Source organism: Heterodontus francisci, chromosome 17 (assembly GCF_036365525.1).
Source record: "Heterodontus francisci isolate sHetFra1 chromosome 17, sHetFra1.hap1, whole genome shotgun sequence".
In the NCBI taxonomy this organism is placed as follows: domain Eukaryota; kingdom Metazoa; phylum Chordata; class Chondrichthyes; order Heterodontiformes; family Heterodontidae; genus Heterodontus; species Heterodontus francisci.
The window spans coordinates 52,532,256-52,676,434 of NC_090387.1; positions in this window are offsets into that span (position 1 = coordinate 52,532,256).

The following is a 144,179-nucleotide window of genomic DNA, read 5'->3' on the forward strand; positions in this document are numbered from 1 at the left end:
GTCTGAGCACCAGTGCCTCAGAAGGCTCAAGCTCTCACAGTAGGTTGCTGCTGACATCTCAGTGGAGCAGATGGGCACACATTGCCAGTGGTTGATAAGGTTACTATCGCTGGAGGGCCACACCCACACCCAACCCCCACAGCCCCCTCCTCCCCACATCTCTGTCTCTCACCAAAGTTGTGTGCTTTCTTTTTCTGAAAGGAGAGAAAGCAGAGACATGTGAGTGGATGGGAGGGAGGGACAACATTTGTGGAAGGTGACTGTAAGGCATGGGTGTAAAAGGGCAATAGGCAGAGGGTGATTGTGAGTGCTGCCTGTTCAAATGGATGGGGAGAGAGGAATGAGTGCAGCTGCAAGGTGTGTTGTCTTGAGGAGTGCTATGCAGGAGAATGCTGGGAAAGTCAGATTGTGGGGCTTGACATGTGAAAGTGTTATGCCACTCACCTGTCATGATCTCCTGAGGTCCTATATCTTCTTGTTGCACTGTCTCTAGGTTGGAGGGAACACACTTCTGCTGCTCACTTCCTTGGCCACTTACATGCATGTCTGCTTGGATGGAGAGGTTGTCCTCTTCCTCCCTTCCTTGTGTGAGCTCACCTCACTACAGCCCCTCAGATCCCTCAGCAGGACCTCCAGGAAAGAAAGTGAGAGACCAAGACTTCCCAGGTCTCCTCTCCATTTCTGTGGTTGCTGCAGCCTCAAAAACACAAGTGCTGGTGAGCCATTGTAACTCATGTTGTGGTCCACTTAATTAGAAATCATTCCTTTGACAGAATAGAGGGACTTCATCCCACTGACCCACCCTCCCTGATTGGTTGGGAAACCTGGAGATGGGATGGTCATGCTGTGGCTCAGGGAAAGAGCCATGGCAAAGCCCTCCCAATAGAAAATTGGGTTCCCGACCAGCAAACGGTCCCGTCATTCCAGCAGGGACTAAGTGCAGATGATTCCATCCATCCTTCAATTAACCCATCTATTCGATTAACCCTGTATAAAGACACTGAAAAATGCCTTCAAACCTTTATAGCTCTTTATGGGTTCAGGCTATGACCTAAGCTTGGAGGCCCATGGTGGGCCCTACAATCGCCTTAGACAATGTCTCCTTCTTTTCAGTTTACTACAAAAATGCACCAGTCTTCTGAGCAATTGAGAATATAGGAACTCCCACCTCCATCCAGTCCTGCTTCCTTCACATCAGTGTACTGGGTGGATGGAGGCCTGACAATAGCCACAGGAATCCCAGACGTAAGTAAGCACTTTTGACATGTTAAAATAAGGTGGTCAAGTCTTCAGTAGCGAATTGATCTTTGGCATAGCATAAAATGGCTGATAGTTCATCGCCAGTCCATTTTATATCTCGCCTGATTTTCTTTTCCAAAAGAGTAGGTGTGAAAGGGCTGCTAATTCACTATCACCCATTTTGCACAGCTACTGAAGACCAATTTCACCCTCTTATGGTCTTGAATACACAGAAATGGAAAGAAAAATGGAAAGTGGCTCGTGTTTTTTTTTCACTTCACAGGTTCTCTTCAGAAAATGTATAAATTGTTCCAATTTTCCTAATCACTCCCTTGAAGACTTACTGGTGCTTTTGGAACCATGGAAATTGAGTACTGTTGGACATAAAACCCAGGAATCAGTAAATATATATAAAGATGCATGACTAACCCACTTGCCTTGAAATCTGCAAAACAGGGATTTGAAAAAGGATGACATTGAATGTATGACGTTTTTCAAAGAGAACTTATATATATCTAACTCATTAGATCATCAGGAAGGTTGTTCCAGGCAGGCATAGGTCTAGAAATTCCTTTAGGCCAGTTTTTAAAGTGCCAAATGGGCTGGGGATAAATTCTTAAAAAGCGGTTTGAAATAATGTAACTTGCCTCGACTGTTGAAATTTCTTACCTCATAAAGAATGGATTAGAAGAGTGCAAACATCATTTTGAAAAGGAATTTTGCAAATACAACACAATTATAATGAGGTATATATGAAACTAGTTAGCATTCATAAATTATCAAAAGCTTCCCAAAGCTGGGGGAAATTTCACTGAGGCTGATTTTGGTCTCTTCACTGCTCCAGTAATATCTGGAAATGGTGTGGTAGTGGTCAGGAGATGGGGTGGGATATGATTCCACCTGCTTTGTGCCAGCTTCTGTGATTACCGAATTTTTGGAAGAGGGAGATTTTGTGGGAATACTGAACTCCATTGCAAAGTAGATGGGAGCTTCCTTTGTATATTTAGAAGACAGGGAACAACACTGTGTCTGATTTCACTTATGTACCTGCATTATTGATTGTGAAATTAGTTGAAACTGCCTGAACTCATTTTACACAGTGTAATGTAACTTGTTCCTTTGGTATGTGAACTATTGTAAGATTCACAGGAGTACAAGTAATATCCAAAGAAAATGTGAGTTTTTATTATAAATTAACTAGAACTATTGCAGGAACCACACCAACACACAGCTTACTCTGTCAGGCTACATCCACATCTGCCTGGTCATGTGTGACACAACAACACTTCCTCTGGTGATCTTTACTTACAGCTTCTTAAGGTGGTCCTCTTAAGATCCAAAGCTCATGAGGCTGATCTTCAGGACATCCTCAATCTCAGCATCCACATCATGGACATGCAAATCTAGCGAGACGTTTGCATCTTTATTCAGGTTAGGTAACCTGCTCAGGGTGTCCGATGTGAGCATTTTGCTGCCTGGTTTATATCAGACATCATTGTTGTAGCCCTGGACCTTCAGCAAAAGTCTCTGCTACCGCGCAGGAGCACTCTTAAGCGGTTTGCGCCATATTGTTTCAAGTGGCTGTGGTCAGTCTCCACAGTAAAATGTTTTCTGAACAAGTCGGTGTGAAACCGAGCAATACCAAATATTGGAGCTAAGTTTTCTCACTCGATGTTAGAGTAATTTTATTGGGTTTGCGACAAACTCTTGGACGCGAAGGTGACTGGCTTCCCTTCCAGCATGATGCAGGTGCCTAATCTCTTCTGGGACGCGTCGACCTCGAGCATGTCCCATTGGTCAGGTAGTAATACTACAGCATGCTGTCTTGACTTGACAGAGCTAACTTTAAGGACTCAAACACCTGCTGGTGGTCTTTCTGCCACAAGTAAGGAGTATCTTTATGCAGCAGTTCCCTAAGTGGTGCTGCTCACTCAGCGAAACTGGGGATGTACGGAGCCAAAAAGTTGAACAGCCCTAGACACTGTTGTAGGTCTTAATGGTCCTGAGGAGCTGGCATGGCTCTGACATCTTCAATCTTATCTGGGTCTGCGTGTATTCCTGTGGTGGAATATATCGACCCAAAGATGTTGATGTGCCCAATACTGACCTGGTGCTTCTTTCTATTAAACACAAGACGCTCACATTGAGCAGCCAGCATTAGCAAACGCAAGCTTTGGTCATGCTCTGCCTTAGTCCACGCCATCAACACAATATCGTCAGCTATACAGATACAGCCAGGGACATTTTCCGTTATCCTGTTCATGAGTTGTTGTAAAATGTCCTGGCTGATGCACAGACCAAACGGTAACTGTTTTAGTTTAGAGATTAAGCACTGAAACAGGCCCTTCGGCCCACCGAGTCTTTGCCAACCATCAACCACCCATTTATACTAATCCTACACTAATTCCATATTCCTACCACATCCCCACCCGTCCCTATATTTCCCTACCACCTACCTATACTAGGGGCAATTTTTATAATGGCCAATTAACCTATCAACCTGCAAGTCTTTGGCATGTGGGAGGAAACCGGAGCACCCGGAGGGAACCCACGCAGACACAGGGCGAACTTGCAAACTCCACACAGGCAGTACCCAGAATTGAACCCGGGTCGCTGGAGCTGTGAGGCTGCGGTGCTAACCACTGCGCCACTGTGCCGCCCCTGTCTAAAACAGTATCTCCCGAATGGCATTCTAAAAGTTGTGAGTATCTGGGACTTCTTGGCTAAATGGACAGTCCAGCAGCCATGCTTCATGTCAAGCTTTCAAAACTATTTAGCACCAGTAAACTTAGGATTCAAAAACAAGAAATGCTGGAATCACTCAGCAGGTCTGGCAGCATCTGTGGAAAGAGAAGCAGAGTTAACGTTTCGGATCAGCGACCCTTCCGAAGAAGGGTCGCTGACCCGAAATGTTAACTCTGCTTCTCTTTCCACAGATGCTGCCAGACCTGCTGAGTGATTCCAGCATTTCTTGTTTTTGTTTCAGATTTCCAGCATCCGCAGTATTTTGCTTTTAAACTTAGGATTCAGCTCCTTCAGGGTTGGGATTTTATGTGGGCATTTCTTGTGGGCTAAACTCAATTGTCGCTGGTCTAAGGAAATCATGAGATTGCCAACTTTTTTCAGCACGCAGATAATGGAGTTGCACCAATCGAATGCTGGTACACTCGGTGGATGGCTCCGTTGTGCTCCATCTCATCCAGCTCCACTTTAAGCTTCTCTTGAATGTGCATGTTGTACTTCCTTGGTGGTGTTGATAGTAGGAACTGGATCCTCCCTCATGTGAAATATGGCATCACCCTTGAAATCGCCGATTGCATCAAACCCATCTGGGTAAAGTAGTTTCGGGTCTCTAACTGACTTTATGCACTCCATGTTGCAACCTTCTGTACCTTTCCGCGCGGTGCTGACCTCAAGTATTGTGACGGTTCGTAAATCTTGGCATACTGGAAGTCGTCCAACAGCTGCTCCAGTTGTGTCTATAATATAAAACATTTGTGGTAGCCATTCGGAGCTTACCATTCCAATGCACTTGATTGCAGAACCATTGTAGGCAGTCCGCCTTGCTGTGATGTCCTTCAGTATACAGATGGGTAGTATATTTGCACTTGCTCCAGTGTCGATTTTTACTCTGAGCTAATGCTTACCACTCTTCTGTGGACATATAATCCCAATCATAGCAAATGCCTCAGATTGTGTAATAGCATTGACATGTTGATTTAAGTTTACTATGTGAAATGCTTGCTTGCTGTTTGCACGAGTGCATTGTTCGTCCATGTCCTTCTGACAATCTGCCTCTCTGCTGACCTGATGTACCTGCTTGGGCTTTTGTTGTGTGTCGGCATACCTCTTGTTGCATTTGCCATCCTGTCTTGCAGATGCTCTCTCTGCAGATGATCTGCCATCATTCCTACGTGCAGTATCTGAGCTCGGCCTTCTGCACTACCTTGTCCAATGTCCTTGCATGCCACAAGCTTTGCACAGGTCTTGGCATGCCAGACAACTGCGCATTGGGTGAGTCAGGTCACATTTGCCACAAGGCTTAGCAGACTTTTGAGCCTTGGTTACCATTCCAATTGTCATAGCCAGCCCCCAATGCTTGTGACTGTTAGTGCTCAGCCATGATGGCTTCAAATTTCCTTCCATCATTGAGCAGTGCATCTATGGTGTTCCCTTTCTTCTTTTCCAGCAGGCCTTTTTGAAAGGCCTCTAGTGGACAAGATTATTAGCTCTGTAACCCATTCTGTCAATTTAATATCTGTGAAATTACGTTCTTGAGCTTTATCTTGGTACCTTGCAACAAACTGGTCAATGGATTCATCTTGCCTTTGCCCATAGTCCATAAGCTCAAGTCTATGTACTTGGACATTTACCATCACCTTGAGTTGCTCCACCATGAAAGTCCATAGCGTGCTGGGGTCCTTCTGATCCTTAGCTAACAATCCTGATGTATTGATCTATTGTAGGCCCTCGTTGCCCAGTGCGATTTTGATTTTGACAGCCTGTTTCTCTGGTTCATTCACTTCTTGATCCAGGAAGCACAGTTCCATTTGCTGATGAGACAGTTTAAACTCGGACACTATGTCTGATGCCTTCCAATCCATACCTGAATACCTGAAAGACATGTTCTAGATGATTCTGCTTTTTTTTAGATATAGGACTTTTCACAGATTTTTTTGTCTCACAGGTACAGGTTTCTGCTTCCTTTTTTAGACAGGTTCATTTTTGCAGGCCAGCCTCTTTGACGTGTGAGCGAACAGCAGCTTATGAGCTTTAAGTTGGGTGGGAGGTCCCATCCACAGGCCAAAGAGTCAGGAGCGACCTGCCTCCACTGGGCCTGGGAGCCACGCTGTAATTTTACGTGGCCCAGGCCCTTAATTGGCCTTGGGCAGGACCTCCACCCTTCTGAGGCAAGAAGTCCCGCTGCCAAGAGCTGCTGGCTGATCACGGGCCCACAGCTCTCAGTCCCAGCAGCACCACTAGGAGTGGTGGCCACTGCTGGGACTGCAGCCAGGGAAAGGAGCAAGACAGACAATAGCCCGGAAAAAAGATGTTTGTGGGCTTCGCTGGGGACAATCTACCCGGGGAGGCAAGGGGAGTTGGTTGGGAGTGGGGGGGGGGGGGGTTGCGGGGACTGTAGTTCAGTGGGGGTAATCAAGCCATGGGGGGGTGGGGGATGGAGGGTGCCCTCTGTGCAGTGGAAGGAGGCTCTTAAGTGGCAGTTAATTGACCTAGGGCGGGCAGGCCGTTTCTCGCCGCTGCTGCCCCTCGTAGAAAGGAAATGCCTCCCACTCAATTTTCTGACCACCCTGCGCCTCCAGCCCACTCATGCTGGGTGTGCCGGGGGGGGGGGGGGGGGGCGGCGGGGGGGAAGGAGGCGGCGTAAAATTCCGGAATTTGTTTACACAACCTGTTTTTTTTAAACCGAGAGCAGTTCTTTGTTTATACAGCTTGTTTCATTTTTTTAAACTTAAGGAGCAGTAGCCTTTTTTGTCAGTCTGGATCACTGACTTCTTCACTAAAGATTGTAGTATACTCTTTTCTTTGGGTTCGTTCATCTTCATATGGGTCTTCCAAATGAACGATTGACCTTTGAATAGGGATAATGTTTCTCCTATTTCGACATATGTTTCCTTCAGTGGTGTGCACCATATCTGATCTCTGGTAGTTTTCATCTCTATGGATTGCAGTACATTCCCTTTCTAGGTCACTTATCCATGCTCTCTGGCCTTCATTCAGTTTTGGTAAGTCTCTGGCACAAAATTTTTTGTTGTAATTTCGAGTTTGTTGCCTTCTATAAGATCTTCCCATCTCTTACTTTCTCATAGTCCCAGACATTCAATCCTGCAAGCAATTTCTTAGGCAGCACAGGAAGTTGCGTTCTTATCCTCCTGCCCATCAGTAACTCTGCAGGTGATAGTCAACACATCAAGGTGTAGATCGATAAATTAGAAGTGAAGTTGGAAGATCCTCATTCTTCTTCAGAAATGACTTTATGGTTCTTACACCTCTTTCCGCTTCACCATTCGATTGTGGATAATGTGGTGGACATGTGAGATGTTGAAATCCCATTCTTGTCACAAACTGTGTGAAACATTCATTCGCAAACTGTGGTCCATTGTCTGACAACATTTTGTCAGGGATACTATGTGTCACAAAGATGTCTGGTAGGACTCGTTTAACTGCTTCAGTTGTAGTTGAACATAACCTTCTCACTTCTAACCACCTTGAGAAGTAATCGATGATGATTATATAGGACTTTCCGTTGAACATGAATAAATCCATACCATGTTGACAAGGTCTGATTGGAAATTGAGTAGTTAACTGTTCTGGTCTTTGTATTGCACAGATGTGGCAGTTCTGGATCAAATTTTCGATATCTTTGGATATTCCTGGCCACCATGCTGATGACTGTGCTCTTGCTCTGCACTTCGTTATTCCCATATGGATTTGCTGTAGACATTCTAAGATATTGATCTCAGTGAACTAGGAATAACTAGTATGTCATTGTAAACTAGCAAGTCATTGATAATTGTGAAGTATTTCCGATACTCATAGAAGGTTTTCATGGTTTTCCCACAAGGACGTTCTTGTGGCCACCCTTGAGTGTAATACTGCCTTAAGCGAATATATCCTTCATCCCTTTTTTGAGCTCAACAAATTTCTTGCAATTTCTGTATGCTTGTTGGCCAATTTTGTGCAGTACACTGTGAATATGACTCCATTTCTTGCACAAAGTTCATATCTTGTTGTGTCAGATGGTCTATCATCACTCTTGATAGTGCGTCAGCAGGTGTTTGCATCTTTCCCTGGACATATACAGTCTCATACCTCTCAGCAGTCTTAAACAAAATCTTTGGATTCGTGATCTCCTTTTCATCCAACAAAGATACCAAAGGTTTATGGTCTGTCTCGATGACGACTCTCAATCCAACAATATAATCAGAAAATTTCTCACATGCCCATGTGACAGCAAGCGCTTCTTTTTCAATTACCACATACCTTGTATCTCTGTCGGACAAAACTCTAGATGCGTATTATATTGGCCTACAAGAACCATCAGGTTGGTCCTGGAAAGGACTGCCCCTAACCCAATTGAGGAGGCGTCTGCCGCTATTGTTGTAGGTAATGTAGGGTTATAGTGTGCCAAGATGTCCGGTGATATGAGCATATCTTTAATCTTCTGGAATGCTTGTTCTTGGTGTGAACTCTAACACACGCTTTCTCTTTTTTGAGACGTTGTCTTAGCGATTCTGTTACTTGCACTTGATGAGGTACAAACTTTACTAATTGATTCACCATTCCCAGGAATCTTTGGAGTTGCCAGATGAAGTAGGAGTAGGGAAATCTGTAATGGCCTGTGTCTTCTGTGCATCTGCCATTATACCTTTACTGCATACTATGTGCTGCAAGAAACAAAACGAAGTCTTGGAAAATTTGCACTTCTCATTCAGAGTTAGCCTTGCATCTTGAAGTCATTACAGAACTACTCGAACTCTTTGGTCATGTTCCTTTACTGACGATCCATGTATCAGGATGCCATCCATGTGACAAGTAACTTCTTCGAACCCCTCTAAGATGTTCATCATCGATCTTTGGAAAATCTCTGGTGCGGAAGTTCTACCAAACGGTAACCAATTGAAACAAAACCTCCTGAAAGGTGTTATAAATGTGGTTAGTAAACTTGAAGTCTCATCTAAGGGTACACCAAAACCCACTATTGGTGATGTGTTTGATAAAGGATGGTGCTCTGATACAATTTTGCTGAGCTGTCATCCACCTTGGACACTGGGTGAATTTCATGCGCTGCTGCTTTGTTCAGCTGTGCTAAATCCAAACAAATATGTAGAGTTTCATTTTGTTCCAGGACAGGAACCATGGCCGAACACCACTCCATTGGCTGTGTAACTGGAGAAATGACTCACCGTCTGGTCACCTCTTCCAACTGGTCTTGAACTTGGTTCATCAATAGGTGAGGTATCTTTCTGGATGTGAAGATACACACTGGCCTGGCATTGTCCTTAAGTGTGATTCTATACACTGTCTTGAGTTGTCGGAGACCTATGAAGAGTTTTGGGTAGTCTGCTTCGAAGCGATTGTTTACCTGTGGCTGTTTGACTTCATCAATCTTCTTGATCAATCTTCGTAGGTCTAAGCACACTTTTCTGCTTAGCAAGGAAAATTCTTGGTTTTGCAAGACATATAAGGTCTCCATAATTTGTCTCCTTCTATATTGGAGGGTTGCTTGAAGCTTACCCTTCACTTTCAGTTGAGTCCCGTTTGGGCAATGCAACTGTGCGTCTGCCGATTTTAGGCAGTGACTCATCACCCAGGGCTCTTGGTCTGACGGAACAGTGACACTAGCACGTGTGTCCAGTTTAAAATTCATTGGGTTTCCGTTTACATAGATGTCTGCCATCCAAAATCCTTGATTTCTCCTAGGAACACTCCTAGTTCCTTTTCTTCTGGAAGTTGATGCACATCATTCATCGCTCTCTGTGTGAAGGTGTTCTGCTTAACAACTTTGTGCGAAGAGGTCTTGCTGTGGCACATTTTTCCATAATGCCCAATCTTTTTACAGTTGAAACATTCCGCTTTACTAGCTGGACACTGCTCCCATCTGTGAGTCATCCTAGCTCCACAGCGCTGGCACAGTTTCCCAGTTTCCCAGTTTCTCACCTGTGTGTGTCTTTTTCTCGACAGATTGCCTCTCCGTCTTTGACTTCACGAACTGTACGGACATTGGATTCCTTCTAATCCAAGGCTGTTCTTCAGCCCGCAGACTGCTCTGTTTTGTCTTCGCACTTCCGCTTGTCGTAGGATCTGAATTGCCTTTCGCGTGTAAGGTCATCTTTGAACTGCAAGAGATCTGACAGAGATTCAATAGCTAAGCCAACAACAATTTGGCTCTTATCAGGTCCAGCTTTAATTCTGCACATTTGCATCCCTCTGCCAATCTGTATCGATCATTTATAAAGAAATCTATGGATTTGCCTAGTCTCTGAACTCTCTTGTAATATTTTGCTCTCTCCAGAATTTTATTACTGCGTGTCTTAAAATACTTGTCAAAGGCTTGAATTTACATCCTCAAATTTATCAGAAGCCTCATTTATCCCTTGCTTCACAATCACGTCATCTGCAATTGATCCCATAGAATATAAAAGGGTATTCACGTGTTCTGTTTCTGATTTGGTATGGAGTTGAGAAGCATTCCTAAATTGTAAAAATCTTTTCCTCCATAAACCCTAATTGGGTCCTTCCAGATCGTGGAAGCTTTCAGGCATTCTGAATTTTGAATCCATTCTGTTTCTTACGCTTTGTTAGGCTTTGTAGAGCATCCCCTTTCTTTTTAAATTGTCCTGGCTTCAGTGGAGGTGTTAGCGCTGTTTCTGGGGTTTTCCACACTTTCCGACCGTTCCCGTGCTTTCTCTCCGTGGTCTGGCTGAGTAATGCCTGCTGACTCCGCTCGACTCCCGAATCGTCTTTTCACCCAATTGACCTCTCTCCCTGCTTTTTTCAACGCAGTGCACCAATGCACTAGTTAGTCAAGAATGGCCCCTTTGAAATTCTCTTACCCAATCCTGGATTGTCGCCTGGCGCTAAGACTCAGACCCGATTGCTGGACCTGGATGCTTCGTTGCAGACCACCATGCTTCTGTTGTGAAGTCTGAAAGCCTGCAAAGCTGACTCACTGACTGCCCACATCTTCTTTGGCTACCAAGCAGCTCTGGAGCTCGTAGTAGTCCCCTGATAAGATCTGCTGCTCTCCTGGCACCACTGCACAAAGTAAGGTGATCTCCAAAACTTGCTGGTCATTTTAACTGCTGCCAACATATTACATGTTGTTGTTGTAGCATAGATAGGGCATTGTAGATAAAGCCTAGGAATTTATTAGTAGATCAACTAATAACTCTTTATTATATATACACATTACCATTTACGCTCTCCTTAAGCCTCCTTAGCAAGCATCCTTCATGCTGCTACCTCTTCTTCCCCAAGCCTATTATGTGACTATTACATCATCACCCTTTCAGTGGGAGGGGTTAGCCTCACTCTTTCCAACATTAACCCTACATGTCCTTATACTACAGGTTGGGGGATGGGGGCAGAAGTTTCAGCTGCATTGAAACAAATAGCTTTTTTTAAAAGTATAAAGCAGGTTTTTAAAAACATGCACAGAAAATGTGCTGCTATCTGCAGCCATGCTGCGCCTAGATCTTTAGGCATAAATCTACACAATTGCATTACTCACTTAAATCCAGGAAGCTTGTGTGAGCTGGTCTTTTGCACTGGGCCAGAACTATATAAATAAACAACAAACGGTTTCAGCATATGTATCTCAAAAGCAGCAGAAACAATTCAGAAAATTTAAACATAGTAATGGCCGGAACTTTACGGGCACACTGTGGGTCCAATTAAGTGGCTGCTGCCAGGACTGCCATCCAATTATGGACAACAGCCTGCCTCTCTGAGCTGCCGACCCAATCTGAGGGCTGCTAGTCAGCAGCATCAGCGGCGCCACTGATAGAGGTGGCCGCTGTTGAGGCTGCAGGGAGAAAGAGAGGGTGATTCCATGTTGAGGCACCCTCAAAGGGCCGGTGAGAAATTTTTTTAATGTTTCGAGACCAGGCAGGCACTGGCAATCAGAGGGGTGAACCCTCCAGCGGCAGCGTCAGAGCAGCGGGGCAGCCATTGCTACCGGGGGGTGGGAGCCAACAGTGGAACATGAAGCCTCCAGGAAGGAAACCTCCCACCCTGGGAAGTCTCTGGGAGGCTGCCGCGATGAAGTTGACAGTCTCTCCATGCAGCAGGGTTAGGGGGCGTGGGGGCGTTCCAAAGCTGGTAAAGTCATAGACTCATAGAGCTATACAGCACAGAAACAGGCCCTTCAGCCCATCGTGTCTGTGCAGGCCATCAAGCACCTATCTATTCTAATCCCATTTTCCAGCACTTGGCCCGTAGCCTTGTATGCTATGGCATTTCAAGTGCTCATCTAAATACTTCTTAAATGTTGTGAGGGTTCCTGCCTCTACCACCTCTTCAGGCAGTGCGTTCCAGATTCCAACCACCCTCTGGGTGAAAAAAGTTTTCCTCAAATCCCCTCTAAACTCCTGCCCCTTACCTTAAATCTATGTCCCCTGGTTATTGACCCTTCCGCTAAGGGAAAAAGTTTCTTCCTATCTAACCTATCAATGCCCCTCATAATTTTGTATATCTCAATAATATCTCCCCTCAATCTTCTGTGCTCTAACGAAAACAACCTTAGCCTTTTCAGTCACTCTTCATAGCTGAAATGCTCCAGCCCAGGCAACATCCTGGTGAATCTCCTCTGCACCCTCTCCAGTGCAATCACATCCTTCCTATATTGTGGTGCCCAGAACTGTACTCAGTACTCCAGCTGTGGCCTAACTAGTGTTTTATACAGCTCCATCATAACCTCCCTGCTCTTATATTTTATGCTTTGGCTAATAAAGGCAAGTATCCTATGTGCCTTCCTAACCACCTTATCTACCTGTGCTGCTGCCTTCAGTGATCTATATACATGTACACCAAGGACCCTCTGATCCTTTGTACTTCCTAGGGTCCTACCATCCATTGTATATTCCCTTGCCTTGTTAGTCCTCCCAAAATGCATCACCTCACACTTCTCAGGATTAAATTCCATTTGCCACAGCTCCACCCATTTTACCAGCCCATCTATATCGTCCTGTAATCTAAGGCTTTCCTTATCACTATTTACGACGCCACCATCTGCAAACCTACTGATCATACCTCCTGTATTCACATCTAAATCATTAATGTACACTACAAACAGCAAGGGTCCCAGCACCGATCCCTGTGGTACACCACTGGCCACAGACTTCCACTCGCAAAAGCAACCCTCGACATTACCCTCTGCCTCCTGCCACTAAGCCAATTTTGGATCCAAAATTGCCACATTGCTCTGGATCCCATGGGCTCTTACCTTCTTAACCAATCTCCCATGCGGGACCTTATCAAAAGCCTTACTGAAGTCCATGTAGACTACATCAACTGCTTTACCCTCATCTACACATCTAGTCACCGCCTCGAAAAATTCAATCAAGTTAGTTAGACACAATCTCCCCCTGACAAAGCCACACTGACTGTCCTTGATTAATCCCTGCCTCTCCAAGTGAAGATTATTCCTGTCCCTCAGAATTTTTTCCAATAGTTTCCCAACCACTGATGTCATACTCACCACTTTTAAGCCCATTAAAACAGCTAATACTTCCTCCCTTTCAATGCTAATATGTTCAAGTATATCACAATCCCCCTCCCTGATCTCTACACCTACATCATCCTTTCCATAGTGAACACAGATGAAAAGTAATCATTTAAAACCTCACCAATGTCCTCCGCCTCCACACACAGATTGCCACTTTGGTCGCTAATGGACCCTACTCTTTCCCTGGTTATCCTCTTGCCCTTAATATACTTATAAAACACCAGTGTTTTTTCATGTCCCCTCTTTGCTCTCCTAATTACTTTTTTAAGTACCTCCCCCTACACTTTCTATACTCCTCCAGTGCCTCTGCTGTTTTCAGTGCTCTGAATCTGCCACAAGTCTCCTTTTTTTTCCTGATCCAATACTCTATATCCCTTGACATCCAGGGTTCCCTGGACTTATTGGTTCTACCCTTCACCTTAACAGGTACATGTTGGCTCTGAACTCTCACGATTTCTTTTTTAAATGACTCACACTGGTTTGATGTAGACTTTCCTACAAGTAGCTGCTCCCAGTCCACTTTGCCAGATCCTGTTTTATCAAATTGAAATCAGCCTTCCCCCAATTCAGTACCTTTATTTCCGGTCCATCTTTGTCCTTTTCCATAACTACCTTAAATCTTACAGAGTTATGGTCATTATCCCCGAAATGCTCCCCCACTGACATTTCTACCACCTGTCCAGCTTCATTTCCTAGGATTAGGTCCAGTACTGCTCCTTCTCTTGTAGGACTTTCTACGTACTGGCTCAAAAAGCTCTCCTGTATGCATTTTAAGAATTCCGACCCCTTTAACTCTTTTGCTCTAAGACTATCCCTGTTGATATTGGGGAAGTTGAAATCCTCTACTATTATTACCCTATTATTTTTACACCTCTCTGAGATTTGCCTACATATCTGCTCCTCTAAAGTGCCAGTGTCGGTATAAAATGCCCATTAATAGGCCAAGCCACTGCTGTTCTGCTTTTGGAAATATTCTGTGGTGACGGGAAGACATCAGGCTTCTCTCCCAACATCTTTTGCCTCCATTTTTCCAACCTTCCTGTCTCCCAGCCTGTCGCCAAAGACCTGGTAAAATCCTGGCCAATGTTTCAGCATAAAACTGGTGTAAATCAGATACACACAAATTTCCTCAGAAGAAAACATGCAACTCCACTTTTGCACTGTTGTTATACCAAAACTTTCTAAGAAATGCCGGACCATTTATCCTTTTGCTTGACTACTGCTATGACATATCACAACCAAATAATTACAAGCTACACCGTGTTAAATTCAAATTTGTATTTGTTTTCACATTTATGATGAGAATGAAATGATGGAGACATTAAGGGAGGATTTTTAGTACTGCAGCAAACAGTAAGACTAACTGAAATGTTCTCTTGATTAATGACTGCAATTACATCAGCTCACTTTAGTAAATTATAAGTATATACCCATGTATAAAATGAGATCATACTTGTCACTAGAAAATAGCAATCTGATTCTACAGTAAATATTTTGCTAAAGTATTAATCAATTCTTTCTAGAGAAACAGTGAATAGTCAGGTTTGGATAATAACTCAGAATTAATGAAGTAAAGAAAAACATTCTCAGACAAATATTTTTATCTCAAAGTAGCATCTCTTCAGTGACCTCTCTAATTTTTAGGGACACTATAGGCAATTGACTAAGACGTAAAATTAATTTCTTATATTTAATATCTGGTTTTAATCTGGCAAAACATGTCAGTCATGTTGCAATTCGTCTTTTACAAAATTAAACTGTTTCTTCTTGCTTTATAAACAGAAATTATTTCTGTAGTTATTTTTGATATAAATTGTTTTCATTGGTGTCAAATGTGTCAAAACAAATGATTTTTTTTTGATATGTCAGATAATAGAATAAAATTACTTTTTAAGGTACACAGAGATAAATTAATGATCTTTCAGCAACATCAGGAGCTGGAATGCAATGATTTTAAGCTATGTGGCATGATTAATTAAAATGGTCTTGCTTTTCAATCTGATGAATGTATTAAATGATCTCTGACATTGTACAATAAAATTTTTTTCAATAACTTTTAGTAAGTCAAATAGGTAATTTATTTTCTTAAAGTTTAGTCAGCACCTTCTCAACACATTTTTAAGGATGTTTATTACAATTTTGAATATATAGTGAATTGAATAAAATTTTCATACCTTAATACTTACTAAAAGATCAACTGAATGCTACAATGAATTTCTGTACATGATTCCAAGGAAAAGATCATGCAAATTGTCAACCATTTTGCAATCATGTATAATGCCAGAATATGATTCTATCATTTCTGATGGTTGACTTCTGCACTATCAGACTAGTTGCAGCTTTTGTAGGAACGAGAAAAAAATCCTGTGTGTAATAGCGTCATAAATACACTTATAATTTCCCCACGTTGTGCAGAGGTATTCATTCCCTAAATGACCAGAAGCAAAGTGGGTGGTAGTGGATTGTGATTGGCAGTTGATTGCGTATCCCTCTTGATAGACAATAAGCAAGTTAGGACAATTTTTGAATAAGTAGCACTCATTCAGATACTTATTATTGAATCCAAAATGCACTCTCTCTTACAGAGAGCAGTTGTGAATGTCTATATATAAATATGAATGATATACATAATGGGCTGAATTTTCACCACAGAGGTGGGAAACAGGAGCTTGTTTATAGGTCAGAACTCTACCTCCAGTGGGAAATTGATTAAAGTTCAGATTTTCACGAGGGTGATCCCTTGATTCATATAGAGACAAGTTTCCTGTCCAATTAGAGCTGGTGGGAATGGGAATGGAAGTGGGTCACATGAAGTGGGGGACTAATTTAGACTCCTCATGGCAGCCATCACTGAGACTACTGGTTGTCCTAAGGGAGAAATCTTCTGATTGTGCAAAAGCCTTCCACAGCACCAGCAGGAAGCGAGATGTCACAGGAGAGACGCAGGCCTGGCACCCAGGACAGGGCTGCCCCTCACTTCATCGACGCCAACCTAGATCTAATGTTGGAGGCCACATGGGAAGAGGAGGGAGGTCCTTTTCCCAGAGGATGGCTGGAGGAGGCCACCACGTCGCGTGGAACACTGAGTGGGTCACTGCGGTGTTTTCTTACTGTTTTCTGCTGTTTTCCTCTCTGTGCACTGTATAAATGATGACACTCTAAGCCAAATTTCTGGGACTCCTTTTATGGCTGCATGACAGGAAAAGTGGCATGAGGTGGTGAAAGAGATAATGGGATCCTTCACGGTGAGAACAAAGCCTCTGAGCAGATGCGCTTCCTTCATTGGTGGTAAGTGATTTGATGTTCCAGGCTGTGTCATTCCTTGCATTTGTTAGCACAGGTATCTCAGACTCCCTTCCATGTCATGTCCCTCAACCTGGGTCAAAGGGGTTCATTTGAAATGTTCTTGAATCAGGAGATCCCTGACATTCATGGCATCCTCACGAGCCCGTCATGCTCCGAGCTGTGTATGGCTGTGCAGCCGGGCCACCTCTCTGTTCAGCGTCATCTCCCTCCACCTCCACTTCCTCCTCTTTTCTCACCTCCGGCTCCTGCTTTTCCCCCAAAGAGCTGTATCCTTACAGGGTCTCACCATCCTCAAGGCCCACATGGCTCTGGAGGGCCATGTTATGGGAAATGCAACAGACCACCACAATGACCAAGAGCCTTGCAGGACGGTATTGGAGGGCGCAACCCAACCTGTCCAGGTACCAGAAATGTATCATCAGAAGCTCAATGGCCTGCTCAATGGTTGTTGAAGTGTGCAAGTGACATTGGTTGTACTGCCTCTGTTCCTCTGTCTGGGGCTCCCATGCATGAGTAGCCATGTCTTCAAGGAATATCCCTTATCCCCAGGATCCATCCATGCACTTTGGAGTTGGAGTAAAGATGTGAGGCAGCAAGGACTGCCAGAGGATGAAGGAGCCATGGCAGTTGCAAGGAAAGCGAGCACACACATGGAGGCAGTTCTTGTTGTGGTCGCAGACCTGTTGGATATTGAGGGAGCGGAAGCCTTTTCTGTTGATAGATCTCACTGGCCTTGATGGCCACATGGGATGATGCCCTGCACCTGGGGAAATCCAGCCCAATGCGCTCTATCCCTGTGAGTCCGGGTCTGTTGTGAAATAAATGTACACTCCAGCTCTGGCAAAGAGGGCATCAGTGACCTATGAGATGCAGTGGTGTGTTGCCACTGAGGTCTGCAGCTGATCCTTGGAAGGAGCTAGAAGCCTAGAAGTTCAAGACCACAGTGACTTTGATGGCTACTGGCAGGGCATGATGAATAGTGCTGCAAGGTGCAAGATCTTCAGCGACGAGGTCACAGATGCCTGTTAGTATCTCCCTGGAGAGTTGCAGTCTCTTGCTGCACTGGGTCTCGGTTATCTCCAGGTAGCTCCATCTTCGGTGGTAGATCTGGTGTAAGGGTATGGCCTTCCTGCCCCCTTTCTTCTCCTGGCACACTTGCTGCTTGGGGTTCTGCCTTTGCTTCAGAAGGTGATGCCCCTCATCGTCACTGGCCCAAAGCTCCGAGGATCGTGCCCCCATTGTCAACTGCAGCATTCCTTTTTGACGGGTGACCACTCTATAGTAATTGGCAGTCTGGCCCCCTGCTCTTCTGCCCCCACGATGCTGGTGGGGGGCGGGGTGGAACCCCATTCAATGCCCGAGTACTGAGTGCCCACTCTCCCCACCACCTGCACAGCACCAAGGGCATCTCCTTCCCAAATGTTGTGCCCCACTTTGCCCCGCTGACCCTCTTACATGGCCCGGGTAATGCCCTGGTGCAGTCATGACTGGCTTCCCACTCTGTACCCTCCTCCCGTCCGCTGATCAGCAACAGACAGCTCCTGAAACCTGGGCACCCCCTTCCAAATTTCAGCCTTTACCTCTAACAAGTTCTTAACAAGCTTTTCAAGTACTTTTATTGGCCTCAATTGGGGGGCAAGTGGCATCACTGTCCTGTCCACCCCCTACCCTGGTGAATGTTGCCAATGCTGGGAGCAGCATCTTGAAACCGATATGCCAGGCATTGTCGATATTTTTGGCAACTCCCTTCCCCACTTTTTTTTTCCAAAATATACTTTATTCATAAAAATCTAAAAAAAATACATTACAAAACTGTTCCAAACAGCACCAAGTCAAAAAATACAAACAGTGCAAAGGAGATCAGTTTCCTTCAATACAGGAGTGAGTTGCCTCACCACCCTTCCATTTCATTTTTCATGCCATATACATTTTACAGCAAACAAAGATTTTCCAAGGGGTTTTCCATGGATCCAGCCCCTCAGTTCAGCTTGGTGGGGGGAACCGTACACAATGGTCTTTACCCATTGAGCATTTGCTGTGGCTGTCCCAAGCTTTAATGCGTCCCTCAGTACGTAGTCCTGGACCTTGGAATGTGCCAGTCCGCAACATTCGGTCGTGGACAACTCTTTGCGCTGGAAGACCAGCAAGTTTCAGGCAGATCCCAAAAGGCATCTTCCCCACCTCTGTTCCTGACCTTGGGGTGGGGGAGCGCAGTCTACTGACAATTCAGCCTAATGAGTCTATATATATGAGCACATACACATCTATGTGCATGTAGTTACCATAGGATAATGAATGTAATAGTGTTATACATCAATTCAATTTGATGACATGTTGGATTATATTAATACAATTTGGTGATGTGCCAAATCAAGAGACATAAACTGAATTTCCACTTTGGGGAATCTAACTTTGGGAAAGATAAAAACAGTCCAAACAGAAATCCCATAAGTTATACCACAACCAAACAAATTGTACTGTGTCCATCATGTAATCACACAAACTGTATTGCCTAGAAATTACTATTGTTGATTTTAGCAGCCAAACTTTTAATGCAATTTTATGACATTCCTAAATCTGCCACTTTAACACCTACATTTAAATAGCTGAGAAAACAATGTCCTAGCAATGTGTTAAGCTTTCATATATTCAACAACAATTGCTAGGTTTACATGAGGACAGCATATATGCAATCTGCAAGTTCTAACAAGTTATAAAATAATGACGTTGCGCCTTGAAAATGGCTTACTGAACAAAAGTATTGTGAGGCTGTATATATCTGAAAATCCCAGAGTTGATCCCTGATTGATGCTGAATTAGCTGGTCTCAGCCAGTCTCAACAACTGGCCACAGTGACTTGGGATGGGGAAAATCTGTCACAGCTCCTGTTTCTCATTACTGTCAGTGATTCCTGCGTGTGTGGGCATTAAGTGAGGCCACTATGGAGCTTGGGTGTAATGCCCTCCATTGTAGATAACCCTGCTGAAACCCTGTTCAAATATGAAAAAAATGCCTTTTGGCTAAGTACTGAAACATTCCTGGCACCTGTAGAATCCTATCTCAGCAAAGGTCAGTGCCTCCATGAGAGGAAGAGAGAAAATTGGAGGAAAATTTATACACAAAGTGGCAGTAAAATGTAGAACAGCCTTGTTCCCAGTCTGATAAAATGATAAACAAAGCTTATGTATTTAGTTAACACTTAAGAGTATTACATTCAGTTTTATTTTTGAAAGGGCAGAGAGGACAGCAATTCACCAAATTCCCAGAACACATTTACCTTTCCTATGCTTTAGAATCACATCCAAATTTTTCCCATCCCTGTTACATCAGGATTGTTCTCATTTTTGAGTTCTTCATTGAATAAACATTCAACATAGTGGGGAAAGTCTTTGCTCGAGTCGCTCTGAACAGGCTCCAGAAGCTGGCCGAGCGCGTCTACCCTGAGGCACAGTGTGGCTTTCGTGCAGAGAGATCGACTATTGACATGCTGTTCTCCCTTCGTCAGATACAGGAGAAATGCCGTGAACAACAGATGCCCCTCTACATTGCTTTCATTGATCTCACCAAAGCCTTTGACCTCGTCAGCAGACGTGGTCTCTTCAGACTACTAGAAAAGATCGGATGTCCACCAAAGCTACTAAGTATCATCACCTCATTCCATGACAATATGAAAGGCATAATTCAACATGGTGGCTCCTCATCAGAGCCCTTTCCTATCCTGAGTGGTGTGAAACAGGGCTGTGTTCTCGCACCCACACTTTTTGGGATTTTCTTCTCCCTGCTGCTTTCACATGCGTTCAAATCCTCTGAAGAAGGAATTTTCCTCCACACAAGATCAGGGGGCAGGTTGTTCAACCTTGCCCGTCTAAGAGCGAAGTCCAAAGTACGGAAAGTCCTCATCAGAGAACTCCTCTTTGCTGACGATGCTGCTTTAACATCTCACACTGAAGAATGCCTGCAGAGTCTCATCGACAAGTTTGCGTCTGCCTGCAATGAATTTGGCCTAACCATCAGCCTCAAGAAAACGAACATCATGGGGCAGGATGTCAGAAATGCTCCATCCATCAATATTGGCGACCACGCTCTGGAAGTGGTTCAAGAGTTCACCTACCTAGGCTCAACTATCACCAGTAACCTGTCTCTAGATGCAGAAATCAACAAGCGCATGGGTAAGGCTTCCACTGCTATGTTCAGACTGGCCAAGAGAGTGTGGGAAAATGGCGCACTGACACGGAACACAAAAGTCCGAGTGTATCAGGCCTGTGTCCTCAGTACCTTGCTCTACGGCAGCGAGGCCTGGACAACGTATGCCAGCCAAGAGCGACGTCTCAATTCATTCCATCTTCGCTGCCTTCGGAGAATACTTGGCATCAGGTGGCAGGACTATATCTCCAACACAGAAGTCCTTGAAGCGGCCAACACCCCCAGCTTATACACACTACTGAGTCAGCGGCGCTTGAGCTGGCTTGGCCATGTGAGCCGCATGGAAGATGGCAGGATCCCCAAAGACACATTGTACAGCGAGCTCGCCACTGGTATCAGACCCACCGGCCGTCCATGTCTCCGTTATAAAGACGTCTGCAAACGCGACATGAAATCGTGTGACATTGATCACAAGTCGTGGGAGTCAGTTGCCAGCATTCGCCAGAGCTGGCGGGCAGCCATAAAGACAGGGCTAAATTGTGGCGAGTCGAAGAGACTTAGTAGTTGGCAGGGAAAAAGACAGAGGCGCAAGGGGAGAGCCAACTGTGCAACAGCCCCAACAAACAAATTTCTCTGCAGCACCTGTGGAAGAGCCTGTCACTCCAGAATTGGCCTTTATAGCCACTCCAGGCGCTGCTTCACAAACCACTGACCACCTCCAGGCGCGTATCCATTGTCTCTCGAGATAAGGAGGCCCAAAAGAAAAGAAAGAAGAGTATTACATTCAGTTTTATTTTTGAAAGGGCAGAGAGGACAGCAATTCACCAAATTCCCAGACCACATTTACCTTTCCTATGCTTTAGAATCACATCCAAATTTTTCCCATCCCTGTTACATCAGGATTGTTCTCATTTTTGAGTTCTTCATTGAATAAACATGGCAGCAGTTCACTAGTGGAATTAACAACCTAATGTGAAGTTGTTCCTCAAATTACATTAAGTTCATGGTTTCATTATATTGTAATCATTTTCCCAGAACTACCCTTCAACTTGAGAAACACAATCACAGCATCAGGAACAAACAAAGAACAAAGAACAGCACAGCACAGGAACAGGCCATTCGGCCCTCCAGGCCAGCGCCGATCTTGATGCCTGCCTAAACTAACACCTTCTCACGTCCGGGGCCCATATCCCTCTATTCCCTTCCTATTCATATATTTGTCAAGATGTCTCTTAAACGTCGCTATCGTATCTGCTTCCACCATCTCCCCTGGCAGCAAGTTCCAGGCACTCACCACCCTCTGTGTAAAAAACTTGCCTCGCACATCCCCTCTAAACTTTGCCCCTCGCACCTTAAACCTATGTCCCCTAGTAACTGACTCTTCCACCCTGGGAAAAAGCTTCTGACTATCCACTCTGTCCATGCCGCTCATAACTTTGTAAACCTCTATCATGTTGCCCCTCCACCTCCGTCGTTCCAGTGAAAACAATCCGAGTTTTTCCAACCTCTCCTCATAGCTAATACCATCCAGACCAGGCAATATCCTGGTAAACCTCCTCTGCACCCTCTCCAAAGCCTCCACGTCCTTCTGGTAGTGTGGCGACCAGAATAGCACGCAATATTCTAAGTGTGGCCTAACTAAAGTTCTGTACAGCTGCAACATGACTTGCCTATTTTTATACTCTATGCCCCGACCGATGAAGGCAAGCATGCCGTATGCCTTCTTGACTACCTTATCCACCTGCGTTGCCACTTTCAGTGACCTGTGGACCTGTACGCCCAGATCTCTCTGCCTGTCAATACTCCTAAGGGTTCTGCCATTTACTGTATACCTCCCACCTGCATTAGACCTTCCAAAATGCATTACCTCACATTTGTCCGGATTAAACTCCATCTGCCATTTCTCCGCCCAAGTCTCCAACCGATCTATATCCTGCTGTATCCTCTGACAATCCTCATCATTATCTGCAACTCCACCAACCTTTGTGTCATCCGTAAACTTACTAATCAGACCAGCTACATTTTCTTCCAAATCATTTATCTCTACTACAAACAGCAAAGGTCCCAGCACTGATCCCTGCAGAACACCACTAGTCACATCCCTCCATTCAGAAAAACACCCATCCACTGTTACCCTCTGTCTGCTGTGACTGAGCCAGTTCTGTATCCATCTTGCCAGCTCACCTCTGATCCTGTGTGACTTCACCTTTTGCACCAGTCTGCCATGCGGGACCTTGTCAAAGGTTTTACTGAAGTCCGTATAGACAACATCCACCGCCCTTCCCTCATCAATCATCTTCATCACTTCCTCAAAAAACTCAATCAAATTAGTAAGACACGACCTCCCCTTCACAAAACCATGCTGCCTCTCGCTAATACATTCGTTTGTTTCCAAATGGGAGTAAATCCTGTCCCGAAGAATCCTCTCTAATAGTTTCCCTACCACTGACGTAAGGCTCACAGGCCTATAGTTCCCTGGATTATCCTTATCACCCTTCTTAAACAAAGGAACAACATTGGCTATTCTCCAGTCCTCTGGGACCTCACCTGTCGCCAATGAGGATGCAAAGATTTCTGTCAAGGCCCCAGCAATTTCTTCCCTTGCCTCCCTCAGTATTCTAGGGTAGATCCCATCAGGCCCTGGGGACTTATCTACCTTAATGCTTTGCAAGACACCCAACACCTCCTCCTTTTTGATAATGAGATGATTGAGACTATCTGCACTCCCTTCCCTAGGCTCATCATCCACAAAGTCCTTCTCCTTGGTGAATACTGATGCAAAGTACTCATTTAGCACCTCACCCATTTCCTCTGGCTCCACGCATCGATTCCCATCTCTGTCCTTGAGTGGGCCAACCCTTTCCCTGGTTACCCTCTTGCTCTTTATATATGTATAAAAAGCCTTGGGATTTTCCTTAATCCTGTTTGCCAATGGCTTTTCATGACCCCTTTTAGCCCTCCTAACTCCTTGCTTAAGTTCCTTCCTATTGTCTTTATATTCCTCAAGTGCTTCATCTGTTCCTAGCCTTCCAGCCCTTACAAATGCTTCCTTTTTCTTTTTGACTAGGCTCACAATATTCCGTGTTATCCAAACTTCCCAAAACTTGCCAAACTTGTCTTTCTTCCTCACAGGAACATGCTGGTCCTGGATTCTAATCAGCTGATGTTTGAAAGACTCCCATATGTCAGATGTTGATTTACCCTCAAACAGCCGCCCCCAATCTAAATTCTTCAGTTCCTGCCTAATATTGTTATAATTAGCCTTCCCCCAATTTAGCACCTTCACTCGAGGACTACTCTTATCCTTATCCACAAGTACCTTAAAACTTATGGAATTATGGTCACTGCTCCCGAAATGCACCCCCACTGAAACTTCGACCACCTGGCTGGGCTCATTCCCCAATACCAGGTCCAGAATGGCCCCATCCCTAGTTGGACTATCTACATACTGTTTCAAGAAGCCCTCCTGGATGCTCCTCACAAATTCTGCCCCATCCAAGCCCCTAGCACTAAGTGAGTCCCAGTCAATATTGGGGAAGTTAAAATCACCCACCACTACAACCCTGTTACCTTTACATCTTTCCAAAATCTGTCTACATATCTGCTCCTCTACCTCCCACTGGCTGTTGGGAGGCCTGTAGAAAACCCCCAACATCGTGACTGCACCCTTCCTATTCCTGAGCTCCACCCATATTGCCTCGCTGCATGACCTCTCTGAGGTGTCCTCCCGCAGTACAGCTGTGATATTCTCCTTAACCAGTAATGCAACTTCCCCCACCCCTTTTACGTCCCCCTCTATCCCGCCTGAAGCTTCTAAAGCCTGGAACATTTAGCTGCCAATCCTGCCCTTCCCTCAACCAAGTCTCTGTAATAGCAACAACATCATATTTCCAAGTACTAATCCAAGCTCTAAGTTCATCTGCCTTACCTGTTATACTTCTCGCATTGAAACAAATGCACTTCAGACCACCAGTCCTGCTGTGCTCAGCAACATCTCCCTGCCTGCTCTTCCTCTTAGTCCTACTGACCTTATTTACTACGTCCTCCTCATTTACTTCACTAGCTGCCCTACTGCTCTGGTTCCTACCCCCCTGCCACACTAGTTTAAACCCTCCCGAGTGACGCTAGCAGACCTTGCAGTTTATATTAATGCCCTTCCAGTTTAGATGCAAACCGTCCTTCTTGTACAGGTCCCATCTGTCCCTGAAGAGAGCCCAATGGTCCAGATATCTGAAACCCTCCCTTCTGCACCAGCTGCTCAGCCACGTGTTTAGCTGCACTATCTTCCTATTTCTAGCCCCACTGGCACGTGGCACAGGGAGTAATCCAGAGATTACAACCCTAGAGGTCCTGTTTTTTCACTTACTACCTAACTCCCTAAACTCCCCCTGCAGGACCTCATCACTCTTCCTGCCTATGTCATTGGTACCGATGTGTACCACAACCTCTGGCTGTTCACCCTCCCCCTTCAGAATGCCCTCTGTCCGTTCAGAGACATCCTTGACCCTGGCACCAGGGAGGCAACATACCTTCCTGGAGTCTCCTTCACGTCCACAGAAGCGCCTATCTGTGCCCCTGACTATAGAGTCCCCTATAACTATTGCTCTTCTGCGCTTTGTCCCTCCCTGCTGAACAACAGTGCCAGCCGTGGTGCCACTGCTCTGGCTGCTGCTGTTTTCCCCTGATAGGCCATCCCCCTCAACAGTATCCAAAACGGTATACTTGTTAGAGAGGGGGATAGCCGCAGGGGATTCCTACACTGACTGCCTGTCCCTTCTATCGGTTACCCATATATCTGCCTGCACCTTGGGTGTAACCACTTCAGGATTTAAAAATTTAGATCATAGCTTTTACTTTTCAAATAGGATCAGACTTAGTTCTTGAACTTTTTCCAATCTATGTCTTTCTTAAATACTGATCACTCCCCTATGACATCACACACAGAGGGCTGAATTTAGTGAGCCTGTCGTGGGTCCCAGTGGCAGACCTGGAAGTGGGCATGGCCCCGCTAGTCACACGTGCAGCCAGCCAACTGCAACCATGCGGTGGTGCGGCCAATTAGAACAATTGAAGCAATCACATGACAAGGGCGGGATTTGTGGTGCTGAATACAGCGTTGGATGGCACTTAGGTGAAAACCTCCCTGTCCATGGATGACGTCGCCGTCTTCTGCTCGGATCCGCTGTCCGTGCACAGACTGATGAGCATCTGCGACTAGTTCGAACTGGCCTCGGGGGACAAAGTTAACCACGGCAAGAGCGAGGCCATGTTCTTTGGGAACTGGGCTGACCGATCCTTTGTCCCCTTCACCGTCAGGTCAGACTACCTGAAGGTGCTGGGGATATGGTTCGGAAGGGCCGGGGCGTGCACCAAAACCTGGGAGGAGCGAGTAGCCAAGGTACAACAAAAGTTGAGCATGTGGGGGCAGCGATCTCTCTATATTGTGGGTAAGAACCTGGTCATCAGGTGCGAGGCACTCACGTTGTTGCTGTACGTGGCGCAGGTCTGGCCCATACCCCACTCCTGCGCTGTGGCGGTCACCCGAGCCATTTTCCGCTTCATCTGGGGATCTAAAATGGACCCGGTCCGGAGGGACACGCTGTTCAAATCTCTGGACAAGGGCGGGAAAAATGTACCCAACGTGGCCCTCATCCTGATGACCACCTTCGTGTGCGGCTGCATCAAGCTGTGTGTAGAACTCCAGTACGCAAACTCCAAGTGTCACTACGTGCTGAGGTTCTATCTGTCCCCGGTGTTGCGAAGGATGGGCCTGGTCACATTGCCGCGAAACGCTCCATGCAGCTGGACCGTGCCGTACCACCTATCCTTCGTGGAGCAGTTTCTGCGGGAAAACACCTTTGACCACCGATCCTTCAGGCAGTGGTCTGCACGGAATGTCATCAAGGCCCTACGGGAAAAGGAGATGGGGGATCCTGTCGGATGGTTCCCCGAGCAGACCGCCAAAGTCATTGGCGGAATGCCTCATCACCAGAACTTTCAAACAAGCACCAAGACGTAGCTTGGCTGGTGGTGAGAAGGGCCCTCCCCGTCAGATCCTTCCTGCACGCCCGAAGTCTCGCCCCCTCCGCGCAATGCCCTCGCGGTGGCTGTGGTGCGGAACAGACAGTTGTCCACCTCCTCCTGGAATGTGTCTTTGCAAAGCAGGTGTGGAAAGAGATGCAGTGGTTTTTGTCGAGGTTCATCCCAAGCAGCTCTGTAACACAGGAGTCTGTGGTCTACGGGCTGTTCCCAGGGACACACACCGAGACAAATATCAACTGCTGCTGGAGGACTATCAATTCGGTGAAAGACGCCCTTTGGTCTGCCCGAAACTTGCTGGTCTTCCAGCGTAAAGAGTTGTCCATGACCGAATGTTGCAGACTGGCACATTCAAAGGTCCAGGACTACGTGCTGAGGGACGCACTAAAGCTTGAGGCAGCCGCAGCAAAGGCTCAATGGGGAAAGACCACTGTGTAAGGTCCCCCCACCAAGCTGAACTGAGGGGCTGGACCCATGGGAAACCCCTCAAACTGTATCATTTGCTGTAAATGTAAAAATGTGATTGGCATGACAAATGTGAAAGGGAAGGGTTGTGAAGCAACTCATGATTGTATTGAAGGAAACTGATCTCCCTTGCAATGTTTGTATTTTTTGGTGCTGTTTGAAACTGTTTGGCAATGTATTTTTTACAGATTTTTATGAATAAGGTATATTTTGGAAAAAAAAATACTTAAAGCCTTGCCAGCTCTGCTTGCATTGCTGACTTATACACATCTGCAGTTTCCTGGGCAAAGCCGTTGTAACTCCTGGACACCGTCTCCCCATCCCCCACCACTCCCCGGTGAAGGACGCTGCAGAACGGCAAAGCCAAGACACAGGGTGGCACCACTGTTTAGCGATATCTCCTTGCAGATTCTCCTCCAGGCTGCAAAGGAAAGGCGGAAGGTCCTCTCTCCTAGCAATGGCAAGAAGAGGTCCTCTAGCCTGACCAAGCAAGCCTGGATGGAGATTGCAGAGGAGGTCAACTGCCATGTCTTCCATGGGTTGCCCTTGTCCCCAAGAATCCATCTCTGAAGGCGAGCGGTAGGGCCGGAAAATCTGTGGCACCTGGGACAGTCGAAGTATGTAGGCATCATGGCTGCTTTCTGGGAAGTGGCACACACCTGCAAGAAATGCTTTGGGTAGTCGCAGACCAATTGAACATTGATGGAATAGAAGCCCTTCCTGTAGTTGAAGGCTGGTCTGTTGGAGTCTTGATGGCCACATGCATGCAATCTATCACACCCTGCACCTAGCGATGGCCCTAAATTAGAGAGCCTTCTCTGCCTGACAGTCAGGGACTGTCCAGTGGTGCACATAATTGCTGGCCCTCTTGAACAGGGCATTGGTCACCTCCTTGATGCAGTGGTGGGCTGCTGCCTGACAGACACCACACATGTCCCCAGTGGCTCCTTGAAATGATCCGGGTGCATTAAAGTTCAATGCCACGGTGATCTTCAAGCCCGTGGGCATAGGGTGACCATCGAATTCCATAGGTCGCAACTCTTCCTGCAGCAGGGTGCATAAGTTGGTGATGGCCTCACTGGAGAGATGCAGTTTTCACTGACAATGCCACTCGGACATTTGGAGGTAGCTGAGTCAGATCCGGTACAGTATCTGGCACAGGTGGGCCATTCGTGGCACGGCCGGCTGCTGTTGCTCTCATCGTGGAGCTTCAAGGGCAGGTGCAGCTACCTTCTGGCCCCCGCTCCATCGAAGGCACTGCATCACGCCATGGGGGTCCAAAAAGGCAGAGACCCCTGCCAGGTGATTAGTAGGCATCCAGAGCGAGGCCCTAGTAAATACAGCCCTTCTTTGGCAGCTTTTCCTTTGCTAATCCTCTTGGCTGTCTCGTTAATGACCCTCAGTGCCCACCCTTGCTGATAGCCAAGCCTCTCACCCGATAGTACGGCCACCCGACCCTCTTACTCAGCAGAATGGCCAGCTGACCATTTCACCCGAGAACAAGGCCCCACACCTACCCCATGCAGACCAGCTGAGAACAAGCCACCCTGCCACTGCCACCCAAGACCAACTCCCCCATCACTGCCACCCGAGATTAATTCCCCCGCCACTGCCAGCCAAGACTAAGCCCACCCATGCAGAGCGCACAGCATTGTAGGCTGACAATGGCCTCTGCTCCCCCCTCTTCCCCTATGCAGTGCTGGTTATGGCTGCCTACCCGTTGTGGCACTGAGGCCTCACCTCAGTGCTGCCAGCTTTCAATGGCCAGGGATCTGAAGACGCATGAGGGCCATCCATCACCCACTTAATTCCAAGCCCCTCATTGAACTGCGATCAATTACATGCTTCTGTATTACAACTAACTGTTCTACAATTTAAATTAAACTTCTGTCATGTTGGGGCGGTGACGTCGCCTTGGTGTTTTCCCAGCACTGACTAAATCCAGAACTGATGTCACGACATCAACTTTCTGGGTGGACGCGTCTGACACTATTCTCTGGCACCCCCCACGCCTCCATTCCTGCTCCAAATGGCCGCACTAAGTCCGGCCCAGGGAATTGAGACCAAGCATAGCCTTCAGATGAAGTGGGTTAGAGGTAAGGGAGCAACTGTACTGGAGCACACGGGTATAAGTTAACACCCAGTTTTAAATTCATACATTTGGTTCTTATTTGTATCTATTCCATTATAAATTCCTATGTCCACATTTATAATGGAAAGTGTCAATGTAAACTTGGCACACTGTAATTACAACTTCTCACCAGTGGTAATGCGCAGTTCCTTCCTGGGGAGACCATTAATTACTCCAATTTCCATTATAAATGTAGACACAATGGAAAAGGTTAACAGGAACTGTGCACAGGCATAACATTTTTAATAGATAATACCCAAAATTGGTCATAATAGTACAAGTACACAAATATTTTAAGCAGTGTTAGTATATCTTGGAACTTGTATTCTGAGGGTTGACTTATAGACACTAACATTTGTACTTGTAAAGACATAGAACGTATTGTGTTTCTCAGAAACATCTCAAAACAGTGCATATAGAATGAATGACTTACTTACTGTTATTATATAGGCAAACCTGGCATGCCTTTTATGCACAGCAAGATCCTACAAAAAGGAGCGAGACAAATGGCTAATTCTCCTGCTTTTGGTGGGATTGGTTGAATGAGAAAAGTTAACCAGGGCACCTGCAAAACTCCCTAATTCAAAAGAGTGTCTACCTTCACTGCTGAAAAAGCCCAGTTGCTGTTTTATTCAAAGCATGGCATCTCGGACAATGGAATGGAGCTTGAACCCACAATCTCTCAGAGGTGAGTGTGAAACTAAGCCCAGCTGACACTTTCAATGTAACAGTATAATGATACTTGAAAGTCTGCTCAAAAAGCATATATAATTCTTTTCCCTGTTGCATCTTGTCCAATGCTATACTCTTTATTGTAGCCTATTTTGAGCTCCGTTTATTCATTGGTATACATTTCTTGATACTAGATATCTTTCATCACTCACCTTCAAATAGTAGCTTTCTCTTTTGAATATCTTGATTTCCTGCATTTTGTGACAACTCAGATGGACAATTCTACTTACTCATCGAGGTCATTAATAATTACTATGAACAGTTGAGACACTCTGCCAGTCACAGCTACCCAACATGAATGAGTACCATTAATAACTACACCCAATCAATGCAACATAAGCATCCAAATGAATGAAGAGAAAAATGCAATGGAAATAAGTACCAGCTCTGAAGCTTAAGAATATGCAATCTAAAAAATGGGAAATATATATTAGGGGTAACAAATACTTCTGATGCAAATATTTTTCTAGCTTTGTATGTAAATATACAACTGGAGATTCATCCAAAAATAGTTATATTTTATATAACGAGGGATTGAAAGGAATAAAACTGTAGGCTTAAGATAAGAAAATGATACCTCCAACATAGTCAGAATTGATAATTGGATTAGCAAAAGGAAGAGAAAATGCAGTGGGTGGCTACATCTTTAATGTTGAAATCTCAGTTATAATGGAACATGCTAGATTGGCTAAATGGATTTCTCCCATTTCACTTTTCCTTATGTTCTAGTATTTTCTTTCCTGTCACAAGCACTTGTTTTATTAGTTGCTAACTTGCAAGATTATAGTCTAAATTTATGGTCTGCATTGAACGCCAGCAAATCACAGAGTATCTCAATTGATTACCCTAAATTGTCTATCTCCTCTATGTTTTTTGGTATTTGATTAGGTGAATTTACTGATTGCCTTCATCTAATTTAAAAATAAATCAATAGTAGCAAAGTGGTGATAGATAAATTGAGTCTAATGCGGCATAACTGCACCAAATATACTTCAACAGCATGTCTTCAATCAAATTTGTGGGAAATTTAGTCCATATATCACCTAAAACTTTGATGTTGATTAGTGTATATAATATACACAGCAATGACATTCTGCTTGAAGTATCATATAATTTGGGCTTTCATAGTGTTTTCCTGAATAACGATTTTCCAAATTTTGCAACTGTAATTCACTCGCATGACTGACAACTACCATTGAGCAAAATTCTAAGTCAGCAACATAAAATGAACTACAGTTTCTGGTATTGCTTTGAAAATGTATTATATTTTACTACATTTTGTTTTTAGTATTATATATTATAAGAACACATAAGTAACTAAGAGATGAAGGCTTCATACCTAAATGTCAATGACGAGCAGTATACTTGGATTATACTTTATAATGGTGTTGAAATTAATGCAAGACTTAACCACAAATATTTTATATTACCCTCCCTATCTCTCTGACCTCCTCCAACCCCTTTCCTCCATTCATTTGACTCTGGCCTCTTGTACATCCGTCTCCCTTTGTCCCATCATTGGCAATCATGCCTTCAGGCAGCTAGATCCTACTCTCTGGAATTCCCTTCACTTCTCACTGCTCCTTTCAGACCATCCTTAAAACAAACCTCTGATTAAGCTTTTGATTACCCTAGCTAATCTCTTCTTTGGTTCAGTAAGTGCTTGGGTCCCACTGAAATGAATGGAGCTGCTAAAGGAAAACAAAATTAATACTGCCTGCTCATTTGCTTGATAGCTGTAATGAGTTCTTTATGTTGTCTGATACGACATAAAACGAGATGTGTGGAGTCTAGTTATGTTGAAGATCTCAAACAGGTTTATTACAGCTAAACTATTATATATAGTACAGAGCAAACTATTTACAGAACCTTCCTCTAGGTGTTACAGTTGCAGAGAGATTCAGGCTTGGAGTCACATGACTATGTCCTGGTACTTAGCTCATTCGCATACTAAGATCTTAAAGGGACATCATTCTTAAAGGTAATCGTACAACATCCCCTTTCTTTTCCAAAGATAAGTCTCGTATGCGACAGTAAAAACACATAACATTAGATAACCTCAAAATTAGTTAGCTGGGATATAGATTATAACATTTACAAGTAAAGTCACCACATTACAGGAAGGACATAATTGCTCTGGAGAGAGTACAGAGGAGATTTACAAGAATGTTGCCAGGGCTGGAAAATTGTAGCTATGAGGAAAGATTGGATGGGTTAGGGTTGTTTTCCTTAGAACAGAGGAGGCTGAGGAGTGACGAGATGTACAAAATTATGAGGGTCCTAGATACAGTAAACAGGAAGGACCTGTTTCCCTTAGTGGAGAGGTCAATTACCAGGGGGCACAGATTTAAAGTGATTGGTAGAAGGATTAGAGGGGACATGAGGAAAAACCTTTTCACCCAAAGTGTGGTGGGTGTCTAGAATTCATTGCCCAGATCGGTGGTGGAGGCAGAAACCCTCAACTCATTTAAAAGGTACCTGGACCTGCACCTGAAGTGCTGTTAACTGCAAGGCTATGGACCAGGTGCTGGAAGGGGCGATTTGAATGGACGGCTAGTTTTTTCAGCCGGTGCAGACACGATGGGCTGAACAGCCTCTTTCTGTGCCATAACTTTTCTATGGTTCTATGGTTCTAAGTATAGAAGCTTAAGAGTCCATGTATTGTTTCGGTGGTTTCACAACTCTTCCAGATCTGGTTATGGTATAATCTTCTGGGAATGTGGATTTCACTCTTGGCTGTTTTGGGTTTGCAGGCATCTTGTCAATGTGTTGGTTGTTGTCCTGTTGTTCTGTCACACCCTTATCGATGGAGTGTGTTCTTTTGAGTCCGCTGTGTGCAATTGGAGTATTGCACACTTCTCTTAATTGGCTTCGATTCCTTCTCAACACCGCTCCAGCAGGTGTTGTAATCTCGTAGGACCTAGGCTCACTGTGTATTTTGGATACCTCTGCGGGTAACCATGTTCTCATTGTAGGGTGTATGATCCTGACCTTTTGCCATATGTGTAGCTGCCGCATGTCGGTCATGCACCATCTTCATTCTCCCTTGTTTTTCGGGCAGTGTCTCCTGCATCTCGGAGAATTTGGATAGATGATGGTTTAGCAGAGTCGTCCACACTTGTCTGCAAATATGATCTCTGCTGGTGACGGTAAGCCTATATCCATAGGTGTAGCTCTGAGGTGGAGCATGGTAACACGAAAATCCCACTTCTTACACCATGTAATGAGTTCTTAATGTTGTCTGATGCAACATAAATGAGATATGTGACATTTAGTTATATTGACGATCTCAAACAGGTTTATTACATCTAAACTATTATATATAGCACAGAGCAAACTATTTACAGAACCTTCCAGTCTGCACGTCTCAACAGGGTGCTCAAGTTTGTGTGACGCTGGCACCATTTAAAGCTAGCGTCCACTACTTAAAGCCAGCCTGAACCTTTTAAAGAGGAGCTAAATTCTGTCTGGAGCAGGTGCTGGAACTGGCTGCAGAACAGAGTGTAAGCAAATAGAATACTGAAAATGGTGCAACAGGGCAGAAAGCATGCTCCAATGTTCTCTGATGTTGCTCTGGACGTCTTGGTGAAGGTGATGAACAGGAGGAGAGAGGTCTTCTATCCACAGGGGGCCAGGTGTGTGTCTACACAAATGGTGTGACGGCAGTGGGAGCAGATGGTTATGGCAGTCAATGCCAGGTCTAGCCCTGAGGACCTGGATGCAGTGCTGCTGGAAGTTCAATGGCCTCACACAAGTGGTCAAGGTCAATGAATTCATCTTCAAATGCCATATCCTACCAACTACACCACTGCTCAGTGCACCACACCCTATCACTCACCTACCAACAAGTCACTCTGTTACGACTCACAACTCAGTTTCATCGTTTCATCTCATCCACACTCACTTTCCACTGCTACAAGTCTCATACACACATCTCAAAGCTTGCACACACTGCCAGCTATTCAACCATGACATCACCCAAACACATTGCATCACACACATTTCCATCTCTCTTGCAGGACAATGTGGCACATAACTGGAGGCAGCAGGTGCTAACAGGTGGGGGAGGGACACGGCTACATGTCCTAACCCCAATGGAACAGATGGTGGTCGCCATCATTGGAATGGCCATCACTGAGGCTGTGACCAGAGGCAGGGCTGAAACAATCGAAGATGGCGATATCCCTCATACCTAATCCTCCTTTCACATCCCACTTACTCCTCATCCCACAATCTCTTCTGATTTACAAGTTTCAGATGGTGTAAACATGCACCTCTTGCTTTCTCCCCTTTCCCTTACAACAACCCTACCCTTGTGCCTTTCTCCTTTCAGATACCAAAGACTTTCAACCTCTCCAGACAGTGGTGGAGGAGCAGGAACTGGAAGAGCAGGGAGACAGTGATGAAGAAGAAACATCACTCGCTCTCACACTTGCTCAGATACTGCCATTGTGTGTTCTTCAGAGGATAGCTTAGAGACAGGATCTGCACGTGACAAGACACCGGGCACAAGTGGCCTGCAAACAAGGCAGGGGACAAGGATAGCACAAGTGCCTGCTCACTGGAGTGCGAGGTCGCATACAAGTTCTGCTGCAGAGGACTCAGATGAGGACTTCAATTGGAAAGGCTACAGAAGATGCCTGATGGGTATGACAAAGAAATACAGGCCTGCCGGATAGCCTGCAGTCACTGTCAAGGAGCACGGAGGAGTCCTGCACCAACCTGGCACAGAGTTTTGTGTAAACTTGCTCAAACTGCTCTCATGGAAGCTCAGCTTGCTGCTTCGAAAGCTTAGACTGTTGCCATCTTGACCACAGATTCCAATGTTCAAAGGGGCTTACGCGGTGTCACAGCAGTCCAGCAATCTGTCCTCCAACATATTACTAGGATCGCTGAGGCACTGCCCAGGGAAGTGGCAGTATCTCCGTGGAGCATGAACCTGCTGTCCTCTCTCAGGATAACAGCATTCACCCTCCCACGACCATCACTCTGCCAGTGAACTTGCTTTTGTCTGTCAGTCAGCCAGCCCAGACTGCTGGCACCCATGCCAAGATGATACAGTCAGAAGCAGGGCCTTCTAGAGATAGAGCTGCCTGAGGTCATCGTGCAAGGCCATCTGCAGTCTACCCCACTGAAATTAAGCAGCCTTCCACAAGCCATGCTGCAGCCACTGGGTAACACTGCATCGGAACACAAAGCCAGGCAAAGTCACATGGAAGACAGGCATTAAGGGAATGCATAAGGGTGATTACTTGACTTTTATATGCAATATGGTATGGCTTGATTTATACATTTTAGGATTTATGGATGGCAAGTTTGTGCAGTTTGCAGAACATCACCACAAATCATGGCATGCACTGTCATGAGTAGTACAGGACTCCTCCAGAGCAGTTTAGGCAGTGGAAGCATTGTTTAAGTACCCCAATGGTCTGCTGAATCACATTTCATGTGACAACATGGCTTTCTTCATATCCATGCTCCCCAGGCCTGCCTGGGTTCCGCACCAGATTCACAAGCTATGCCGTCACACAGTAGCCACCCTCTAGTTTGTTGTGGTGGCTCAAACGCAGATTACACAGTGGACTGCCAGAAAATGAAGGCATCATGACTGTTGCCAGGATACCGGGCATTGACCGGCATGATTCTCTGCATGTGGTCACACTACCACTGGACAATGAGGAAGTGGAATCTCTTTCAGTTGTGGTACATTTCAGAGTTGACATAGGGCGATCACAAAATGGCATGCATGCAGTCAATGGCACCCTGCACCATGCTGAAGCCACAATCTACGCAAAGCCACATGCTCACTCTATTGCTTCTCTTTGGCAAGAGAATTAAATATATTCCATTCTCTAGGAATACCGAGCATCAGTGACCTCCCTTATGCAGCAGTGGACAGCAGACTGGGAGCTGTTGCAAATGTTGCCTGCTCCAGCCTGGAAGGAACAAGACGCAGAAAAGTCCAAGGCCATGGTCACCCTCACAACCACTGGCAATGCCATCCTCACCCTGAATTGAGATTGCAGTTGTGGCATATTTCAGTCAGGATATCCTAAATGAAGCAGAAATGTCAGCTACACTGTTCCTCGCTGATGTTCAAGTCAAAGAATAACTCCGTGAACACCTGGGCAGATATGGCCTACTGCTAAGAGCCTTTCTTCCCCTACTACTCCTCCCTCTTCCAGCAACTTGTCCTGCTTTGTTTTGCTCTGCTCGTTCACCCTGGTATGCTGTATTCCAAGGGGCATGCAAGTTACTGCATCCATGTCTGGGAGCAGGTTTGTGCAGAATCCTTGAAATCAGGACAAAGTCCTTCAGTATGTGCTACACCACTCTCTGTAGACTTTAGCAAATTTAAACAACTCTAGAAACCACCAAACATTTTTACAATTGCAATAACAGCAAGTAGTAAACAATTAGCAACTAACCTGTCAGTAATTGATGATCCCTTTAAATAGTGCTGGTGAGGTGGGGTGGAGGTGAAGTGATTTATGACTTTAACCCCTTATAGGGACTAAACCAAATTAGGAGTACATCCCTATGAATCTCCTTTAATAAGTTCAAAGCAGACAAACTCTTATAGACACTTATTTGGGTACAAAGAATTGAACAAGTTTTCCCTCAAAGAAAGAAAACTAACAGAGAATATTACCATCTTTTGGATAGTCTATTTTTAAAAATAATTATGGCTAAGTCATAAATATCCCAGATATTATAAGGGTCTGGGAACCTCTCTTCAATACATATCTCTCCACTTAAAGAGGCACATAGAGGGGGTTCTTGTAGTTGTATACAGAATGCGACATGAGACGATTTATTAACTTTTATATATTTATTAAAGAATTTAACATGCAATACACTTTTAAGTGGATAGGTATACTACAATATCAAAGATGACTAAGAGATGTAAAACATAATCTTATTTCTAAAATAGAATCCAAAAGTTCAACCTTGACAATGTTACAGCAAAATATCTTAGAATATCCATCAAAATTCAAAGTAAACTGTTACCTTAAATTCCCGAGTAAGCCTCCTACTTAACAAAACACTCTTGCAGGTTGATAGGTAAATTGGCCATTAGTAATTGCCCCTAGTATAGGTAGGTGGTAGGGAAATATACGAACAAGTGGGGATGTGGTAGGAATATGGAATTAGTGTAGGATTAGTATAAATGGGTGGTTGATGGTCGGCACAGACTCGGTGGGCCAAAGGGCCTGTTTCAGTGCTGTATCTCTAAAAAAAACCTCTCGATTAAGAGCAGAATTCTCTTATCATGCAGTCAGCCATTTTTACCATAGGTTGAGAAGCATTGATGAAGAATTTCAATACCTCGGATTTTTCGATTCAAAACTCTCACGTTTATACTGTTTCTAATCTTTTGGAGTGTAGGTGTTACCTTTCTGTGCGTGTTTTACCCGTTTTCATTATCCATATATGGTAATATCATCAGCTAATTATTCCCAATTAATTATCTGCTGAGAATTCCCTTCTCATGAAGTTGTGAGCTTTTATCTGCGCAAAATGTTTGTAGTGTTTTATAGTAACACGAAGATTTAACTTTATAAATGTGTTTTATACTTAAAAGATTTTTAATTAAATTTGTGCAGTAACTGTTTTTTCCTTTTTGGGTTAAAATGGGTTTACATGGCATCTGTGTTTTATAGGTAACATTCCATTTTGTGATTGATCATCTGTGAAGGTTCTTTGACGGTACCTTGTACCATCTCCTTAAATCAGTCTGTCTATATCATTAATATTATCGACTAATTAGGATTATAGTTATCAGTACAGACCATATATAGCCGGTCTCAGTATATTTCCAATGTAGCAGAGACCTTGAAATGGATTTTTTAACTTAAAAGGTGTTTCTCGTACACATTCCATTGGAACAGGAATGTTCATGGATTTTTAACTCTGCTCTTAAAGGCAATTTCAGTGAGGCTTGAAAAGTGACCATTTATTCAATCTTTAATTCTAAAAGGTATAATATATTTATTATATCTAAATTCTACCTAATTAAGCCTATTATACCTATATTTCATCACATGGGGTCCTTCCTGCTGACATCAAATTAATGTTACACATGCGGGTTACACATGCCTAGTCTGCATACTTCCAGTGGATGCTCATTGCTCACTCATGATAATGCCCTCACCAAAATGGCTCTGGCGTGGTTAGCACCAGAAGTGTGTGTATACACTATGGACACCATTTTGGAGCAAGTAGTGCACAGGGCGCTGAAAAACTGGGTGCACAGGAGCCGAACTTTGCTACCTAAGATGGATGAATGACCACATAATATGGTTTTGGTGGGATTGTTTGGGACATCAGGAGAATTTCCTGTTCTTCGAATACTGCGATGTGATCTTTCGCGTCTATGGCACCAAGCAGATGGGGTCTCATCCAACAATGTGACTCTCTGTCAATACGATACTGAAGTGTCATCCTAGATCATGCGCTTAAGTTCTTTCATGCGTCTTGACCCACAATCTTCTAACTCAGAGGCTGAAATACTAATTACTGAAAAAATCTAAATGTTCATCAGCAGTACAAGGAGAACCAAGAGGAAATAGAAAAGAAGGCCCTTCAGACACTTGTTCTGTCCAACAGGTACAATGTCCAACAGGCTCCCTATGAGGATAAGGATGCAGGCTGCATGGTGGATAACTAAAATGCTAACCATACACCGTGGAGTATGAGGTACTAAAAGGCAAGAAAAGCAGAATAGAAAGATTGTAGTCATAGGGGAATTCAATAATTAGGAGGATAGATAGCAACCTCCCCTGTCATGATCAAGAGTCCAGAAGGGTTGCCTGTCCGGTGTAAAGGTAAAGAAAATCTCAGTGCAACTGGAGAGGAACTTGAAAAGGGAGAGGGTTGCTTCAGTTGTCATGATCCATGTTGGGAGCAATGACGCAGGGAAGAAATGAGAGAAAGCCCTATTTAGTATACCTTTCAATGTGGTACACCTTTAAGAGGGTGTGGTTATGTTTTCAATGTACCATGTGACTTCTACTAGGCGGGAGTCTGTAGAGAGTAGGCGTCCAGACCAGATCTGTGCAAGATAGCTCCTAGTTGTACACCTGCAGTACAGTTATAAATAAAGAACCTTGTTACGTGTTAACCGATCCCTTATGCATGGTTGGTTTTCTGTGTAGTCAATACTAACACAAAAAGAAGCAAATACATCATGATAGCATTCTGAACCCCACCATCTCCAACGGGGTTCAAGTTCACAGATGTCAGAAGACCCTTGAGGACACAGAGGAATCTGTCTTTTGACTGCATCATTTATAAGACAGCCTGTGTAGCAATCTTTGCATTTGTGTAGGGTAAAATTGTTTGCACTCTTGCTGTGAGATCAGACCCTCGCAAACTCAAGCAAAGGGCTCAGTTCTGTAAGGAGTTGAGTCTCCAGGAGCATTTCAGGATTAATTTGGACCCATAGAGGGAATATGCAAGTCAGTACAGATCCTCTGTACATCGCGTCGAGAGGCGTTACACCAATCAGTCCTTGGGCACAGACACTGGGTAGCTGTTTCGGGGCTGTTGGATCAATAGTGGGTTAGAGCAAGCCATTATGTCAATTTTGCCAAGGTCAGGTGATTGCATGAAGGAATCAAGCGAAGTTATTAAAAAAAATTTAGCTCCATTACTTACAGTTTCATCATTGATCAGGCGAGCTATATAAAAAAGAAAAAATGCTTTTTCAGTGCTGTTGCTGAACATTACATTGTTGATCTTCTTCTTCTTCTTCTTTGGCCTCCTTGTCTCGGGAGACAATGGGTAAGCACCTGGAGGTGGTCAGTGGTTTGTGGAGCAGCGCCTGGAGTGGCTATAAAGGCCAATACCAGAGTGACAGACTCTTCCACAGGTGCTGCAGAAAAAATTGGTTGTCGGGGCTGTTACACAGTTGGCTCTCCCCCTTGCGCTTCTGTCTTTTTTCCTGCCAACTGCTAAGTCTCTTGGACTTGCTACACGTTAGCCCCGCCTTTATGGCTGCCCGCCAGCTCTGGCGATCGCTGGCAACTGACTCCCATGACTTGTGGTCAATGTTACAGAACTTCATGTCACGTTTGCAGACGTCTTTAAAGCAGAGACATGGACGGCCGGTAGGTCTGATACCAGTGGTGAGCTCGCTGTACAATGTGTCCTTGGGGATCCTGCCATCTTCCATGCGGCTCACATGGCCAAGCCATCTCAAGCGCCGCTGACTCAGTAGATTAGATTATTTTTAGATTAGATTCGAGATACAGCACTGAAACAGGCCCTTCGGCCCACCGAGTCTGTGCCGACCATCAACCACCCATTTATACTGATCCTACACTAATCCCATATTCCTACCAAACATCCCCACCTGTCCCTATATTTCCCTACCACCTACCTATACTAGTGACAATTTATAATGGTCAATTTACCTACCAACCTGCAAGTCTTTTGGCTTGTGGAAGGAAACCGGAGCACCCGGAGAAAACCCACGCAGACACAGGGAGAACTTGCAAACTCCACACAGGCAGTACCCAGAATTGAACCCGGGTCCCTGGAGCTGTGAGGCTGCAGTGCTAACCATTGCGCCACTGTGCCGCCCAGTAGTGTGTATAAGCTGGGGATGATGGCCGCCTCGAGGACTACTGTGTTGGAGATGCGTTCCTGCCACCTGATGCCAAGGGTTCTCTGGAGGCAGCGAAGATGGAATGAATTGAGACGTCGCTCTTGGCTGACATACGTTGTCCAGGCCTCGCTGCCGTAGAGCAAGGTACTGAGAACACAGGCCTGATACACTCGGACTTTTGTGTTCCGTGTCAGTGCGCCATTTTCCCTCACTCTCTTGGCCAGTCTGGACATAGCAGTGGAAGCTGTTCCCATGCACTTGTTGATTTCTGCATTGAGAGACAGGTTACTGGTGATAGTTGAGCCTAGGTAGGTGAACTCTTGAACCACTTCCAGAGCGTGGTCGCCGATATTGATGGATGGAGCATTTCTGACGTTCTGTCCCATGATGTTTGTTTTCTGGAGGCTGATGGTTAGGCCAAATTCATTGCAGGCAGCCGCAAACCTGTCGATGAAACTCTGTAGACACTCTTCAGTCTGAGATGTTAATGCAGCATCGACAGCAAAGAGGAGTTCCCTGATGAGGACTTTCCGTACTTTGGTCTTCGCTGTTAGGCGGGCAAGGTTGAACAACCTGCCACCTGATCTTGTGTGGAGGAAAATTCCTTTTTCAGAGGACTTGAACGCATGTGAGAGCAGCAGGGAGAAGAAGATCCCAAACAGTGTAGGTGCGAGAACACAGCCCTGTTTCACGCCACTCAGGATAGGAAAGGGGTCTGATGAGGCGCCGCTATGCTGAATTGTGCCTTTCATAATGTCATGGAATGAGGTGATGATACTTAGTAGCTTTAGTAGACATCCGATCTTTTCTTGTAGTCTGAAGAGACCACGTCTGCTGACGAGGTCAAAGGCTTTGGTGAGATCAATGAAAGCAACGTAGAGGGGCATCTGTTGTTTGCGGCATTTTTCCTGTAGCTGGCGAAGGGAGAACAGCATGTCAATGGTCGATCTCTCTGCTCGAAAGCCACACTGTGCCTCAGGGTAGACACGCTCGGCCAGCTTCTGGAGCCTGTTTAAAGCGACTCGAGCGAAGACTTTCCCCACTATGCTGAGCAGGGAGATTCCACGGTAGTTGTTGCAGTCACCGCGGTCACCTTTGTTTTTATAGAGGGTGATGATATTGGCATCGCGCATGTCCTGTGGTACTGCTCCCTCGTCACAGCACAGGCAAAGCAGTTCATAGAGTGCTGAGAGTATGGCAGGCTTAGCACTCTTGATTATTTCAGGGGTAATGCCGTCCTTCCCAGGGGCTTTTCCGCTGGCTAGATAATCAATGGCATCACTGAGTTCCGATTTTGTTGGCTGTACATCCAGCTCATCCATGACTGGCAGAGACTGGGCTGCATTGAAGGCGGTCTCAGTGACAACATTCTCCCTGGAGTACAGTTCTAGGTAGTGCTCAACCCAGCGGTCCATTTGCTTGCGTTGGTCAGTGATGGTGTCCCCTGATTTAGATTTGAGGGGGGCGATCTTCTTGATGGTTGGCCCAAAAGCTCTCTTAATGCCATCATACATTCCTCTGATGTTTCCGGTGTCTGAGGCCAGCTGAATATGACTGCATAGGTGTTGCCAGTAGTCATTTGCGCAGTGCCTGGCTGTTCTTTGTGCAGCACCTCTGGCTGTTTTAAGTGCTACAGATGTTAACTCGCTGGGGGCTTTTTTGTAGTTCAGCAGTGCAATGCGCTTAGCGGCTATGACAGGTTCCAGCTCTTCAAAATGAGATTGAAACCAGTCTGCATTCCGCTTCACACGTTTGCCATAGGTGGTCATGGCTGACTCATAGATGGCGTCTCTGATGTGGGCCCACTTGGTCTCTGCATCCCCTGTGGGAGTGTTTTGAAGGGCTTTTACAAGTGAATTTAGAAATTTTTGTAACAGCTGTGGATAAGAAATTCTGCTAGTGTTGATGCGCGGGCGGCCCTTCTGCTTGGAGTGATGCAGCTTCTTTGGTTTGAGTCTAAACTTGCTGCACACCAGGGAGTGGTCGGTGTCACAGTCCGCACTGTGGAAGCTGCGTGTGATTTGAACACTGTTAAAAGAGGATCACCTTGTGACGATGAGGTCCAGCTGGTGCCAACGACGTGATCTTGGGTGCCTCGAAGAAACCTGGTGACAGGGTTTAGTGTGAAAGAACGAGTTGGTGATGCAGAGGTTATGATAGGTACACAACTCAAGCAGTCTCTGCCCAATCTCATTCATCCTTCCAATGCCATAGCACCCAAGGCAGGAGGGCCATGAGTCATGGTCGGCCCCAACCCTGGCATTAAAGTCCCCCAGCAGGAACAGATGTTCGGTATTGGAGATGCTACTAATGATATTTTGGAGTTCCTCGTGGAACTGGTCTTTATCTTCAGGTGGGGAGCAGAGTGTTGGAGCATAGATGCTGATATATATATAAAAGAGAGAGAGAAAAAAATCAGTGCCATTCCTGTCCATTTCATCATTGATCAGACGAGGTGAAAGAAGAATTTATTTTTCCCCCAGGGTATGAACCAGGAAATAGCGGTGCCTTTTCGCACCGCAATCACCCTTTGTGGGCAGGGCCTACGGAAAGCGTGCAAACCTGGAAACAGCACCACTCAAGCAAAACCTCTCTATACTGCTCCACTAAGCTGTGGTAACCTCTGGAATTGCAGGCAGTTGCTGCTGCAGTGTTTCTTTTTTTCCTGAAGCAGCAAGGAAGTTTTTTTTTAGCTCCAAAGAAAGCTTATACTGCCACTTAAAGGGCAAGGATGACTTCCAAATTTCTATCCATCAACTGGAAAGCAGCTGACCTTGTCTCAGAGTTTAAGTTGTTTATGCAGTGAGTTGAATTGTGCTTCCTCAGCCTGAAAAGCAAGCCGTGAAAATTTGTATCGCTATAGGCAATGAAGGTTTGCGCCGGTTGAATACAATGGGGATCGCAGAGGAGGATCAGAAAGATCCCGCTAAGATTTGATCTACACTTGAAGATCAACCACGGATCAAGATCAATTTCCATATTCACCGCCTTGAGCTCATGTCATTCTGTCAACAGCCACACGAATCGATTGATCATTTCGTAAGCATGTATTATGACAAGGGATGTGAATGCAACTTCACAGAAGGTGAACTCGCTGAGCGACTCACGGAATTAGTAATTGCATCAACGGCAATTTAGGCATACCAGAAAGACTTCTTGGAAAATCCTGAAGGTTACACCATCAACTCACTCATCTGGGATGGGCGCAAATATGAAGCAGGACAACAAAGTTTGCAATCTTTTTGTTCTACCCCAACAATTGGTTCACTCGCCAATGGTTTCAAACCAGGAAGACCATGTCAAAGATGTGGACTCCGACATGCACCAAGGAGCTGTCCGACATTCCATGATGTGTGCAAAGCATGCAGCACAAAAGAGCACAGGAAGCAGCAGTGCAAGAGAGTCAAACCTGGTGGGAGGAGCAAGTTTTATGACCAGAGTCAAACAGTCAACAAAAAGGTACAACACCCTTATAAGCACAGGGACCATTATAGATACAGCAAGTAATGGGCTGATAAGTGGTAAGTAACATTCGCGCTGCACAAGTGCCAGTCCATGACAATCTCCAACAAGAGAGACTCTAACCATCTCTCCTTGACATTCAATGGCATTACCATTCCTGAATCCCCTACTATCAACATCCTCGAGGTTACCATTCACCAGAAACTGAACTGGAGCATCCACAGAAATATGGTGGCTACAAGAGCAGGTCAGAGGCTGGGAATTCTGCAATAAGTAACCCACTTTCATCTTCCCAAAGCCTATCCACCATCTACAAGGCACAAGTCAGGAGTATGATAGAATACTCTCCACTTGTCTGGATGAGTATGGCTCCAACAATAATCAGGAAGCTTGACACGACCCAGCACAAAGCAGCTTGCTTGATCTGCACCCCCTCCACCACCGACACATAGTGGCAGCAGTGTGTATCATATACAAGATGCACTACAGCAACTGACCATGCCTCTTTTGACAGCACCTTCCAAACCCACAACCTCTTCCACCTCGAAGGACAAGGGCAGCAGATGCGTGGGAACACTACCATCTGCAAGTTCCCCTCCAGGCTACACACCATCCTGACTTTCAATGTCACTGAATCAAAATCCTGGAACTCCCTCCCTGTACCCACACCAGAAGAACTGCAGCGGGTCAAGAAGGCAGCTCACCACCACCTTCTCAAGGGGAATTAGAAATGGGCAACAAATACTGGCCTTGCCAGGGATGCCTACATCCCATGAAACAAATTTAAAAAAAGATACATGAGGTAGCCAATGGAAGTGACCAGAGTGATGATACCAGTGATTCAAGTTCCAAGGGATGTGAGCAGCAAGCTTTTCACAGAGTGAATGTCATTGGTTACATTGATGTCATCACACCATTGGAAGCATTTGCATCCATACAGATCATATTTTCTAAGAAGCAAGGCAAGCATGTGCTATTGGCAAAAGTTGTTTCGGGGAAAGTGCGAACATATTCCCTCTGTGGAACCTCAAAAACATGTGCCCAAAGACGTGGCAAACCACGATGATGCCGACAAGCGTATGGCTTATAATGGGTCAACTATTCCATGTTTGGTTTCCATAAGGATCGATTGTCAGTACAACCAATCGGCGTGGGCATCCCAACTCTTTTATATAGTTCAGACTACCGGACCAGCAATTGCCTACAGGCATGTAGGAACCTAACCCCAATTACCTCAGAGCAACTGGAGAGGAACTTGGCAAGTGCAGAGATGCTTCAGTTGTCATGGTCCATGTTGGGAGCAATGGCGCAGGAAAGAAAAGAGAGCAAGTCCTGCTAAGGGAATATCAGAAGTTGGGAACTAAATTAAAAACAGCAACTCATGGGTGGTAATCATGGGATTACTACCTAGGCCAAGTGCTAATTGGCACTGGAATATACAGATCATGAATGTGAATATATGACTGCATGTGACTGTGGAAAGTGGTACAGACTGCCTAGTAGTGAAAGGAGGTGGAGGAAGAATTATGTAAGCAAATATGTGAAATAAGTAAAGGACATAGAATAATAGAGATTTGTACTACCCCCCGCAAATACACTGGAAACTGAAAATATAATAAAGAGTAGTCAGCACGAATTTCGAAAGGGAAAGCCATGCTTGACAAATTTTACTGAGTTCTTCGAATAAATGACAGAATGAGTAGACAAGGGTAATGTAGTAGATGTAATAGAGTTAGATTTTCAAAAGGCCTTCAATAATAAACTCATGACTAAAGCCAGAGCATGTTGGATCAGGGGACTTGTAGAAGAATGGATCGTAAACTGGCTAAAAAACAGAACACAAAGGGTAGAGATTAAGGTGAACTACTCAGACTGGCAATTGGTTTTTCACAGAGATCAGTGCTGGGACGACTGTTGTTCACAATTTACATTAATGATTTGGACTTGATAATCGGAAGAACAACTTATAAATTTGAGAATGATACCAAATTGGGAAGTGTAGTTACTAAAAAGAAGAATGTGAAAAAATACAGGAATACGTTAATAAGTTTGCAGAATGCATGTGGCAAATGAATTTCAATATAAATAAGTGTGAGGTGATGCATTTTGGTTGGAAGAATAGGGAGGCCACATATTGGATGGGATGGAAAAGCAACAGGATCTAAGAGTACAAATACACACACCACTTAAAGTAGTGATACAGGTTAATAAGGTCATAAAAAAGCAAACAAGGCACTGAGGTTCAATTCTAGAGGGACAGAATTGAAAAGCAAAGAAGTTGGGGGAAAACCTGGTTTAGGGCCTTTTTCGGGCATGGGGTGGGGGTCGCAATCCATGATTGCCCTAGGCCTGGTTCCATTGAGGCAGGCAGTGTGCAAACATACTGCTGCTTGCTCATCTAAATGACTTCAGCTTGCAGTCCGGGAACCCATTACTGGCTGGCTGTGTGCTCAACAAGGAGGCCCAACAGCTTGCATAGCTAACATGATGCACAACTAGTCTGGACCTCTTAAAGGCAGCCTTCCGCTCTTAAAGGTGAGCTGGCAGTCTTGCACTAGGAGCTGCTGCAATTGTCTCTGGAAGACTTGGCTAGGAGGAAAAGCACAGCACATGGCAAAAGAGAGGGCTCCCAGGTTTTCTGATGCAGCAATGGGGACATTAGTGATGGAGGTAGAAAGAGTGAAAGACACCATGTTTCCACTGCGGGGCTAGGAGGCTCACAAGTCACATCCTGAGATGGGAATGAGAGTAGGTGGCCAGGGAGTGCTGGATGAACTTCAATGACCTCACATGGGTGGCCAAGATCATATGACATCTCCTATCCACTGTACCACCAACCTCTCACCCTGCTCAATGCATCACAGCTCCATCACACACTCAGCAGCAATCAGGACTCATGCCTAACATTCAGGTACTCCATCTCACCCTCATACACCAGTGTTGCCAGTCTCACAGACACTGCTTGCTGCTTCCACATACCTATAGCTATTCAGATATGACAGACAATCACCTAAACACATTACAACACACTCACTGGGGACAAGCTGGCCCATAACTGCAGGGAGCAGCAGAGAACGATGCCCTTTAGAAGAGACGGGACTCCATATCATGAGTCCAGCTGTGACTGAGCCATTGCATCTGGCATCGCTGGGAACATTCAGGATGCCCAAGAACTGCTGCCTGGCCAGCCAGTGCCGCCTCATCATGAAGGGCAAGAGGCTACACCAGACATCTGTTGAAGAAGCAGTGTCACTTGATCTGACACTCGCAGCCACCAGCTCAGATACTGGCACTGCGCAGAGTTTAGAGGATAGCTTAGAGTCAGGATCAGCCAGTGGTGAGTCGCTGGGCACTGGTGGGCTACAGCCAGGCTATGGGGATAAATTTCAGGGCAGTTATGTTGTATGGAACCTTGCTCAGACCACACTTCAAATATTGTGAAGAGTTTTGGTCTCCATTTTATAAAAAGGATATGGAGGCACAGGAGAAGATTTACAAATTTGATACCAGAATTGAGAGGTTATATGTATCAAGAACGATTTAACAGTCTGTGGCTTTTTCCCCTGGAAAAGAGGAGACTGAGGGGTGACCTGATACGTGATGTAGAGAAGATGTTTCCAGTTTCGGGGGAGACCAGAACTACGGAGCATAAATATAAGGTAGTAATAAATCCAATAGGGAATTCTGGAGAAACTTATTTACACAGCGAGTGGTTAGAATGTGGACCTTGCTACCACAAAGAACAGTTGAGGTGAATTGCATAGATGCATTTAAGGGGAAACTAGATAAACACAGGAGGGAGAAAGAAATTGAAGGATATGTTGATGGGATTAGACTCATGTGGAGCATTAACACCAGGGACCTGTTGGGTCGAATGGCCTGTTACTGTGCAGCAAATAAATACTAGGTATTATTTCAATCATAACAAGTTATATAATAATTAAAATGATGGTCACTAGTATAAAAAATAATTTGCATGTTAAATGAGACAGCTTATCAAAAATAGAACTGCCACTAGTAATGTAAACAGAGTGTTAACATTTTTAATTTGTGTTGAATGGTTGCTGTACCTCTTGATACCATAGTTTTGATTGGCTGAAATAGTAGTATTTCTTAACATTCTTCAAAACTTATACTTGACCAAACTCTTTTGATTGGATCCAGATTTTTTTGTCATTCAGAACAGAGCAATCCAGCATTCTGATTTCTCAACTTCAGAGTTATTATTGATACTCTAATCACCAAAAGATTGATCATTTCATTTGCAGGTATGCGGAGGATCCCATCTGGTGCCAAGATAACTCTACTGATGCAAAAAGGAGAAGCCGTTTTATAAAATGAAAGTAATTTTGTGGTATTTACTCTAAAGGCCTGCTACCCGACCCGAACCCGATGGGATCCGACGAAATGTGTCGGGTTCAGGTCCGGGTCGGGTCAGGTTGCACTTCTGGGTCCAGCATTCGGGCTCAGGGTCGGGCCGGGTCAGACACGCTCTATCACAAGTTAAGTGGCTCCAATGTTCATTTAATTTTTTGACTGGAAAGGTGGTTTTGTTACAGTTATTTTAAGCTTGTGCAGATCAACAACAAAGTGAAAAACAGAAGGTAAGTTAACTGATGGTCGGGTCGGGTGGGTTGGGTTGGGTTCGGCACGGAAAAAAATGGAAGGACTCGGGCTGGGTTGGATGTGGTTCTGTCGGGCTCGGGCCAGGTTTTTTTTGCAGACCCGAGTCGGCCTTTACTCGCCCTACTTATCTTTCTTACAACTTCTGACATGTGGGAGTCTTTCAAACGTAAGTTGATTAGAATCCAGGACCAGCATGTTCCTGTGAGGAAGAAGGATAAGTTTGGCAAGTTTCGGGAACCTTGGATAACACGGGATATTGTGAGCCTCGTCAAAAAGAAAAAGGAAGCAATCGTAAGGGCTGGAAGGCTAGGAACAGACGAATCCCTTGAGGAATATAAAGACAGTAGGAAGGAACTTAAGCAAGGAGTCAGGAGGGCTAAAAGGGGTTATGAGAAGTCATCGGCAAACAGGATTAAGGAAAATCCCAAGGCTTTTTATACGTATATAAAGAGCAAGAGGGTAACCAGGGAAAGGGTTGGCCCACTCACGGACAGAGAAGGGAATCGATGTGTGGAGCCAGAGGAAATGGGCGAGGTACTAAATGAGTACTTTGCATCAGTATTCACCAAGGAGAAGGACTTGGTGGATGATGAGCCTAGGGAAGGGATTGTAGATAGTCTCAATCATCTCATTATCAAAAAGGAGGAGGTGTTGGGTGTCTTGCAAAGCATTAAGGTAGATAAGTCCCCAGGGCCTGATGGGATCTACCCCAGAATACTGAGGGAGGCAAGGGAAGAAATTGCTGGGGCTTTGACAGAAATCTTTGCATCCTCATTGGCTACAGGTGAGGTCCCAGAGGATTGGAGAATAGCCAATGTTGTTCCTTTGTTTAAGAAGGGTAGCAAGGATAATCCAGAAAATTATAGGCCGGTGATAGGGAAGGGTGGTAGGGTAATTCGGGACAGGATTTACTCCCATTTGGAAACAAATGGACTTATTAGCAAGAGGCAGCATGGTTTTGTGAAGGGGAGGTCGTGTCTCACTAATTTGATTGAGTTTTTTGAGGAAGTGACGAAGATGATTGATGAAGGAAGGGCAGTGGATGTTATCTATATGGACTTCAGTAAAGCCTTTGACAAGGTCCTTCATGGCAGACTGTTACAAAAGGTAAAGTCACATGGGATCAGAGGGGAGCTGGCCAGTTGGATACAGAACTGGCTCGGTCATAGAAGACAGAGGGTAGCAGTGGAAGGGTGCTTTTCTGAATGGAGGGAAGTGACTAGTGGTGTTCCGCAGGGATCAGTGCTGGGACCTTTGCTGTTTGTAGTATATATAAATGATTTGGAGGAAAATGTAGCTGGTCTGATTAGTAAGTTTGCAGACGACACAAAGATTGGTGGAGTTGCGGATAGTTATTAGGATTGTCAGAGGATACAGCAGGATATAGATCGGTTGGAGACTTGGGCGGAGAAATGGTGGATGAAGTTTAATCTGGACAAATGTGAGGTAATGCATTTTGGAAGATCTAATACAGGTGGGAAGTATACAGTAAATGGCAGAACCCTTAGGAGTATTGACAGGCAGAGAGATCTGGGCGTACAGGTCCACAGGTCACTGAAAGTGGCAACGCAGGTGGATAAGGTAGTCAAGAAGGCATACGGCATTCTTGCCTTCATCGGTCGGGGCATAGAGTATAAAAATAGGCAAGTCATGCTGCAGCTGTACAGAACTTTAGTTAGGCCACACTTAGAATATTGTGTGCAATTCTGGTCGCCACACTACCAGAAGGACGTGGAGGCTTTGGAGAAGGTACAGAAGAGGTTTACCAGGATGTTGCCTGGTCTGGAGGGCATTAGCTATGAGGAGAGGTTGGATAGACTCTGTTTTCACTGGAACGACGGAGGTGGAGGGGCGACATGATAGAGGTTTACAAAGTTATAAGCAGCATGGACAGAGTGGATAGACAGAAGCTTTTTCCCAGGGTGGAAGAGTCAGTTACTAGGGGACATAGGTTTAAGGTGAGAGGGGCAAAGTTTAGAGGGGATGTGCGAGGCAGGTTCTTTATACAGAAGGTGGTGAGTGCCTGGAACTTGTTGCCGGGGGAGGTGGTGGAAGCAGGTACCATGGAGACGTTTAAGAGGCATCTTGACAAATACATGAATAGGATGGGAATAGAGGGATATGGACCCCGGAAGTGCAGAAGGTTTTAGTTTCGGCAGGCATCAAGATCGGCGCAGGCTTGGAGGGCTGAATGGCCTGCTCCTGTGCTGTACTGTTGGTCTAATCATTCTGTTCCATACAAGGATGCCTAGCAGCAGGCCTACAAAAACATGAAGAAGGATAAAAATAAGATCTTATAAACATCCAGTGCAGAAAGCACAATCAGTAATGGTAACCTGCTGTAGTGCTGCAGGCTTTACCTTGTTTGTTAGAGGAGGATCAGGTTGTGCTTCCCTTTTCTCCCCTTTGGTTTTGGTTACTTCACGGTCTGCATGCGGCAAATTGCACAATGCTAGGCTCAACTATCACCAGTAACCTGTCTTTCAATGCTGAAATCAACGCGCATGAGAAGAGCTTCCACTGCTATGTCCAGACTGGCCAAGAGAGTGTGGGAAAATGGCGCACTGACACAGAACACAAAAGTCTGAGTGTATCAAGCCTGTGTCCTCAGTACCTTGCTCTATGGCAGCGAGGCCTGGACAACGTATGTCAGCCAAGAGCGACGTCTCAATTCATTCCATCTTCGCTGCCTCCGGAGAATCCTTGGCATCAGGTGACAGGACCGTATCTCCAACACAGAAGTCCTCGAGGCGGCCAACATCTCCAGCTTATACACACTACTGAGTCAGCGGCGCTTGAGATGGTTTGGCCATGTGAGCCGCATGGAAGATGGCAGGATCCCCAAAGACACATTGTACAGCGAGCTCGCCACTGGTATCAGACCCACCGGCCGTCCATGTCTCCGCTTTAAAGATGTCTGCAAACGCGACATGAAGTCCTGTGACATTGATCACAAGTCGTGGGAGTCAGTTGCCAGCGATCGCCAGAGCTGGCGGGCAGCCATAAAGGCAGGGGCTAAAGTGTGGCGAGTCGGAGAGACTTAGCAGTTGGCAGGAAAAAAGACAGAAGCGCAAGGAGAGAGCCAACTGTGTAACAGCCCCGACAAACAATTTCATCTGCAGCACCTGTGGAAGAGTCTGTCACTCTAGTATTGGCCTTTATAGCCACTCCAGGCGCTGCTCCACAAACCACTGACCACCTCCAGGCGCTTACCCATTATCTCTCGAGACAAGGAGGCCAAAGAAGAAGAAGAAGAAGGGTGGAATGATCGAGCATAAATGCATCAAGTGGACTCAGCTTTTTTTGTTTCAAGCTTTTTAAATATATTTCTATGTGAGCTGATTATATCCAGAACCCAGTTGTACCTTTACATTCTAAACACAACATACACCATATTTATTATCAAAGTATCATTACAATGATATCAGTTTGTTTCAATCCCTGTCTAGTTAAAACTTTCGAGTTAACATATTTCTGAAAGTTTTTAACAGACTTTCTGGCATCACAGTAACAATTTCTGCTTTTAATATTTTAAAATTTAATAGGCCAACTAATAATCCTGGTAGTAACATTACTCTCGATTTAATCCCTGATTTTTGTTTATATACTTATGATTGGACCATTATAAATTAACATTTTGCCCGCAGCAGTGATTACACTTCAAAAGTACTTTATTGACTGTGAAGCACTTTGTGATGTCCTGAAGGCCTGAAATGCAAAATATAAATGCAAGTTCTCTTAACCATTTCTCTACAATTCCCTTTTTGGTGTTAGAAAGATCAATATTCAGAAAAAAACCTGAATATAGCAGTGAAATTCACTTGTAGAACTGAATTTTACCGTCCCCTCAATGCTGCGGGTCTCGGCGCGAGGGCTGGTAAAATACTGCGGGGAGAGGTCTGCCTCGACCCGCAACATCGAGAAGGGCCTGCCACATATTACCGGTGGTGGTGGGACATTCATCTCCATATTAAAATGAGGCCTAATGAAATTCAAATTAACCTACCTGCAGGCGGTGGCCATCCCACTACGATATTATGGCTGCCGTTTGTGCTCCGTGTGCCTTCGGAACTCCGCACGGAATTCCGGGCGAGAATCTGGTGGGGAGAGGGGAGCAAAAAATTTTCAGGGTGGGAGGGGTGGGGAAATCAATTTTACTTTGATGTGGGGATGGTGGGAAGGGGTTGAAGGTCTAATTTCGGGGAGGGAAGCTCTGGATACTAATAAAGTTTATTATGGGGGCAGAGGGCAATTATTATATAAATTAACCATTGGGAGGGTGGGAGATGGGATTTAGAGTTGAAATTGAAATTTATTTTCATTTTAAAATGTCACTGAAGGGCTTGAAGCCCTTAAAAATGGCGCCGGTGCCTGCACGGTCAGGCCGGACGCTGTTGCGGGGGATGCGGCGGCCACCCCCTAATGTCATCAAGGCTGACCGCTCCGCCCTCTCTATTTAAATGAGTCCTCATGCAAAATATCACAGGGGCTACTTGGCGGCTGGTGAATGCGGGTACTGCACTAAGCTTAAAGGGCGTTGCCGTGGAGCGCAGTGCTCAAATAAAACTCTGCCCGTAGTTTCCACTAAATAAAGAGACAACATTCAGTTTGATGTAGTGTTTTGAAATTGCATTGTGCATTTTGTACACTTGAGGCTACCATACACACACATATGCCAGCAAAGGGAAAGTGAAAGACGAATCCGCGGTGTTTCAACAGCATGCTGTCTCTGTCTCTGTCTCATGTCTCTTACTAAACTCAACTAAACCTCACTCCAGTCCTGAGAATATCATAATTACCAATCAAGTAAGGCTATATTTTTGTTTCTCTCTCCACAGATTCTACTGGATCTGCTGAAAATTTCTTGCATTTTCTGTTTTGAATATAGTTTTGTGGTGTCTACAACTTCCCTTCAAATTTCCAAGAAGATCAAGATAGCTCCTCTGGGGTGTTAAACATCATTAAAATGTAAATAAAGGTGAGGGGAGAGGTAGGGCCTACAATTGGTTTTAATACTGTGAGACAGAAAGTTGAGCTTTACCATTTCCATCAATATAAAACAAAAACATTCTGACTTGATTGTGCCAACTGAATGTTTAACAAAATATGTACAATTTCTGGTAATGCTCCCAAAATTCCTTGTATTATCACTCTATGAAACAAGACTGTTAGCAAGCTGTGAAATTCAGCATTTCTCTGATGTTTGTGGTTTCTAATTTGTCTGTCCGTAGTATCTTATTCAATCTCATGGTTCTTTTAACCAGACCTTCACCACTTCAGCTGCTTCTCACTCCCTGTGACATTACATTCTTGAACTGCAAAATAAACAGTAAATATATTACAAGAAAATAGTTGTTGAGATTCACCAACAAATATTTGATCAAATGTTTTATCAAAGCATCTTGGAGGTCATTGTTGCAGTTTCCACAGGCTTGAGAAATCCACAGATCAGGCATTTTCAATCACTCTATAAATAGCCCTTTATCGAACCATAACAATTCATTGTCTAAATGGGGTATTTGTTTATTGTACACTTCTGGAGCCAGTACCTGGGATTCAAGAACCCTGTCATCATTAACTATTTGTGGATTAGAGATCTCACGAAATATAGGAATCCCTGTAGAGATAGGAATATGACATATAAAATTCAGGTCTCACATATATCTTCTCTGAAAGTGATAACTGTTGGAAATACTTGGGTAACTTGAAAAGCAATAAATAAAGCACATGTTTAAGAAACATGAATATGTTCACTTCAGGATAAATTGTTGAAGTTTGATTGATGAGAGGATGTGGTTTATTTGGGGTGAGGGGCTGTAGCTTCATTGCATATTTTCCATACTATTTAAACCTAAGGCTTATTTACCATTTTATTCTCCCAAGCACAAAATACCTGCAATTGTACTACCCAATAATATTTATAGTTTGGTAGGTTAATCCCAACAGCTTTCTCTTTCAGGTGCAGTTTTACTGTATTCAATCCAAGTCTTTCACCTTGTCAAATAAACTATAATAAATGATTCGCATACTTTTTTTTAGCAATTACTTTGACAGGAAACATATGGAAGAAATACAGCAACTGAAGAAGATATTCATTTTAATGATCTTCAGTCAGTCCAAGATAGAAATAGACAGAACTATCAGGTCTCCTTCTATTTTGCAACAATTTAGAGTAGTTTGTTTCCTTGATTCAGAATAGATCTTCAGGGTTTTGAACACTGAAATATAGTTTGTGAGGAGAGCCCTGGTTGTAACATGCTTGAATAATTCTGTGAATAGTTGAGCTTGTTTAAATCAAATAACAGTTCAGTTTCCAAAGTTATAATAAGAATGATAAATAAATATCCCATTTGGGGCCCCTGAATGAAAGGTAATTACTCCAATTGAATTGAATTGTGTTCCAAGATTAGAATCCTCAATGGATATTCATTTGATAAAGCTGGGCCATTCTATGCCACCACAAAATGTGAAAAAATGCCTCCAAATTACACAGAAGCCATAAAAACCTTGAGATACTAATTGGTGACAGATACATTAATTCTGGAGGATGTGAGTAGTTCATTTTCTGAACCAATGAGAACTCAATGGGGTATTTGCTTATTGCATGGTTCTGCACCCAAATACTGGGATTTAAGTAAACATTTGTAGTAAACATTTGCATCCTTGTTACATATATATTATTGATGCAGCAATGGCATATAATCTCCTCACACCACACTTAAGAAATCTCAAAGTAGTAATAAAATTCAATTTACTTCTAAAAACGTTGACCTTGTTATGACCAAGGTAGGAGGAATGCACTGTCTTTTCTAGTTCCATTTCTCCAAAGGTCACAACATATATTTTAAATGTTTACCCAGTTACTGAGATGGTCAATCATATACTCTTCTCTTTATCCCAAAATAAAATACACCAACCAGGTTTCTTTAATAAACAACAAAACTATCAGTTTATTATGAAACAAGACTTATCCATTAACGAAGCAAAGCATCAACACACAGATTGAAATATGAAAATTCCCTTTTTAAAGTATCTCTAAACTAAAACTAAACTAAAACTAAATACCCTCCCCCCCCACCCCCACACACACACACACTCACTCACACTGATTAAAGAGACAAAAAGTAAAGAAATTTTCTCTGCAGAGCTCTTTTACAATAAACAGACAAAAAAGAATACTTTGGCCAAATACTTGTTAATTCTTGAAGAAAACAGATAAGATATGGGGGTGAATTTTATTAGTGTGCCACACATCCTGGCGGCGCGCTTTGAAGTTTGAAGATTACAATTTAATTATACATAACATACCGGAAGGCTTCCTCCAGCAAGTTTTTTGTTGCATATTTGTGTTTGGTTTAATGCTGAAATAGAAAATGTGCAGAAAACAGTAAATTTTCCAAAATATCAAAATGTTATGTAAGCTTGTATTGCAAATAAAGCTGTATGAAGAAATTAAACAAACACCTTTCTTAGACTGTGAGAATTCACTCGTAACTTGACCACATTGTGCTATCCTTTCATTTTACAATCATGCTCCTACTTTGATTGTATTACTTTGACCAGAAAAATTCTATACAGACTTAACGAGAGGTGCAGAACAGATTTGTACTCGGTGGGAGTTTTCAAATGGTGCTTATAGATTTCTATCTTCTCTATGTGAAAATGTTTTTACCCAATTAAAATTTGATGGGATCAAGCAACTGCTCAGAGAAAAGAAATCAATTACAGCATGCTGTCCTCTGCTTTTGTATGTATACAAATGGAGAGCACATCACTGCTCTTTTTCTTAATCTACATGACAGAAGTTCTTTTCTGTACTAAGAGTGTACCACTTCAGCCACACTACTGACTAAAAAATCCAGTAACATATATGAATAACCTGCACTCATAATAAATTGAACAAGATAAGTACTACCTCAGCTCTGCACAAAAATCAATCTCAGGGCCAGAGATCAACAACTGACAGCAAAAAAGCAAGAACCAGGTTTTTAGTGTAGATCTAGGGATACATGTATGCAAGTATGTGTGTAGACCTATCCAAATTGCAAGCTATTTATGTATCTTGAGTAATACATATGGAATATGTTTATTAGACCTATCTTAAAATCTTTATTCGACTTCTCTTCAAATGTATGTAGCCATGAACAACAGTGAAAGGGAGTATATCAATCCTAACTCATACTCATGAACAGGGAAGGGCATATCCAACTGGGCTTGGGTCTTAGCAGACTCCTTCAGCTGAACTGTCTCTCAGCTCCCTCAACCAAGAAAAAAAAGGAAACTGACAGACAGCAGGGGTCAGGATCTACATATTAGCCATTCCCTGAGCTCAATTAGCCTGTGTTCCTTCTGAAAGAGAGATGCATTGTTTCCTCATCAGAGAAGCATAGATTTAGGATTAGTATTAGAAGTTTATTTTGGATTTCTTTTATCAAAGGGTAAAGGTATTTTTTTCCAAGTCAAAAGTTATTAGACAATAAATGCATTGAAGCCAAATTAATCACAAGATTGAAGAGGGAATTATAAAAACATGAATAAGAAAAATATTGAAGAATATTTGCAGGAGCAGAAAAATTGAATCATAATTAATTGGTTTGATGTAGAGTTAGCACTTGAACAGGGAGGATGGACCAAAGGGCTTCTTCCATGTTATTTTTTAATCTTGATTTCACTTCACTCAAGTGGGGTTGCACAGTGGTGCAGTGGTTAGCACTGCAGCCTCACAGCTCTAGTGACCCAGGTTTGGTTCTGGGTACTGCCTGTGTGGAGTTTGCAAGTTCTCCCTGTGACTGTGTGGGTTTCTGTCGGATGCTCTGGTTTCCTGCCACAGCCAAAGACTTGCAGGTTGATAGGCAAATTGGCCATTGTAAATTGCCCCTAGTGTAGGTAGGTAGGAGAATGGTGGGGATGTGGTAGGGAATATGGGATTAATGTAGGATTAGTATAAATGGGAGGTTGCTGGTTGGCACAGACTCGGTGGGCCAAAGGACTTGTTTCAGTGCTGTATCTCTCTGCGACTCTATGACTAAGTAAAAATTTCCACAGAAAGTTCTAATGCCTATCCACAGATGATGTATTCACTTTTTGCAAAAAAATAGTAATTTAATACATCTATGCCCTGATATAGAGGATTCAGCAGTCCATGTCAAATTATTAAATCTCCTGCCAAATTGGGGATGTTCTAATGGTATGGGGATGATTTAATCAGATCTAAACAGGTATATCCCTACCACTAAATTACCCTTAATACATACTGTAGAATATATTATTTCCTGGTATTGGGGATAACATCAGCAATTGTTATCAGCACAGAGAAATGGAAAAGCAAAATTGTCCAAGCAAGGAAAGATTCGCTATTAGATCTATTAATTGGGAATGAACCAGAGCAGATAAGAGTAGTAAATGTAGGGAACATCTAGGCAATAGTGACCATAATATAATACACGTTAAGAAGATAACAGAGAAGGACATAAGTATGACAAAAAACAGGTTAATAGAGTGGAGAAAAGCTAATTTTGAGGGAATGAGAATAGATCTTGGGAAAATAAAATAGGCAACAATACTGGCAAACAATGATGTAGAACAACAATGGGAAATATTTAAAACGGAGTTCAACAGAGTGCAAGAAAATATAGTCCACCAAAAGGAAAGAACAAACCAAACACTAGTGAGACTCCATGGATGAATAAAGATATATTGGAACAACTGAGGGTTAGGAAAGAGGCATATATTAAGTACCCCATAGACAGCAGAAGAGTGCATGACAATGTGACAGAAACCCCACATGCCAAATGGAAAATATTCATTTCATTGGAACATTGCCTGAGACTTTTACAGAGACTGTTACAAATAACTTTTAAAAAACAGAACAGCGAGCAGCCATAATTGCCACACAAAATTTGCATATGAAAAGCGAAAGGCTAGCTGGAGACTGAGGTGATTATTCAGTCTAGCCAGAACAATGGAATGCTCTCTGATTCACCTATCTGGGGTAGCCTTATCAATGGGGGTCCTCAAAAGCCATTGACACCCATTGACTTTGAAAGAGCCAACCCCCCCCTACCAAGTATGTTTGAACTGCTTGAGAGGACAGCCTTGAATTTGAAAGACTTTTTTCCGAAAGCTTTTGTTTCAAACAAAGAGGTGGTCACATCGCATGATTGCTTGTGTAAATCTGGGACTTTGTGAATTGTGCCTCAGATGTCAGACTGTAACTGAAATCCAGCAAAGGAACATCTCTCGCCCTCTCTCCAGCAAAGATCCAGAGCAGCCTCAGCGGCAAACCTACAGCCCAGCACAGCCAACAACTAAGGGGACACGGATAAAGCCCCTCTTCTGCCTTTTGGAACCAGAGAAGCAAGCCCAAATTGTTCACATGACCCAGCGAGGACTTCAGGACTACAATTTCAACTAAGGATTATGGGACTAAACTTCAGTATTTAAATTCTATTTTTATTAAGGACTCTACTCCAACCTCCCAAGTCTGTTTTTTTCCCCCTGTAATCTATTTGTGTGTGTGTGTGTATGTGCCTCTCGTGTGAATGAGAGCATGGATGCGTCGCATATTTTAGGAATTTTAACCAGTTTAGAGTGATAAGGTTAATAAACTTACATCTTTCTTGTTTAAACTCAAGAAAACCTATCTGATTGGTTCATTTGCAATTATATTAGAGGAACAGGAGTAAGTGCTCTCTGAGGTGGTAAGTTAAATCACTGTGTTAAAAAAGATAAACCCTGTTGCGGTCAAATCAGAGGAGGGGTGAAAGGGGATCCTGAGACCCCCTTCCTCACCCAGTTGTAACAGAAATTTGGGGGCTTTAGCCTGGCATTGTATCCACAGACAAACGAGAAATTGGAAGTAGGAAACCAAATTGATCCCTATCAAAAAAAAAAGACTTCAATACAGGTTTTCTTGTGGTTTGTGTTGCTACAATACTAACACGTCCGTGTCCAAAGTCAGTACCTTCCCAAGCCAGGGGAAGTAACTTGGGATTAGTCCTATCTATGGAAGAGTTGAGGAATGCAACTGGGCGGTGTGGGATCATTTTCCGTGCTAAAGCTAAGAAATCCGAACTCCTAAGACATGTGGCCAACCATTTTTCATTTGAACCTGAAGAGTCAGAGACAGGGTTGGAGTTAGTCTCAGACAGGGTAATGTTAGCAAAAATACAATTCGACCAGAGGAAATTTGAATTGGAATTCCAAAGAGAAGAGAAGGAAAAAGATAGAGAAAAAAGAAAGAAAGAGAGAAGAGAGAGAAAAATAGAGATAGGAGAGGGAAAGAGAGAGAATTTTCCAGAAGAAGACTTAATGAGTGGGCAAGAATATGGCAGATGGAATATAATGTGGAAAAATGTGAGGTTATCCACTTTTGTAGCAGTAATAGATGTGCAGAGTATCTCTTAAATGGTAAGAGATTAGAAAGTGTAGATGTACAAAGGGACCTAGGTGTCCTTTTCAATAAGTCACTGAAAGCTAACATGCAGGTGCAGCAAGCAATTAAGTAGGCTAACAGTATGTTAGCCTTTATCGCAAGAGGATTTGAGTAAGGAGTAGTGAAGTCTTGCTTCAATTGTATAGAACCTTGGTTAGACCGCACTTGGAGTAATGTGTGCAGTTTTGGTCCCCTTACCTTAGGAAGAATATTATTGTCATAGAGGGAGTGCAACGAAAGTTCACCAGACTTGTTGCCAGGATGGCAGGACTGTCCCATGAAGAGAGATTTGGGAAACTGGGCCTAGATTTTCTAGAATTTCGAAGAATGAGAGGTGATCTCATTGAAACCTACAAGATAATTAAAGGGAGAGACAGGGTAGATGCAGCTAAGATGTTTCCCCAGGTTGGGGAGTCTACAACCAGGGGACACAATTTCAAAATAAGGGGGAAGCCACTTTGGTTAGAGATGAGGAGAAATTTCTTTATTCAGAATACATAACCCTCCCACAACCCCACCCCAGACAAACTTTAAGGGAAAAGGGCATTTCAGATCAGCACTTCTGCTGCATAGATAAAAGGACAGGCTGCAACAGTTTTAAGATTTCTGAGTGGATGAAAGCGAATGAAGAAAAGCATGTGTGTTTTCCTGTGTTTTCTCTTTTTAATTCCTATAATGAAATGCTCCCATGGCCGCATTTCATTCTACGTGGTATGGAGGTGCGACGGAAGCCCACATGCCAAATGGAAAATATTCATTTTATCGTGTGGAACTTTGCCTGAGACTTTTACAGAGACTGTTACAAATAATTTTTTAAAAAACAGAACAGCGAGCAGCCAAGATGGTCACACACAATATGCATATGAAAAGCCAAAGGCTGGCTGGAGACAGAGGTGATTACTCAGTCTAGCCATAATGGAATGCTCTCTGATTCACTTATCTGGGATAGCCTTATCAATGGGGGTCGTCAAAAGCCATCGACAACCATTGACTTTGAAAGAGCCAACCCCCCCCTACCAAGTATGTTTGAACTGCTTGAGAGGACAGCCTTGAATTTGAAAGACTTTTTTCCGAAAGCTTTTGTTTCAAACAAAGAGGTGGTCACATCGCATGATTGCTTGTGTAACTCTGGGACTTTGTGAATTGTGCCTCAGATGTCAGACTGTAACTGAAATCCAGCAAAGGAACATCTCTCGCCCTCTCTCCAGCAAAGATCCAGAGCAGCCTCAGCGGCAAACCTACAGCCCAGCACAGCCAACAACTAAGGGGACACGGATAAAGCCCCTCTTCTGCCTTTTGGAACCAGAGAAGCAAGCCCAAATTGTTCACATGACCCAGCGAGGACTTCAGGACTACAATTTCAACTAAGGATTATGGGACTAAACTTCAGTATTTAAATTCTATTTTTATTAAGGACTCTACTCCAACCTCCCAAGTCTGTTTTTTTCCCCCTGTAATCTATTTGTGTGTGTGTGTGTATGTGCCTCTCGTGTGAATGAGAGCATGGATGCGTCGCATATTTTAGGAATTTTAACCAGTTTAGAGTGATAAGGTTAATAAACTTACATCTTTCTTGTTTAAACTCAAGAAAACCTGTCTGATTGGTTCATTTGCAATTATATTAGAGGAACAGGAGCAAGTGCTCACTGAGGTGGTAAGTTAAATCACTGTGTTAAAAAAGATAAACCCTGTTGCGGTCAAATCAGAGGAGGGACAAAAGGGGAGCCTGAGACCCCCTTCCTCACCTGGTTGTAACAACAAGAAAGAATAGGAAGAGATTAGGAGTGAAGTCAAAAAAACAATTAAGAAGACAAAGAGGAACTATGAAATTAAATCATCAAGGAACATAAAATAAAATACTGAAATATTTTACAGGCACATCAATAAAAAAGGAAAGCTGGGATGGGAGTAGGACCATTAAGGGATAGACAGGATAATACCACATGTAACAATCATGAGATGGCAGAAATATTAAATAATTATTTTGTTTCAGTATTTATCAGGGAGATAGATCAGATAGACATGATACTGAATGATGAAATGAGCAATGAGAGAAGTACATTTAAAATAATAAAGTGGATATATTGAATAAACTAATCAAACTCAAATAGGATAAAGTCCCTGATTCAGATGGATTGCATCCGCGCTTTTTAAAAGCATCTAGGAAAAAGACAGCAGAGGCATTACTACAGATATTTAATAATTCATTAGAGGAAGGTGTAGTGCTAGAGGACTGGTGGATAGCTAATGTAATTCCTATATTTAAGAACATTCCCAGGGAATTATAGACCGATCAGCTTAGTATTGGTGATAGGAAAAATAATGGAATTCCTACTGAAGGAGAGAATAGACTATCTAGAAAAGAAAAATAAAATAATGAATAGTCAATATGGATTTCAAATGGGAAACACTTGCTTGACTAACCTTATTGAACCTTTTGATGAGGTAACAGAGGGAGTGGACAATGACAATGAAGTAGATGTAATTTATCTGGATTTTAAAAGGCCTTCAATAAGGTACCCCATAATACATTAATGCATATGGTCAGAGAATACGGAGTCCAGGGACAAGTGGCAGAATGGATTGCTAGCTGGCTTCAAGACAGAAAGCAGAGAGTGGGATGAAAGGGTAGTTATTCAGAGAGGCAGAAAGTGGTGTCCCACAAGGATCAGTGCTGGGACCACTGCAGTTCACAATTTACATTACTGATTTGGACTTTGGAATAAAAATTTCTAGATTTGCAGATGACAATAAATTGGAGGGAGGGGGATAGTCAATACTGAGGAGGACTTCAAAAAATTACAGTGTGCTAAGAATTACATGACAACCAATTTAAGATTGTCAGTAGGGCTCGCAATGTGGCACATTTGCATGTACTGGAAGCCACATATATTAATACACAGGGACAGTTCTTTGCAAACAGAAAGAACATGTAAACACATTGTGCCTGTTTCAGCAAAACAAAATATGTGACAGCCATTCACTGGTTCATTCTGCAAGACAATGCCTTAACCAATCAGAGTCAAGCTGCCTAGTTTAAATTTCAAACAAAGCTTGGCAGTTAACTGTCAGTCACCGTAAACTGGTGCATTCTCCATGGCAACGCCTCTACCAATGAGAGTTCACTTGCCAACTAATCAGCACTCTCTTCTCATGCAGTATAAGTTGTTGTTTTCCCTTACATTGTTTATTCTTGCGTATTGTCCTGATGAGCACAAGACAAAAAGCTTCGACAACATGTCTCTATTTTCAGCAATTCTCAAGTTCTGTACCACTTAACGACTAATTATGTAGTCACCAAGAAATCCAATAGGAAATTCAGAAGAAACTTCTTTACCCAAAGCGTGGTGGGAATGTGGAACTCATTACCACAGGGAATGGTTGAAGCAAATAGTATAGATGCATTTAAGGGGAAGTGAGACAAGCATATGAGGGAGAAGGAGAGGGTTACGATGATGGATTTTAGATGAAAAAGGCTGGGAGGAGGCTCAAGTGGTGCATAAACACTGGCATGGACTGGTTGGGCGGAAAGGCCTGTTTCTGTGCTATATATCCTATGTAATGATGCACCTGTCAACATACATTATATTGACATACATCTAAAAATGTAAACCAAGATGCAATACGGATGCCTCCCCAACCAAGTCATAATAAAGCAAAAACATTATAAGAAACAATATAGGATTAATGGAGAGCAATGTACTAAAGTGGTACGCATAGAAAGTTTATATTAGAAGTTTTCAAAATTGTGTTTGCACCTGAAAATTGGAATTGAGAAAAAATTGGAAGATATATAACAGTGTAAATTGAAAAGACAAAAGAGATACAAATGTAAACAGAGAACTATAGATGCCAAAAATATTTAACTGTTCTAAAGTACAAGTTCAGTGAATCGTACAGGATTTGTATCCTATTTTGAACTGCATAAATCAGAATTCCAAATAACAAGAGCTGACAGGGATCAATTTCTAGCATTGTTAGATCTCCTTCACCTCAAACATAAAGTACAAGCAGCTCTAGATATGGTAATTATGAAGGAAGAATTTTCTTGCCCCATATTCTTTAGCTGTGACCCAGGAATTGAGTCAAAGCTCAGGGACACTGTGAAAACCAGCACCTCCACATGAAGTGTTATTCATTCTAACCAGCCAGCCACATTCACCTGAGTGATTGCGATACAGACGTTGTAGACGGTGCACTGGATGGTAATCAAAGCTGCCTTTTTTACACTGTCAACATCGCTAGTACTTTAAGAGTTTCCTCACAACTCAGGTGTCCAATTCCATTTATCAACTTAGTTGCCCTCCTTTGTACTCCCTGCAAGGTCAGGGCATCCTTTCTGTGACTACATCCATGAAGGACAATAGCAGCAATGCCATGGGAGCACCATCTCCTTCAATTTCCTCCCCAAGCTATATACAATTCTGACTTCGACCTATATCGCCATTCCTTCATCGTTGCTGGGTAAGAAGTCTGGAATTCACTACCTAACACCATTGTTGGAGCAAGGTTGAGATAGAAGGTCCACCACAGCATGCTCAGGGTAACTAGCTATGAAAAACAAATGTGCCTTGCCAATGTCACTCACATCTTGAATTTTTTAAAAAGCCCAGAAATTTAAATATTACACAAGGTAAGGGTGTGCCCATGTTATGTTCATGCTAGCACTTTCTGGAACTTTTACTCTGTCCCTTAAACTAAAAGTTCCAACCTGGCTTTCTCACTACTGCTGCACATTTCTACGAAATCCCCTTTTCTATCTGCTGTGTATTTTGTACTCCTTATTATCAATGACACTGTAAATGAAATTCATTCAGCCTTCTACATATTATAAAGTTAAATAATTTAAAAATAATAACACTGAAATACTTTCCATTGGTTTAAAATATCACTGCTAGTAAACTGTTACTGTGCTTTGATCACATATTTCTGAATTTATTTAGCACAGAAGCCATTTATCACTTTAAACATACCCAACAAACGAAAATGGTTATTTACTTTTACGTAAATGATGACATCCAAGGACAGAGAGCCAGACCCAATTCAATCCTTAAAAATGAATCAATTGATTGTTTTGCATTTTGCAATAAAAAAGAGTAAGGACTGAGAGATTTGCCAGTAATGTTACATAGGAACATAGAACTTAGGACAGGAGTAGGCCATTCAAGCCTGTTCCGCCATTCGATAAGATCATGGCTGATCCACTTTCCTGTCTGCCTCCCATAACCCTTAACTCCCTTGTCTATCAAAAATCTATCTAACTCAGTCTTGAATAAATTCAATGACCCAGCCTCCACTGCTTTCTGGGGAAGCAAATTCCACAGACTAACGACCCTTTGAGGAAAACATTTCTCCTTATCTTTGTTTTAAAAGGGAGACCTCTTATTCTTAAAGCGTGCCCCCTCATCCTAGTCTACCGCACAAGAGGAAACATCCTCCCGGTTTCCACTCTATCGAGTCCCCTCAGGATCTTACAATGTTCCTCGGACTGCTACTCTCGCCGCATCCTGAGATCCACACTCAGTGCTATGCATCGCCACATGCACACACTGAACCTCTCACTCCAGCAGCACCGCCTCACCTTATCTCAAAGCTGTTCTACTCCGCAGTTTCATTTCATCTTTCGTCTCATCCGACGCATTAACAAAAAACTTTTTTTCTTCCTTTCAGATGTCAAGGAACGCAAGCTCCAGCAGCTGATGGGGACGAATGCTCCTCCAGATCCTCCTTCCGCGTCACTTCCCTCTGACCCCACCCCTTCTGATCTGACCCCTTGCCGTGTATTCACTATACCCTCTGACCTCCCCCTCTCTGATGCTGAACGTTCTGTACTCAGCAAAGACCAGGAGTCCTCCCCCCGACCGGCAGACCCATTCACCCGCCTCCGGCATTCTCCCTCTACCTGGATCCCTCCCCCTGGCCTGTTACCCGCTCTTGATCTCTTCATTGAAAACTGTTGGCGAGACATTGGTCATCTCAATTTCTCTGCCCCCCTCACTCACTCTAACCTGTCCCCCTCTGAACTTGAGGCACTCTGTTCTCTCAGGTCTAACCCCGACATGGTCATCAAACCTGCAGACAAGGGTGGTGCTGTTGTTGTATGGCGTACCAACCTCTACCTTGCAGAAGCTCAATGCCAACTCACAGACACTTCTTCCTATCTCCCTCTGGACCATGACCCCACCACCGAACAGCAAGCCACTGTCCAAAGGACTGTCACTGCCCTCATCTCCTCTGGAGATCTTCCGTCTACAGCTTCCAACCTCATAGTCCCGCAACCCCGGACAGCCTGCCTCTACCTCCTTCCCAAAATCCACAAACAGGACTGTCCCGGCAGACCCATTGTGTCAGCCTGCTCCTGCCCCACTGAACTTATTTCTTCCTATCTTGACTCTATCTTTTCTCCGCTGGTCCAGTGTCTTCCCACCTATATCTGTGACTCTTCTGATGCCCTACGTCATTTTGACAATTTCCAGTTTCCTGGTCCCAACCGCCTCCTCTTCACTATGGACATCCAATCGCTCTACACCTCCATCCCCACCAGGATGGTTTAAGGGCTCTCCGCTTCGTCCTTGAACAGAGGCCCAACCAGTCCCCATCCACCACCATCTTCCTCCGCCTGGCTGAACTTGTTCTCACATTGAACAACTTCTCCTTCAACTCCACTCACTTCCTCCAAGTAAAAGGTATTGCTATGGGTACCCGCATGGGTCCTAGTTATGCCTGTCTTTTTGTGGGATATGTTAAACATTCTTTGTTCCAGTCCTACTCAGACCCCCTCCCCCAACTCTTTATCCGGTACATTGATGACTGTATTGCTGCCGTTTCCTGCTCCCGCCCCGAACTGGAAAACTTTATCAACTTTGCTTCCAATTTCCACCCTTCTCTCACCTTTACATGGTCCATCTCTGACACTTCCCCTCCCTTCCTCGACTTCTCTGTCTCCATCTCTGGGGATAGGTTGTCTACAAATATCCATTATAAGCCCCCCGACTCCCACAGCTACCTGGACTACACTTTTTCACACCCTACCTCCTGCAAGGACTCCATTCCATTCTCCCAGTTTCTCCGTCTCGATGCATCTGCTCTGATGATGCTACCTTCCATGACGGTGCTTCTGATATGACCTCCTTTTTCCTCAACCGAGGATTCCCTCCCACTGTTGTTGTCATGGCCCTCAACCGTGTCCGGCCCATTTCCCGCACCTCTACCCTCACCCCTTCCCCTCCCTCCCAGAACCGTGATAGGGTTCCCCTTGTCCTCACTTTCCACCCCATCAGCCTCCATATCCAAAGAATCATCCTCCGCCACCTCCAGCCTGATGCCACTACCAAACGCATCTTCCCCTCCCCTCCCCTGTCAGCATTCCGAAGGGATCGTTCCCTCCGCGACACCCTGGTCCACTCTTCAATTACCTCCACCACCTCGTCCCCGTCCCATGGCACCTTCCCCTGCAATCGCAGGAGGTGTAATACCTGCCCATTCACCTCCTCTCTCCTCACTATCCCAGGCCCCAAACACTCCTTTCAGGTGAAGCAACGATTTACTTGTACATCTTTCAATGTAGTATACTGTATTCGCTGCTCACAATGTGGTCTCCTCTACACTGGGGAGATCAAACGCAGACTGGGTGAGCGTTTTGCGGAACACCTCTGCTCAGACCGCAAGCAGGACCCTGAGCTTCCGGTTGCTTGCCATTTCAACACTCCCCCCTGCTCTCATGCTCACATCTCTATCCTGGGCTTGCTGCAGTGTTCCAGTGAACATCAACGCAAGCTCGAGGAACAGCATCTCATTTACCGATTAGGCACACTACAGCCTGCCGGACTGAACATTGAGTTCAATAATTTCAGAGCATGACGAGCCCCCCATTTTACTTTTATTTTTAGTTATTTTTCTTTTTTTACAATTTTTTTTTTGTTTGTTTATTTAATTTCATCTTAGTTTGTTCAGTTTGCTTACCCACCGTTTTTTTTTCATGTTTGTACTTGCTGCTGTTCAATCTTCAGTCTGTTAACACCCTAACTGTACGAATGCTTTGTCTTTCAACACACCATGAACATTTTGTTTGCCTTTGCTCCATGACCTTTTGGTCAACTATGTGGCCTTGTCCAATCTACACCTCCCTTGTTATCTCTTGCCCCACCCCCACCTCACTTGCTTTTAACCTTTGACATTTCTAATATTTGCTAGTTCCGAAGAAGGGTCACTGACCCAAAATGTTAACTCTGCTTCTCTTTCCACAGATGCTGCCAGACCTGCTGAGTGGTTCCAGCATTTCTTGTTTTTATTCGCTCAGGATCTTATATGTTACAGGAACATGTCAAAGGTTACCTACACACTATTTTCACAGGCAGAATTAAAACATCCGAACAAAAGCAGACAGTACATTCAGCAATTAGAAACTCTCTGAAGATTTATACTAGAATATTGCATATTATATTTTTGACAATTTGAGTTCTGATGATTTCCTGTTTTGTGACATACTTATACTTCACTTGCATGGAAAAACAATAGAAATCTGCAAGTATATGACTTTGGATGCTCATTGATGGTTGTTGGGGTCTAAAGTTCTGTTAATGGATGTTAAATACTTGGTAGTTGAAGGTAATAGGGTGAACAGATGTTGGCTGTTGATTAATTAATTGTACTCACATGTGCATATATAAAGAGCCAGCAAGTACTGGCTGTGTGTTGTTAGGAGTAGAGAAGTAAGTTCTGTGACAAGTAATAAACAGTCACAACCAAAGCATCCTAGTCTCAGTTATAAAAACAAGAAATGCTGGAATCACTCAGCAGGTCTGGCAGCATCTGTGCAAAGAGAAGCAGAGTTAACGTTTCGGGTCAGTGACCCTTCATCGGAAGGGTCTTTGTCACAAACAGGCTTGGAAGTTTCTCTAACAATGGTCTCACTACTTTCAACAGAAAGTGGAGAATGTGAATCCACTGATGTGAGCCAATAACTCAAGCTAATCTATTAATCAATAAAACATACCCACCAACAAAAAGTTCATAAACTAAGAATTCAAAAACAATGTTTAACAAAATGAATTATAAAGATGCCAATTTTGGGGTGCTGAAAGACAATGTCTGATCCACAATCCATTACCACATATTTGTTTATTTTAAACTATTTCTTGTGTGCGTGTCTCTAATTTAAATCCCTATCTGTGTGAAAGGAAAAACATTCATAGTGCACCGCAATAACCAATACAATGGAGGACAGGTATTATTCACAATCCAGCAGATAGGCATCATCATCCTCATCATCCACAGATGAACACCATTGTTCTTCTGCTGACTTTGTGGCCTACTGTTCATGGTCTGCTTTCACTATTAGCTTTATTGAAACTTCAGGACTACAACTTGGTTCCAATCTGAAAGTGTTTATGAAGTAACTTCTTCTCACTTTCAGCCTCCATAATCTTTGATTCTCCTACTAGAAGACGCAATTGAGGAGGATTTTCCTTGGCGTGCAAAGTGTAGTGAAATTGTCAAAGCTATCTTTAGAAATGGGTCTTAAAGAAAGAACTTGCAATAATATAGTGCCTTCTTCAAGATATACCAAAACACTTTACACATAATGGATTTTGAGGTACAATCACCTTTATATAGGCAGATGCATAGGAAGGTCGCACAAACAGAAACTGAATGAATGACAGCTTTTTTTCCAACGGTGTTAAATGAGGGAAGAATGTTGGCTGAATTGGGAGAACTCCTTGATTATATTCAAATCATGCCAAGAGATCTTTGACATCCATCTGAGTCAGCAGAAAGAGCAACAGCTTCATGTCTTATCCAAAGTACATCCAAAGTAATCACATCTCTGACAATGCAGAAGTTTTAGCCTAGATTATGGGCTGAATTTTACCAATACCCTGATGTTGGGGGCCGTGCGAAGGGCCCAGAAAATGCCTGCGGGAGAGGCCCGCTATGGCGCTCAATGCTGGAAGGCCCCGCCCAATATTACTGGTGGCGGAGAGGCCTCGTGGTGGCCCCCCTGCCATTCGGCGATGGCAGCCACATTTAAATATGTTAATGTATGGAAATAAAGGAATTAATTAGTTACCTCGTTGCACCGGCCTTTGCTCTCTGATATTACTATCAGTGGCCAGCACTCCCGTGCCGTCCGATCTCTGATCAGTGAACTATGGTGGAACACTGGTAGGGAGGGTGGAGGAGGTAAGTTTATCAGTGCGGTGGGGGTTGGGGGAGAGGGGTTAAACTTACCTGATTGGTCAAGGGGGTGATGGGAAGGGGTAAAGTTAAAAGTTTCTGAACTTTGGGTGGGGGGCAGGGTGGAAGGTTAGGTACACAAGGCAAGTATTTTTTGGTGGGGGGGAGGGCAAGGAATGAAAGTATTGTTATTGGGGAGGGCGGTGGGGAAGGGGCTGTAAATATGAATGTAATGTTTTTAAATAAATTTCAGTGAACTTTCCGTTTAACACTTTAATTTGTAAGGATGGGGCCTGAAGCCCTTGCTCACTCAGGCCTCTCAAGCTAATTTTTGCATCAACATTTTACTACTTCTAAAATATAACCGGTTGCACTTTAAAAGCCTGCCACCAAAATAAGCAGCGAGCGAAAAAATTTGCAGCCTGCACACACGGGGCGCACGTCGCGAAGCCACCGCGATTCCATCACCCTGATGATGTGCAGGGGACGGGTGAGCTGTCCCTGGCAACGGCATTGAGCGTCAATGCGCAGGTGCCAGTGCCAATTTTAAAGCGTATACAGCCCTCAATGACCACTAAAACTTTTAAAGACACAGTGACTGTAAAATTTGTAAAAATGAATAAAATAATCTTTCCATGCCCTCTCCCACGCACCCTCCCCAATGGCATTACACATCCAACCTGCCCTTTCTCCCTCCCCCCAGAATACTTACTGTGAATATTTGACCTTACCACCCACCCCCCCCACCCCACCACAGAGTTCGGAATCTTTGTCTTTTACCCTTTCCCATCACCCCCTCAACCAATTCGAAGAGTTTGATCCAGCTACCCCCGCCACAGTGAGAAAAGTACCTCCTCCCTCCTCCCCACAAATGTTGCACCTTGTTTTCCCGAATGGGGATTCAAAGGCGTGGCATTGCCAGCCACCGGAATGAAGATTTCAACCTGATGTCATAATCACTGTGGCCTGCATATTAATTAATGGTAAGAACTATATGCATATTGTAATGTGGGTCCCCGTTGCCGAGTGGCAGGGCAGCCACCACGAGACCATGCCACTGCTGCCGAGATCGGGATGGGCCCTGCCGGTGTCTGGGTCAGTGGTGGACCTCATCCATTGCGATCTTTATGCCCCCCACACCCCCAGCCACTGTCCCCGGCGTCAGAGATGCTATAAAATCCAGCCCACCATTTTTCAGTGGTATGATTCCTATTTATGCTGTAAATCCAGCAATTTTTTCTGAATTGACAAGAAGTTCTTTGAGTAGCAATAAAGCCATTAAGTCTGTGAATCATGGTGCATAAAAGTAGTTTGTATGGGTTATTAGAGTTTTGCAATCATTGGCCTGGATTTTGCGGTTAGCAGCGAAGCAAGTGCGCTTGCCGCTGACCGTGAAGAAAGCTGCGTACGAAGTGATCTCTGTAGCATGGGCTTCCCCTTTCCCAGTGGCAGTTTAAATGTGACGTCTTGGCATGCAGCAACAGTGATGTCAGCAAGCAAGCAAGCAGCCAATCACACTGAAGTATTCATGCACAGCAAACCTGGAAGTTAAAAGCACTTAACATTCTTCACTTTTAAGTTAAATTTACAGATAGCAAAATAAATGACTATGATTGAATTAAGATAGAAGCTGCAAAAAGATTTTAAAACTTTTTAAAAAGGAAAAATATTTTTATAGAGAATATGGATATTTTTTCTCATTCTGGAGAAATTTGACATTCCACAAATATAAAATTAGCTTTTCAGGGCCAGTGAGGGTGTTTATTAGTAATTAGGAGGTTAGTATGCTGTTCAAAACCCCATTACACCTCATTCAACAAGGTGTAACTTTCTCAAGGGTTTTTACAATGACACTAACGGTGTAAGAGTGGAAGTTCTGATCAATTGCATTGATTTTCATCCATTGCAGTCTGGGGAGATTCAGGGGTGCCTCAACATTGCACCTTCTTGATAAGCGTAGAATCACTGAAAGCAACCTCTGAGTTTCCATATGTGCAGACTCCAGAAGTTTCTGCCAGTTTCAGTGGAATTATGAAGGTGAACATTGACTGTTTTGATCATTACCATTGCAAAATCCAGGCTATTATTTCTGATTGGGATCAGCTCCACTTTCAATAGATGGGACATGTTATTTTTACAAGTACACTTCTTCATTACTACATTCATGTTGGAACGTTTATTCACAATCTTATAATTTTGATTGGACTTGATAAATATGGAACACTTTGATAACATCAACTCAATTTAAGTTGCAGCAAAAGATGTTTAACCTGTGGTAGAATGAGGGCTAATGCTGTAATTATGGAGGACTGTCCAGTTATTGCAAAGATAAAATGGATGTACTTCTTGATAATTCTCATGATACTTTCAGATTATAAGTTTATAGAGTCAAAGAGTTATACAGCACAGAAACAGGCCCTTCAGCCCATTGTGTCTGTGTGGACCATCAAGGACCTATCTATTCTAATCCCATTTTCAAGCACTTGGCCCATAGCCTTGTATGCTATGGCGTTTCAAGTGCTCATCTAAATACTTCTTAAATGTTGCGAGGGTTCCTGCCTCTACCATCCATTCAGGCAGTGTTTTCCAGATTCCAACCACCCTCTGGGTGAAAAATATTTCCTCAAATCCCCTCTAAACTTCCTGCCCCTTACCTTAAATCTTTGCCCCCAGGTTATTGACACCTCCGCTAAAGGAAAAAGTTTCTTCCTATCTACCCCATCTATGCCCCTCATAATTTTTTAGACCTCAATCATGTCCCCCCTCAGCCTTCTCTGCTCTGAGGAAAACAACCCTATCCTATCCAGTCTCTTTTCATAGCTGAAATGCTCCAGCCCAGGCAACATCCTGCTGAATCTCCTCTGCACCCCCTCCAGTGCAATCACATCAAAGAACAAAGAACAGTACAGCACAGGAACAGGCCATTCGGCCCTCCAAGCCTGCGCCAATCTTGATGCCTGCCGAAACTGACACCTTCTGCACTTCCGGGGCCCATATCCCTCTATTCCCTTCCTATTCATGTATTTGTCAAGATGTCTCTTAAACGTCACTATCGTATCGGCTTCCACCACCTCCCCTGCAGCAAGTTCCAGGCACTCACCACCCTCTGTGTAAAAAACTTGCCTTGCACATCCCCTCTAAACTTTGCCCCTCGCACCTTAAACCTATGTCCCCTAGTAACTGACTCTTCCACCCTGGGAAAAAGCTTCTGACTGTCCACTCTGTCCATGCCGCTCATAACTTTGTAAACCTCTATCGTATCGCGCCTCCACCTCTGTCGTTCCAGTGAAAACAATCCGAGTTTTTCCAACCTCTCCTCATAACTAATGCCCTCCAGACCAGGCAACATCCTGGTAAACCTCCTCTGTACCCTCTCCAAAGCCTCCACGTCCTTCTGGTATTGTGGCGACCAGAATTGCACGCAATATTCTAAGTGTAGCCTAACTAAAGTTCTGTACAGCTGCAGCATGACTTGCCAATTTTTATACTCTATGCCCCAACCGATGAAGGCAAGCATGCCGTATGCCTTCTTGACTACCTTATCCACCTGCATTGCACTTTCAGTGACCTGTGGACCTGTATGCCCAGATCTCTCTGCCTGTCAATACTCCGAAGGGTTCTGCCATTTACTGTATACCTCCCAACTGCATTAGACCTTCCAAAATGCATTACCTCACATTTGTTCGGATTAAACTCCATCTGCCATTTCTCCGCCCAAGTCTCCAACTGATCTATATCCTGCTGTATCCTCTGACAATCCTCATCATTATCCGCAACTCCACCAACCTTTGTGTCGTCCGCAAACTTACTAATCAGACCAGCTACATTTTCCTCCAAATCATTTATATATACTACAAACAGCAAAGGTCCCAGCACTGATCCCTGCGGAACACCACTAGTCACATCCCTCCATTCAGAAAAACACCCATCCACTGTTACCCTCTGTCTTCTGTGACTGAGCCACTTCTGTATCCATCTTGCCAGCTCACCTCTGATCCTGTGTGACCTCACCTTTTGCACCAGTCTGCCATGCGGGACCTTTTCAAAGGCTTTACTAAAGTCCGTATAGATAACATCCACTGCCCTTCCTTCATCAATCATCTTCATCACTTCCTCAAAAAACTCAATCAAATTAGTAAGACACGACCTCCTCTTCACAAAACCATGCTGTCTCCTATAGTAACTGGCCATTGTATTGTGATTTGATGGTTACATAATCCAAGATGTTATACAAACCACTGGAAATTTGAACACTGGAACGAAGATCTATTATTTTGTCTAAATATGGAAAATTGGCTCCTGCTGCTATAGATTTGGTTATTTACACTGCTGGAAAATGGGAAGAATCCTGATAAAAAAGGGTTGGAAAAATCAAGACTAGCTTTCTGCAATATATGTAATCAGGTAAATCTGATATGGTGTGTGGTGCTGCCTGACAGCTCAGACATCTTCTAAATGCTTTTTCTACAAATGTTAGTTGATACTGTTAATAGTTATCTCTCCTCAGGTACTGTCCCCTCTCCTTCAAGTCAGTTGTCATCAACCCTCTCCTCAAAAAAACCCCTTGATTCCTCAGTCCTTGCAAACCACCACCCCATCTCCAATCCCTCTCCAAAGTCCTTCAACATGTTGTCGTCTCCCAAATCCGTGCCCATCTTTTTCAGAACTCTGTTTGAATCCCTCCAATCAGGTTTCTGCCCATGCCACAGTACAGAAACGGCTCTTAACAAAGTCACAAATGACATCCTACATGTTTGTGACTAAGATAAACTATTCTTCCTCAACCTGTCTGCAGCCTTTGACATGGCTGACCACACCATTCTCCTCCAATGCCTCTCCACCGTCATTCAATTGGATGGGACTGCACTCACTTGGTTCCAATTCAGGCATAGCCAGAGAATCACCTGCAATGGCTTCTCTTCCTACTCCCGCACCATTACTCTGACCTCCCCCAAGGACCTATCCTTGGCCCCCTCCTATTCCCTACATGTTGACCCTTGTAGACATCATCCAAAAACAAAGTCAGTTTCCACATGTAAGCTGAAAACACCCAGTTCTAACTCAACACCACCTCTTTTGACCCCTCCACTATCTCTTAATTGCCAGACTGTCTGTCTGACATCGAGTATTAGGTGAGCAGAAATTTCCTCCAATTAAATATTGGTAAGACCAAAGCTACTGTTTTTGGTTGCTCCATTTCTCTCCCTGGCAATTGTCTGAGGCTGAACCAGACTGTCTGTGCCCTATTTGACCCTGAGATGAGCTTCTAGTCATATATCCACGCCATCACTAAGACCACCTATTTCTACCTCTGTAAGATCACCTGACTTCGCCCCTGTTTCAGCTCATCTGCTACTGAAACCCTCATCCATGTCGTTGTTACCTCTATTCTAATACACGCCTGGCTGACCACCCACACCCCTCCCCCCTCCATACCCTGCACAAACTTGATGTCATCCAAATCCATGTCCTAACTTACATCAAGTCCCGTTCGGCTTTCATCCCTGTGCTCGCTGATCTACATTTGCTCCCTGTTAAGCAACACCTCGATTTTAAAATTCTGATCCTTGTTTTCAAATCTCTCCATGCTCTCGCCCCTCCCTATCTTTGTGACCTACTCCAGTCATACAACCTTCCGAGATAACTGCACTCCTCCAATTCTGGCCCCTTGGGCATCCCTGATTTTCATCCCTTAGGCTAGGTACTTCAGATTTGGTCTGTGGTCAGGGACAGAAGGGTGTGACTACAAGTGAGGCAGGTATTGGGATCCAGAAGGTAGCAGTAGTAGGGAACAGTATAGTTAGGGGGATAGATACTGTTCTCTGCAGCCGAAAGTGTGAGTCCTGAATGCTGTGTTGCATGCCCATGGCTAGTCAGTCACGCTGGCCAGGCCACATCATCTGCATGCCTGACACAAGACTCCCAAAACAAGCTTTCTACTCCAAGCTCCGTCATGGCAAGAGGCTACCAGGTGGGCAGAGGAAATGCTGCAAGGATGTACTTAAAGCCTCCCTAAAAAAATGTGACAGCTCCACCGATTCGTGCGAATCTCTTGCCCGAGACGGCCCAAAATGGAGAAGAAGCATCCGCAATGATGCCAGCCAGTTCAAACAACATCGACATACCAAGGCAGCGACCAAGTGCAAACAGCGGAAGGAGTGTTCGGAATTTCGAGCATCTCATTCACTCATCTCGCCAAACACCACCTGCCCCACCTGTGGCAGAGTGTGCGGATCCAGTATTAGACTATTCCGTCATCTAATGACCAACAACACTGAGTGAAAGAAAGTCATCCTCGTTCCCGAGGGATTGCCTAAGAAAACGTTGTTGCCTGCCCAGTGCCAGGGTTAACAACATCTCCTCGGGGCTGGAGAGGAACTTAGAGTGGGTGGGGAAGGATCCAGTTGTCGTGGCCCATGTAGGTACCAATGACATACGTCGGACTAAGAAAGAGGCTCTGTTCAGGCGTATGAGCAGCTAGGGGCCAAATTGAAAAGCAGAACCACAAAGATAATAATCACTGGATTACTACCTGAACCACAAGCAAATCGGCAAAGGATAAATAAGATCATAGAGTTGAATGCATGGCTCAAAGATTGGTGGGGGAGAAATTGGTTTCGATTCATGCAGCACTGGCACCAATACTGGGGAAAGAGGGAGCTGTACCATTGGAATGGCCTTCACCTGAACTGCACTGGGATCACTGTCCTGGCAAATTGTATAACTAGGGCTTTAAACTAGATAAACTAGGTTCAGATGAGGGGAAATTTAGAAAGTTAACATGAAAGGACAAGGCAATAGTGCAGGCTAGCAATATGGGTAATGATAACCAGAGTGTGATAGGAGGGGACAGAGCATGCAAACATAAGAGTGCACCAGTAAATAAGGTCAGAGTAGGGAAAAATGGTAAAAAGACAGAATTAAAGGCTCTTTATCTGAATGCATGCAGCATTCATAACAAGATTGATAGCACAAGTAGAAATAAATGGGTATGATATGACAGCCATTACCGGGATGTGGTTGTAAGGTGACCAAGGCTGGGAACTGAATATTCAAAGGTATTTGACATTTCGGAAGGATAGGAAGAAGGGAAAAATAATGTGGGTAGCTCTGTTAACAAAGGATGAGATAACTACAAAAGTGAAAAATGATCTTGACTCGGAAGATCAAAATGTAGATTCAGTTTGGGTGGAGATAAGAAATAGCAAAGGAAAGTCACTGGTGGGAGCAGTTTATAGGCCCCCTTAACAGCAGCTACACTGTAGAACAGAGTATAAATCAAGAAATAATGGGGGCTTGTAGGAAAGGTACTGCAATAGTGAGCAATTTAAATCTTCATATAGATTGGACTAATCAAATTAGCAAAGGTAGTCTGGAGGATGAGTTCATAGAATATATTAGGGACAGTTTCTTATATTCTGGAACCAACCTGGGAGCTGGCTATTGTAGACCTGGTAATGTGTAATGAGACAGGATTAATAAATGACCTCATAGTCTGGGAGGCAATAGTGATCATAACATGACAGAATTTTACATTTAGTTTAAGGGTCAGCAGTTTGGGTCTGAAACTACTGTCTTAAACTTAAATAAAGGCAATTACAAGGGTATGAAGGCAAAGTTGGCTAAAGTGGACTGGGAAAATAAGTTAAAAGGTATGACTGTGGAGAAGCTTTGGTAGACATTTAAGGAGATATTACATAACTCTCAACAAAGATATATTCCATTGAGAAAGAAAGACTCTCTGAGAAGGATGCACCATCTGTAGCTAACTAAGGAAGTTAAGGATGGTATCAAATTGAAAGAAAAGGTTTTTTTTTTATTCATTCATGGGATGTGGGCATCGCTGGCTAGGCCAGCATTTATTGCCCATCCCTAAATGCCCTTGAGAAGGTGGTGGTGAGCTGCCTTCTTGAACCGCTGCAGTCCATGTGGGGTAGGTACACCCACAGTGCTGTTAGGAAGGGAGTTCCAGGATTTTGACCCAACGACAGTAAAGGAACGGCGATATAGTTCCAAGTCAGGATGGTGTGTGACTTTGAGGGGAACTTGCAGGTGGTGGTGTTCCCATGCATTTGCTGCCCTTGTCCTTCTAGTTGGTAGAGGTCGCGGGTTTGGAAGGTGCTGTCTAAGGAGCCTTGTAGATGGTACACACTGCTGCCACTGTGCGTCGGTGGTGAAGAGAGTGAATGTTTGTAGATGGGGTGCCAATCAAGCGGGTTGCTTTGTCCTGGATGGTGTCGAGCTTCATGAGTGTTGTTGGAGCTGCACCCATCCAGGCAAGTGGAGAGTATTCCATCACACTCCTGACTTGTGCCTTGTGGCTGGTGGACAGGCTTTGGGGAGTCAGGAGGTGAGTTGCTCGCCTCAGGATTCCTAGCCTCTGACCTGCTCTTGTAGCCACGGTATTTATATGGCTACTCCAGTTCAGTTTCTGGTCAGTGGTAGCCCCTAGGATGTTGATAGTGGGGGATTCAGCGATGGTAATGCCGTTGAATGTCAAGGGGAGATGGTTAGATTCTCTCTTGTTGGAGATGGTCATTGCCTGGCACTTGTGTGGCACGAATGTTACTTGCCACTTATCAGCCCAAGCCTGGATATTGTCCAGGTCTTGCTGCATTTCTACACGGACTGCTTCAGTATCTGAGGAGTCACGAATGGTGCTGAACATTGTGCAATCATCAGCAAACATCCCCACTTCTGACCTTATGATTGAAGGAAGGTCATTGATGAAGCAGCTGAAGATGGTTGGGCCTAGGTGTACAATGCTGCAAAGATTCATGTTCGGCCAGAAGATTGGGAACATTTCTGAAACCAGCAGAGGATAACTAAGAAAGAGAAATTAGAGTATGAGAGTAAACTAGCAAAAAATATAAAAACAGATAGTAAAATCTTCTACAAATATATAAAAAGGAAAAGAGTAGATAAATTAAGTGTTGGTCCCTTAGAGGAGGAGACAGGGGAATTAATAATGGGAAACAAAGAAGTGGCAGAGAATTTGAACATGTGTTTTGTATCTGTCTTCAAAGTAGAAGACGCAAAAAGCATCCCAAGAACAGCAGAAAATCAAGAGGCAAATGGCAGGGAGGAATGTACAACAATCACTATCAATACAGAAAAACAGGAAAACTAATGGGACTAAAGGCTGACAACTCCTTTGGACCTGATGGCTTGCATCCTAGGGTCTTAAAAGAAGTGTCTGCAGAGATAGTGGTTTCCTAGATTCTGGATGGGTCCCAGCAGATTGGAAAACCTCAAATGTAACACCTCCATTCAATAAAGGGTTGGTGGGGGTGGCGGGGTGGCGACAGAAAGCAGGAAACTATAGGCAAGTTACTCTAACATCTGTCATTGGGAAAATGCTAGAATGCATTATTAAGGAAGTAGTAGCAGGACATTCAGAATATCACAAAACAATCAGGCAGAGTCAACATAGTTTTATGAAAGGGAAATTGTGTTTCATAAATTTATGAGTTCTTTGAGAATGTAACAAGCAGGGTGGGTAAAGGGGAACCAGTAGATGTAGTGTATTTGGATTTCCAGAAGGTATTTGATAAGGTGCCACATAAAAGGTTACTACACAAGAGCTCATGATGTTGGGGGTAATATATTAGTGTAGATAGAGGATTAACTAACACACAGGAAATAGAGAGTTGGGATAAATGGGTCATTTTCAGGTTGGCAAACTGTAACTAGTGGAGTGTCACAGGGATCAGTGTTGGGGCCTGAACTATTTACGATCTATATTGTTATGACCAAGGTCTTTTCTAGTTCCAATCCTCCAAAGGTCACAACATATATTTTAAATGTTTACCCAGTTACCAATACGGTCTCTACTCTTCATCCCAGAATAAAATCCACCAACCAGGCTTCTTTAATAAACAACAAAATTATCAGTTTATTATAAAACAAGACTTATCCAGTAACAAAGCAAAGCATTAACACACAGGTTGAAATATGAAAGTTCCCTTTTCAAATACCCCACACACCCACACTCACACTGGTTAATGTAAAATAAAGGCATTTTCTCTGCAGAGCTCTTTAACAAAAAAACTTTGGTCAAATACTTGTTAATTGTTGAAGAAAACGGATGAGCTATGTTGTATCCTAAAAATGGCATACAGTCTGGCATCCGAGAACACGTAAGACGGGTCACTGGGATCTTTTCTGAAACAGCTCTTTTCAGGTGGTGTTGTGGATTAATCTGGCATGTTTTTCCAGCTTCTCAGGAGAAATGCGGCATCAGGAGTTGTAGCTCTCTCACACACTGAACTCTCGGGGCTTTTCAGAGAAGTGAAGAAAGAGATGAGCTGGGTGTTTCTCTCTTGGCAGGCTGACCTCCAACTAACCCAAAACAATCCATAACCCAACCAGAAAGTCAAAACAAAATCCCAAAAGTGACCTCCTGACCATCATAAATCTTGACATGTCACCTCTCTTCCCCAAGTCACCAAGGTTTCTGTTGTTTATTGAGCTTAAGGCATGTGACTTCCAGTAAAAGGTTGTTTTCAAACAAGTGACCCTTGGAATCTTTTCAGTTTTAAACACAAGTCCTCAAAAATATATTTTAAAATGTACGCACTTTCATAACAATATTAATGACTTGGATGAAGGAACCAAGTGTATTGTAGCAAAATTTGCAGATGATACAAAGACAGGTAAAAAAGCAAGTTGTGAGGAATTTGAGACAGACAGTTTGAGTGAGTGGGCAAAAAATTGGCAGATGTAGTATAATGTGGAAAAATGTGAGGTTGTCCAGTTTTGCAGGAAGAATAAAAAAGCAGAATATTATTTACATTGTTATGCCAATGGCTTTGCTGAATGCTAATTTTCTGTAATCCATTGACTGGAGATCTGAATTTAATTATTTTTAATACATTTTTTAAAAACCAGCTGCCAACAAAGTCATCCTTTCAGCTTAAGATGATCACCTAATTTGCAACACAGTATCCTACACTGCAATGCTTGAGAGAGATGAAATATCTGCTAATTTCCCAGCAAGAACCAAGACCCAGGAAGTTTAAATGCACTACTTGTTCTCTCAGAAAGCAGAGAAATACTGCTAACTGCTATGTTGGAATGACGGAGTGACTGTCATGTGACAAGCCCCTCCCCATCTGTGGTTTTAAGCTGGTGTTTTTCTCTGCAGCAGAGAAGAAGCAACTGGACTCTGACATGAGCAGACCCTAAGTGGGAGTCCCACATCGCTGTCTTCAAAGAGACCCAACGAACCAGTCTTCTACCTCTTCAAACTAAAAGCCTCAGGACCACCGAACTCAGCCAGAAGCCAGCTGAATCACCAATCTCCACAGACTGTATACCCTTTTGTTTTATGGACTCTAGCTCAACCAATCTACCTTTCCCCACTCTGTAGCCTATTGGTGTGTGTGTAAACCTCCAGATGTGTGTGTGAGTGAAAATTGGTACGTGGTTTATTATTTTATTAGTTCGGTTTAGTTACAATAAAATTAACCTTTTTCTTTGTGAACTCAAGAAAACCTGTCCAATTGGTTCTTGGTATGATCATAGCAAGTTAGTAATCAAACACCTAGTGAATTGGCCAGTATCTCCACTTTAAGAAATAATTAAATCTGTTGTGGTCTAACAAGGAGAGGGAAAAGAGGGAAGCCCTTCAACCCCTCCTCACTTGACTGTAACAACATGCAGAGAGACTGCAGAATGCTGCGGTACAGATGGATCTGAGTGTCCTAATATATGAATCACAAAAAATTAGCGTGCAGGTATAGCAAGTAATTAGGAAGGCAAATGGCATGTTGGCATTTATTGCAAGGGGGATGGAGTATAAAAGTAGAGAAGTCTTGCTACATCTGTACAGGGCATTGGTGAGACCGTACCTAGAGTACTGTATACAGTTTTGGTCTCCTTACTTAAGGAGAGATATACTTGCTTTGGAAGCAGTTCAGAGAAGGTTCACTAGGCTGATTCCTGAGATGAAGGGTTGTCTTTTGAGGAAAGGTTGAACAGGTTGAGCCAATAGTTATTGGAGTTTAGAAGAATGAGAGGTGATCTTATTGAAACATATAAGATTCTGAGGGGGCTTAACAGGGTTGATGCTGAGAGGATGTTTCCCCTCTTGAGGTGTGCAAAATCATGAGAGGTCTAGACAGGCTGGATAGCAAGAAGCTTTTTCCCAGAGTGGGGGATTCAATTACTAGGGGTCACGAGTTCAAAGTGAGAGGGGAAAAGTTTAGGGGGGATATGTGTGGAAAGTTCTTTACGCAGAGGGTGGTGGGTGCCTGGAACGCGTTGCCAGCGGAGGTGGTAGACGCGGGCACGATAGCGTCTTTTAAGATGTATCTAGACAGATACATGAATGGGCAGGAAGCAAAGAGATACAGACCCTTAGAAAATAGGCGACAGGTTTAGATAGAGGATCTGGATTGGCACAGGCTTGGAGGGCCGAAGGGCCTGTTCCTGTGCTGTAATTTTCTTTGTTCTTTGTTCTCTTGGGGCAATCTAGAACTAGGGGCATAGTGTCAAAATAAGCTGTCTCCCTTTTAAGACAGATATGAGGAGGCATTTCTTCTCTCCAAGGGTCGTTAATCTTTGGAATTTTCTTCCCCAGAGAGCACTGGAGACTGAGTCATTGAATATATTCAAGGCTGAGTTCGATTTTTGATCTACAAGGGAGTCAAGGGTTAAGGTGGGGGGTGCAGCAGGTAGGAAAGTGGAGTTAAGGCCACCATCAGATCAGCCATGATCTTATTGAATGGCGGAGTAGGCTCGGGGGGGACGGATGGCATAGTCCTGCTCCTATTTCTTCTGTTCTTTTGTAATTGCTCCACCTCTGGCAGTACACATCAGCAGCCAAGGCCCTAAGCATTGGAATTCCTTCCCTAAACATCTCTGCCTCTCTACCTCCTTTAAGATGCAGCTAAAAAAACTTACCTCTGACTCAGCTTTTGGTCATCCGTCTTACTATCTCCTTAAGTGGCTTAGTATCAAATGTTGCTTTATAATATTCCTGTGAAGCAACTTGGGATGTTTTACGATGTTAAAGGTGCTTTATAAATGCAAGTTGTTATTGTCTACACCTGGAAACTACACTTTGGTTCTGGGGAGGACTTTAGTTTGACTAACCCTTCAGAAGTGGATTGTTCCAGATCCATCTGGATAACTATGCACATGCTGCAGAGAATTATATCATCCTCAGTGACAAATGACCCATCTTGAGCCAGCCATAGCTGCTAATGTTTTGTCTTCAACTTGTACAACTGATTTGAAATCAAACATTATATGGTTGCTTGCAGTGAATGATTCTTTGGTACATTTGCTTGATATCAGCCAGCATGACTGTCCTGGGTGTACAAAGTTGACCTACAAAAATTGATGCATTACTCAGATCTCTGAATAATGACTTGTGACAGCATCTGAATCTGGGTCTCAAGGTGCAATTAGGGATGGGCAATAAATGCTGGCCTGGCCAGCGACGCCCACATCCCAAGAATGAATAATAAAAAAGTCAGCAGCATTATCACATTCAGGGTGATAATTAATGATGTCATAAGACTGGACTTTCAGCAACTGATGTTGGGTCCTGAAAGATGGTTTAGACTTAGAGAATGTAGGGATCAAAGCCTTATGATCTATAAGTACCATCAACTGTCAACCATAGATGCACAGGTGGACTCAGTGCACAGCTCATGTAATTACCAGGGCTTCATACTCAGTCTGCATATTATGTCGCTTTTTAAAATTGTGTGACTGTACCAAGATCATCTTTCTGCATCAGGAAAGCTCCTAAATATACTGTGCTGGCATTCAATATAGATTTAATCTCTGTTAATGCATGAGTATTAAATTAAGCTATAATTGTATGCCATGACAGCACTTATATAATCTAAATAAGGGTGTGATCATGTTTGTCTTCCAACATCAAAATGCTGCCTTTAGCTGTTAACTCTCTCAATGGTTCGGTAACTATTGTCAAATTATGAATAAAATAACATTAATAAGCTACCACATCTTGAAGGCTATGAACTTCTGACAAATCCATTGGGAATGAGACTTGATGACCTTCTTGGGATCAGGCAATGACGAGGCTAAAATGTGCATTGTGAGAACTAGGCCAAGATATTTTAAATGTTCTGTATAAAATTCAAACTTTTGCTTGAGTGTAAGGCAATTTCCTTGTAACCTGTGAAGAACAACACTGCAAATATATTTACCATAATAATAAAAGCAAAATACTGCAAATGCTGGAAATCTGAAACAAAAACAAGAAATGCTGGAAGTACTCAGCAGGTCTGGCAGCATCTGTGAAGAGAGAAGCAGAGTTAACGTTTCAGGTCAGTGACCCTTCTTCAGAACTGGCAACGGTTAGAAATGTAATAGGTTTTAAGCAAATAAAGTGGGGGTGGGGCAAGAGATAACAAAAGGCAAGGTGTTGCTAGGACAGGTTCACAGAAAATAACTGACCAGAAGGTCATGGAGCAAAGGTAAATGGTACGTTAATGCTGTTCTGAAAGACAAAGTGTTAGTGCAGAGAGGGTGTTAATGGACAGAAAAATGAACAGTCCTGGCCCAAAGCACAAACATGAAAAAAACAATGGGCAGGCACATGGCAACAAAGATGAATGACGAAATAAACTAAAGTAAAATAAAATAAAAAGAAAAAAGAAAAAAATAACTGGAAATAAAAAGGGAGGGCCCATCATGCTCTGAAATTATTGAACTCAATGTTCAGCCCAGCAGGCTGTAGCGTGCCTAATCAGTAAATGAGATGCTGTTCCTCGAGCTTGCATTGATGTTCACTGGAACACTGCAGCAAGCCCAGGACAGGTATGTGGGCATGAGAGCCATGTTGAAATGGCAAGCAACTGGAAGCTCGGGGTCATGCTTTCGGACTGAGCAGAGGTGTTCCGCAAAGCAGTCACCCAATATGCATTTGGTCTCCCCAATGTAGAGGAGACCGCATTGTCAGCAGCGAATACAGTATACTACATTGAAAGAAGTATAAGTAAATTGCTGCTTCACCTGAAAGGAGTGTTTGGGGCCTTGGATAGTGAGGAGAGATGAGGTAAATGGGCAGGTATTACACCTCCTGCAATTGCAGGGGAAGGTGCCATGGGAAGGGGACGAGGTGATGAGGGTAATGGAGGAGTGGGCCAGGGTGTTGTGGAGGAAGCAATCCCTTCGGAATGCTGACAGGGGAGGGGAGGGGAAGATGCGTTTGGCAGTGGCATCACGCTGGAGGTGGCGGAAATGGCGGAGGATGATCCTTTGGATGTGGAGGCTGGTGGGGTGGAAAGTGAGGACAAGGGGAACCCTGTCGCGCTTCTGGGAGGGAGGGGAAGGGGTAGGGTAGAGGTGCGGGAAATGGGCCGGACACGGTTAAGGGCCTCGTCAACCACAGTGGCGGGGGTGCGGTGGGGGAGGGGGGGGAATCCTCGGTTGACGAATAAGGAAGACATATCAGAAGCGCTGTCATGGAAGGTTGCATCATCAGAGCAGATGCATCGGAGACGGAGAAACTGGGAGAATGGAACGGAGTCCTTACAGGAGGCAGGGTGTGAAGAAGTGTAGTCGAGGTAGCTGTGGGAGTCAGTGGGCTTATAATTAATATTAGTAGACAGCCTATCCCCCAGAGATGGAGACAGAGAAGTCGAGAAAGGGACGGGAAGGGAATGGACCATGTAAAGGTGAGAGAAGGGTAGAAATTGGAAGCAAAGTTGAAAAAGTTTTCCAGTTCAGGGCAGGAGAAGGAAATGGCACCGATACTGTCATCAATGTACCAGAAAAAGAGTTGGGGGAGGGGCCTGAGTAGGACTGGAACAAGGAATGTTCAACATATCCCACAAAAAGACAGGCATAACTAGGACCCATGCAGGTACCCATAGCAACACCTTTTACTTGGAGGAAGTGAGTGGTATTGAAGGAAAAGTTGTTCAATGTGAGAACAAGTTCAGCCAAGTGGAGGAGGGTGGTGGTGGATGGGGACTGGTTGGGCCTCTGCTAAAGGAAGAAGCAGAGAGCCCTCAAACCGTCCTGGTGGGAGATGGAGGTGTAGAGAGATTCCATAGTGAAGAGGAGGCGATTGGGGCCAGGAAACTGGAAATTGTCAAAATGACGTCGGGCATCAGAAGAGTCACGGATGTAGGTGGGAAGAGACTGGACCACGGGAGAAAAGATAGAGTCAAGATAGGAAGAAATGAGATCAGTGGATGAGACAATGAGTCATATATATACCATGTTCTGTTTGATGGATGGATCAGAACATCATTACTTACATGCAAGATGCCTCGAATTCCTTCAATAACTTGCCATTGAAATGCCTCAGTTGCTGACAATATATCAGAAGTTAATCTCTTGTGTAGCTTCAGACCAACAAGTGTTGTAAATGTAATATTTTAGTGCATAATCTGGACTGACACTTCAGTGCAATACTGATGCTCTGCTGCATTCTTAGAGGTGCCGTCCTTAGATGAAATGTTAAGCCGAGGCGCCATCTGCTCTCTCAGGTGGACGTGAAAGATCCTATGGCACAACTCTCAGAGAGGAGGCTGTGCCAAATTTACCAATAGAAGTGTCTCCTCTAATTTCTTCAGACTACTGACATTAAAGGGCCTCTCCTGAGAGCTACACATTTAGTACACTTAGCTGGAAACATAAAATCCTGTAAGGCAGCTGCTCATTTTCCAGGCCAATATTTATCTCTAAACCAACATTACTAAAAAATAGATTATTGAGTTATTATCTCATTGCTGTTTGTGGAACTTCTGTGCACGAATTAGCTGCTGTGTTTCCGACATTGCATCAGCGACTATCCTTCAAAAGCACTTAATTGGCTGTAAAACGTTTTGGGACAGCCTTAGTTTGTGAAAAGTGCTATAGAAATGAAAGTTTTTCTTTCTCAATATGGTAGATCGCTTTCCCAAGGTGATACCCAGAATTCAGGGCCAGCTTTTAGAAAATGCACAATCCACTTTCCTCTGCCATAATCACATCCAGAGTGGAATATCCCATTGTTCACTCCTAACTGTTTTCTTTGCTGCTCGCATATTGACAGAAACACACTAGATCTTGCTCAGCTGCATGCATTTTGATGGAGCAATTAAAACGCTGCTTCTTTTTGCTGCTAATTTTCTCCCCCTGCATCGCTTGCTGTGTATAGGTTCATGAATTCTAAGCACCTTCGGTTATCTCCCTCAGTGGCTATTCTTCATGTGCAAATCTTAAAAATGATTATAGGCTGGTTAATAAACCTCACAGAGCATCACAGCTAGGTCTCCTACCGTTGTCACCTGATGTTCACATATGCGTATTTCCAGCAGGGAAGGTTACTGAATATTAACATGCCTGAAATTTTGTCATGACCTTATTGGGAAAATTGCCCTTTTTCAGCGTTAATTCAGCAACTTTTCTCTGTGGCTTGGCGATTTGATCATATAGAATGATTAACAATTGGACTGTCAAGAAAGAAACATTTGTTGAGCTTCACTTGATTAGAACTTGAATGGTATAAAGACTATTGAAAGACATAAACAATTTATTTAGCTTTGCCCTGTAAGCTAACATATTAGTTGAAATGGCATGAAAACCATATTAGACTTACTATTTATAGATCTATGACAATGCCGGTTGTGGGGGAAAGCAGTGTTTATACCAGCTACTGGTGTGCTACTACTACCAGGAAAATGGAACATCTGGGATTTGGGTTCCATCAGAAGAAATCAACAAAAACAAATTTCTGTAACTTTCAACTTATGAGAATTAGAAGCTCATATTTTTTTTAAATAATCTAGAAAATTACAATTCTGTGACATTTATTTTGGCGCAGGCATGCTACCATTGTCCTTATAATGTATGTTGGGCGATTCAATGAGCTTGTTCTCCCGGTGCTGATTCTTGTCCAACAGTTGGGCGGCGCAGTGGTTAGCACCGCAGCCTCACAGCTCCAGTGACCCGGGTTCAATTCTGGGTACTGCCTGTGTGGAGTTTGCAAGTTCTCCCTGTGTCTGCGTGGGTTTCCTCCGAGTACTCCGGTTTCCTCCCACAAGCCAAAAGACTTGCAGGTTGATAGGTAAATTGGCCATTAGAAATTGCCCCTAGTATAGGTAGGTGGTAGGGAAATATAGGGACAGGTGGGGATGTGGTAGGAATATGGGATTAGTGTAGGATTGTTATAAATGGGTGGTTGATGGTCAGCACAGACTCGGTGGGCCGAAGGGCCTGTTTCAGTGCTGTATCTCTAAACTAAACTAAGCAGCACAGATCGGGAATTTGGACATGCCAATCCACCTTCACCCCCACATCCATGATCTAATGAAGGGCACTGTGAGGACCATGTGCTTGAAATCCCAATATACACTTCTGGAGAACGAGGTTTTGCACAGGAACACAAACTCTGAAAATTATCTTCAATATCTGAATCAGGGATGCAACCAAATAGTTTTTCACAATATTTTATTCTAATTCTAATATATTATTTAATGAAGCAAAATGACCAAAAGCTCGGACCAAAGCTTGAAAAGCAAAACCAAAATGTACCATTGCAAATCTGTGTAAAAAGAAACTACCATAAACATTTTGTTCTTAATTTTCTGTTGTGCCAGTAACAGGGATATAAAATGTCTTGTCCCAGCAGCTTTAAGAAAACAATCTCTACAGCGAGTCACTGGTTGCAGTTTATAATACAAACATGTCAAGGAGGAAAAAAGATTTATATTAATTTTTAAAAGTAGAGAGGTACCCATTAACCTCATTTAGAAGTAAGCCATGAGTGTGATGAAATAGATTTGGTGAGTTCTTCCTGCATTCTGGGTCATTATTTAAAAGACGAGGGAGAAGATGCAGTGCTGGAGCTTTATCGGCCAAAGTAGAGTGTGCACAGACAAATGAGTCTCGTAGGCATTTTGTACATACCGGAGATTGCTTATCGATCCATATCAGAATATTCAGGCTTGCCCTAGGGAGAAGGCAGAGTATTTTCTGAGGGAGTTAATAACCTGACTGTGCTGCTGTCTTGTCCAATTCACTGAACTTGGGGCCCTAATCAGACCTGGATTTCTTATTTCTGCCATATATGTCTAATGCCCTCATGCAGCTCTGCAATGATTGAAATTGCTGTGGATGAGGACTAATCAAATTGGTTATTATCAGGTAGAATCAATATGTATAGATTGTAACAACTGTCACTGTCATTTTATGAACATGAACAACTACCATTACCTCAACTGCTGCATTATTGAAAATAGTATCTACTCTGCTTCTTAAAAATATTTCTGTGATCAGTTTTCAGAAACAAAATTAAATTCTATATTGTAATGCTGCACAAAACTACTGCATATATGATTCAACAATTTACATTATATATATCATATATATATATATATAATTATAAAAGAGAGAAAGAGAGTGAGAGACAGAGATAAAAAGGTGGAGGGGGTTGGATGATAATGTAGTGCATGGATAGATAGATGTGCACTACTTCATTTGTAAACAGATCTCTAAACTATGCAGCAAACCTAAAGCTAAATACAATAAGCCAAAGATCCGTGATACCATGTCACAATTTCCAGGATCAGGCAATTTAATAAATTTGCCAAGTGCCCAAGCCAGCAGCACTGCCAGGACAGTCATCAGGTGAAGCAGGGAGTAAAAACAGCAGCATTGGGCAGCCACTGTGTACCGATGCTTTTTAATTGTTTTTGGGATGTGAGCATCACTGGCAAGGCTATTTATTGCATGTTGCTAATTGCCCTTGAGAAGGTGGTGGTGTACCGCCTTCTTAAACTGCTGCAGTCCATGTGGTGTAGGTACACCCACAGTGCTGTTAGGGAGGGAGTTCTTGGATTTTGACCCAGCGAAAGTGAAGAAACTTGCAGGTGGTGGTGTTCCCTTGCATCTAATGCCCCTGTCCTTTTAGCTGATAGAAGTCATGGGTTTGGAAGGTGCTGTCAAAGGAGCCTTGGTGAATTGCTGCAGTGCATATTATAGATATTTCACACTGTTACCACTGTACGCCCTGTACGCCAATGGTGGAGGGAGAGAATGTTTAAGGTTGTGGCTGGGGTACCAATCAAGCGGGCTGCTTTGTCTTGGAGAATGTCACGCTTCTTGAGTGTTGTTGGAGCTGCACTGATCCAAGCAAGTGGAGAATATTCCATCACACTCCTGACTTGCACCTTGTAGATGGTGGACAGGCTTTGGGAAATAAGGCGGTGAGTCACTCGCTGCAGAATTCCCAGCGTCTGACCTGCTCTTGTAGCCAGAGTATTTACATGGCTGGTCCAGTTAAGCTTCTGGTCAACAGTAACACCAAGCTGCTGATGGTGTGGGATTCAATGAAGGTAATGCTGCTGAATGTGAAGGGGAGATGGTTAGATTTTCTCTTGTTGGAGATGGTCATTGCCTGGCATTTGTGTGGCGTGAATGTCACTTGCCACTTATCAGCCCAAATCTGAATGTTGTCCAAGCCTTGCTGCATGTGGGCTTGACTGCTTCAGTATCTGAGGAGTTGTGAATGGTGCTGAACACTGTGCAATCATCAGTGAACACCCCCACTTCTGATCTTATGTTGGAGGGAAGGTCATTGATGAAGCAGCTGAAGATGATTGGGCCTAGGAAACTACCCTGAGGAACTCCTGCAGCAATGTCCTGGAGCCGAGAAGACTGACCTCCAACAACCATCTTCCTCTGTGCTAGGTATAACTGCAACCAGTGGACAGGTTTTCTCCCTAATTCCTGTTGACTTCCATTTTGCTAGGGCTCCTTGATGCCACACTCAGTAAAATGCAGCTTTGATGTCAAGGGTAATCATCTCACTTCATCTCTGGAATTCAGCTCTTTTGTCCATGTTTGGACCAAGACTATAATGAGATCTGGAGCTGAGTGCCTCTTGCGGAATCCAAACTGAGCATCAGTGAGCAGGTTGTTGCTGTGTAAGTGCCGCTTGATAGCTCTGTCCACGACACCTTCCATCACTTTGCTCATGATTGAGAGTAGACTGATGGGTTGGTAATTGACATAGTGAATTCGTCCTTTTTGTTGACAGGACATACTTGGGCAATTTTCCACATTGTCATGTAGATGCCTGTGTAGTAGCTTGACGAAGAGTGCAGCTAATTATGGAGCACAGGTCTTCAGTACTACAACTGGGATGTTGTCAGCGCCCACAGCATTTGGTGTATCCAGTGCCTTCAGTTGTTTCTTGATATCACGTGGAGTGAATCAAATTGTCTAAAGACTGACATCTATGATGGTGGGGACTCAGGAGGAGGCAGGGATGGATTATCCACTCGGCCCTTCTGGCTGAAGGTGGTTGCATATGCCTTATCTTTTGCACTGATGTGCTGGACTCCCCCAGCACTGATGATGGTGATGTTTTTGGAGCTTCTGCCTCCAGTTAGTTGTTTAATTATCAGCCACCATTCATGACTGGATGTGGCAGGACTGCTGAGCTTTGATCTAATCCGTTGGTTGTGGGATCGCTTAACTCTATCACATGCTGCTTCTGCCATTTAGCATGAATGTAGTCCTATGTTGTAGCTTCATCAGATTAGCACCTCTTTTTTAGGTATGCTTGGTGCTGCTCCTGGCATGCTGTCCTGCACTCCTCATTGAACCAGGGTTCGTCCCCTGCCTTGATGGTAATGATAGAGTGAGGGATATGCTGTTCCACGAGGTTACAGATTATGGTTGCTGACAGGTCTTGCAAAAGGTTCAAGAAAGGATAGAAAAAGCTGTATGAGGTGCTATAAAGAAACTGATCTTTCACAATCTGAGGGGCCCTGCTTATGCCTTCCTGAAACTATGAGCTGAAATTTTCCAGCTTCAAAAACAGTGGGGCGCACGCATGAGGTTTATTCCATGGAGCTGCCGTGATATTTAGCGTGGCAGCTCCTTTACATGGTCGGAGCGGACCGCCCCCTGATGAGGTGGGAGGGAGTGAGCACTCCAACCCTGGCAACGGCATCTGGCACCACCGCGCAGGCATCAGCGCCATTTTTAAAGGGCCTCCAGCCCTTCAGTTCAATTTAAACTGTTAAAGTTACAGGACCTATAAAATTAAAGTGAAAAATTTAATAAAATTTCAATCCCCTCTCCCACCCCCTCAATGATTAAACAATTTATTAATTGTCCTCTCCTGCCAAAAATCTTACCTTGCGATCCCGACCTTCTTCCCCCACAAAGTTTATAACCTTTTACCTTCAACTCCTTCCTACCATCCCCTCCACCAATTGCAACAGTTTCCACACCCCACCCCCCTCCACCGCCCTGAAAACTTATCTGCTTCCCCCTCCCAAACAGTGTTCCGCCTCGGATCGCCAAACGGAGATCCGAAGGCGCAGGAGTTCCAGCAACTGACTGGAATATTGCAGCAGGACAGCCAGCGGCCATCATCAATTAAAATATATTAACATATGTAAATTGTGATGCCGCCGCCCAGCAGCTGGGGTCTGCCATGACTGCTGCCGATAATATGGGATGGGGCCTTCCCAGCATCGAGGCCCGTGGTGGGCCTCTCCCGGAGGTATTTTCTGGGGCTCCCCACCACTACCCCTGACGTCGGGGACCCAGTAAAATTTGTCCCAATGTGTACATTATGCTGGAGGCACCATTAGCAGGAGTAGAGGGAATTCCAGTTGGTGTCATCACCTCGTCAGTGCCACCTCTTGTTGTAATGCAAATTTCTAAGGAGTGATCGCAGGAATTGCCCATCACCCCTCAAGGAAAGCCTGGCACTGGACAAACTGGACAGAAACCTGACAGAACCAGCTTCCATCCCAAAAACCATGTTTGCCCATCAATATTGCAAGCCAGATGTTTTGAAACCATTGTGGCCTTTTCAGGCCTAATATTTCATAAATGAAATTAAATCTTCAATGTCTTAAAGTAAAATGGTATACTTTAAACCAATGCCATCTGTTTCAATTAGCCAAACAAATGTAAGGCAGATCTGGTGTTGGGGGCAGTAAATTGTCTGGAGACCTCTTCCAACAGTTCCCCATTGGCCCTCATCACAGCTGGGATTCCTAAACAATGGGTGTGAGGTTTGTATTGATAGCCGAGACAACTACAAATTGCTTATTATTTACAGTCAATGGGGAAGCAACATCAACAATAGATCATTAGCATTCTATCATCTCAGTTCCTTTTTGAACTTCTGTGAATACTTTGCTTAAAGCCCCAACACCTAAAAGTACCTTGTTCTCCCCCAATTCCTTTCTGTACAAAAATGGTCAAATAAATTCCAAAATATCACAAGGGAAAACAACAAAATGAAACATCTAACTTTGTTATTTATATATTACTTACCTACTTCAGATGTGAACATTTTTGCAATTAGAGGAAGCAGCCGAGCATTTCTTTGCATTTTCTGAGCAATGATAGATTTGTAGATTAAGATTTATTAAAATAAAATAATTATACTAATCCACTGAGGAGCAACTGCAATAACTCAAAGGGCTTGCAAATAAAATGTAATAACACAAACAGGTATACTTTATATTGTTTAGTTTGCAAAATTGATACTGCCTCTGGTATAACAATTGTTAAAAATTAATGTGTTATTTGACTAATACTGCAATAACCTCAATTTGACATTTGAAGAAACATATTTAATCCTCCAGTAAATCACCCAGCTCTGTCAGTTACTATACAATGTGACAATAGAAGGTATTGGTTTATTCCCCAATGAACTCATTAGGCTGGGTGCTTTACTGAATTCTATCCTTTGGGTTTTTGTTTACCTTTCCTGGGAGAATCTGGTCTAATATTTAATTATGATCCATTTTAGGATTTGCATTAGTCATCTGAGAAACTGCAACTCAGCAATTTTCACCTTGCACATTTGAGTTTCTGAGCAGCATTGGTGCATTCTTTTCTGGACTTCTTGGGCAGTTCACATCACTGCTCAGAGCATAGGTTTTCAAATTTGGGTCCCCAAACTGTAGAACATCACAAGTCAGCAGATTTCAGAATTTCTGTATATATGTTGACTTGGTAGCACAAATTAAACTTACAATAAGTGTCCAAACCTTAAAAACTTTGACAACTGCAGATTTTGTTAAATTTATTGTCAGTGTTCAACATGAACATTCTCTAACTGACTATGATGAATCATGTGTGTCTCAGCAGTACATTGGTCCATCTCAGTACTTCTCATATTTTCAAAAATAAAATTGGCTGAAACCAGAATTTGTATCTAAAGTGGGCAATGTGTTTGCTCTATATACTAAGGCAAAAGATTACCATGAGCTGTCTGGAGACATCACATAAAATGGGAAATCTCTGTTCTTCTTGATAAAAAAAATCTCATTATGAGTGTGATTCCTATGAGTGAGATTCCTTTTTTTGGTTTACTCTTTTCTTTGTTTCTCCATTTTTTTCCCTATGAGGATGTCCCTGTACTTCCACAGCCAGTGAGATGAATTTTATTCCCACCCCACCCATGAACAGGAACAGAGATGGAGGGCCCATAAAATTGCGTAGGAAGGCGGGGGGTGAGGGGGAGGGGGGGGGGGGGCGGGTGGAGTGCCCATCGCCTTCCAATTTAGTCTGGGGTGGGGAAGCTAAGGACCCACTACAGGCCAATTGAGGCCCTTAAGTGGCAATTAATGCCTCTTAAGGGCCTCTTCCCACCTCCACCTCAATTTAATGGAGGACAGAGGGGCCCACCGCTGCAGGGAGATGCTGCCATGTAAAGCCTGGCGGCCTCCTAACAGGGTTGGGTACAAGATCCCTCCTTTGGGGGCAATCCAGGGCCCCCAGAAGGGCCCCACCAGTGGCAATTGCCACCCCACCAGGAAGACCCCCCCCACCCCTCCCATCCTCACCAATACCCCCCACCCCCCCTAACCCATCGCCAGAGCCTGTCTGAATGGCCCTGGTGATCCCGACCCCATTTGCCCCTCCTGGTGTCTTCACCTCTCTCTGGTACTGCAGAGCTACCGGCCAATCTTGGAGGCAAGAGCTCGTCCTTTAAAGGGACAGCTTCCACAATGGCGGGCAGTTAATTGCCTGCCCACCATGGAATTGCAACAGGGATCTGATGGAGGACCGAGGCGGGTCTCTCCCCACCTTACAGCCAGCTGCTGGGACCCCTGTCGCCAGAATAAAATTCAGCCCAATGTCTCTTCAGGTTTACATGGGTGAAGTCAGTTTCTCATGGGTTCCTGTAATGGAAGAAAATGACGAATCTTTTTAAAACATCTTTATTCTTTTTAACTGTTACCAAAGAAATATAAGTTAATCAGGGAGAGATCAGTTATATATTACAAAACTGTTCATAAAACATGCAAAGAAATACATCAAAGTTACAACACAGAAACAAGCCATTTGGCTTGTGCCAGTGTTTACTCATCACATGAGCAAATAGTTCTAGTCACAGTTAACTGCCCTGTTCTCATAATCCTTTCCGGGTAAAGTTAAACTTACCCATATTCTGGGAAAGAAGTGCTTTTGCTGCATGAACATTTTTCCTGTTGACACAGTGACTACACATGCCTGTAAGTACTTCTCCTGAAAGTGCAAGAAAATAATTTGTTGACAGGTTACTATTTGCTCCTATGTGCAGCATTAATGGGGCTTGTCTTCATCTTGAGATGATACTGAAATATTATTTTATTGTAATTCTAAAATCTAAGGAGGTACTTTTAACTACAGTCGTGAGATACTTAGCTATCTAACAATTATGAAATCAAGCAGATGTATTGAAATGCTGTCTGCAGTTTTAGAGTTACATCATAAGGGACTCAAAATTAAAGTCTTTCAATTGTTTTATGTGATGGTGATATTGTTCCACAACTGTTAAGATCACAGTACAACTATGGCACTTCAGTTTATGTTTACGAGCCCACCGATTTAATTTTGTTTAACTGTCATTACAGATGAATGAGTAATTTGGTTTAAAATGAGTGTATTGACCTATATTAACAATAGTCACAATAATATTTTATTAAATTAGTTTTAATCATTGGTCAGAACGGCAATTCTGATGAAGGATCTCATGTGAAACATTAAATTGTCTTTCTCGTTCAGGTGCTGACTAGCCAGTATTTTCTGGTTTACTTTCAGATTTCCAGCATCCATCAGTTTTGTTTTGCTTTCCTTCCCTAGCCCATCCTGCCACCATCCCACACCCACCCTTGGCTTTATCTAATGCTTGATTTAGTTTTTCTACTGTTAACATAGATTGTAGAAATTTAAAATCTGCAAAGGCAATTGTGCTGTAGGTTGAATAAAGGCAAATCCACCCCAAAATCTGTGCAAGGGTGGAAATACAATTCACAAGTCAGGAAAATGAGGGAAAATTATAATGAACACTTTTGTACAATATAGAAATGGAGGTTCTTTGTAAATAATTTATTAATGTGATTTTAAATCCTGGCGATGGACGAAAAGCACATGGAAGCAATCTGATATGAAGTAACACATTATACTTTAATTTGCTGATTGCATTTCCTTAAGATGTACAAGAAGGGCAGTCTCAGAAATTAAACAAAATGTATCATTGAAGCTATCTTAGCTAAATTTGAATGTATTGTGTTATTTAATCTAGTAAAAGAAAAGTAGAAATACTTCAACTGCAGTAGAAATGCACTGTCAATTCATAAAGGACATACAGCCATTAGTTCTTTCAGAGTTAATATTGATGCAGATATTACTACAATCCATTGTGCCATTTATTTGAAATATTATGACCAAGAGAAGTTGCAGCAGTGAATCAACCCAATTGATAGAGCAGTTAGCCTCGAGTCATGGCTGACTTTACACTGCAGAGTGAGCATGAAATATTATGGAGATTGTTCTTTAAAGTGATCGCTTTATCATCATTTGTCTATGGCCGAGGCTATTTTATCCTGGCTCACTTCCCTCTCGGGTTGCAGCTGTCATAACTCAGCTAAATAATACCATTCAAGGCAACCTCTGCACCTACTATTGAACCTCTCAGCGGAAGTGGTGCAGATTATGCTTATGTGTTTTGACGTGTACTAAAACCACAGATATTTATATCAGATTATATATGTATGGTATGGTTTTACCAAATGTAATTATGACCTAGTTGAATATGATGGATATGGAGCGCCTGGAGCTCATTGTGGCTAAGACATTGATTTCTATCATCTCAGATCACAGCAGACAAGGATATGACAAGCTCCATCACTCATCTGTGTCTGTAAACATTTACAGTATTATCCATGACATTAAGTTGTCAAATACATTTATACACCTGAGAAGAATACACTGTAAACAAATGTCATAATGCGTTGAAAGGAAACCTGACGTGAAGTGGGCAGAACACAAAACATGGTGTTTCAATCATATACTCAGCTTCAATCTATAGAGCACAACTGGAAAGTAATTAATGCAAAACATACCTTTAAATAAAAGATCCCATGGCACTATTTCATAGAAGGGGGTGTGTGGGGGGGTGGGGGGGAGGGTGGTTATCCCCAGTGTCCTGGCCAGTATTTACCCCTCAATTCAATATCATGAAAACAGATTATCTGATAATTATTACATCAGTGTTTGTGGGAGCTTGCTGCACACAAAATTGGCTGCTGCATTTCTACATTACAACAGTGGCTACAAAAGTACTTTATTAGCTGTAAAGTACTTTGGGACGTTTGGTGGTTATGAAAGGCACTATATAAATGCAAGTTTTTCTTTCTGTAGACCAAAGCAGTTCCTTCAGAAGACAAACAAAACATATGTTATAAAAGGAAAGTGAGATAACCAAGGAAATGCCTAATATGGGTACTGTATCAGTACAAATATGCACTCTAATAAATCAATGTAATCAGAGAGCCTTCTAAAGGTGCTCTAGTATACAAGCCTAGTATGCTAATCGTCTTCCTCTCCTGAAACGCCATGTAAATATTTCAGGCTAAATTGTAACTTTTGGAACCTATAAGGAAAGCTGACTAACATCACCAAGAGATCACCACCACATTTTGAGGCAGGTTTTTCCTCTTCTACATTTAATCAACGGGGCAGAACACATAAGGGAAAATCAGGCAGGAGAGTCACACAGCCATAATGCAGCCTGCCAGATTTTCCAGTGATTTAAAATAATGGGCTCCATTATGGATGCACGATCCTCCTCATCCAACTATCCTCCTTCTACTCGCCCAAGCGATTACTTACAGACAAATGCAAAAGAGAAAAATCTGCCTGTAGCACAATACTGTCCCGTTTTAGTCAGAAATATTACTTCACACATTTTTTTAAAAAGGTGGCTGGTCACAATTACCTTGTATTTGTGAAACACAAATTCAATAGTGGGAAGAAACGAACACTGGTCAATCATGCTGCTATCACATTTGTCAAACATCTAAATTCCCAATTAAGCAATATAAGGGTAGTAAACAGCTGTAGAGCGCACACGAGTGAGCATAGTTTTGCAGATATGGCTCACCAACTAATTCCTGAGCCCAAATGTAGTGACTGGGATATAGAGGCCAAAACAAGTGAAGCACTGGAGAAAATAAATGAACCTGTGCATGCTGTGGTAATTTTTTTCAGCCGCACAGCAGTCAAAATAATGATCCTTAAAGAGACCACTGGAGGCTGCCACCCAATCGTAAGTTTCAAGTTTATTTTGCTCATCTTACTATGAAAGGGCTCCTGCTGGTTCCATATTAAAACTGCAGAGTGCCGCTGGACACTGCTCACCCTCCCCCCCACCACATTCCCAATTGTCTCCCCCTTCTGGACTCACCTAAGGCCATTGGCCTACATCTGAAATGGCTAAATTCGCTCCCCCACCATGACTGGCGAGTTGCCTCTGTGACCGTGTTTGTGCCTGCAACTCGCTGGTACTATCCTAATTTACTTAGCGAATGCAGATTACCAGAGCCAAGTGATAGCATCCTCATTTGCTGAGTTTAAGGTGATTAGTCCACCACTTAGTCTGTAGAAGGGACACTCCACAGTAATGTGCAGCCTTGCTTGTGTCTCTCCACAAATGCATAAGGGGTTTGTAATGAGGCCCCAGCGGTGGAGGTTGGCTGCGCAGGGGCCCTGGCCTGTCCTGAATCTATTTAGCAAGGACCACTCTGCTGTGGTAGCTCAAAGCCTGCCTTTCGACAGATGGGGTTTGTCACAAGCTGGTTGAAACCATCCATGCTGCACTTCACTTACCACTCCATAATGACCTGTTCAATCCACCTACTGCCCGCCTTCCATCTCGGTGTCCCATATGGAGCAACCTTCCTGAGCAAGATCTACGACCAGACATCCTTTGCATCAAGGAATGGGAAACACGGAAAGTCACTATCCTAATAAGGCTGGCAGGCCAATTTGCTGTGATCCTGCCATCGTCTTCATATGTTGTGGACACTGGCATGATTCCATTTCTAGACCCTTGACTTTATCAAATAAAATAATAAATTTCCAGGACTGCAAAAGTTTCTACCTTCTTTCTACCTTCAGTACATACACAAACTTCAGTGGTAAAAGTATTCTCTTTCTATTGGCTGAAAGGGTCCTCCACAAAGTCATAGAACTTTATAACACAGAAGGAGGCCATCTGATCCATCTTATGGTATCAAATTGTTTTTTCCACTTTTTCATGGAAAGGTCTTGGCCTTGAAAACTTGGCCTAAAAGGGGGTAGATTCTCAACACAACTCCATGCTGAGGTGTATATCAGTAGGCAGGCAAACAGTTATTACAGTGTGAGATGGGAAGATCTCAAAGTCCCAAAGGATGGATAATGGGGTAGATTATCCAGACCTGCACCCCACCCCCCTAAAACTGGTTTCGTGGTGGGGGGGGCTGGAAAATGCCTCCAGGAGAGGGCCCCCACGCACCCCGATGCCGGCCGCGATGAGGCCTCATGATGGCACCAACCCCCCCCACCCCTCCGCCACTCAGCAATGGGACCCACCATTTGCATAATCAAATAAATGTAAATGAATGCATTAATTATACTTGTGTCCTCACCTGAGTTTCCACTCCGATCTTTGGCCTAGTGGCCAGAACTCCCATGCCTTCAGATTCCCGTCTGGGGAAACGAGGCGGAACATTTGTGGAGAGGGGGGAGGAGCTAAGTTTCCATTGTGGAACGCGGGGGGAATAGGGTCAGAGTAACATCATTGGTGTAAGGGATGGTGGGAAGGGTTTGAGGTTAAAGTTTACGTACTTTGAAGGGGGGAAGGTCAGGTGGACAAGGTAAATGTTTTGTGGGTGGAGAGGGCAAGTAATTAATGTAGTTGTTATTGGGGGGTGGAGAGGGGCAGAAGAAATGTCTTTATTTATTTTTATGTCTTGGCACTTTAAATATTTAAATTTAACGGTAGGGCTCAAAGCCCTTTAAAAATGGCATCAGCGCCTGCACACAGGCAGCTGACGACATTAACGGGGACGCACAGCCCGCCCCCTCCATGTGATGGTGGCGGCTTGCCCCGGCTATTTAAACGAGTCGCCAGGCTTAGGATCGCGGTGGTTTTGCGACGTGTGGCCCGCACGGGCAGACCATTATTTTTGCCCGCTGCCAATTAAAATTCAGCCAAATGTGTTTGCCGTAGCCAAGTATTCCTAGAGAGGCTTTTGAAAATCAGAACACCGAAACCAAAATGTGCTTAAGCAGCAGAAGGTTGTGAAGGGAGTCAACTGTTGCCCTGAGCAGTAGGCCAAGATACAGAGAGGCTTTTATGTTAAATTGAGTTAGATAATCCACCAAAGTAGGATCATGTACATATGTTCTTTCTCTTGTAGCTAAATTTATAATGATTGCACCAACTGTCTCTCATCATGCTCAGTAGTTTGTATGTTTTGCCTACTGAGGTATAAAGCAAAGCACTGAAGTCATATCATCAACACTGCCTACGGAAGATCCTACATATCAAGTAGGAGGACAGGCGCACCAACATCAGTGCCCTCTCGCAAGCAGGCATCACAAGCATCGAGGCTATGATTATCCGCCATCAGCTTTGCTGGGTTGGTCATATAGATCGGATGTCCGATACCAGGCTCCCAAAGCAGGGCAGACACACCAGAGGAGGATAGAAGAAGCGCTTCAAGGACGTGCTGAAAGCCAACAGGAAGAAATGCAACATTGACATCAACTCCTGGGAGACTATCACCCTGGACTGAACCAAACGGAGGCAGAGTCTGTGGGAAGGATCCCAGCATTCTGAGATCCAACGACGACAAAATGAAGAGGAAAAGTGAGAGTAGCGAAAAGAACAAGCCATGACCCAAACTAATAATATACGACCAGACATCCCACATGACAACAAATGCCCTATGTGCCATAAAGTCTGTAGATCCCGAATTAGTCTCATCAGCCATCTTCGGACTCACGGAAGATAATCATCCTCACCTGCGAGGGATAGCCAGTAATAAAGCAGCTGATGAACTGAACTGACCTTCATCAGAACTAGGGTTAACTCAGTCTACCTTTGGAGTGATTGAAGGAGTAAACGTGCATGAGGCATGGAACCCCAGCATGGATCACAAGGGAATTTCACTGTTACACACGAGGCCCTACTCCTGTACAAATAGATACGGTACTGTGGGAATCAACTTCTATAAGAAATAGATGATCACAGTGTTTCAAGAAACAACTGACACCACTGAACCAGAGTTCTGCAACAGACCTTAATAGCCCATCACACCACCGACTGCTCCTGTACCCTTTTATTATTTTTCTTTTCCAAATAGTTAACCACTTCCATTATAAAAGCCATTACAGATTTTGCTTCCACTTTTTAAGTAGGCTGTTCTGTGCCCAACAACCATCTGTGTAAAAATAAATCTTCTAACATTTTCCTTTCTTGGCAATAGTTAAAATTTATATCCTCTAAGTTACCGAATTACTGACTACAGGAAATAATGGCTGAATTTTCCTGCAAAGGAGTATTTGTACAAAGACCATTAGGTTAGACTGTAGTGTGTCCTGATCTGTCAGTGGAGAATTTCTGCAAATATTTGTTGGGAAAATAAATAAAATATGCCACAGCAAGCACAGTGGTGAACGGGAAGCAGCAAAGTTTTTATTTATTTGTGGGATGTGGTTGTCGCTGGCAAGGCCAGCATTTGTTGTCCATCCCTAATTGCCCTCGAGAAGGTCGTGGTGAGCCATCATCTTGAACTGCTGCAGTCACCTGTGGTGAAGGTACTACCACAGTGCTATTTAGGTAGGGAGTTCCAGAATTTTGAACCAGTGATGATGAACTCGCCAAGGCTTATATATCCAGGTCACGCCGGCCTGTGAATTGGAGGGGAACTTGTAGTTGTAATTCGCATGTGCTTGTTGCCTTTGTTCTTCTTGGCAATAGAGATTGCGTGGTTTGGCAGATGCTGTTGAAGAAGCTTTGGCGAGTTAATGGCTAATTCTCTTTGATGGAAAACACAATACTGCAGAGGTGTGGGATGTGGGCGGACGGGCGTGATGGCATTTGTTCTGTAGATTCTCTCAATCCCCAGATGTTCCTACTTAAATTTCAAATTGTGTATTAAAATATACATTTCTTGTAATAGTTTGCGTAAGGGTGAATCCCTGATCTTTGAGCACTTGCCCACAGAGAGTAAAACTTCAGTGCCAAGCTGCCCTAACCCCAGCCCGTGCATCTGCCTGTTTCCTAACACGTCAATCGCTCTCAATCATCCTTTTGTTCTTTAATCCATGATATAAAGCAAGTGGACGCCCTGGGGGAACTGTGAATAGGCTCAACTCTCCACTAAAGACCTTTGTTCTTGTGATCCCACTTTAATGAAGAACCCTGCAGTGGGTCTGCCCAAATGTTTGGCTTGCTCGCAGGTCCTGGGTTTAAAGATGGGACGAGATCAGTGCTCTAGTGCAGCAAACTGCCAAAGAAGCAGTCAAGTCAGTAAGATTTTTAAAACTCACCCTGACCCTGACAAGAAACAAATTTTTGATCATTATTCCCCAATAAATAAATCATTCCTTCCACTCATTTTTTATTGCCTTGTAAACCATTGAAGTTGCAATATTTCCTTGCTTTCCAACTGATCAGTCACAATATATGTGCTTTAAATCATTTTCAACACAAAAGCATTAAGTCAGTCTGACAGATCTAACCAAGACTAACCAATTAGTCTTGGGGCAGAATTTAGTGAGCCATCGTGGGTGCTGACGGCGGACCCAAAAGTGCGCACCATTCCCTCTAGCCTCGTAAGCTGCCAGCCCACCACAATCACGCAGTGGGCGGCCACTTTATATAATGGAGGCATGCAGCCCGGCCAATCACGCGATGGGGGGTGGGATGTGAGATGCCCGACTATGGCCTCGGACGACTCCAGAGCAGGTGCTGGCACCATATTTAAAACTCTGCTAGCCCTGCTTACATTGCTGTCATGGACTCAATTGCTGTTTGCTGTTCACTGCTGAGACCAGTGTTGGAGTGACTCCTGGAACCTCCATCCCAGGGAGACAGTCCCCACAGGATGGCAGAGGAAAGACACAAGGTGACCCCATGGTTCAGTGATGCCTCCCTCGAGATTCTCCTTGAGGCTGCAAGGGAAAAGTGGAAGGTCCTCTTTCCCAGCGATGGCAAGAAGAGATCCTCCTGCCTGACCAAGCAAGCCTGGATGGAGATAGCTGAGGAAGTCAGCAGCTGTGAGGCCACCCCCAGACATGGGTACAGTGCCACAAGAGGGTCAATGATGCCTTGCGTTCTGTCAAGGTGACTGTTCCATACCTCTCTCCTTTTTAGGGATTGCATGTGGCTCCGCAGGAGGAAGCGGGATATGGGGAGGGAAGCACTACAACTGCTCTGGCAGAGGGGGTTAGGCATCACCTCATCTTGACAGATGCAGGGCTGCATCTCAGCCGCAGACCACCTTCTTTCACAGCTCACCCCCATTAACTCCCCTGAGAGTGGACAGGAGCATGAGCTATATATGAAACCCAGTAGGGGACGAGGGGCTGCCACGAGCAGAACTGTCAAGTTGATTTCTCTGCAAAGTATGACCAGCTCCCTCTTTCCACATGCAGGACAAGGGGCCCATTACAGGGGGGAGACAATGAGGTCTGGCGGAGGCATCCCAGATCTTCGGCCCCTCTCCACAGCTGAGGAGGAGGCACTAGAATTGGGAGGTACCCAGGGTGGCTGCTCCATATCTGATGGAGAGACTGGAGTCTCCGTGCAAGAGAGTGAAGATTGTCTTCCATCGACATACAGTTCACTTCCAGAGACCCACCACGCATGGTTGGCGTGACAAGATCTACAAAGCCTAACCCACACGTTTGTGTTCTCTCATACAGATCGGTGTCCATAGGAGACTCTAGCAGTAGGGGGATAGCTGTCAACCTCTGAGCAGGTACCGCAGTCAGTGTAAGCACACCCCATGCTTCTCCTGCACTGATATTTTCACCTCAGTGGGTTTCTACTTGGTTGTATAATCAGGGTCACAAGCTCGTGAGAGAACCACATACGCACCCAAACAGCTGGCTGAGGCTGGGACAGCCGAGGCCTCTGACAGTCAGAGGTTTGTGGGTGGCCAAGCTCTTGCTGAGTCCCAGGCTGATTATGAGCCTCTGGCGTCAAAAGCATAGGGCATGTTGGAGTTGCAGAGAGAGGTAAGGCAACATCGGGCGGAGGTGCCAGTGGCAATGCGCAGCCCTGAGCAGACAATGGAGGAGTCCTTCCATGCCATGAGTACTGCCATGTCCCGGGCGTGTGACCGCATGGCTTCCTCCATTGAGAGGTTAGCGATCCTCATGGAGAGCCAAATCCTCCACTCGTAAATGTATAAAGAAAAGCACTTAGACACACTTGGGCTTTCATGGGTATTTGAAATTTGACATATGCTTTGTCGTATAAAGTTCTTTTGTTCTTGCAATTAACCTTCATTGTGTAAAAGTGATTATTCTATCATGCATTGTGAGCTGTTAATTTAACCCTTCCCCCCTTTAGTGGATGCCAATGTAGGCACAGCCCTCATTTGAATAGGGTCTCCCATGGGCCATAGCGCGTGATTCAGCTGGGCACTAGGCATGGATCACAAATAGAAAAGAGGTGACAGTGTGCATACATTGAGGTGAGTACTTATTATTTTTACTCAGAGGCCATCATGATTGCTGGAAGTGGGTAAGTATGAGATTGTCTCATGACTCCTTGGCCCGTCGCTCAATCTGCCTGGCCTCCAGTCCAAGGGCTTCAACATCCAGTGCTGCTTGCTCATCTCCCTCCTCCATGTCTTCCTCATCAATGGAGAAGTGTCGTTCAATCATGTCCTCTTCATACAAGGCCTCCTCCCCTCTCCCAACCTCTGAAGAGCGAGATTGTGCAGAGCACAGCAAACCACAAGGATATGTGAAACCCTCGCTGGGGCTTACTGCAGGGCTCCACCGGATCAATCTAGGCGACGGAATGTTATCCTCAGCAGTCCAATGGCCCGCTTGATGGTCATAGGGTTATACAGCACAGAAGCAGGCCCTTCGGCCCATCGTGTCTGTGTCAGCCATCAAGCACCTATCTATTCCAATCCCATTTTCCAGCACTTGGCCCGTAGCCTTGTATGATATGGCATTTCAAGTGATCATCTAAATACTTCTTAAATGTTGTGAGGGTTCCTGCCTCTACCACCCCTTCAGGCAGTGATTTCCAGATTCCAACCACCCTCTGGGTGAAAAAGGTTTTCCTTAAATCCCCTCTAAACCTCCTTCCCCTTACCTTAAATCTATGTCCCCTGGTTATTGACCCCTCTGCTAAGGGAAAAAGTCTCTTCCTATCTAACCTATCAATGCCCCTCATAATTTTGTATACCTCAATCATGTCCCCCCTCAGCCTTCTCTGTTCTAAGGAAAACAACTCTAGTCTTTTCAGTCTTTCTTCATAACTGAAATGCTCCAGCCCAGGCAACATCCTGGTGAATCTCCTCTGCACCCTCTCCAGTGCAATCACATCCTTCCTATAGTGTGGTGCTGAGAACTGTACACAGTATTCCAGCTGTGGCCTGACTAGCATTTTATACAGCTCCATCATAACCTCCCTCCTCTTATAGTATATGCCTCGGCTAATAAAGGCAAGTATCCCATATGCCTTCCTAACCACCTTATCTACCTGTGCTGCTGCCTCCAGTGATCTATGGACAAGTATGCCAAGGTCCCTCTGACCTTCTGTACTTCCTAGGGTCTACCATCCATTGTATATTCCCTTGCCTTGTTAGTCCTCCCAAAATGCATCACCTCACACTTCTCAGGATTAAATTCCATTTGCCACTGCTCTGCCCATCTTACCAGCCCATCTATATCGTCCTGTAATCTAAGGCTTTCCTCCTCACTATTTACGACACCACCAATTGTCGTGTCATCTACGAACTTACTTATTATACCTCCGATATTCACGTCTACATCACTTGGGTGCAACTGTGGCAAGTGTTGTGTTTCTCCACTGCATTGCGAGGATTCCTGACAGGCATCAGTAGCCATGTCTTCAATGGGTAGCCCTTCTCCCCAAGAACCCATCCCTGAAGGCGAGGGGTGGGGGCCTGAAAGGCTGTGGCATCTGGGACTGTTAAAGTATAGAATCATAGAATGTTTAAGGGGCACAGAAAGAGGCCACTTGGCCCATCATGTTTGTACTAGTCGAAAAATGATCCACTCTTTCTAATTCCACCTTCCAGCATTTGGTCCATAGCCTTGCAGATGACAGCACTTATGTTGCATATCCAGACTCCTTTTGAATGAGTTGAGGGTTTCTACCTCAACTACCATTCCAGGCAGTGAGTTCCAGACCCACACCACCCTCAGGGTGAAAAAAATTTCCTCAACGCCCCCTAATTTTTCTACCAATCACTTTAAATCTATGCCCCCTAGTCACTGACATCTCTGCTAAGGTAAATAGGCCCTTCACCTCCACTCTATCCAGGCCCCTCAAAATGTTGTACATTTCAAGGAGATCTCCCGTCAGCCTTCTCTGTTCCAAGGAGAACAACCCCAGCCTATCCAATCTTTCCTCATAGCTGCATTTTTCCAGTCCTGGCAACATCATTGTAAATCTCCTCTGTACCCTCTCCAGTGCAATAACATCATTTCTGTAATGAGGTGACCAAAACTGCACACAGTACTCAAGTTGTGACCTAAGCAATGAGTTATACAGTTCCAGCATAACCTCCCTGCTCTTATATTCTATACCTCAGCTAATAAAGGAAAGGATTCCATATGCCTTCTGCACCACCTTACCGACCTGTCCTGCTACCTCAGGGATCTGTGGACATTCACTCAAAGGTCCCTCACTTCCTCTATATTTCTCATTAATCATGTATTCCTCTGCCTTGTTTGACCTCCCCAAATAGATCACCTCACACTTCTCTGGGATGAATTCCATTTGCCACTTTTCTGCCCATCTGACCAGACCATCAATATCTTCCTGCAGCCATCCTCCTCACTATCTACCACGGTCAATCTTTGTGTCGTCTGCAAACTTCTTGACCATGCCCCCTACTTTTATCTCCAACTCGTTAATATGGGCGGCACAGTGGCGCAGTGGTTAGCACCGCAGCCTCACAGCTCCAGGGACCCGGGTTCGATTCTGGGTACTGCCTGTGCGGAGTTTGCAAGTTCTCCCTGTGTCTGCGTGGGTTTCCTCCGGGTGCTCCGGTTTCCTCCCACATGCCAAAGACTTGCAGGTTGATAGGTTAATTGGCCATTATAAATTGCCCCTAGTATAGGTAGGTGGTAGGGAAATATATAGGGACAGGTGAGGATGTGACAGGAATATGGGATTAGTGTAGGATTAGTATAAATGGGTGGTTGATGGTCGGCACAGACTCGGTGGGCCGAAGGGCCTGTTTCAGTGCTGTATCTCTAAACTAAACTAAACTAAACTAAACATAAAGCACAAAAAGCAGGGGACCCAGTACTGAGCCCTGCGGAACGCCACTGAAAACAGCCCTCCAGTCGCAAAAACACCAGTCAACAATTACCCTTTTGTTTCCTGCCACCAAGCAAATTTTGTATCCACCTTGCTGCAGTTCCCTGGATCCCATGGGATTTTTTTTAACCAGTCTGCCATGTGGGACGTTGTCAAAAGCCTTGCTAAAATCCATATAGACCACATCAACTATCCTATCACCTTCATCTATCTTCCTTGTTACTTCTTCAAAAAATTTGATCAAGTTGGTCAGACAAGATCTTCGCTTAACAAATCCATGGTGACTATCCTTGATTAACCTGTGCCTTTCCAAGTGACAGTTTATCCCGTCTCTCAGAACAGATTCCAATAATTTGCTCACTACTGAGGTTAAACTGACTGGCCTGTAATTATTCAGTCTATCCCTTGCTCCATTTTTAAACAGAGGTACAATGTTAGCAGTCAAAGAACAAAGAACAAAGAAAATTACAGCACAGGAACAGGCCCTTCGGCCCTCCAAGCCTGCGCCGATCCAGATCCTCTATCTAAACATGTCGCTTTTTTTCTAAGGGTCTGTATCTCTTTGCTTCCTGCCCATTCATGTATCTGTCTAGATACATCTTAAAAGACGCTATCGTGCCCACGTCTACCACCTCCGCTGGCAACGCGTTCCAGGCACCCACCACCCTCTGCGTAAAGAACTTTCCACGCATATCCCCCCCTAAACTTTTCCCCACTCACTTTGAACTCGTGACCCCTAGTAATTGAATCCCCCACTCTGGGAAAAAGCTTCTTGCTATCCACTCTGTCTATACCTCTCATGATTTTGTACACCTCAATCAGGTCCCCCCTCAACCTCCGTCTTTCTAATGAAAATAATCCTAATCTGCTCAACCTCTCTTCATAGCTAGCGCCCTCCATACCAGGCAACATCCTGGTGAACCTCCTCTGCACCCTCTCCAAAGCATCTACATCCTTTTGGTAATGTGGCGACCAGAACTGCACGCAGTATTCCAAATGTGGCCGAACCAAAGTCTTATACAACTGTAACATGACCTGCCAACCCTTGTACTCAATACCCCGTCCGATGAAGGAAAGCATGCCGTATGCCTTCTTGACCACTCTATTGACCTGCGTTGCCACCTTCAGGGAACAATGGACCTGAACACCCAAATCTCTCTGTACATCAATTTTCCCCAGGACTTTTCCATTTACTGTATAATTCACTCTTGAATTGGGTCTTCCAAAATGCATCACCTCGCATTTGCCCTGATTGAACTCCATCTGCCATTTCTCTGCCCAACTCTCCAATCTATTTATATTCTGCTGTATTCTCTGACAGTCCCCTTCACTATCTGCTACTCCACCAATCTTAGTGTCGTCTGCAAACTTGCTAATCAGACCACCTATACTTTCCTCCAAATCATTTATGTATATCACAAACAACAGTGGTCCCAGCACGGATCCCTGTGGAACACCACTGGTCACACGTCTCCATTTTGAGAAACTCCCTTCCACTGCTACTCTCTGTCTCCTGTTGCCCAGCCAGTTCTTTATCCATCTAGCTAGTACACCTTGGACCCCATGTGCCTTCACGTTCTCCATCAGCCTACCATGGGGAACCTTATCAAACGCCTTACTGAAGTCCATGTATATGACATCTACAGCCCTTCCCTCATCAATCAACTTTGTCACTTCCTCAAAGAATTCTATTAAGTTGGTAAGACATGACCTTCCCTGCACAAAACCATGTTGCCTATCACTGATAAGCCCATTTTCTTCCAAATGGGAACAGATCCTATCCCTCAGTATCTTCTCCAGCAGCTTCCCTACCACTGACGTCAGGCTCACCGGTCTATAATTACCTGGATTTTCCCTGCTACCCTTCTTAAACAAGGGGACAACATTAGCAATTCTCCAGTCCTCCGGGACCTCACCGTGTTTAAGGATGCTGCAAAGATATCTGTTAAGGCCCTAGCTATTTCCTCTCTCGCTTCCCTCAGTAACCTGGGATAGATCCCATCCGGACCTGGGGACTTGTCCACCTTAATGCCTTTTAGAATACCCAACACTTCCTCCCTCCTTATGCCGACTTGACCTAGAGTAATCAAACATCTGTCCCTAACCTCAACATCCGTCATGTCCCTCTCCTCGGTGAATACCGATGCAAAGTATTCGTTTAGAATCTCACCCATTTTCTCTGACTCCATGCATAACTTTCCTCCTTTGTCCTTGAGTGGGCCAATCCTTTCTCTAGTTACCCTCTTGCTCCTTATATATGAATAAAAGGCTTTGGGATTTTCCTTAACCCTGTTTGCTAAAGATATTTCATGACCCCTTTTAGCCCTCTTAATTCCTCGTTTCAGATTGGTCCTACATTCCCGATATTCTTTCAAAGCTTCGTCTTTCTTCAGCCTCCTGGACTTTATGTATGCTTCCTTTTTCCTCTTAGCTAGTCTCACAATTTCATCTGTCATCCATGGTTCCCTAATCTTGCCATTTCTATCCCTCATTTTCACAGGAACATGTCTCTCCTGCACGCTAATCAACCTCTCTTTAAAAGCCTCCCACATATCAAATGTGGATTTACCTTCAAACAGCTGCTCCCAATCTACATTCCCCAGCTCCTGCCGAATTTTGGTATAGTTGGCCTTCCCCCAATTTAGCACTCTTCCTTTGGGACCACTCTCGTCTTTGTCCATGAGTATTCTAAAACTTGCAGAATTGTGATCACTATTCCCAAAGTAGTCCCCTACTGAAACTTCAACCACCTGGCCGGGCTCATTCCCCAACACCAGGTCCAGTATGGCCCCTTCCCGAGTTGGACTATTTACATACTGCTCTGGAAAACCCTCCTGGATGCTCCTTACAAATTCTGCTCCATCTGGACCTCTAACACTAAGTGAATCCCAGTCAATGTTAGGAAAATTCAAATCTCCTATCACCACCACCCTGTTGCTCCTACATCTTTCCATAATCTGTTTACATATTTGTACCTCTATCTCACGCTCGCTGTTGGGAGGCCTGTAGTACAGCCCCAACATTGTTACTGCACCCTTCCTATTTCTGAGTTCAGCCCATATTGCCTCACTGCTCGAGTCCTCCATAGTGCCCTCCTTCAGCACAGCTGTGATATCCTCTTTGACCAGTACTGCAACTCCTCCACCCCTTTTACCTCCCTCTCTATCCCGCCGGAAGCATCGATATCCTGGGATATTTAGTTGCCAATCATGCCCTTCCCTCAACCAAGTCTCAGTAATAGCAAGAACATCATACTCCCAGGTACTAATCCAGGCCCTAAGTTCATCTGCCTTACCTACTACACTCCTTGCATTAAAACGAATGCACCTCAGACCACCAGTCCCTTTGCGTTCATCATCTGCTCCCTGTCTACTCTTTCCCTTAGTCACGCTGACTTCATTATCTAGTTCCTTACAGGCTTTAGTTACTACCTGCTTACTGTCCACTGACCTCATTTGGTTCCCATCCCCCTGCCACATTAGTCCTTTAATTCTCCGGCACCACACCTGTATCCAGTGAGGACCGGAAAACGATGGTCAGACCTTCCGCTATTTCCTCTCTTGCTTCTTTTAACAGCCTGCGCTACATTTCATCCAGCCCTGGTGATTTATCAACTTTCAAGGATGCTAATCCCATTAATACTTCCTCTCTCCCTATGTTTATCACATCCAATACTTCCCACCCCTCTTCCTTAACTACAATATCTGCATCGTCCCCCTCGTTTATGAAGACAGACACAAAGTATTCATTAAGAACAAGATCAACATCTTCCGCCCCTACACATAAGTTACCTTTTTGGTCTTTTATGGGCCCTACTCTCTCCTTAGTGATCCTCTTACTCTTAATATATTGATAAAACATCTTTGGATTCACCTTGATTTTGCTTGCTAATATTCTTTCATGCCCTCTCTTTGCTTTCCTAATTTTCTTTTCGATTTCACCCCTTCATTTTCTTTACTCCTCTCGGCTTTCTGTAGTATTGAGTTCTCGGTGTCAGACATAAGCTTTCCTTTTCTGCCTCATCTTACCCTGTAGGCTCCTTGACATCCATGAGGCTCTAGATTTGGCCGTCACATCCTTTTTCTTTGTGGGAACATGTTTAATCTGAACCCCTTGAATCTCCCCTTTGAATGCCTCTCAATGCTCTGACACTGATTTACCTTTAGCTGTTTCCAGTCCACTTTTGCTACATCGCTCCTCAGTTTAGTAAAATTGGCCTTGCCCCAGTTGAGAACTCTAACTCCTGTTCTACCTCTGAACTTTTCCATAATTGTTAAAACTGACTGACTTATGATCACTACCACCAAAAGTATGTAGGCATCATTGCTGCTTCACAGGAAGTGAGCACACACCTGCAGGAAACACTTGCAGTCGTAGCAGGCCCGGTGCACATTGATGGAATGGAAGCCCTCCTGTTGATGAAGGCAGCAGGCTGGTCCGTTAGAGCCGTGATGGCCACATGCATGTAGTTTATCACACCTAACACCTGGGGGAATCCAGCGATGGCCCTGAATCCAAAGGCTCTCTCTACTTGACACTCAGGGTCAGTCTGGTAGCGCACATAGCCGCCGGCCCTCTTGAACAGGGCATTGGTCACCTGCCTCTTGCAGGGGTGGGCTGCAGCCTGGGAGACCCCACACATGTCCCCGGTGGATCCTTGGCATGATCCAGATGCATAAAAGTCCAGTGACACTGTGATCTTCAGTGCCACAGGCATAGGGAGACCACCAAATCCCATAGGTCCTGCAGCATGGCGCATAAGTCAGTGGCGGCCTCCCTGGAGTGGCATAGTCTTCACTGATAATGCCGCTCAGACATTTGGAGGTAACTGATTCGGGTTCAGTGCACTGTCAAGCTCAATTGGGCCCTTCTTGGTATGGCCGGCTGCTGCTGCTCTCATCGGGCAACTTTACGGGCAGGCGCAGCTGCTTCCTGGCCCTCCCTCCATCGGAGGCGCTGCATCATGTCATGGAGGTCCAAAAAGACAGGGTGTATGAGACTCATGCCAGGTGATCAGTAGGCCTTCAGAGTGCTGTCAATGTCGAGACAACCCTGCCTTGGCATCTGTGCCTTTGCTACTTCTCCCAGCAGACTCCCTGATGGCCCTCAGTGTCACCCTTGATGATAGCAGACCCTCTCATCTGGCAATATGGGCAACCAGACATTTCACCCAGCAGTTTGGGCACCCGATACAGCCACCCAAATCCAAACCCCCACTTGCAGACCACCGGAGACTCTGCTCAGCCAGCACTCTCACCTGAGACCATGGCCACCCCCCTCCCCCCACCTCGCCCACTCGTGCAAAGCGCACAGCACTGTAGGCCAACAATGGCCTCCGCTCCCTCCTTTTCCCCTGTGCAGTGCTGGTCATGGTTTCGTACCTGTCATGGCACTGAGGCAAGCTAGCTTTCAATGGCCAGGAATCCGAAGGTGCATGAGGGCCACCCGTCGTCCACTTAATTCCAAGCCCCCATCAAATCACGATGAATTAGTTACTAATGTACTAAAACTAAGTGTTCAGCAATTTAAATTACATTCCCATCAGGGCGGCAATGCCACCTTGGCGATTTCCAACCGCAGACTAAATCCAGAACTGACATCACCAACATTGGATTTATGGCTGGACGCTTCCGACACGATTCTGTGGCCCCCCCCACTCCACTATTTCCACTCCAAATGTCCACACTAAATTCAGCTCTGGGCGTGCAGTTACAACAGATACGTTCACCACAAGTTACAGACTATTTAGAGAGGCTGTGAATATATAATTGAACTGCTGATGGACCTTTTAAATCCATAAATACTGCAGCTGCAAGGTCACCAGCGCCATTATCTTTGAGTCTTAAGTGGCAGCAGCTTGGAAACTGACATTAATCTCAGAAAATGGTGATCACCATTGATTTTACTGGTGGGGAGAGGAGCTTCTCATTATTTTAGCGAGGGGTGCAAGAGTCCCAGGACAACATGGACTGGCATAATTAATGGCATAAGTCACTTACTCCACAATTTTCACCGTTCCATTCAATGTGTGTGTGTTATTTTGGCATAGGTCTCCCGGACATTTGACCCATTTACTTTATTACACTATTTACTTTATCAGCACTTGAAGTGAGTTGGGTCAGTCTCTGTCTAGTTTCCAGTCGATGGGTCACCACAATACAAAACTAAGGCATAAAGGAGGCAATTTTAACCGATCCCGTCAGTCGGGAAACCAAGAAGATTGGGTGCAATTTGGTTTTAAACTCTGCCAGATCTTACTCTCCACTGAAGTCAACGAGTAATATTGGGAGGAGTGTAAAAATCAGCATTCTACCTGGTCCTGTGGGTTTCCCACCTAGCAAGTTCACAGAATCTTAGAAATCTGTGCCACAAATGGAGGCCATTTGACCCATCTTCTCTGTGCCCGCTGAAAGAGATCTACGTAGCCTAATTCCACTTTCCAGCTCTTGAACTGTAACCTTGTTGGTGCATAACCAAGTACTTTATAAATGCGATGAGGGTTTCTGCCTCTGCCACCCTTCTGGCAGTAAATTCCAGACCCCCACTACCCTCTGTGTGAAAAATATTCTCAATTTCCCTCTCGTCCATCTACCAATTACTTTAACTCTATGGCCATTGGTTATGGACCTCTCTGCCACAGGGAATCGGGCCTTCCTATCCACCCTATCTAGGCCCCTCATAATTTCATAAGCTTCAAGTAAATCCCCCTCAGCCTCCTCTCTTCCAAAGAAAACAACCCCAGCCTATCCAAACTTTCCTTATAGCTAAAATTTTCCTGTCCTGGCAACATCCATGTAAATCTCCTTTGTACTCTCTCGAGTGTGATGACATCCATTCTGTAATGTGATGACCAGAACTGTACACAATACTCTAGCTGTGTTCTAGCATAATCTCCATGTTCTTATATGCTATGCCTCTGCTAATAAAGGAAAATATCCAGTATACTTTCTTAACCACCTTATCTACCTGTCCTGCTACCTTGAGGGATCAATGGACATACACCCCCAAGGTCCCTCTCTTCCTCTGCACTTCTCAGTATCCTACCATTTATTGTGTACTCCCTTGCCTTGTTTCCTCACCTCTCCAAATGCAGTACCTCACTCGTCTCTGGATTGAATTCCATTTGCCACTTTTCTGCCCATCTGATCAGTCCATCGATAACTTCCTGCAGTCTTCTTCCTCACTACCAACCACACAATCAATTTTTGTATCATCTTCAAACTTCTTTCTCATGTTACCTACATTTAAAGTTTAAATCATTGCTATAAACCACAAAAAGAAAAGGAATTAGTACTGAGCCCTGAAGAATCCCACTGAAAATAGTCTTCCAGTCATAGAAACACCCACTGACCATTACCCTTTACTTTCTGCCACTGAGCCAATTTTGGATCCAACTTGCCATGTTTCCTTGGATCCAATGGGCTGTTACTTTTCTGACCAGTTTTCCAAGTGGGATCTTGTCAAAAGCTTTGCTAAAATCCATGTAGACTGCATCAAACGCGCTACTCTTAGCATCCCTTATTGTTAACTCCTCAAAAAATTAAATTAAGTTTTTCAGATACAACCTTCCATAACAAATTGATGCTGCCAGTACTTGATTAATCTGTGTCCTTCTAAATGACAATTAATACTGTACCTCAGAATTCATTCCAATAATTTGCCCACCACTGAAGTTAGGCTGATTGGTCTGCAGTTACTCAGTCTAACCCTTTCTCCCTTTTTAAATAACGGTACAACGTTAGCAGTTCTCCAGTCCTCTGGCACCAGGCCTGTAGCCTCCGCTATTTCCTCCCTTGCTTCCCTTAACAACCTGGGATACATTTCATTTGAGCCATAGTGATTTATCCAATTTCAAAGATGCTAAAATCCTTAATACTTCCTCTTTCACTATGTTTACCCCGTCCAATATTTCATACTATTCCTCCTTAACTACAATACCTGCTTCGCTCCACACCTCCCCTCCCCCCACCTTTTGTGAAGACAGATGCAAAATATTCATTAAGAACCATGCCTGCCTCATCCGCCTCCTCTAGCGGCTGAATTTTCCCTGCCTCTTGGAGGTGGGCTTAGAGACAGGGGGCCAGGATATATGGTGGAGCTGCGTTGGAACGGCTCCCCTACTCAATCCAGCAACTGGAATCCGTCCTGGGGTGGGCTGGGAAGTGGACTGGCTGCCTGCTCCATGGAGACTAGCAGCTAATTAACATTGTTAAGGTCCCAATTAGGGCCGATTTTGTGGCCTCTCTGGCATTTTGCCAGTGACGGAGTGGCCCCCTGCCGTGTGCAGAGGCCACCAGCTCAATGGAGGTGGCCTTCCTGCAGCAGGCTGGGGGAGCCAAAAGAGCCAGAAGCTCTGTGCCCCAATGACAGGTCTGCGGGCAGGAAAGGCCGCATCCGCAGCCAAATGATTCAAACGGAGGGGTTTTCCCTCTGTTCCAAGGGGCCTACTGGCTTCAGCCCTGATAATATTATATTTCTCTCCGTGCCTCCCCAACCTGCCTCAGAAGTGTCCACCTCTCCTGATGGGGCAACTGAGGCTCCAGAACTACTGGCCCTCTGATTGGGCCGGCAGCATTGGGAGCACTCCTGCCATCTGTAAGAGGATGGCGAATGGGGAGGCTGTCTCCCAGCAGATTGCTGAGTCCGTCTCATTGATGGCAAGTCGGGGCTCAGGACCCCCATTTAGTTCTGACGTCGGGGTCAGGAAACCTGTGGAAAAACCCAACTCTAGGTTTGGGCATCTCACCGTTTTTCGTTGTGGGAACATATATTTGTTCTGAATCCACTATCCCCTCCTTGAATGTCTCCAACTGCTCTGACACTGATTTAGCTTCAAGTAGCTGTTTCTAGTCCATATTTGCCAAATCACATCCCAGCTCAGCAATTGGCCTTTTCCCAATTGAGAGGTTTTACTTCTCACCTATCTTTGTCCTTTTCCATAACTGCACTAAATCTAACTGAATTATAGTCACTACGAACAAAGTGCTCTCCCATTGGTACCCCTTCCACCTGCCCAGCTTCATTCCCTAAAACTAAATCCAGGGTGGCACAGTGGTTAGCACCGCAGCCTCACAGCTCCAGCGACCTGGGTTCAATTCTGGGTACTGCCTGTATGGAGGTTGCAAGTTCTCCCTGTGTCTGCGTGGGTTTCCTCCAGGTGCTCCGGTTTCCTCCCACATGCCAAAAGACTTGCAGGTTGATAGGTAAATTGGCCATTATAAATTGCCGCTAGTATAGGTAGGTGGTAGGGAAATATAGGGACAGGTGGGGATGTGATAGGAATATGGAATTAGTGTAGGATTAGTATAAATGGGTGGTTGATGGTCGGCACAGACTCAGTGGGCCGAAGGGCCTGTTTCAGTGCTGTATCTCTAACTAACTAACTAACTAACTGCCCCTTCTCTTGTTGGGCTTGCTACATACTGTCTTGAATGAATTTTAAGAATTCTGCACCTTCTATACCTGATTCTATCCCAGTTAATATCAGGCTATTTGAAATTCCATACTATTACTGCCTTATTGTTTGTGCACTTCTCAGATATTTGCCTATGTATTTTCTTTATCTCCCTCCGACTGTTTTGGGGTCTATAGTACACTTCCAGGAGTGTGAATGCCCCTTTTTGTTCTCCAGTTCAACCCATATGGCCTCATTTGATGATCCTTCTACCATATCATCCCTCCTCATAGCTCTAATTGTTTCCTTAACTAATATTGCAACCCTCTCCTTTTCTATCCTGCTCTTCATCGCCTCTGAAAACCCTGTAACCAAGAATGTTGAGTTGCCATTCCTCCCTATCTTTAAGCCATGTTCCAATAATAGCTATAATATCATACTTCCAAATGTCTATCTGTGCCCTCAGCTCATCTGCCTTATTCACTGGACTCCTTGCATTGAAGTATATACCATTAAGACTGCCAAACTTCTTTGTTGTCTATTTTCTACCCTTAGTTTCTTTCACTTTCCACATTCATTCGCTAATTTTCCTCCTTCCATTTCCAGCTTTGCTTCTGTCCCTTCTGATTCAATGCTTAGGTTCCCAGCCCCCTGCCAAGCTAGTTTAAATCCTGCCCAACAGCACTAGCAAATCTCCCTGCGATGATATTAGTCCCAGCCCTGTTGAGGTGCAACCCATCAGCTTGTACATATCCCACCTCCCCCAGAATCGGTCTCAATGACTCACGAAACTAATGTCCTCCCTCCTGCATCATCTCTCCAGCCAAGCACTGATCTGCACTAGGTTAAAATTGGGTTAAATAAATAAATCAATTAGGTTAAAATTGCCCCCATGGATTCTGCTGTGGGAACTAGGAATTGCATACCAATGCATGGAAAAGGACTTCTGCTACAGCTGGGGTTATGATACATTGTGGCAGAATGGGAATGCTTTACCCTGCCTAGACCAATATTGGACTGAATATGATGATGCTGAATGGAAACAGCCTCCATTCCACAGCACTAACATCTTCACGTTGGTGAGCACAATTTATAAAAAGTTCTGTGATGGTACCTGAAGAGAGAAAAAGTAACAAAAAATTTAGATTAAATTTTGTACATAATATTTTCAAAGAGGACAAATCACTTTTCAAGCATGACTGATAGTTCCACAAGGAGAAAAATGTGGAATGAAAGGTATATTTGGAATACAGTGTAGCTGGTGTACAAATCTGGAGCATCAAGAACTGGCAGCAAGATTCCAATGCTGAGATCTTTAATTTCTGTCACATTTGAACAAACCAGAGCAACATGCCAAAAAAAATCATTAAGGTTGTGCAGACAAATTTCAGCTCATGTAACAGATAGTTCATTGATTATTGACCACACCTAAAATGACATCTGCACAATGTTGTACACCTATAGTGTGAATATGATCTTAGGTGAGCAATCCTCTCAAATTTGCCACAGGCAATTGTAGTATACTGCTGAAAGTAGTCTTGCATCTCTTGCCATGACACCACTTCTAGCCAAATTACCAGACTGACTAAAAGAGTTACACTACCAGTCTGTATTCTTGTGAAGGTGAAACCATTCACACAGATGTAAATCAGCTCATATAACTGTGTCATAGACACAATTTTGGGAGGAATTTTATTATAGTGACGGAGGTCTCGGCGGCAGACTGGAAGGTGGGGTGAGACCCCGCCTCACTCCTCCGTCGGACCCTCGTTGGAATTCCACGATAGGCAGGCCATTAACTGCCTGCCGTCAGGGAAGCTGTCCCTTTAAGGGACAAGAACCCTCCTCCAGAGCTGCTCGCCAATCGGAAGGCTGGCAGCTCTGCAATACTGGCAGCTCCAATGGGAGTAGTGGCCACTGCTGGTACTGTAGGAGACCCCGCGAGAGGTAAGTGGGGTCAGATAGCTGGGTTATTCAGTAGGCCCCAGTGGCGGGTTTTGGTGAGAATGGAAGAGGTCTTCCCAGAAGTGGAGGGGGGTGGTGGGATTGCCCCCAACGGAGGGACCCCACCCCCGAAGATGTTGCCAGGTTTTATGACCCACTTAAGTGTCTCAATTGGCCTGAGGCAGGCAGGCCATCCTTGGCCTTCCCCACCCCGGACTAAATTGGAAGGCGTCAGACTCTCCACCCACCCTCCGATGCAATTTTATGGGCTCCCCCACCTCCATTTCCGTCCCTAAGGGGCCCATAAAATTCAGCTCAATGTCAGAACTGCTGTGGTGAAAATAAGTTAGCTTGACATGGAATGTGAGGAACTCCACTCAGCTGGAAAAAAAAAGCATTTTCCGAGAATTATACTCAAAACATTTTGACAGACAAACAATTGTTCAGAGTTTTGAATTATTAGATTAGAATAGGATTAACTGTAGTACTTAGCACAAAGCACCTGCATTGTCTGTATTATCTACAATTTATATTGTAAGCTGGTGGAAGACATGTTACTGAGTTGGATGATCAGCCATGGACATAATGAATGGCGGAGCAGGCTCGAAGGGCCGAATGGCCTACTCGTGCTCCTATTTTCTATGTTTCTATGTGCCTCACAGCAAGAGACATCTATGGGCCTTTGGAGCAAGATTGGTGGAGAGAGGCTAATTTTTATTGCTGAGGGCAAGGCATTTCATTGACCCTCAGTGATACATGGCAAAGACAAAGAGACAGACTTTATATCTGACTATCATTATATCTTTGACCATATTATTGCTGTATAACATGTGAACCCTGTGACTAGGCTCTTAATTATGATAAACCTTTAGACAAAGGGCATCTGATAATTGCAACATCTCGGCCAACAAAAGATTTATAAACTGGTATTCAAAGAGTAATTTGTGGCATCCATGGCTTTTGGTGGTGGTGCTGACTCCAATGGAACTACTTTAACATCCATTCAGTTCTTCAACAAAGCAATATCTGTCAAATGATTGTAGATCATGAGCACATTTACACTGCTGTATCTTATGCTTATGAACAAAATCTGTCCTGCGTAGGAATAGCTTTACATTTCCGTCCTAACGGAATGCTATTAATATTTTACACATGTCTACTTGTCAGAATTGCAAATTTTCATAAAATGAAATATATTTGTCAGTGATTGCGAACACGTATCAATCATTAAACTATACTGCTATTACAGCTATTTAAATAAAGATCAAAGCTCAAGTTAGCTTAAAGGATAAACTGTCATAATTATAGTCACATGCCATCAATGTAAGCCTAAAATAGTTAATAGTTTATGATTTATTACTTGTAAATCATAACACATTATTGCTCACTTCTGCTTTGCATAAACAAATAAAATTAATGTTTATTTGCACAGAACCCTTATTTTTTTTGAGAGGGGTGGATGCAGGAGCAGGCTGTACTCTCTCTGCTGCCATGCAAACTAACTGGAGTAAGCCTGCTACCCATGCCCAGTTGGTGGGGTCAGCTAATTTAAATAATTTTAGTCTGTTCCCTGCGCAGACTGAGCCTTAGGCAACGAGCATTCTGCAGGGCAGGACGACCGGAGAATCAGACTGCTTTTCTAACTTAAAGCTAAGTGGCCACTTTTTGGGCAGGGAGGAGAGATTATTTTTGGGCTTTTGAAAACGCCGAAACTAGAGTTAAGTGTTTGCCAGTCTTTCCAATGACTGGATGTAGAGGAGGGATGGGAAGAAGTGGGAAACATAAAGGAACTAGAAGTTGGCACGATCATGGCAGGTTGGGTTCAGGTTTCCCATTCTGAAGAATTTAACCTCCCTCCACACCCCTGTTCTGCCTGTTCAGAGAATTAAAATTCCCCATAATGTGTCTCCCAAACTACTGTGCTCTGATGACAACAGTGTTTGCTTGTACTCAATTCCTGATGGCTGTCCAAAACTCTGCATGCAATCAATTTCATCCCTAGATGTCTGTGCCTATTTGCACAGAATGAAGACTTAGCGGGCTGGATTTTGAGGAGGCGGCAGGGTGCTCGGCGCTGAGCTAAAAGGTGGGGGATCCCCGCCTCAGCCTTCTCGTGCCCCCCACCCCCCCTCCACAGCCCTGCCGGAGCTATCCTCCGGTCTTTTAACCTCTAAGTTTCAGGAGCTGAGATCCCCATCCCTCTTAAGGCAGGGATCCCGTTTCCAAGAGTTGCCCGCCAAGGCCGGAAGCTCAGCAATATCGGCAGTGGCACCAGGAATGGTGGCCACTGCCGGTATTCAGAGGCCTCGTACCCAGGCACAGCGCTGAAACCCCGAACCAGATAAGTGAAGCAGGGTTGCCGGGGCTAGTCAGGAAGGCCCCGACGAGGGGCGGTGATCATGCAGTCCAGGAGAAGAGGGGTCCCGGAGGAAAAGTGGTTCCCAGTGGGGTTCCTCTATGGGCCACAGATTGTCCACGAAGGAGGGACCCCCACCCCCAGGTCTGCAGGGACGGTGCCCCATTTTACAAGGCACCCTCCCTGCGTGGTAGAGGCACCCCCACGCCTTCCCCACCCCCTCCACTAGTAAGATCCTTGTGGCAGTAAGAGGCCCATAATTGGTTGTTAATAGGCCACTTAAGGGCCTCAATTGGCCTCTGGGCGGGAACGATGTCATCAGTCTATCCCACACACAAGAAAATCGCTGAGCGACGGGCCCTCCGCACCAGCCACCCCGCCCACCTCCCTGTCACCCATTGTGATTCTATGTGACTCCCGCTTCACACCCCACCTCAGGGGGGCCCATACAATCCAGCCCAGCAAGTGTACCATTCTGTGTATGCTTAGACAATATGCATGTGTAAAGTGTCGTCAGTGGCATATGTGTGAATTCCTATCATTCCTGTCACAATCCTTGATTAATTCTAGAACTTTAAGCAGCAACTGTGGTATGGTTCAAAAAACTTGAATGCAGCAAACAATCCTAAATTATAGAAATGTACAGTATTAGAAAAGAACATCACAGTCCATCTGGCCAGTCGCATATAGGACTGTACACAATATGCATTGGCCTATATTTTGCGTTAACAATATCAGTGAAGCTAACAGTTCTCACCATTATGATGGAGTAAATTGAACAGCAACACCTGCCATCCTCACATATGCAATTAAAAGTGAAAATCACCAATTTGCTGTCAGTCATACCCCGCTCCTCCACAGGGTGTGCTGTAGCAGTCTGCGCTGATAGACTAGACATGCAATGGAGTGAACTTGCGTTACTTGCCCAATAGTTCCACATTAAAGATGACATAAAAAGTTAGAGCTGGTGCATGCAGGAGTACAGGAATTATTAAAAATGTTATAATTGATAATTACTATTGAACAACCTCTCTGGCTCTGAAAATTCGATTTTATAAGTGTGGAGTCTCATTCTTTCAGAAGTTAATTAGAGATAGAGATTTTTTTAATTCAATTTTTTTTTCTTTTGCTGTCTGGCTCTTATCTTTCTCTTTTAATCCCATCTGTCTTTCCCAATCTTTATTCCACTTTCTGTACAAGACTTAAACCTAATTTATACTTCCTGGTTTATACTCACCAGATTCTTCAATCTGATTGAATGAAGAACCTCACTCTTTCTTGTCCTGCTCATAGATGCCACAGATCCTCTGTAGAGGGAATCACAGTCAATAAAAGCAAGTTTCTGCTCAAAAGCTTGCGAAAACCTTGTGGGTAACTGCGAGCAAGGTGACTGGTGAGTGCAGTTCCTTTGCTACTGACAGAAAAAACTGGGTCATTATAATAGCCCATTAATACACAAAAACTCTAGGCTTTACATGATCTTTTCATTTCTTCACACCCTTTCTGTAACCACCTTCATTTTACTGCCATTACAGCACATCCATCTTTTTAACCATTTTAGTCTTGTTGTTTCATACCATTCGTGATTCTGTTATTAGCTTTGATTTTGTGATAAAAACTCTGCCCAATTATATTTGAATTGCTAATACTAATATCCCAACCGCTAAATACATGAGAGCCTTCTTCCTAATCTAGCCTATAGCATGCAGTCCTCTTGATGCCATCACCACATACATCACTTTCAAGGGAACACATTTCTTCTCAGCAAAAACGGCCATTGTTCATTGAGCTCAAATTCTCACACATGTCCTGACAATGGAGGCCAAACCATATATGTAAAAATGTAAAATATATACTATAACAGCTCAAATGCCCTAAATATTGACACAGGAAAAAAAGTTGAATCTCACTAAACTGCACACTATATTCATTCATTAAACTAAAGGATAAAAGTTACTGAAACATCTTGCTAGATATTCCAAGCACATGTACTGAAATGTATTTTATTTTTATTCAGGTCTAATTTTGAGGGATATGTTTTAATATCCCTTTAATTTCTTTAATACAGATACATATTTTCCCTAATATTTGTCAAATGTAATGTGAGAATCTGTACTGATATTTAATACCTGCTTATAATGTAGACTCTGTGGAACACATTGGGGCTGTTCCCACATGTTGGGAAATATTGGCCTAGGCTTTTCAACCTCTCTCCCAAACCTTGACTGGGTAGCATCTCTGGTGGGGCTGTACTTCTCGCTGACCCCAGACAATTTTTTTGCCCTGGGTCATTTACATGCACAAGGCAGACTCAGTGTCCTCTGTTGGTGAGTCACACCGGTATGGGTCAGAAATTTGCTGTGCCAGTGGGACAAAGAGATGGCCAAGAGGTTGCTCGTCTACACTCAACAACATTTATTTATCTATTTACATAGGAAAGCACCCAAGGCACTTTACAAATGCACTCTTACACACCCACACAAGACCATGTGACAATCTCCGTATACATTGTACTGGAGCCTAACAAAACCAGTGGGCATCAATCTTAACATCTAGCTTCTACAAAAGGTAACTAGAAGGGAGCCTCAAACTTTTAGAAGAATGATCTAATTATTCTTACAGAAATTAAGCACAGGAGTGATGGAATAGTGGGAGTGGATGGCAAAAGACCTGCAAATACAGCATATCGTGGGAAATAGCGCAAGCAGTGAGTAGCAACTTCCTAATCCTCAGGACTTCCTCTCAAATGCAAAGTCAGCAAAGGTAAGTATGATGGCAACAGGGTGCCATTCATCTATATTTTAGATTTGACAGACTGCAGACCAACAGTAACCCTAAAAATACAGTAACAAACTTAAGAGCATAAGCATATGAATAAAATGAATTGTTCAGACTTCTTCACATGGAACAATTACATTATAAAACTGTAGAATCCTGCAATGCATGCATATCCTTTGAAGAGACATTTTCCTTCTGGGAACTCCATAGACAAGTGATATGAATATACAAATCTGTGATACATGGTACCAACCATTCTGTTTTCATATAGGAGATAAATACACAAAAATAATGTGCTACGGAGGAGGAGGCAGTTGAGATAATAGAGTCCCACTCCACTGAGGTGAAGGAGATGAAGACATGTGGGAGGGGGGTAGACCTGCACTCAATTAGTTTGTGCATAACAAGTTCTAATATTCTCAGTATCTGAAAAGATTTCCGGATTCTGAAAAGACTTCCATTTTCTGAAATTCTTCTTCTGAAGACACCTTGTTCTGAGGACAGCAGAACAGAAAGGAAAAACAGCTAGCAGGAAAACCAATGCATTCTTTGTGTTACACTTTAAATAACCAGGTGGTGAAGGATAGAACTGGAGCCGAGTCTTTACACACTTATAAGCTTTTATTTACAAAAAGGCACACATTACAAACATGTACTTCCAAACTCAAACAATTTCAGTTTACTATATATAGGAGCATAGGTGAATCCCCAGTTAATGCTCACCACCTGAATATAATGAAATACTCAATTTAATATACAATTAACAATTTATCTTTTTCTCTCCAATAGAGCGAGAAAAAACACCCAACTTCCATTCCTGGCTACCATGTTAGCTGCTAATATAAACACTACATTCTCATCAGGTACTTCCCTCCTCCCTTTCAAATCTGCCGTCATCACATCTTAACTCAAAAATACCTACCTTATGGCCTTACCATCATCCCATCTCCAACCTGTCTTTCCTTTCCAGAATCCTTGATTGTGTGATCACTTCCCACATCCATGCTCATCTTTCCCACAACTCCATGTTTGAACCTCTCCAAATAGCCCTAATCAAAGTCACAAATTATATTCTCCTTTACTGTAACCATGATGCACAACCCCTCCTCGTCCTTCCCAGTCTCACTGCAACCTTTGACACAGTTGACCAGTTCATCCTCCTCGAATACTTGTCAACTGTTGTTCAGTTGAGTGGCACTGGCTTTTCCTGATTCCATTCTTATCTATCCAATTGCAGTCAGAGAATTTCAGCAATTTCTCTGTCAGAAAATGTGCAACAAGGACACATTTCTATCCCCTATTTTCTGACCTTGAGCATAAATGGAATCTCAGCCTCTCTTAATTAAACAGCTGAGCAACTTTCCTTCATCTTTCTTAAAATTTCTGGCAGGTATGTACTGATGCCAAGTCATAAGGCAATGACAGTGATTACTGCGTACAATAAAAAAACGTTTTTACAGATTATAAGGAATTTAAAGTTGATAATTTTAGATTTTTTAAAAAAACATTAGAAACCAAAACTTATAGGATTTTCAGTAACTTTTGCATCTGAGGCTAAAATGGACATGTTGGGGCACAAATGTATCTTTGACAGGAGCACAGAACGGGCCATGGACCATCCATTATACGCCCAGCTCAAAATTCAGTTCCAGTGACTTCAATGCACAATAGAAAAACAATTATATTGCTGTAAAAAAATACTTTAACTGTGATAGCTATACAGTGGGACTAAGTTAAAATGTTGTGAATAGTAGTGAACAATTAAACAACTAATGGGAGGAAGAGGTTCCCATGACCAACCCCATCCACAATGATGGGGGAGCCCAGCACGTGAGTGCAAATGGCAACCCTGAAGCATTTGCAACCATCTTCAGCCAGAACTGCCAAGTGGATGATTTATCTTAGCCTCCTCCTGAGATCCTCACCATCACAGATGTCAATCTTCAGCCATTTTGATGCACTCCATGTGATACACTCCACTGGATATAGCAAAGGCTATGGGCCCAAAGAACATCTCAGCTGTAGTGCTCCAGATTAGCTGTGGCTCTAGCGAAGCTGTTCCAATACAGTTACAACATTGGTATCTACCCAGCAAAGTTCATCCTGTCCACAAAAAGCAGGACAAGTCCAATCCAGCCAATTACTGCCCTAACAGTCTATATTCAATCATCAGCAAAAAGATTGAAGAGGTCATCAACAGTGCTATCATGCGGCACTTACTCACCAAAAACCTGCTCATCAATGTGCAGTTTGGGTTCTGCCAGAACCTCTTGACTCCAGACCTCATTACAGCCTTTGTCCAAACATGGACAAGAGAGCTGAATTCCAGAGGTGAGGTGGGAGTGACTGCCTTGACATCAAGGCAGCATTTGACCAAGTGTGGCATCAAGGAGACCTAGTAAAATTGAAGTCAGTGGGAATCAGAGGGAAAACTCTCCACAGGCCGAGGTTGTATCTAGCACAAAGGAAGATGGTTTGGCTATTGGAGGCCAATCATTTCAGCTCCAGGACTTCACTACAGGATTTCCTCAAGACAGTTTCTTAGGCTGAACCACCTTCAGCTGCTTCATCAATGACTTTCCCTCCAACATAAGTGCAGTTGTTTGCTGATGATTGCACAGTGTTCAATTCCATTTGCAACTCCTCAGATAATGAATCAGTTCATGCCCATATGTAGAAAGACCTGGACAACATTTAGGCTTGCGGTGATAAATGGCAGGTAACATTTGCGACACACATATGCCAGGCAATGACCATGTCCAACAAGAGAGAGTCTAATCACCTCCCTGTGGTATTCAACGGCATTACCATCACTGAATCCCCCACCATCAACATCCTGGCAAGGTCACCATTGACCAGAAACTTTACTAGACCAACCACAAACATTTTAGCTACAAGAGCAGGTCACAGACTGGGAATTCTGTGGAGAGTAACTCAGCTCCTAGCTCCCCAAAGCCTCTCCACCATCTAGAAAACACAAGTCAGAAGTGTGATGGAATACTCTCCACTTTCCTGGATGACTGCTGCTCCAGCAACACTCAAGAAGGTCAATACCATCCAGGACAAAGCAGCTCGCCTTGATTGGCACCCCATCCACCAGAGTAAACATTCACTCCCTGCACCAACAGGCATCGTGGTAGCAGTGTGTACCATCTACAAAGTGCATTGCAGCAACTCACCAATGCTTTTTCAGCACCTTCTAAACCTGCAGGCTCTACCACCTAGAAGAACAAAGGCAGCAGGTGCATGAGGACACCACCACCTACAAGATCCCCCCAAGTAATACCCCTTCCTGACTTGGAAATGTATTGCCGCTCCTTCACTGTCGCTGGGTCAAAATCCTGGAACTCATACCTTACAGCACTGCAGGAGTTCCTACACCACAAGGTAGCTCATCACCGCCTTCTTAAAGACAATTAGGGATGAGCAATAAATACTGGCCTTGTCAGCAACACTCACATTCCACAAACAAACTTTTAAAAATGTTAAAATGTAAATACCATGTTCTGGCTGCCATTAACATATATAAATGATTTAATTGTCCATTGTCACTAATGTATATGCGCACAGAAGAAAACATACAAACTTAAAAATTCCAATAAATTCACAAGACTCAGTAACTGTGCCAACTGTCCAAGCACTTTCGGAATTTAATAAACTTACATACTTTTCCCACAACATGCTCTACTGAATAAAATTTAATTAGTGAGCTGAGGCACAAAAGTGACCATTTAGAAATATTATCTGCTAGAAACCTTAGTAATTATCTGATCCCTGGTGAAAGAATGTTGCAGTTATATTTAGCAATGCTGATACTTGTCATTTCAGTCTATTCTTTTTAAGTATTAACCTATCCTGATTTTTTGAGTGAGTTCCATATTTCACGAATCACTGACTTCTGTGAAATTTATTTTTTTCTGATATTGTAAGGTCTCTGGTTGATTACACATAGTAACATTTCAGCAGGTCTGGAAATTCTAGCAAATAATTACCTAAAAAATGACCATAAATTTCTTCGCACATAATTTATATTGCAGATATTAATAATAAAGTTAAAGGTTAATAATGGGTCACTGAGAGTTTCCATCACTGAAGTTATTTATTCAGTGAGATGAGGAATTGATCACATTAATATGTTAAAAAGAATACAATTGATTACAATCAGTCCTTTATTGGCAGCGATGGTGGTGGGCAGTGCTAGGTTATTAGTTATGCTTGACCCAGCAGAGGTCATGAATGTTAAAGCCATTTCACAACTTGGGATCACCTCTGTGACCTTCCACTGATCACCAACTAAATGCTTAAAAACAGACAAAATGCGATTTAGAACTTTTTTGGCAAATACAAAAGGAATGTATTTTGGATGGCAGAAGCAGAAAGAAAAGACTGCTTCGTTCACTCAGAGGTAGGCCGCATACTCAGTATTCATCACAGGACATAAATTTCTTCTTTCAAATTTAAAATATGGCATTTACAATAGAACATCTCAGCTGAATTGGTTTAATTCTGTAAAAATAATTCAAGCTCACTTCAGTGTTCTTGCTGCATTTAGTGAACATTTTACTGAATAGTGTAGGAAGATAAATGGCAGAATACACATCAGCTCCTTCCGTGCATATTTCATTTATTCCCAATACGCAAGTGCTTCCTCAGCTGTATGCAGTAGCATCCGAATATCACACAATTCCCATTCTTAAGTCATTGCTTCACTTTATAGCTTACTGAATTCTGAAAACACACCTTAACTCTTGTCTGTCCTACGAGATATACTCATCCATGTTGCACTCTTTCATAAGCTATATAAGACCTATGCAATGGCCTTGGAGCTGTGCATTCCTTTTTGTGAAGTACCATTCTTTGATGGAAGTTCGCAACCTCAGTGTCCTATTAAACACTAAGTCTAGTTTTCGACCCTCTGTCCTCTCCATCACAAAGACTGTCTACATCGCCTGTCTATACCCCTACCTCAGCTGAGTTGCCCTTCAAACCCTCATCCATGCCTTTGTCATCTCTAAACTTGACTGTTGCAGTGCTCTCCTACCCTGCCTCCCATCTGCCACTTTCTGTAAACTTCAGCTTATGCAAGACTCTGCTGCCCATATCCTATCCCACACCAAGTTCTGCTCCACTATCAAGCTTGTGCTCACTAACCTACATTAGCTCCCAGCTTCCCATGACTTCAATTTAGAATGTTTATTCCCATTGTTAAACCCTTCATAGCCTTGTCCCTCGCATCTTCAGGAACCACCTCCAGGGCTGCTACATTGAAAGTACTAACATGCTTCCCAGATCCTTTGTCCTAACTTCTGAAAGACACCATCAAGTATCTCAAGGAAAAAACAGTATTGCTACAGAAAATGTACAGCTACCAAAATAACAGATTAGTAAGTCAAAAAATGAAAATAAAAATGCAGGACTTGTTACGGCCAGGTGAGGAGGGGGTCTCAGGCTCCCCTCTTGCCCTTTCCTCTTATTTGACCGCAACAGGGTTTATTCCTTTTAAACAGTGGTTGTGCTTACCATCTCCATGAGTGTTTTATCTTTTACCTTTACTGTGATTGTGAAAGAACCAATTGGAACAGGTTTTCTGGGGTTTAAACAAGAAAGAGGTAAGTTTATTATAATTCACACTCTAACCCAATTTAAAAATACGCTACATATTCACATGAAAATCGCATGCGCACGTGCACACGCACACAGATTACAGGAGGGAAAATAGATTTGGTGGTTGGATTAATGTCCAGAATAAATCGAACTTAAATACAGTCTGGAAATCCAGTAGTCCTCGGCTAAAGTTGTATTCTTGATGTACTCGCTGGTCAAAGTGCACTTTGGTTGGCTTGTTTTGCTCAGGGTTGCTTGACGGCAGAAATGTAGTTGGCTCTCTTCCCCTTGTCGCTGTCTGTAGCAATCTGTAAGCTTGGAGGGTCCCCCAGTCACAGACGGTTTTCACTTGATGTTTTCTGGGAGATGGAGACAAGAGAGAGAGAGAGAGGGGAGGGAGCAGCGGCCTTCTCAGCTACTGTCCACTCAGTTACTGCTTGTCTGTCTAACAAAACCTCCAGTTTCTTCAGAGATGAACATATCTCTCACTCCCCTTTGTTTTTAATGAGGTCCAAAGTCTAAAATCCAAAACTTCTCTTAGGTGGGGTTGGCAGTGTTTATCCTCTGGAGGGCGTTTCCATTTATGAATGCCTCGAGATGGTATGGAAAGTCCTGCTAATGAAGGTGATCTGGCTAATGTACTCAGTTAGCCAAAACACAGTTCTGGCTGGGCTTTATGTTAAACTTTTTGTCTCCAGTTCAATCTGCTGGTATTTCAAATGTAAATTACAGTGGCCATCTTGGCTGCTAGTTTTTTAAAAAGTTACTGTCGTGTTTTTTCGATTCAGTGGGGGGGACCAATGGATGGTCGAGGCAGCGTCAACCCCCATCTTCCGGCCAGTCGTCAGGACCCCAATCGCTGATATAAATTTCAGCCCATAATATACAGAATTCTCAATACGTAAGGATCAATATATATCAACAATATGTCCAGCTGCAGGTGAACAGAAAACTGATAACCTCACAGATCCTCTGGGATACCTTTATGGACCCCATCAGATTAATGGATATCAGTTTGAAAACCTATTCTATGCTAAGTAATGGAAGTGTCATATTACAGATGCATTGTGAAACCACAAATGCAAACCCCATGAAATACACCCCTCCAGACAATACAACAAAACAAAGACTGAGTACTGCCTGTAAATAAACACTTAACAGAACAGAAAGTATTGCAAGAGCTTTAAAAAATTTATTTTTTCCTATCTGTGCCTTTCCTTACAGCCCCTAAAAATCCTCATTTAAGGCTATCCTTTGATGCCTATTTTTGTTGACCTATCACCATATTTTACTGCCTGTGCAGAAAAAAAGGCCTGCATTTACAAACACAATTTATATTTATATAGCAGCTTTAATGTAATAAAATGGCCCAAGGTGCTTCACAGGAGTATTATAAAACAAAATGCAACACTGAGCCACATAAGGAGATATTAGGTCAGATGACCAAAAGCTTGGTCAAAGAGGTAGGTTTTAAGCAGTGTCCTAAAGGAGGAAAGCAAGGTGGAGAGGTGGAGAAATGTCGGGAAGGTATTCCAGAGCTCGGGGTCTAGACAACTGAAGATGTGGCCACCAATAGTGGAGCAATTAAAATCAGGGATGCTCAAGAGGTCAGAATTAGAGGAGCACAGATATCTCGAAATGTTGTGGGGCTGGAGGAGACTACAGAGATAGGGAGGGACGAGACCATGGCGGGATTTGAAAACAAGGACGAGAATTTTAAATTCAAGACACTGCTTGATTGGAAGCCAATGTAGGTCAGCGTGCATCGAGGTGATAGATGAACGGGACTTGGTGCGAGTTAAGACACAGGCAATAGAGATTTGGATGACCTCAAGTTTCTGGCAGGTAGAATGTGGGAGACCAGCAGGGAGTGCATTGAAATAGTCCAATCTAGAGGTGACGAAGGCTTGAATGTATAGAGTGCCTTTCATGACCTTAGCACATCCCACAAAAGTTTCATAGCCAATGATGTACTTTTGAACTGAAGTCACTGTTGTAATGTTGGAAACTGACTCCTTACCTGAACCAACAGCCACCAAATTTGGAACTTCACCAAAAGCTCTGAAAATCCAAGTGTGTACTGCGATACTATCAGCACTTCCCCAGCTACCAGGTCAGTAATGTCTTTAAAAACGTTAGTTAAAATGAACACACCTCTCCCTTTCCTGAATTGATACCGTGACTTTACAAACTATACTTTTCTGAACTGTTATTTTTTAAAAATAAATTACAAAACTAATATTTCTAGAAATTTAAAGATTGGCTACTGAAATATTGAATCATATAAATGGAATAAAACAGTAGATTTGATGTGATACAATAGTTACAACAAACACTACACTACTCAAGTTATATTGTTGGGAACATTCACTGTTTATATAAAAGTATCACACTGGGATCCATGTGGTTTCCTTTATGAAGTATCTGTGCACAAAGATGAATGGTTGAAGTCAAATATTGAACTATAAAACTGCTGGTCGATGCAATCAATAATAACTAGCACTTACAATATTAGTGGCGCCACCAAAAAGAGGTACTGCATAAACCTCCTCCTGTTTATCTGTTATTCCAGCATTGCTGAACATCGATGAAGTTCACCGAACACAGGCAATGTATAAAGAAATCTGTTCACAGATTAGCAGAATCAAAGTATTTCTGTACAGGGAAAGATAGAAAATCAGAAGATGAGTCTCCTTCTACTTGTTACAGAGAGCAATGGCTCTCAACTGGATAATATTATATGACATGCAAGGACACAAAGAGGGAAGGAAATAAACATGAAAAGATTAAGAAAGTAATGCCTACAGTAAAATAAATACTGATGTTTCGGTATGGAAAAAATTGGGAATTTGGACTGCATGCAAGACCAGAGACGGTATAATTTTGAATAGTCATATCAGCTTACTTCACATGTCCTCTGCTCCTTAGGAAAGGAAGGAAAGTAATGAAGGTTGAAGGCTCTGATAGAAATGCAATCCTGAACTTGGTTCATGCCTATTTCCTATTCTCTTAAAAGTGAATACACTCAGCTAACCGAGATTCAAGAAATTAATTGTCTGACGAATCACAATAGAAACCAGCAGCTGTTTCAGCTGTCATCAGTCCCAGTTAACCCTTTTGTTCTTGATTTTCTCCCAACTGCTTGCATCAATGTAATTCTAAATAAGTGGGATGGTCATTATTTAAAATGATTGGTGGAGAAATATTCAGTGACGTAAATACAGTGGCATCATGTCTGTCAAGAGAGCAGAAGTAGAGAAATCTAAGCTATCTTCTGCACTTGCCCATTACACTTAGTTTCTTTACTACCTGTTTTTGCCATATATTCTTGTAAATATATTTTGCCTCAATTTCATATTATGCCCTACAATAGCTTAATGTTCACAAACAAATTTTGCATCTAATTCTAAGTGGCATGTATGACAGATGATTTAGGCCTTCCAGCAAAATAAATCAGAATAAAATCTGAATGACACTTACGTAGTTTATGTTTTCAAATGTCATTGCAAACATACATCCAACATTTTCCATCGCTCCAATTCATAGACTGGCAAATGACTAAAATATTGTGACAAATAGGTGATCTTTATTGATTTTCACATAGATGTTAATGTTCACATATCAGACATTTTAATTACCTTTGTTTCAAAATGAATATTCATACATTACAATCATTAAAACAATTAAAGTTCCTGATTTTTTCTATAATCCCATGAATTATGAAAGAGACATTTATTAAAAACATTTTAACATTTATTTGGAATTCTGATTACAAATTAACAAAAAAAAGTGATAATTAGGCATCTAGAATTAATACCAAAAAATATTTCCTCTTTCTTCCCCCATCAAACATACTCTAATATTACTAGTACTAGGAGGAAACTGATTTAAATGCATTAGGTAATGTATCAATGAATACTATTCACACATAAATACAAATCTGTGCATAGGGGACAGCATCACAATACATAGAATCATACAGCATCGATGGAGGTCATTCAGTCCATCATGTCTGTACTGACTTTTTGAAAGAGCTATCAACTTAGTCCAACACCCCTGCTCTTTACCCATTTCAAAACCTTAAAAGTAAAGCTCCAGTGGGGCAGGTAGCAGTTAGTTTGCTCTGAACTTACCCCACTCATTGACAAAAGACACATCCAGTAAAGGCTTTAAAAATTGCACTGATTAAAATTCTGGTAAAACATGAATCCTGACAATAGCAGCATTTATGTTTTCTGTGTTTATCTATTAGAGCATGAAAGCTAAAGAAGATTAGCACAGCTGTGTTTGTGATCTGTTTGGTTCCAACACAGACCTGGCAAATTCTATTCTTCTATCACTGAATATTTCCTTTGTTATTACAACAAAAGCACGATGATCAGTGTTTAAAAAAATTCAAAGAAGATGCTGACTTACAATTAGAAAACTTAAATCAGCAGTTCCAAAGTAATATTTGTGATGTTTTAACTTGGGGTATAAACATATCTTTAGAAAAGCATTTCAAATCGAGGGTATTATATTAGGTTTTGTTTATTCTTCAGACAGATTTATTCTTTTGTCCAGTACGGTTTTCAATTATTTTGAATCATTTCTAAAGAGTAATTATTTGCTCATTGTTTAAATGAAAAGGTTGACATTTCAGTTTAATTGGCTAAAATGCTACAATACAGGGACGTGAACTTTTCCCCCTCTTTTCAGATAAAATAAATTCCAAAGAACAATAGATGTGAATTGCTGTACAGTATTTTAGTCCTTGTGTGGACCATACTGCAAAAGCTATTGTAACATTCAACTATCACTTTGAGTGCTTTTATTTATTAACCTCTTAACATATTTTATTAATAGCTTTATCAAGTTGCATCAGTGTCACATAAATATTCCAATCACAAAGGCAATCTAGTTGTGAAATTTTCTTAGGCATGCACAAAGAATGCGATGACTGCACAAACCACAGTATCACTCTTTCAATAGCTTTTTAAAAAGGAAGGAAGTTATAAGAGAATACTTTTTGTTCATATTACTGTCACACTTTACAGAGCAAAATAATGGTGGCACCAGAATCTTCTTACCCACATGATCTTCATTGAGTCAATCACTGTCCTGTCTGGTGACATCACTGAAACACTGAAATGTGCTCTGAGTGACACCATAGGAAACAACTTTCACTTGGTCTTTCTGGACCAGCCTGAGAGCCATCCAGTATTGGGAAACTAAGCCTTCCCCTGGAGGACACAGATTTTACAAATAAAAGTCAAAGAAAATTCTTGTGAGACTATTACTGGTGATTTGATTCTGTAGTGCCTTGAAGTAGGAATAGAAACACCCCCAACAGCTGAGGGGCTTAAACTCATTTTCTAACTTGTAAACTTCAACTTCAGTCTCCTGGAATTCTGATCAATGACCAATACTGCAGTTTAGAAACAAAGAATATTGAAAATCCTGTCTTTTTTCAAACCTGTAGCCTCACATGTTCAGCATAACCTTAAGGTCCTTACGGTTTTACTTTCACTTTCAATGTTTGTTTTTAGTATGTTTGTGCCAACACACTAATGATATTCACAGTCTTTTGCATCCACTGAGGCCTTGAAACAGCTTTGAAATTGCTGAAAACTTTGTGAAAATTGAGTGGTCTACACAAACTGAGCTCAGATCAGTATGATTGCAATCTAAAACATTCTAAAACTCATGTATCACAATAAAATTAGACAGGAGAAAGACTTGATCTTTCTTAAGCTATATAATTAACTAACACAATGAAAAAAATCATTGGAATGTTAAATTAAGTTATATTACTAATCAAGTACTTCAAATCAACAAATGCAGTTTTCTACCTATATTTGCATTTAAGTGTTGAAGGGAGCAAATTGAGTCCCTATTTATAGTCCACTTGAATATCAGTGTGGGATTACAACCAAATCTTGGTAATAATCTACAGTAATTACAGTTGATCTTCATTTCAACTCCATTATCCTGCCATTGCTCCGTATGCCTTGATACCCTTACCTAACAAAAATCTATTTCAGTCTTGAAAGTTTCAATTGCCCAGCATTTGGGGAGGGAGTTTCAGATTTCTACTACAGTTTGTGTGTAAAGTGCTTTTTGATTTGGCTCTTAAAATGGCCTGTTATGTTATGTTCCTTTGTTCTTGATTCCCACACCAGAAGAAATAGTGTTTCTGTATCTATCCTATCGAATCCTTTTAATATTTTAAATACCTTGATCAGATCATCCCTTAATCTTCTATACTCAAGTGAATGTAAGCCAAGTTTATGCAATCTGCTCTCATAATTTAACCCTCTAAGCTCCGGTATCATTCAGTTGTATCTGTGCTGAACTTCCTGCAAGGCCAATATATCTTTCCTGAGATGCAGTGCCCAAAACTTAACATAATATTCCAGATGGGATCTGAGCATTGCTCTATATAAATGAAGAATAACGTCCACTCCTTCGTATTCCAGCTGCCTTGAGAAAAAGACCAACATGCCATTAGCCTTATTGATCGCTTTTCGAACTTCCTTTTTAATGATTTATGTACTTGGACTCTGAAAACTCTTTGATCCTCTACACTTCCTATTTTTTCACCATTTAGAAAGTACCCCTAGTGTTGTCCAGCTTCCTTAGCTCACTCTTCATAATCTACTTTTCTACTGTTGAACAGTTTAATTGTACTCAATTTCCTTTCCATCATAAACCTAACCTTATACTTAATCATATTGTGGTCATTATCACCAGGGTATTCACTGATTTTAACCTGCTCATGGTGATAACTTAGCATTTGGTCCAACAGTATCTCTGCTCACAGAGGTTCCCTGACCAATTGTTCCATTTAATTCAATATTGTGTCTGGGATCATGTTTTTACTCTGTCTGCATCCTTTGCAGTTTCCCTATTTTATCCCTATTTAACTACAGTGTTGATGATCCTATGTAATTCAAACTTTCTCAGTTCTTGCTCAGGTTGATAGGGATATCTATGAACAGTTTAATCCTGGTTTGAAACAAACTGGAATTGAAGTTTTATCATGTATGCAGAAAAACAGTTTTGGTCAAGCTTCAAGCTTACCATATAAAAGAATAGTTCTGTGCACAACTGTAGTTTGATTGGATATTTCCACTGGAGCAGTTTTATTCACAGCAATGGGTAGAATGAGTACTCTGGACTATGTCGCCAAAATGTGGATGCGCAGTCACAATGTCTGCATAATGCCTAGAGGTGATAACATAGTCTGTCTTAGCTGCTAGTATGCAAAATATCAACATTTAGTATGTAAATATTTCAGATGAATTTAATGAAGTATGAATGTAAACCCCATTTAAAGACTGTCTTGTTTATTTAGCACCATGAACAGGACTGGCAGACCATTTCATCAACTAACAAAAGCTGACCACATATTCTCACAAGCTGGCATCTGCCCCCAGTTACTGACAAAAATGAAAAAATGGGTATGATTCTGAACCTATCGCATGTAGTTACACGGGGTTTATAACTTAAGCTGTTGGCAGACCCCACATTCCTTCAGTTGTGGGCATTCTCCTCCTTCAAATGAATCTGGTACTCTTCTCCTTCTTCATCTAAATTCAATTTGGAACAATTCTTTCCACCCATTCAGCCTGGCACCCTTCATCCCTCCCAATACTAACCCCTCCCCATTCATGCTGGCACTCCTGTTCGGCTGGTTGCCCTTTCCACATTTCATGCTGGCATGTTCTCTCCCTACTCCCTCTCAGTTAATACTTCTTCCTCCTCACTGCAAACCAATTTCTACATTTATTGCTCCCTCCCTCTTCCCAGCATCCTCTCAGCTTCTGCTCTTTTTCCTTTCACCTTCATCTCAATCCATTTTCTTCACTTTTAGCTTCAACCAATCTATTTCCTCCCCTTCCCTCACATCGTCATTTTACACCTCAGACTTTTTATTACCATCTTTCTGCCCAACCCCTTCCTCTCTCTTCAGTGCCACTCCAAGTCAAGCTGTTAATGAAAGGAATTCTGGCCAGTGCACATTGCAAGTATGAAATAAGTGTCCTTGCAAGAATTCTCATCTATAGGTTACAACAGCAAGAACTCCTTCCATTAGTATCTGGACTCACAGGAGTGGCATTCAGAGAGAGGAACTCGCTTTGTGGTGTTTTTGTTAGCAAACATGAACTGGGCCCACAAAACAGTGACAGTGAGCATGCCATGCATCAAGCCCAAAATCAACTATTTCTTTCTGAATTAGGAATCAGTTCATTTCTGACTTAAATGTTTTAGTCTGCATTCATGCAGCTTGGTGGCAGCCTATTTCACAAGTTAACAACTCAAAGTGTGAAGTGCTTGTTTTATAAGTCACATTCAGTGAGATTTCCTTGCATTAATAATTACAGTACATTCTTTTCTCCAAGTTCTAGATAATAATTCTCCATTTGCAGTTCATTTCACGATTTTCAAAATTTAGGTTATACATTTCCTTACAATCCTCCACTTAGTTTTCTTATCAAGTGAATACAGATTTCAGCTCACTTACTAACTCTTTGTATCTCACCAACTGAACATCCACAACTATCCTTGTTGCCTTTCTTTGAATATTTTTCTTTGTGTCTACATCATTGAATCCACATTGTTTTTAAAAAAAGAATTAGCTATATTAGTAAGATCCAAAGAACGAAAATCAGTCCCACTGTTTAACATATTGTTCCATTACATGATTTTCAATTACAACGTGGTGTATGCTGGCCTGCAGAACAGTATAGTATGAGTGCATTGCAACTCTCAGCATTTTTCCCCTTATTCGTCATTAAGTAACATGATGTAACCATACTAATTCCACATTATTATATGCTCACTGATTCAGCCAATATGGGTTTTATGTTTGTGAACATAAATTTACTGTACTCAATTAATTTAAAAGCAATTATGTTTCATTCATTCGGAAAAGGCTGCCATAAACAATTATGACCTCCTTGCTGAGATTTACTAGCAAAAGAATCTGATGACAAATGATATGTTTGGTCACAAATCTCATTTGCAGTCATGCAAACAACAATGTTTCCAACAGTAACTCTTCAAACTTTCAGTACAGATTGACCTTTTTTTAAGCAAAACATGGGACTTTTCAAGAACATCTGCTAGTATTGACTGTTGAATCACGTGCAAGGCAAGAACTAGATGAAACCATTTCTGGAGAATCGTAGAATGGTTTCAGCACAGAAGGAGGCCATTCAGCCTGTCATGTCTCTACTGGCTCTCTAACTCTGCTGGTCCCCTGCATTTTCCCTGTAGCTCTGCAAATTTTTTCTCTTCAGGTGCTTATCCAATGTCCTTTTGAAAGCCACAATTGAATCTGCCTCTACCACACTCTCAGGCAGTGCATTCCAGATCCTAACCAGTTGCTGCGTAAAAAAAAATTCTCCTCATGCCACCATTGGTTCTTTTGCCAACCATCTTAAATTGGTTTCCACTAGTTCTCGATCCATCTGCCAATTTTGAACAGCTCTGTCACATCTCCTCTCAACTTTCTCTTCTCTAAGGAGCACAACCCGAGCTTCTCCAATCTATCTACATAACTGAAGTCCCTCATCCTTGAAACCATTTTCTTAAATCTTTTCCACACTCTCTCTAAAGCCTTCACATCCTTCCTAAAGTGCACTGCCTAGAATTGGACACAACACTCCAGTTGAGGCTCAACCAGTATTTTATAAAAGTTCATCATAACTTCCTTGCTTAAATCAAAAATTCTTCATGAAATAGGATTAACATAAGCACCGTGCAGAAGCAAGATTAAAAATGAACAGAAATTTAGCTCAGTCCTTGAACCAAAGGTGCTTTTATTCCTGAAATCTTACATTGATCAATAATCTGTGTCTGACTGGACATTACCCTTTGATGTCATGCGAATATAATGGTAATTGTGCTCAATTGCTTACACATACTGAATAAATACAAACCAAGAATGTTGAAGAATCTTATAAATGATGCAGTCCAGTTTACATTTAATACCACATTAGTACACATAGAATTCAGCTTTAGTTCCTTCTTTAGGACATTAAAGTTCATGGATAATGACAGATAGCTTTAATCATTTGACATTCTAACACAGTAGCATCAGTAATGCAGTAGTCCCTCACTGTATTCTTTGATAAGCCATGAGGTCTGGACTGCTCCATTACTAAACAAGTCATTCGTATATTTGATATACAAGTTCAACTGCCAATCAGTAAATTATAAATTAAAATTGTGTGCTAATGGATGTTGTTATGCTAGGCCCCCATCTGCCAAGAATGAGGCACATTAATTTTGTCATCAAGACTGATTTTAAACTGTTACTGGAGTGAAGACTTGTTAAACAGAACAGCCGTGGCTGGAAAAGACATTTGCATATGAACAGACGGTGTTTGGAAGGACAAAGCAGCCATTCCCTGACATTCAACACACAATGGACTTTTGATCACCGGACATTGAAGGTGGGAGAGTTTGCATTCCAGGGTTGACTGCTAAGATGGCCGAATACACAAATCGACATGGTCAAACCAGCTAGTCACATGACTAACCTAAGTCCCCTGGGCCAGATGGGATTTATCCTAGGATTCTCTGGGAAGCCAGGGAGGAGATTGCAGAGCCTCTGTCCTTGATTTTTATGTCGTCATTGTCGACAGGAATAGTGCCGGAAGACTGGAGGATAGCAAATGTTGTCCCCTTGTTCAAGAAGGGGAGTAGAGACAGCCCTGGTAACTATAGACCTGTGAGCCTTACTTCGGTTGTGGGTAAAATGTTGGAAAAGGTTATAAGAGATAGGATTTATAATCATCTTGAAAAGAATAAGTTCATTAGAGATAGTCAGCACGGTTTTGTGAAGGGTAGGTCGTGCCTCACAAACCTCATTGAGTTTTTTGACAAGGTGACCAAACAGGTGGATGAGGGTAAAGCCGTGGATGTGGTCTATATGGATTTCAGTAAGGCGTTTGATAAAGTTCCCCACGGTAGGCTATTGCAGAAAATACAGAAGTATGGGATTGAAGGTGAATTAGTGCTTTGGATCAGAAATTGGCTAGCTGAAAGAAGACAGAGGGTGGTGGTTGATGGTAAATGTTCATCCTGGAGTATAGTTTCTAGTGGTGTACCGCAAGGATCTGTTTTGGGGCCACTGCTGTTTGTCATTTTTATAAATGACCTGGATGAGGGTGTAGAAGGGTGGGTTAGTAAATTTGCGGATGACACGAAGGTCGGTGGAGTTGTGGATAGTGCCGAAGGATGTTGTAGGTTACAGAGGGACATAGATAGGCTGCAGAGCTGGGCTGAGAGATGGCAAATGGAGTTTAATGCGGAAAAGTGTGAGGTGATTCACTTCGGAAGGAGTAACAGGATTGCAGAATACTGGGCTAATGGGAAGATTCTTGGTAGTGTAGATGAGCAGAGAGATCTTGGTGTCCAGGTACATAAATCCCTGAAAGTTGCCACCCAGGTTAATAGAGCTGTTAAGAAGGCATATGGTGTGTTAGCTTTTATTAGTAGGGGGATCGAGTTTAGGAGCCACGAGGTCATGCTGCAGCTGTACAGAACTCTGGTGCGGCCGCACCTGGAGTACTGCGTGCAGTTCTGGTCACCGCATTATAGGAAGGATGTGGAAGCTTTGGAAAAGGTGCAGAGGAGATTTACTAGGATGTTGCCTGGTATGGAGGGAAGGTCTTACGAGGAAAGGCTGAGGGACTTGAGGTTGTTTTCGTTAGAGAGAAGGAGGAGAAGAGGTGACTTAATAGAGACATATAAGATAATCAGAGGGTTGGACAGGGTGGATAGTGAGAGCCTTTTTCCTCGGATGGTGATGGCAAACACGAGGGGACATAGCTTTAAGTTGAGGGGTGATAGATATAGGACAGATGTCAGAGGTAGTTTCTTTACACAGAGAGTAGTAGGGGCGTGGAACGCCCTGCCTGCAACAGTAGTAGACTCGCCAACTTTAAGGGCATTTAAGTGGTCATTGGATAGACATATGGATGAAAATGGAATAGTGTAGGTCAGATGGTTTCACAGGTCGGTGCAACATCGAGGGCTGAAGGGCCTGTACTGCGCTGTAATGTTCTATGTTCTAACCTGCTGGGCAACATGAGTTTTTTGAATTTATACAAAGTTTGGGCAGAAAGCTGTTTGCTCCTGGATTGAAAAGACCTCTCTTAGCTGGCTTGCCACAGCCTCTCATGTTTGTTCCCATCTCTTTCTCACAGAACTCCAAAACCCACTGAAGACACATGAACCCCAAGAGAGAAAAGTCTCCTACAGTGAACAAGGTTTAAGAAGAATACTGGGCCCCAACGAAAAGCAAGATCTACCTACAATCAAGGACTCTACAGTGAGCTCTAAGATCTGTAACAAAAACCCTCTTCAGATATTGCTTCAAATCTTTCCACTTTATTTTCTTCACCTCTTTTCTGTCCCTATCTGCATGTATCGCGCATGCATGCTAGCGTGGGCGCACCATGTATCCGTAGGTGTTAACTGAATTCGAGTTTAAGTTTAATAAATTTCAATCTTTCTTCTTTAAAACTTAAGAAACCTTGTGTGTGTTGGTTTCTTTGTCATATAATTGGAAAGCAGTGAACAAGGTTTCACCAAGGGGGGAGCTAAAAACACAGTGTTTTTTTTTAAACCCTGTTACAGTAAGACCAAGTGAAGGCTGAAAGGGAACCCGAGACCTCTTTCTCACCTGGTCGTAACAGACATTTATGTGGCACAGGTTTCACAAGTCTTCTCCCAAATGCAAAACCATCCTGCATGCAGATTATACACTTTATAACTTCAGCGTCAAGGCAACTAATCTACATCTTCATAAACAATGGACCTGAATTTCATTAGAATAGCCCATCTACCATGTTGGACCTGTTTGCCAGTACGCAGGTTCCAGGGAAGTATAATTTCCTGCTGCTTTTGCACTACCAAAACCTTTGCTGGAACCTGGAAATGTTGATCATCATAGCCTCACTGCCCTTCCCACACACACCCCACCACCACTCAAGTCAATGACGAACACCAATTCCCTGGATTTACGCCAACCTTCTCACCACAGCCACTTGGACTGAAAAATTATGACTCAAGTGGCCCTTGGTTACTTGGTATTGGCATAATTTATGGCTCTCACATGAGTCTCAGCCTGGGACGGCCAATGACAACTGTGGATCTTCACCTCTGTAGTCTTGATTTTTGCAAATGGTCTTTATATATAATAAAAATGCACTGTGGCATTTCACCATCAAAAGTGGGTTATCAGCATGTTCATGCTAAAGTGGAGCTCTCAAGGTAAGTGCTAAATCAATTTATTTGATTTGTGAATGTATTTCATGTGTTCAAAATAATTGATTAAGGTAAAATCAAATCTCTGCCATTTCTTGATATATTTAGTTCTAAGCTAAAACTGACCAAAACACTTCTTCTTTGTCATTTTATGTTAGATGTACTGTCTGATGTGTGCAAGGCTTAATTATATGATTTGTTGTCAAATTTTGTTTGATAACACTCTTGTGAAGCGTCCTGAGATGTTTCACTAGGTTAAAGGAGCTTTATAAATGCAAGTTGTTGTTGTAGGTTTATTGTATACAGTGTGCATGGTATAAGACACTAAAGCACTGTTTATTTAATCCGAGAATTTTTGGTAGCTTCAATTACGAACATCTTCATCTAAATTAAATGGTAAAAAAAAATTGCTAACATA